Source organism: Momordica charantia (assembly GCF_013281855.1).
Source record: "Momordica charantia cultivar OHB3-1 chromosome 11 unlocalized genomic scaffold, Mcharantia_2.0 BLBB01000011.1, whole genome shotgun sequence".
NCBI lineage: Eukaryota > Viridiplantae > Streptophyta > Magnoliopsida > Cucurbitales > Cucurbitaceae > Momordica > Momordica charantia.
Genome location: NW_028275159.1, coordinates 11,816,639 through 11,960,817, shown reverse-complemented (window position 1 = coordinate 11,960,817; position 144,179 = coordinate 11,816,639). Strand labels below are relative to the sequence as shown.

The 144,179-nt window shown below is 36.1% G+C and overlaps 2 protein-coding genes across 8 annotated transcripts; both read left to right on the top strand.

The window, feature by feature from the left end:
- Positions 1 to 30,142: 30,142 nt before the first annotated feature.
- On the top strand, positions 30,143 to 75,155 carry LOC111013518 (protein GIGANTEA). Of its 7 annotated transcripts, none has more exons than XM_022287977.2 (15): positions 30,143 to 30,237; positions 30,603 to 31,005; positions 38,487 to 38,558; positions 38,759 to 38,813; positions 38,903 to 39,045; positions 39,231 to 39,502; positions 54,882 to 54,937; positions 61,878 to 62,118; positions 62,210 to 62,360; positions 64,491 to 64,700; positions 64,848 to 66,392; positions 67,640 to 67,708; positions 73,340 to 73,558; positions 73,721 to 73,813; positions 74,493 to 75,155. In XM_022287977.2, exons 2-15 carry the CDS (start codon positions 30,919 to 30,921, stop codon positions 74,787 to 74,789), a joined length of 3,510 nt encoding a protein of 1,169 aa, XP_022143669.1. In that variant the 5' UTR covers positions 30,143 to 30,237; positions 30,603 to 30,918; the 3' UTR covers positions 74,790 to 75,155. The 7 variants fall into 7 exon arrangements, with proteins under 7 accessions (XP_022143669.1, XP_022143668.1, XP_087975649.1 ...); XM_022287976.2 differs by having other exon boundaries at positions 30,229 to 30,279; XM_088119523.1 differs by lacking the exons at positions 73,340 to 73,558; positions 73,721 to 73,813; positions 74,493 to 75,155 and adding exons at positions 69,909 to 69,975; positions 72,005 to 72,139; positions 72,191 to 73,163 and having other exon boundaries at positions 30,229 to 30,279.
- A 7,567-nt stretch (positions 75,156 to 82,722) lies between these two features.
- On the top strand, positions 82,723 to 85,849 carry RPS18C (S18 ribosomal protein). Its single transcript, XM_022287989.2, has 4 exons — positions 82,723 to 82,880; positions 83,017 to 83,177; positions 84,618 to 84,806; positions 85,473 to 85,849. Exons 1-4 carry the CDS (start codon positions 82,878 to 82,880, stop codon positions 85,576 to 85,578), a joined length of 459 nt encoding a protein of 152 aa, XP_022143681.1. The 5' UTR covers positions 82,723 to 82,877; the 3' UTR covers positions 85,579 to 85,849.
- The last annotated feature ends 58,330 nt before the right edge of the window (positions 85,850 to 144,179 follow it).

Below are 144,179 nucleotides of genomic sequence, written 5' to 3'. Positions count from 1 at the left end.
AAATCCAGTGCAATTGAAGTGGATGACTATGTTGACGGATTTAATTAACCAAAGAGTGAAAATCGGTGCATGTAGTGATATGATGGACTTGATAAATTGATGCTCGGATCCATTGTTGGAGGAAAATTTTTTTTTTTGTGTTAAAATTTATTTTGCTTTTAATACCCATTTTTTATATGAAACAGTAAGTAAATCTAATTTCAGATTTGGGAAAATACTATGTTAAATTTGCATTCTAAAATCGATTTGGAGTTTGAAGTTTCAACTTAATTCCAATATTATTGTGGCTCTATCGAAATGGCTCTGAACCACCTTCCAGTAAGGATTTTGGGGGTTCTACTGTTGTTGGCAGGAACGAGTTTAACGGTCTTGGCAAAGTGGTAAGGGAAATCGGTTGGTTTTTAATATATTCAATGTACACTTAATAATTTCTCATTTAATATTTGGGTTGTGACTCGTGGCTATAGTTCTCCATAGACATTTGATTTGGCTTTTAACAAATTTGTTTTAATTTTGGTCAAATTATATTAAAGATGGTTGGAAGTTTGTTCCACAAATACATGTGATATACAGGTGAAGTTACTGGAATTTTGTTCCACGAATATCCCACAAATATAGGTGAGGTGAGGTTGCTATTCTCTCAAGAGCAATTTGGATTGATAGAGTGAATCAACATGCACCATCTCCTTGTTGGTCAAGCCTTTCACCCGGTGAAATATTGCCAGCAAAATAATTAAGCAGGGATTAAATTTATTTACTATATTTATTATATGAATAATCATGTCGTGAACTTGAGGTATTATAATATGTTGACAAGTCTTTCATGTCATTCACAAATTTAAATTCATTACTATTTTAGCGTTGTAAACATTCTACTTCCCAAATAGCGGATGGCTGATGGCTGAGGTTTTCATAAGTTATTTAATTATAGCAATTTTTAGTTGGATAGATTTAGAAAATTTGTTCTAAAATGTATAGAGATCTTCCTAAAAATTTTGTATAGGCTACGTCATGAGCATAAAGATTGTTTGGTCCTTAATTTGGCGGACACGTCGCTATATAACTTAATCAAAAGGAAAGGGCACGTGGAGAAGCGCATTTAAAGATGGTATCAGTTCAGATCAAGACTGAACTGGGCGTCTATCCAGCAGGGTTCACTTCGAATTTCCATCCACGTGGCGTGCCAACCGTTTCCCCCACCAAGTGCGTTGTTTCCCATTTTCACGGAAAATAAACCACACAATTCAAACAAGAGCTTTCCTCTCTCTCCAACGGTTACTTTTTCATCCGCTATAAATACCAATTTGAACTAAGGTGGCCGGTAGGCGAAAACTTGCTGATTATTTACTTATTATTTATCATTCGGCATAAAATTAACAAGATCGTTGGAGTGCTAATTTATTTTGCAGGTTTTTCTATCTTGGAGTGTTCTCGAAGATTTATTGTGACTATCGATATTTTTCAATACGAACAAAGACTTTTAAAATTTTATTTGACTTTCAGGACTTAGCAATTTTAGTTTAGATCGATGCCATATTTTGAGCATGATAATTATTGTGTTTTATGCATAAACTAATAGGCAAGTTGTTTTTCACTTGTTATAATGTGAGGTGGCTTGTTATAGTTTTCTCTATACAATTGGTTTAACATGTTAGTGATTTAGTCTATGTGGCCACTTCATTTAGCATGATATTTTATATGGAAATATTTTTTCTTATTATGGTTGACAAAGCTCATGTGTAATAATTATATGTATTTGAAGGGGTTATGAAATATTGCTAAAGTTGTTTTGTGATGCAGCTTAATTTACAAAGCTAGAGGAAAATGAGGTATATATCAAATTATCAATTTAAGTTACGGCCTCCTATCTTAAATTATGGTAGTTATTGAGAACTTTATTTGGCCAGAGATTTTTATTAAGTTGAAAATTATTTTTATTGATATTGATTTGACCTATAATTTTCCTTGCTTATTTATTAGAGGTATAAAGTCTAGATAGTTAATGTGTTAATTATGTTACATGATTAATAAAGTTAGTAATGGTGGTGGTTTAAAATGATTTAAAAATCTTCTTAACAAACATATGTGAAATGCATTTTGCAAGCTAAGTTTTAAGAACTTACTGGATATATTTGTATATATATTTTCATGGTGATGGTTTCATTTTCATTGAAGAGATAAAATTTTTATTATGAATATTTTATTGAACATGTCTATCTTAAAAGGGAAAATGGTAAATTAGATAGTGTACAATTTCTGTGTTGACATGTCTTAAAATTAACTCTTTTTAAGATTAGATGATTCACAGGAGAATAAAATTTTTCATTGTTTTAGTGACACTTATAAACTGTAATTAAATGAGTTTCTGTGACATTTGTTAATTGTGATGGAATATCTATTTGTGACAAAGTATAATTGTAGTTGTAAATGCATTAATGACAAATTTTCAAATTTGTCACCTACTCCTCTTTCTTGATGACTTAATAGATGATAAAAAAAACTGTCATGAATTATGTTAATGACAGTTTTTAACTGTCACTGAAACCCGAATTTCTACTAGTGCACAACCATGAGAAATTATTAAGGTGAAAATTATTATAATTGATTAATTTTACTCATGTGATGTGTTGGTGCTATTTAAGTTATATAATAAACTATGAGAAATATTTATCCTTGGTGAAATTTATAATACAATTATGTGAAACTAAACTAATTATTGGTGGAATAGTTAATTTGAATTTTGTGATGTTTTAATTTCCCTCCTGTCTAACAATTTTTAGTATGACACATATCAAATTGTTGAAGTGTTCATGATTTAAACTTGTGAAAATGTTTTGAGAGATTAAAGTATATTTTTTATACACGATATTTCAAAATGTGGGAGAGAATATTTTAAAAGTCAATACTGCAAGGTAAAGAAACATTTGTTTCTACTCATGGGTGTTATTTGAGTTTGCGGGTAGTGCATGTGCAATATCAATAGATTGACCAATCAGAAGAATGTGTCGAAATCATTTGAGAGATGAAATCATCGAGGGGAATGGAATGCCCATACGATAGTCACCGCAATTGACACTCAACCTCAAAGATTGGAGATCCCATGAAAGAGTTCAGTGGGTAACAACGAAGTTGAAGTGTGACTATGAAAGCACTAATTATAAAATTGGAGGATTACTCTGAGTACCATCTTAAAGTGGTAGTGCTCATAATTGTGATGATAAGGAAAAGTTTAACTCTGAATGAAACCAATACATGTATTATGCAGGGTGTTAATTACAAACAATCCTTGGAGGTTTCACCTATGTGGGTGTTGTAGTGAGGTCGCTACGATGGGACATGGCTAATCCCTTAAGACACTCATGAATAAGCTACGTGCACATGATCGTTTAACGTGCAACCCAAATAAAATAAAATCCTATATATTGCGTACTATGTGTGTGGTAAGTGAAAATTTGGCTCAAAAGACCTAGTTCAAAACTTAATTCATTGTGGTTCTTTCAAATGTACACTTGCCAACACTAGGTGAAAGTTCAAACCCAAAAGGTATCGACACCTATTGCATAGTAAAGATGCTCATCTTCACTAATATTTTGTTTTCAAAATCTTAAAATTGTGGGAGATTGTTGGAAATTTTAAAGATTTTATATTTACTATTTTAATTTGTGATGTTATTTTACCCCTTTTAACTTGGTCGGTCAAACCTCCTAATAAAGGCTCCAACTTAGTTAAACTTGAACTCCCTAAAAATAGGGGTGCTTCCTTATAAAAGATGTAGCATCCGACCATTTAAGACAAAGTTTTCAAAGTGTGTTCCAGCAGAGTTTCCAACAAATTATTTTTCGGTAAAATACAATAGTTTGGTTTTGAAATTTATAGTTTTGAGCACACAAGCAATTGGGTATTCGTAAGAAAACTTAACTGCTACATAAGATCTCTTGAAGGATTGTTGGATCTTCGGAGTGGAGTGTTAAATAACTCAGTGCAGTGAGGCATATCTTCTCTATGGACAGCGTTTACGAACGTGCCTCAATCCATATTTACAGGTTTTTCTTATCTCTATGTCTTATTGTTATTTAATTGAATTAAATGTTTATATTTATAATTTCATAAATTCTATTGCCCCAATACACAACAATTCTACCCTTCAGCGACGAAAACAAGCGACGAAATATTTTTCGTCGCATAAAATGCGACGAAACCGCCTTTCGTAGCATCTGTAGCGACGAAAACAAGAATCGTCGCTTTTAACAGCGACGAAATGCGTTTTCGTCGCTGAAAAAAGCGACGAAATGCATTTTCGTTGCTCTACACCGTTTGCCAGTGCTTAACTTAAAACGCGCTGGCAAAACGACGTCGTGGGGCTAAGTGACGAAAAATTTCGTCGCTTAGCCCTCCGACCTAAATCCACCCTCCTCCTTTCTTCCCCAATTTTCTTTTCTCCCTCCACCGCCGCACCCCCCTGTCCGCCCCTCCTCCTTTCTTCCCCAATTTTCTTTTCTCGTTTTCTCTTTTCTCCCTCCATCTCTGTCGTGCCCCCTCTGTCCTATATTTCTTCCCCAAGTTTTCTTTTCGCGGCTGGAATCAAGGAAGGAGATCGAAACTCAGCGTTTGGGCAGCGGCAGTTCCAAATCAACGGCCTCTGGATCTGACGGAGGAGAACGTGATAGAGGCACTGGTGGACGCTCGGTTGGAGCTGGCGCAAATCTTCGACGCCTCCGTGGGCATTACAGGTTTGCGAGTTTCTCCTTTACCTCTACGAAATTCCATATTTGTAGTCGGATTGAGAAATTGAGAGGAGAAAGCGATTCAGGAGTGGTAGAACTAGCAAAACTGGACGGACCTTTTGTGAAGATTAGTCTGAGAGGCCGATTTTGGCACAAACGCTCCACTGTTGTGGCTCGTGTGGGCAACTATTTGAAGAACAGAATACCTATAAGTCTCTCCCCCTCAGTATCCTATGCTTTAAAAATATTTATTTTGGTTCTTGATTTTTTAAAAGTTGAGTGAAACATCCTAAAATTATGATGAAAAAAAATAGAAATACATGGATCAAAACGGATATGTTGAAATTACAATGACTAAAAGAAATAACCGAATGTTTTGAAAGTCAAATAACTAAAATGAGCGAAACTCGAAAGTAATAGACCAAAAAGAAATGATGTATCATCAAGTCAAACCAATGCAAAATAGTAAGGTGCATTTAAAGTATCTTTTTACCTTTTCCTAGTACTTTGGTGGCTTTATCATGTGTTAAAAGTGCCTTGCCATTTGCCAAGGGTGTCCTAATAGGATGAATCTCCCTCATCATTCATTTGATGTATGTGAATTTTTCCTTTTTCTATTTATAGATATTTTCATTCCTAGAATTTCCTAATTCATTATCTCAAATATGGCAATAATTTTTAAAAAAGTAATTAGAAGAATATGTGAGTTGATATAAACTTGAGATATATCTTGTGTTCAAAATTTGATTGGTTTTGGTTTGATAGGACGATAGAATTAAAAAAGTAAATTAGAAAAGAAAACTTGGGGAAGATGGATCTTATTTTTTTAGAAAACGATAGAATTAAAATATTTATTTCTTCCCCAAGTGACCTATTGAACATAGAATTAAAAATCAATCTATTTATTACGTACAGAAATTTCATAAACTCAATATGATTTTTTTAAAACTTGTATTGACTAAATAAACGAAAACTTAATTTGGGTATGTGATTTGAATAATCAAAGCTTCTAATTCTACCATGAACTAAATTCTTCTTAATTTAAAAGTTTACAATTATGACACAATTTCAATCCTCTATTATGAACTAAAGTGTAGAAATTTAATTCCATAGATTTATTTTTCAATATATCTATATTTATATTTATATTTATAACCATAGTAGGGAGTGATCTCTTCTTATAGGTACAATTTCAGCCACTAAACACACGCATGACATGTGTTGTGAATACCGAATTGTTAGATGGGTCTTTCTTTGAATGATTTTGTTTCTTCTTTTCAGAACTAAGTTTATTTTCATATCTTTTTAAACTTGTTATTGCTTTATTGATCCATTATATTCTACTATTGATTAGGAAAATTATGGATAGAACTTGGATAAAAGATCTGAATAGGTTAAGCAAAGAATATAAAGAAGGGATTAGGTCATTTGTTGAATTGTCAAAGAATCACGTTGACGAGAGAGGGTTTACACGTTGTCCATGCAAGAGATGTCAAAAATACTAAATGGAAACGACCCTATGATGTTGAAGAAGATTTATATAAATATGGAATGTCTCCATTTTATAGTAGATGGATTTTTCATGGAGAAACTCCAGATTTATCTGCTTATGTGACTCGAAGTGAAAACACCACACATAATTTAGAGGGATCAGATGGAATTACTGAAATGTTAGACGATTTGACTAATGAGGAATATCATGGTCAAGATTACTCAACTGGGATTGGATCAAGTGATAATAGTCAAAGTGGAAGTAATAAGTTCCAATCGATGTTTGAGGAAATTAATCAAGAGCTATATCCTGGATTTACATCAATTTCCTCGCTAACCTTCTTGGTTAAATTAATGCATATCAAAGTACTCAATCATTGGAGTAATAAGTCATTCGATATGCTATTGCAGTTATTGAAAGAAGTTTTTCCTAATGGTTCTAAAATTCCGGAATCTTCTTATGGTGCAAAGAAGATGTTTCGTGACCTAGGTTTAGGATATGAAAGTATACATGCTTGCAAAAATAATTGTATGCTATTTTGGAAAGAAAATGCGCAAGTAGATAGATGTCCATAGTGTAATGAATCTCGTTACAAAATTAAGAAGAGTAAAGGAAAGAAAATACCACACAAAATATTGAGACATTTTCCATTGAAGCCGAGACTAGAAAGATTATTTCTGTCAAAACATACTGCTAGAGACATGAGATGGCATATGGAAAAAAGAAAAAACATAAAAGGAGTTTTAAGACATCCAGCAGATGCTGAGGTTTGGAAACATTTTGATAGACAATATCCCTGGTTTGCAAAAAATCCAAGAAATGTTAGATTAGCATTGGCCACTGATGGATTCAATCCATTTGGCAATATGGGAACGACCTACAGCACGTGGCCAGTAATGTTGATTCCATACAACTTGCCACCATGGAAATGTATGAAAGAAACATATATTTTCATGTCGTTACTCATACCAGGGCCAAAGGCTCCAGGAAAGGAGATAGATATTTACTTACAACCATTGATAGATGAGTTGATGGAGTTGTGGAGTAGCGGCTTTGAGACGTATGATGCTTGCAGTGGTCAGAACTTTCGACTTCATACAGCTTTGATGTGGACAATCAATGACTTTCCTGCATATGGCAATTTGTCGGGATTTAGTACGAAAGGATATAAGGCATGTCCAATTTGTAACAAAGACGTTACATATGCCCCATTGCATAGTAAAATATGTTATATGGGACATCGTCGATTCTTGCATAAAGATCATCCCTGGTGTAAAAGTAAACAGTATAATGGAGAAACCGAACATAGACTTGCACCACGTCATTTTTCTGGATTGGATGTCCTTCACCAATTAGAATCCATTGAGTTTCCGCCACTTGGAAAAACTGTAAACATCTTACAATGGAAAAGGAAGCGATTGCATGATAAAGTAAATTGGGTGAAGAAAAGCATCTTTTTTGAGTTACCATATTGGTCAAATCTTAAGATTTGACACAAACTGGATGTTATGCATATCGAGAAAAATATATGTAATAATGTCATGGGCACATTATTAAACGTCGAAAGGAAAACAAAAGACACTGATAAAGCACGTAGAGATTCAATGAGGTTGAACATTCGTAAAGAATTGCATCTTCAACAAGTCGGTAATAAATGGGTGAAACTGCATGCGAGCTACACTTTAACAGTAGAAGAAAGAAGGAAATTTTGCAACTTCTTGAAAACAATTAAATTTCCTGATAGTTTTGCATCAAACATATCGAGATGTGTTAGTGGTAAAGATGGACAGATATCTGGACTCAAAAGTCACCACTCACACGTCTTGTTGCAAAGACTTTTACTAGTGGGGGTTCGTCCTTTCTTGCCTAAAGATGTGAGTTCGGCAATTGCAGAATTGTCAGATTTTTTAAGGATTTGACTGCAAAGACTTTAAAAGTCGAGACTTTGAATAAGCTACAAGAAGCAATCGTATTGATTTTATGTAAATTCGAGAGAATATTCCCTCCAGCATTCTTCGATGTCATGGTTCATCTAGCTGTTCACTTACCAGAAGAAGCCAAACTTGTTGGACCTGTCGGTTATAGTTGGATGTATCCAATATAGAGGTATGATATGTTAGTGCCTTCATGTCTAGTTTTCAATATATTTATTTATTTGGTCATAATAACACTTGCTCATAGGAGATTGGTGACATTGAAACAATATGTAAGAAATAAAGCGCGCCCCTAAGGATCTATAGCAGAAGCATTCATTGCAAATGAATCGTTAACGTTCTGCTCGATGTACCTAAGTGGAATTGAAACAAAGTTCTATAGGCCAGTTCGGAATGATGATCAGTGAGACTTGAATGAAACAAATAAAGGATGTCTGTCTATGTTTTCACAAAATGCACGTCCAATCGATGGTTCGAAAATGAAACAACTTTTGCATATTGAGTTACAAAAAGCCCACTGGTATGTCTTAACCAATTGCGAAGCAGTCTATGAATACAAAAGGTATGTTTTTTTTTATATATATTTAGAAAATTATTCTTACTTCAAACATCTATTCATTGTTCAATCATTGGGTAGAGAACACGAAATCGAGCTTCAACATGGAAGTAGTGGTAATCTCACGAGGCTTCAAGAGATCTTATTTACATAATGGTTTAAAAAAAAGTGAGTTCTCAAGTTTGTTCGACATTAAATGAAGTTATGAATGAGTTGTATGCACTTGCCTGTGGCCCGGACTGTCGAGTAAATTCATATCAAGGGTGTGTTACTAATGAGGTTTGGTTCAACACAAACGAGAGGGATGGTGTTTGCACCACTCAAAATAGTGGAGTGTGTGTATTTGGTGGAGATGATAATGAGAGATCCGACTTCTACGGTATTATTAAGGAAGTGATTGAATTGAAGTACATTAAAGACAAACGAGTTCCTCTATTTAGGTGCTATTGGTATGATATAAATCCTAAGAATAATCATGTTCGTCAAAATAATAACTTTACAAGCATAAACACGCGTCAGTTATGATATAAGGATGATTCGTTTATACTTGTTTCTCAAGCACAACAAGTATTTTATGTTGATGATATCCAATTAGGTAATGGATGGAAAGTAGCTCAAAGAATTCAACACGTCTAACAGGAAACTTGATATGGGATGTGCCTGAAGGCGTATCATGCTTCTCAAGGAGACGAAAAAACAGAAGAAGAAATCATGGAGACGGTCCTTGGGAGAAGATCAAACTATATAATAGGAATTGGATATGGACCGAAACCCACCAGAAACAAAGGATCATCATCAAAATACTCTGATGAATATGTGGAGTCATTAGAGGCTCGTCTTCAGAAGCATGAGGAAGAATTGGCAACTCAACGAAAAGCGAACGAAGACCAACAAATTGCCACCCAAGAACAAATACAAAAAGCATTGGAGGCTCAAAGCCAGGAGTTTAACAGGAAACTTCTCGAAATGCAACAAATGTTTCTTTCGAGGCGAGGAAGTTATCGAATTGTAAAGTATGTCGTGAAATTAGTTTCTTGATGTTATGGTTATGTGCTCAAGTGTTAAAACTTTACGTACGTTTTGAGGGTATATCTTCTAGATTATGTTTGTCTGAAGTATGATATGATTTACGTATGATATTGAGTATGTCTGATTTTCTTTGGAATATATCATACCTTTGGAGTATGTCTGAGTTTATTTGGAGCTCTGTTTTGGAATGTTTGGTTGGAGAGTAAAAGAGTTTGTGACGTTCGTGACATTCGGGGGGGGGGGGGGGGGGGGGGGGAGGGGGGTTGGATAATATTTAATAAGTGTTATAATTTAAATGGTTGATCTCGTGTGATTTTCAGGAGAGGAAGATATGGGTGGGTGTTATGCGTTTATGTGTGTGTATTGAGTATGTATGCTTTCCTTTGGAATATATTTTACCTTTGGAGTATGTCTGAGTTTATCTGAAGCTTTGTTTTGAAACGTTTGGTTGGAGTGGAAATAAGTTTGTGACGTTCGTGACATGGGGGGGGGGGGGGGGAATAAGTTTTAAAAAGTGTTCTAAATTCAATTGTTGATCTCGTGTGATAATTTTTTTGGGAGGAAGATATGGGTTAGTGGTTATTATGCGTTTATGTGTTTGGTATTGTGACATTGGGTTATGATTTTTTCTTTTAGGTATTGTGACATTGGATAGGTATATGTGACATTGGGTTATAAGTTTATGTGTTTGGTATTGGAATAAAAAGGGGCGGGTTTGTGACATTTGATGTATTTGGTATTTATTATGCATTTCGTTGTTGTTTTACTATCATGTTAGTTAGTTTAGTTTATTGGTTTGATTTTATTTATTCATGTAGAATCTACTTTTATACTTATACTACAAAAATAATTGATACAATTCTTTGTGCAGGATTGATGCTACAAGGATGGTGGAGGCTTGGACGTTCGAGAGGATTATTTAGTTAGATGCTTGACGGTATTTTTATTTTGTACTCTAATTTTATAATGAATTTTATTTTTACACACTTTGCAATGTTATGAATGATACAATTGTTCAAAGATATTTGCTATATTTTTAAAATTTAGCAAAAAATTTTAAGGTCAAATTTTGTTATTATGGAAAAAGTATATTCAGCAAATTTCGGATGAGAAATGAAGAACATTAAAATGTTTGTATGAAAATCGTGGAAATTTAGGATTGAAATTAAGAAAGAAAGAAACAATGAAATAATATTATTAATACAAAAAAAAAGCGACGTTTTTCTGATTTTCGTCGCCTGCAAAAAAAAAAAAGCGACGAAACGTTTTGGTCGCCTGCCAATAAAAAAGGCGACGGAACGTTTTGGTCGCTTTATAGACAACGAAACACGGTTTCATCGCCTGCCAAGAGAGGGAGCGACGAAACCTTGCTTTCGTCGCTTCCCTGGCGACGAAAAACGTTTCGTCGCTACTAACGCGACGAAAACGTAGTTTCGTCGTTGAAACCGTTCAGCGACATGGAATCAGCGACGAAACTAGCGATGTAGTCTGTTTCATCGCTGAAAAACATCAGCGACGAAATTTAGGCTTCAACGACTAAAAATTTTCGTCGCTGAATGTCTAGAATTTTGTTGTGTACATTTCTAACATAATGAACAGAATTCCTAGGGAGGAATTCAAACCCAGAAGGGTCTTTGATGAGGCAATCCACTTTCTCCGTGTCTATTCTCATTTGTGCCAAGGGACTCTAAGCACTTTGAACAAAGAAGTAAACTTATGAAACTTTTCTAAGTTTTTATATTAATAAACATTGTCCTATTGTAATACATGGAAGGAAACACGAAGATACATTAGCGTAATTGGAAGAGACTTTGTTACAGTAGGGGTCCATGATTTAAGACCTGGTGATTTTTAATGAGGCAATGCCTACTAAACAAAGTTGGATGATCCTCAAAAGCTCAAGCAAACTTGTTATCAAGGATCTTCATAGTAAGATATATTTCCAAACTAGTAACTTTCTCAAAGTAAAAATAGGAAACAATCCTTTCGTTACTTGGCAAAGCATCCTATGGGAAAGGAGTTGTTTGAGAAAGGATATCAATGAAGGATTAATTAGAAGCGGTCATTGTGTTAACATTGAATTAGATTCATAGATCCTTAGTAGTCAAAGAAGCATCCAAAGACAGATCGATTGCACTCCTCCAAAACAAAAATAACTAGGGGAACGAGGCACTAATTGAGGTAAAATTTTCATGGAATGAAAAGCCAACTTATTTAAACACATTCAAAATAATATATATATATATCCAATTTTTTTCAACATTTTTTAACACGTCAACTGATTCAACACAGATTTGAATTTTTGACTAAAAGGGGTGGATTTGATTCACCCACCCCATGTGTTGTGGTAAGAAACAAAATAACACCCCCACCCCACTAAAAATAATAATATTCCCACACCTTTTACAAAGGGAAAGGGGTAAGTAAAATCATGATTTTATGGTAGGAATGTGGACTACTCAACCAAATAGAATAGCAATAGGTTAAAAGCAAATGGCTTTTGTATGAGCAAATGGTAAACAGACACGCATGCCAGATCAGATCCATCATTCATGCTCATACATGCATACATGAAATGCTTAGTGGGGACCACCAAACCAACCACCGTATCGTTAAAAGAGTGAAAAATAGAGTTTTCTAAATAAATAAAATTCCTTGCACCGTGTTGCGCCACGTTCTATACCATTTCTCTCTTGCTTTCCTTTAAGTCTATTATTATTATTATTATTTTACTGCTACGTAATTTAACTGTTTAAATATTTTTTTTAAGGTTTTCTCAATTTTTTTAATTTAGATACTTTATTTATATACATATTGTTGAAAGAGATTATTTCACTGTGATGTCACAAATTTAAAATTATATTCCGGACCAATCACAAATTTACACGTGTTCTAAATTAATTTTGAAATCGACGGATCAAATTATGTCACAGATTTCTCTTATGGATGGACAAAAACTCTATAAATAGAGGGAGTCACCTCTCATTTGGGACATGGAGAAAGATTCAGAAGGATTTGGAAGAATTGAAGATTGAGAGTCCAGTCGAAGAACTTCACAAGCTGCAAAGCTGAAGACCTTACATATTCTTCAATAAGCTCAAAGTTGAAGAACTCACAAAGTATTCATCAAGCTACAAGCCAAAGAACTTCATCAACAAGTCGAAGTTTTCAACAACCTCAAAGTCGAAAACTTCAAAGATCCTTCGATATATAAGAAAGAAGTTGAAGGCATCAACGTCATTGATTCAAAACAAGCTCACAAGCCATTGAATTAAAGTTTACATCTGAGAGAATTATACATTAGAGATTATACACTACTTACATAAATACAATACAAGTTTATTAATTCGAGCTTCTCTTCTTTGAATTTCTCGTCGAACATATATTTTACAGGTTTAGTCCATAAACTTTTAGATTTGTGTCTAATAAAATTTTTTAAAAAAATGTCTAAGAAGCCTCTAAACTTTTAATTTTGTATATAATAGCCCTCAAAATTTTAAAAATATTTAATAAGTTCTTGAACTTTAAATTTCGTGTCTAGGAAGTCATTGATCTATTTGGTATTTTCTAAAGCCTACAGATTTATTAATTTAGGATTCAATTAAACACAAAATTCAATGTCATGTCCAATAAATATATTAATTTGAAAAAAAAAAGTTTCAAATAGGTTAATGACTTATTGGACATAAAATTGAAATTTCGGAGATCTATTAGACACTTTTAAAGTTTTATGATCTATCATTGACACAAAATTAAAAGTTTAAAGACTTATTAGACATTTTTAAAAATTCAAAAATCACACAAACCTGAGAATTATGGACTAAATTTGTAATTTAATATTTTTTTTATCATGTACATCGAAAAGAATACAAAGAGATTAGAAAAAGAGAGGAAAGAACGGATAAGTTGGATGGAGGGAGACTATATAAAAATTCAAAGTTTAATTAGAAATGTGAAAATTAAATTATGAGTGTTAAGAGGATAATAAGAAAAGAATTTCAAATAAAAAAATTAGTACAATAAATATGTACGGCAAGAGAGTTTGAACTTCCAACCTTTGTCATCTCAATTATGTTCTTGTAGCGTTTTTAATTAAAGATTTGAATTGATGGGTATAATAAAGATTGCATTTTAATTTTTAAATTATTTGGGTTGGCTTCCCCCCATCATTTTATTATTCAAGTATTCTTTTTACTGTATGCTTAAAAAAAATATTAAAAAAAAAAAGAATTTTGATGGTTGAGTCTGATAAATTTATGGATTTTAAAAAATGTAATAAATACTTAACTTTAATTTACAATTCAAACAAGAATTTAAAGTTTCAATTAGAAATATAAAATTTAGATTAGCAGAATATAATTTTAAAAAATCAAATGAAAGATTGAGTTGAATTTAGAATAAAGATTATGCATTTAATTTTATAATTAATAAGGTCAGCTTCGTAATTTATTAAATAAATATAATGATAGAATTTGATTTCCATTAAAGTGTACATATTGGAAGTTTGATTTTTTCATCTAAAATTCTCATTGGTTATCCTAGATAAATAATTGCGTTTGCACAAATTTAAACATAATTTTCATAAATAAGGCACATTATACCATTCCAACTTAAAATATGTTTGAGAGTACTTTCAACTATTATAAAAATAAAAATAAAAGTTTCTCATTGAAATTCACAAACAATTTGTAGTAACATAAAATACTTTTAGGAAACTAGCCGTGTTTGGGAGTAAAAATACCTTGGACACGTGGAGGACGCTTACTGGTGTCCAAGGATTAAAGAATCCCAGTTCCACCTCGAACCTGCCGAAGAGGTCGGGGTCACCCTTTGGAAAAAAGGCTAAGTACACATGCCGAAGTTCGACCTGACTCGGGTTCGATCTGCTCGGAACCCGACAAGTCCGACATGAGAAAGAACATGTAACCGCCAGTCGTGAGCACTGTCGGATCCACCACCTATAGATAGAGGGCCTCATTTCACGCTCAGGTATCGAATCTCATCTCGAACTTAATATTGAGTCCGACCTACACTGACTTGAGCGTCAGAGAATTTGCCCTCTGGTGCAGGTTCACTCTCGAGTTCAAGTTGAGCCGGAAGCCGGGTTCGAGATTGGTTCGTTAAATAGCGTTGTGCAATTCTGTGCATAAACATTTGGCGCCGTCTGTGGGAAACGACATCTTAAGTCATCCCGATCTAGGAAACATACGTAAAGATGGTGCAGCCAGCAAACTCTACTAATACGACAGAACGGAGGGGTTTGAACGCTGATAACGGCACTCAGCGAGACCTCGACGCTAGAATAGTCGAGGACTAGGTCCGAGCAGGACAAGAGGGAGATCTGCCACGAAGATCTACCCACCATGCGAATCAGGAGTTACCCCCTGCTCACCCGAAACCCTCAAAGGCCAACTGAGGCCGAGGTGGGACCTCAAGAAAGGCCTCCTGAAGGGCTACCCCGACGGCAGACCCTGAAGCTCTGACTACCCTCTAACACGAGTTGGATGACATGCGCCATCGAGTGCGCACAATGGAAGAAATGTACGCCGAGGCAACGCGGGCTAACCAAACAGCGTCTCCCTCCAGAGCCCCAGGCATACCCGGAGAGAAGGAAGACCAAGTTTCGTCTCTCCACCCTGGTGACAGCGAGCCCATTCCCAACAATGAGGGGGTGGATTATAGCTTGCGGGACAACGATCTTAGAAAACACCTTGCTGATAAAAAGAAGAGAGCATCGCGAGAACCGGAAGACTCTCCGTCTTACTCCCGAGAGTTCTCCAACTCCGACCTCAAGGCTCAATCAAAGTATAAGCCTTTAACACCAGAAGCTGTGATCACCAGGGAAGAGTTCGACCTGATGAAACACAGGTTCGACGAACAGGTCGAGGCGCTTAAGGCTAGGTGCTAGAAGAAGGAGAACTCGTTTGACGATGGCGACCTGGGAGAATTGCCATTCACCTCGGACATTTTGGAGGTTCCAATCCCTCCAAAGTTCAAGACTCCCACCATGAAGCCTTATGATGGGTCTAAGGACCCAAAAGACTATGTTGAGGTCTTCGAAGGCCTCATGGATTTTCAGGCGCCTTCCAGATCGCGTTCACCGGCAGCGCACGCCTGTGGTATCGAAGACTGCCGGCCAGGTCGATCTCGACCTACTCCCAGCTGAGGAAAGAGTTTATAAGTCAATTCTTTTCTCGGCATTATGACAGAAAGACAGCGACTCATCTCGCCACCATTAGATAGAAGGAGGGTAAGACGCTTAGAGAATACGTCACAAGGTTCCAGGAAGAACAGCTGAAGGTCGCGCACTGCTCTGATGACTCAGCCATGTGCTATTTCCTCACCGGCCTGGCCGATGAGACCCTCACTGTGAAGCTTGGAGAGGAGGCTCCAGCCACCTTTGCTGAAGTATTGCAAAAAGCGAAGAAAGTCATTGATGGACAAGAGTTCCTCCGGACCAAAACTGGCTGACCTGAAAAACAAATCGATCAGAAAAAGCTTAGCCAAGAGAAGAGGAAGGCTGATTCCAAGTCTAAGGACAAGGGGTCGGCCTCCTCCAGCAGCCGAGCTGAGTATCGCAGGTCGGACAGTGGCCCCAACCGAAGCCGACCTTACGAACGTTATACCTCGACCACCATCCCAATCTCTGAAATATTTACAAATATTGAGGAAATCGGGATGGAAAAGCTCCTCAAGCGACCCGAGAAGCTCCGAGGAGACCCAGAAAAACGCAACAAAGATAAATATTGTCGTTTTCATCGCGATCATGCCCATAATACGTCAAATTGCTGGGAACTGAAGTGCCAGATTGAAGATCTCATTCAAGATGGCTACTTCAAAAAATTTGTGGGCAAACCGAGGTCCAACTCGGTGGAAAAGAAAAAAGAAAGAAAGCGTTCAAGGACGCCGCCTCGACGAGAGGACCGACCTGTGGTCATCAACACTATTTTCGGAGGATCAAGTGAGGGCCAATTTGGACATAAAAGAAAAGAGCTAGCTCGCGAAGCCAGGCGCGAGGTGTGCATCATCAGGGAGTAGAGACCGACCTGCTCCATTACTTTCGACGATACCGACCTGGAGGGGGTCCACTTGCCCCATAATGACGCGCTTGTGATTGCTCCTCTCATTGATCACGTCCTGGTCAGAAGAGTACTGGTAGATGGAGGCGCATCCGCCAACATCTTGTCCCTTCCTACATATCTTGCCTTGGGATGGACCAGATCGCAGTTGAAGAAGAGTCCAACACCCTTGGTTGGATTCTTTAGAGAATCGGTCTCCCCAGAAGGGTGTATTGACTTGCCGGTCACGATTGGGCAAGATGATACACAGGTAATCCAGATGGCCGAGTTCATCGTGATTGACGGCAGGTCAGCCTACAACGCCATCTTCGGGAGACCCATCATCCATTCGTTCCTGGCCGTTCCCTCCACACTTCATCAAGTCCTGAAGTACTTAACCCCTAATGGAGTGGGCACGGTCCGAGGAGAGCAGAAAACTTCAAGGGAGTGTTATGCCTCCGCGCTTAAAAGGTCATCAGTATGCGCCTTGGAAGAACAAGCCAACGGGGACGAGTTGCCGAAGCCCGAGGCCGACCTACCGAAACCAGGTAAAAGGGAGTTCTCAGCACCAACCGAGGAACTCGAGCTTGTTCCTTTGCTTAGCCCTGAAAGACAAGTAAGCATAGGAACCAAGCTGGGGGCCACTGCTAGGGAAGAGTTGATCAACTTCCTCAGGTCCAACTCGGATGTCTTCGCATGGCCTCACGAGGACATGTCAGGCATCGACCCAAAGATCATGGTGCATCGCCTCAACATAGACCCATCATTCCGACCTGTAAAACAAAAAAGAAGACCTGTAAATAAGGAAAGAAGTGATGAATTGTTGAGGAGGTCAACAAACTATTAAAAGCTGAATATATAAGAGAAGTTTTGTATCCCGAGTGGCTCTCTAATGTTGTATTAGTTAAAAAATCCAACGGGAAGTGGAGAATGTGCGTAGACTTAACAAATTTAAACAAGGCATGCCCAAAAGACTGCTTCCCCCTACCAAGGATCGACCAGCTCGTGGACGCAACAGCCGGGCACGAGCTACTCACCTTCATGGATGCCTACTCCGGATACAACCAAATCAAAATGCATGTGTCTGATCAAGATCATACCGCGTTCATAACAGACCAAGGTCTGTACTGCTACAAGGTGATGCCCTTTGGCCTAAAGAATGCGGATGCGACCTACCAAAGGATGGTGAACAAAATGTTCGCCAAGCAGATCGGTCGGAATATGGAAGTATATGTGAACGACATGCTTGTCAAGAGCAAGCAGTCAAAGTCACATCTTTCCGATCTAACCGAAGCCTTTGGAGTTCTGCGGAAGTATCAAATGAAGCTCAATCCAGCCAAATGTGCCTTTGGAGTCTCCTCGGGGAAGTTCCTTGGTTTTATGGTAAACAACCGTGGGATCGAAGCCAACCCAGAGAAGATAAAGGCCGTGCTCGAGATGGAAACGCCCAAAACTCTGAAACAGCTTCAATGCCTCAATGGAAGGATTGCAGCTCTGAACAGGTTTGTCTCAAGGTCAACCGATAAGTGTCTTCCCTTCTTCAAAGTCCTAAAAAAGAAAGGGCCTTTTGAATGGACGATAGAGTGCGAGCAAGCGTTAGAACAGTTAAAGAATTACCTCTGCTCGGCACCTCTGCTCGCCAAGCCATTGTCGGGAGACAAGCTCCATTTATACCTAACGGTGTCTAACAGAGCCGTCAGCTCGGCCCTAATCAAGCAAGAGGAAATACGCCAAAGTCCCATTTATTACACAAGCAAAGTCATGACCGAGGCCGAGACTGGATACCCCAAAATGGAGAAGCTGGCCCTCGCCTTGGTCACCTCGGCCCGAAGACTTAGGCCATACTTCCAAGCGCACACCGTCGTAGTACTTACCAACTTGCCCCTGAAGAACATCTTCCATAAGCCATAAACATCAGGACGCCTGATAAAGTGGGCAATGGAGTTGAGCGAATACGACATCCAATTCGAACCCAGAACTGCGTTGAAGGGGCAAGCAATGGCAGATTTCATCGCAGAGCTCACCCCACCGTCTTAGTCGGTCGAGTCCGACCTCCCGTGGACGATCTACATTGACGGATCTTCCAATGAGAGAGGGTGCGGAGCAGGAATCCTCTTGCTCGCACCAAGTGGCGTGCGGTTCGAGTATGCCCTACGGTTCAACTTTCGAACTTCAAATAATGAGGCTGAGTGCGAAGAACTTCTGGCAGGCCTACGCGTTGCCAAAGGACTGGGGGCCATCGACATCAAAATCTTTAGTGACTCCCAGCTGGTCGTAAATCAGATTATGGAGAAGTATCAAATAAAAGACCCCCGAATGGAAAAATATCTAAGCAAAGTCAGATCGCACCTCGTCCAGTTCGAGATTTACGAGGTGAGTCAAGTTCCAAGGTCAGAAAATTCCAATGCTGATGCCTTAGCCAAATTGGCATCAGCATATGAAACCGACCTGGCCAGGTCGGTCCCAGTCGAGATCCTGGACAATCCTTCCATCTTGGACCCAGACGTGATGGAGATTGACACTCCATCATCCTCATGGATGGATCCAATCGTGGAGTTCATCAAGGGAACCCCGCAGCCAGATTCGAATGAGCAAAAGAAGATGGCGCGGAAAGCAGCTCGGTTCATACTCCGAGATGGAGCGTTGTACCGACGTGGCTTCTCCCTGCCTCTACTTTAGTGTGTAACTCCCGAAGAAGGCCTTTACATCCTTAGGGAAATCCATGAAGGAGTGTGTGGGAACCACTCTGGCGCCAGGTCGTTCTCGGCCAAGGTGGTTCGACAAGGGTACTATTGGCCCACCGTTGAGCAGGATGCAAAGCAGTTTGTCAAAACCTGCGACAACTGCCAGCGCTTTGCAAATATCATCCATCAGCCTCTTGAGCTGCTCACCCCCATGTCGGCCCCATGGCCATTCGGACAATGGGGAGTTGACATCATAGGTTCTTTTCCCCTAGGCAAAGGACAAACCAAGTTCGCCGTTGTCGCCGTGGACTACTTCACCAAGTGGGCCGAGGCCGAGGTGCTCACCCATATTACAGAGCCCAGAGTCACGTCTTTCATATGAACAAACATCGTATGCCGTTTTGGTATACCGAATGCCATTGTGACAGACAACGGAAAGCTGTTCGACAATGCAAAGTTCAAGGATTTTTGCAGAAACTTGGGCATAAGCCATCTCAGTTCGTCCCCTGTGCATCCAAAAGCAAATGGGCACGTTGAAGCGATAAACAAAATTATAAAACGAGGACTCAAGCTGAGACTGGACTTTAGAAAGGGAAGATGGGCCGAGGAGCTACCCGAAGTATTGTGGTCATATCGGACCACCCTAAGAGAGTCAACTGGCGAAACTCCGTTCTCACTGGCCTTTGGCTCTGAAGCTGTTGTTCCAGTAGAGATCGGCATGCCAACAGACAGGGTAGAGTAGTATGAGCCAACAAGGAACGAGGAAGAGCTACTCCTTAACCTTGATCTATTAGAAGGGAAAAGGGAAATGGCTCAGCTACGCTTAGCAGAATATCAGAACAGAATGGCCAGACATTATAACGCCCGAGTTCGACCTCGAAGCTTCCAAGTAGGACATTTGGTCTTAAGCAAGATTCAGAGTCATGTGGGCACCCTTGACCCAGGTTGGGAGGGATTGTTCGAGGTTAAAGGCATAGTCCGACCTGGAGCGTATATGCTGGCCGATCTGGAAGGAAACGTACTTGCACATCCATGGAACGCAGAGCAATTAAAGCGCTATTACCCTTGAAATGTCAAAATGGTCCTAAAATGGACTTGTAAAAATTTTCAAGGGGTGGAACTTTTAATAAACGGAGTCATTTAATTTCGTGACTCCGAGTTCAATCAGAAATTAAATGGGGGCCACGGACTCCTATAAGACTTAAAAACCGGTCAGGTAAAAAAAAATTGATTAAATTCAATCCTCAAAGCCCACGGGCTCGAGGTGCGACGTCAAAATCAATTGCGAACCAAAATTCAATCCTTTGAACGTTCAAGTTAAATGTGCGATGTGGAAAGTTCAAGAAATTCAATCCTCTAAACTCACGGGTTCGAGGTGCAATGTGAATGTTAATTATGGACTCAAAATTCAACCCTTTGAACGTTCAAGTTAAAGGTGCGATGTAGAAAGTTCAAATTGTTTAAAATTATCTTTTGGACTTCCGAGTTCGAGGAGGAATATTAAAAACCAGTGAAGGAAACTCTCAAATTCAAACCTTAAGTAAAAGGTGCGATGTGAAAAGAACTTATCCCACACAATCCTTCAAACTTACGAGTTAGAGGTGCGAGGTGAAATTATTCATATATGAGTTCTGACTTACAAAAGCAAGTTAAAAAACTTAAGGAAAAAGTAGTAAAAAGAAAGAGACAGAGCTAGATGCACAGAAGTAAGGAAATGAAAACTCCGTTGATTGAAAGACAAGAGCCAAGACTTGTATACCTTTTAGCTCTGCCCTGAGACTTACAAAAAGAAGTAAAAAATACAACAAAATCTACAAGGAATCTCAGCTGCTCCCGAGGTGAGAGGATAGCTCGCCTTGGGAACCCAGAAGGTTGACCTCCTGAGATCCCCCCTGCTGTGAAGGAGCGTCTTCTTGGGTAGCTCCGACCTCGTTGGGCTCCTGATTAGGGGCATCATCTTCTTCCAGGTCGGAGTAGTTAGAGTCTAGATCTCTGACGTACTTTTCTACCAGGGACGCAGGACCTGGAGTCCCGTTAGGCCCAGAAGCCCTTTTCTCAGCATACCTCTTCTTCAGATCTCCGAGGTCGACCTGGAGGTGGGGCATGTTAGCAGCAATGCCTTTCATCAGAAATTTGAAGCCTGCATCGCTGAAATCCTTGGCAAACCCATCAAAGTCTGGGTGTTGCCTGAAGGCTGCTTCTAGAAGAGCTCCGTTGGCAAGGCGTTCCTTCTCCACCGTGAGCATGTCATCCTTCTCCTTTAGGAGTTGGAACTTCTCCTTCTCCGGCCCTTTAGTGATGGCGTGGGCAGCACGGAGGTGAGCCTTATGCATCTCATCCTCCCTCTTTAGCAGCTCGGTCTTGACCTCCACCTCGGCCCTCAAAATATCCACCTCGCTCCGGGCCTTCAGCAGCTCGCCCTTCAGCATGGTGGCAACCTCTAAGGCAACAGAGGAATTCTCCTTCTCCTTCGCTGCCAAGGCCTCCCTTCCATCCAGCTCGGCCTTGATCATAATCGCTGAATGAATGGAGGCAATAAACGTCTGTGAAAACCAAGCCCACGATGGTTAGACCGAGTTATGGGTTAAAAAAGTAAATAAATAACAAAAGCCAACATAGAAGCAGATCTCACCTCGGCAGTGTGGTCAATTGTCCGTTGCAACACGGACCCTGGATCGCTCACAAACTTGGATGCTCTCCTGAGACAGCGATCCAAGCATGCAACCGAGATGCGAGACACATGGTCCTTCACCCCGGAGCTTGACGGTTCCATTCTGAACCGCATCTTCACGTCGGACGTCCCCCCATTAGAGCTTCAGGGTCGTCCACCAGGTCAGCATGGCTCGTGGGTAGGGGGCCACGATGTCCAACCTCCGAGGAGGAGGTGGTTTTCTTCTTTTTCTTTCTCCTCTTCAGAGGAGAGCCCTCCCTCACCTCGCAAAGAGGCGACACGTCTAGCACCCCGGATTCGCTCCTCGAGCGCTTCTCCCTGGAGAACTCCCCAGTAGAATCCAACTCGATCACCGGAGTTGGAACTTCAGAGGATGGCCCAGCCTGGTCCTGAACCGCAAGTTGATCCACAGTAGGAGTCGCTGGATTAGAGCTTTGAACAGTCTTAAGGGCGTGAGCACGGCCTTTAGACTTGCGCTTCACGCTGCTGGTGAATCCACACACCATGGCTGCAAGGCAAGTAAAACAAAAAGTCATAAATGAAAGTTAAAATAAAAAAATAGAAGTAAGGCCGAGCTCGACCTACCGAGTTCGGAGTTTGGCCTCGAACCTTCGATTGGACGAACTAAAGGGTTGTAGTCCAACAGCCCCGACTCTAGGAACAGCTTGTCAGTCACCAAGGTTCCGATCTTCCGACCCCTTGGGAAGTGATCCTTGTAGTACTTGAGGGTGTCGAAGGTGGCTTGAGTGAGCTCGGGAATCAGTTTGATTGATACTGCACAAAGGAAACGAAGGTTCGGTTTAGATGTGAGAAAAAAATTGGAAGGATTAGAGCTATATAATAAAAGGAAAAGAAGAAAGACTTCATACCTAAGTTCCCAAATCTAGTGGGAACATCAAAGAAGGCACGACCTGACTCGTCCTTTGCCAGCCACTCCCCAGAGGCAAAGAACCACTTCCCTACCCATCATTTGATGGAGGTCGGCCCCTTAACTATACCACATGCGCCTTTCCTTGCGCACATATAGTACCGACCAGGCTTCTTAGCTATCCTTTGGGCTTCGAAGCATCCAAGAAGCTGCTCAACGTTCAGCCGCTCGGCTTCGTCTACGTCCCGAGCTCGCAACCAGAAAAGGATGGCCACGCAAAAATGACACCCCATCCATTGGGGGCCACTTGAGCAGGAGCCAGTCCAGTTCGGTTGAGGAACTCCTGGGCAAAAGGGTGAAGAGGAAGTCTGAGGCCGTACTCAAACATTTTTAAGTAAAGAGTGACCCACCCCTCTGGAGGGTTGTCAGCTCTTTCCTCTTCCTCCGGAATCCTAAGGAGGATGTTGTTTGGAATTTTAAACCCCCTACGGAGGGGTCCGAGATAGTGCTCGTGCATTTTAGAAGGGTATTCCAAACCCTGGCTCGAGGTGGAAGTGTCACTATCCTCCCCATCGTCCGAAAATCTAAAGTTCTCTATCTCTTCCAGCTCGAACTCCAACCTAAGAGCTAAGTCCTCCCCAGAATCACTTGGTTTGGGGGGCGAACTGCTTATAGTCCGACCTGCGCTACCTAGGCTATCACTATTGGAAGGGGAAGACAAGAAAACTACCATATATGAAAAGAAGAGTAAAAACAAGGAAAAGTGACTGACCTACGAAGGGTTCGAGCTAGTTTCAGATCGAACTCCAGAAATTCAGGGAACGTAAGGTTTGACCTGAAGTCTCAAAACTATTTATAACTAATCGGAAAATCCTCTACGCCGTACACGTGTAATGAACGAGCGGCCAGGATCACCTCAAGATTCGTAACGACGAGATACTTGAGTGCTCCGACAGCCTGGCAGATCGAAACATCTTCCACAACGATCATATTCTCTCTACGAGTTAAAATTCGCCACGTGTCCAAAATGGAATCGGATGAACTTCTCTGCCAGGTCGAGATCGAACCTGACAGAGAGGGGGCCAATGTTTGGGGGTAAAAATACCTTGGACACGTGGAGGACGCTTACTGTTGTCCAAGGATTAAATAATCCTAGTTCCACCTCGAACCTGCCGAAGAGGTCGGGGTCACCCATTGGAAAAAAGGCTAAGTACACATGCCGAAGTTCGATCTGACTCGGGTTCGATCTGCTCGGAACCCGACAGGTCCGACATGAGAAAGAACATGTAACCGCCGGTCGTGAGCACTGTCGGATCCACCACCTATAAATAGAGGGCCTTATTTCACACTTAGGTATCGAATCTCATCTCGAACTTAATATTGAGTCCGACCTACACTGACTTGAGCGTCGGAGAATTTGCCCTCTGGTGCAGGTTCACTCTCGAGTTCAGGTCGAGCCGGAAGCTGGGTTCGAGCTTGGTTCGTTAAACAGCGTTGTGCAATTCTGTGCATAAACAAGTAAAATAACATATTTTTAGATCAAACGACTTAGCTTTTTTTTTTGTTAGATAAAACATGTACTTTTATGATAACTGCTTGACCAGATGCATTTTAATGGATATTTTAGACTATATTTGGGAGTGTTTTTAGCTACGTTGGAGACAAATTTTCCAGGGCAAGACACATTTTTCCCTCAAAATTTCAAAATCATCTTATCTAAGAATAACAATAGAAATATATGTTTGGCTAAAGTAAGCGTAGCTCAATGGTAATTGGCATATATCTCCAACTAAAAGGTTGATCCAAAATACGATCATAGTAAGAATTACTAGCATGCCTCTTTCGGACCAATGAGCCACCGATGATAGTTTTAAACAAAAAACACAAAAACATCAAATTCAAATTGTATCCATCCAAGAAATGGCTAGATCGAATTGTCTTGATGATCAATATCACAAGAGTAGAGAAAATTTATTCCTAAACTCAAGATTCGAACCACTCCACATGATAGCTTGGTCAATACTACTTGCATGATTCTAGCATGTAAATCTCAAAAATTACAAAGAAAAGTAAGCTTTAGGCTTTTGAAGTAAAAAATGTAACTTTCATTCAATCATAAAATTTTAGATTTTTCGAGGGAACAAAGTAGACTATGTATAGCCCCTAAAACAACCTTAAGGGCCGGAGGTGTTTGGTTCGTTGTTTTGCCATGGTTTATTAGGTCTGGATTTGTTAAGTCTGGGTTTGTTAAACGTGAGTTTGTTAAGTCTGTGTTTGGTTGGTGCAGGAAATAGGCTTATTAAGTCTGGTTTGTTAAGTCTGTGTTTGAGTGGTGTTAAGTTTGTGTTTTGTATTTTGTTAAGTTGAGTTTTAATTTTCTTTTTAAAAAATATAATTTATAAATTAATTATTTAATTAAAATAATTTAAGTTACCATTAAATTATTTGACTTTATTTTAAATAAGTCAATTTTATTACGAAATTAGGAAGTACTATTTTAAGGATATATAAAATATTTTTAATACATTTATCCATCCAATTTTTTTTTCCAATGATTAATTTTTAAAACAAATATTCAATTATTTATGAAAATACTTTTGAAGTATTTATCAAAGTTTAAACAAGAGTATACAAATTCATTAGACATTAATTTTACCGTAGAGAAAATGTTATCCATAATTTTTTTAATTTTTCACTATTTACTATCTTAAGTAAATTTGATTGCTTAATTATTCTAAAAAAAATTGATTACTTAGGCCGTTTGATAACTATTTCTGTTTTTTGTTTTTGTTTTTTTGTTTTTTGTTTTTTAAAAACAAAAATCATGTAGGTTTGATAACCATTTTTTGTTTTCTGTTTTTAAAAAGTTAGAAAATTGAAAATATATATTAGAGAGAAAATTATATCTAGAGTAGGGATGACAATAGTGTGGGGCGAGATTGAAGATGCGCTCCCTCATTCTCGTACTCGTGAAAGTTTTTAGTCCACCATCTCTACCTCGTTATTCGGTTCGGGAATCCATAACCATATTAAAGAATCGTTATTTTGGAAGGGGAATATTCGTAGGAAAAATTACCGGTTTTGTAATTAATTTTAATTATTTTTAGAATTTAAAAAAAGTTTAATAAATATATATGAATTATTTTTAGAATTATTATTTACTATTTTAAATAATTAGATTTAAAAAAATATTTAATATTTTATTCACAACCTAGTAAATATGTTAATAAAAAATATTAATTATTAAAAAAATAGCATCGGGACGGGTTTGGGATAATATGCATTTCTTATTTTTGGAGCAGGGACTCGACCCTAGGAAATTTTTATCAACCCTAATATAGAGACATGAAATACTAGTTTAGACGGATGAAAATAAACTTTTTAAAGAGAAATTTTGAAGAGAAAAAGGAAATTAGTGAAAGAAAATTTAAAGACAAAAAGAGAAATTTTTTTTAAAAAAAATTAAAGTTGAGAGGAAAATATACGTTAAAGAAAAAAAGAAATTAGAAAGAAAAAGAAAAATTTTAGTGAGAAAAAATTTAAAGGTAAAAATAAGATTCGAAATATACTTTTTAGAGAAAATAAATAAATAAAAAGATCAATAAAAGTTATAGTAAAAGATAATTGAATGGAAAAAATAAGATATAATTTTCAAAGGGAAAATAGATTAAGGAGAAAAAGCAAAGTTTTAAAAAATAAAATTACATAGAGAGAAAAAGTTCGAGGAAATATTAATTTTTTAGAGGGAGAAATGAGAGTGTTTTGTTAGAAAAAAATAAAGATACATAAACATGAAAATTTTGAAGAAAGAGAAATAGTAATAAATATTTAAAATAAAAAATTTTAGAATGAGAAAATTTTTTGTTAGAGATAAATATGAGAAAGAAAAAAAAAGTTGAGTATTAGATTTTGAAAAACATAAATAAGCTTTTCAAAACTACTTTTTTTTGTTTTTGTTAAAGATAATCTATTCAATTTTCTGTTTTTTGTTTTAAAAAACCATTTCGAAATCATCCGTAAATCAGTTTTTGAAAACTACTTTTTTTTTTTGTTTTTTTCACCCTTCAAAGTCTTTTTAGTCTCCCATTAATAAATGAAGCTTTACTTGAGAGTAGTTTGACGTATAGTTACTAATTGATGAATGACTTGCACTAAATGAAATTTGAGATTCATTTAAGTTCATTTAATGCAACTTGAGTTCCTTAAATGTAATTTGTTTCACTAAATGTATAACTTTAAACCATGTTTACTTCGAGAGAATGAGAATCAATTTTTTTATTACCTTTTGATGGTGTTTACCAAATTGTTGGAAGAGGAATCAAATGGTGGGACCCACCCATTTTTTTATTCGCTTTCTTTGAAAATGGGCAATTTCATTCATCTCCTACACCCTCATCAATCCTATTTTCATTCTTTATTTTGTGGTTCCACACATTTATTTCAATTACTTTTCTACCTTTACTATTTCTCTCAAATGATTAATGAAACCTATAATTTTTTATTTAATTATTTTATACTTTGTTTTATTTCTTTATCATTTATATTACTAATAATTTTTCTTTTATTAGAAATTTATATCTTTTATTTGTTGATGATATTATTATAAAATATTTAATTTATATTTAATTTTTAAGTTAATTTTGTTGTTATTAATTAATATTAGATTTTAAAAATATAATTCATTATTATTTAATTATTATAATAATAAAATTTAATAACATTATTATTAAACATTATTATAATAAAATTTAATAATATTTTATATTAAATGATAACGGTTCTAATCAAATAGTATCTCAGTGGATGTAATTTTATTTTAATGCTTTATTATTTATTAATATTAATATTAAATAAATTATTTTGGTAAAAAAATATTTACTATCAATAATATAGTAATAAAAAAAATTAGTATAGTTATTAAAAAAATTAGCAACACAATGCATTTATGATTATCTAGAAAAAAGACACGGGTATATTAGTAATTCTCATATATCTGATTCTGATTCCGATTCCAGACAGTTTTAGATTCCGACTCCATAAAATTTCTCTGGTAAACAGCATCAAAGGAATAACATTTCCATTCCGATTGATTTGATTCTGATTGATTTTCATTCTGATTCCTAGTATGTAAATAGGATTTGAGTTAAAAACTTCACTTCAACTTCACACGTTTTGACTCTGAGGATCATTTACTGCAACTCCTCCCTTGAGCTTTACTTGAAAAAATGTTGAGTAGAAAAGCTCCATATCTTTTTTGACCATTCCTAATCGAGTTTACTAAGTGTTGCACAATGAGAAAATAAAGCTTGTTGAAGGTTCTTGGCTTGTGATCTTATTACGAGAACTTGAGGCATGACAATGAACGTTCCTTAATTCACACCAGATAAGTACTTTTAGTCGTGTCAAAAGTATTTTCAAATATAATTTTAATCTAATTTTATTCAAGATACTAATTCTAAAAGCACTTCAAAACACTCTTTTACTAGTATATAACTATACATCAAAATAGTTTGTTATAAAATGTGAAGTACTTTCTAATAAAACTAATAATTTTATGTACACTTAATTAACTATATATTTAGCTGTATTGAATGAACTAACATGGGATGGGTTATTTATTAGAAAAATAAAACTTTTGCTATCGTAAAACATTAAAAAAATAAATATAAAATTAGTGGGTCAAACGATGCATCTACTAATAGTTAAATAAAATTTAAAAAAATGTGTAAAAGCACTAATAAATCAACGAAAATTTAAGGGAACGCTAATGTAGAACCCAACACGTCAATAAACAAAATTCTCGTCCCTTGGATCATACTGAATCTCTCAATTAAGTAAATCAACGGCCTAGAAACATGAAAACACTACACCCGCGTCACACCATATCCTGGCTCCGCTCCAAATATCTCGTCATGGTCGGTTTGTCTCTGCTTTAGATTAGAACTAGAATTTTTTTTTAGGCACTAAGCTTTCTTCGTAATTGTTAGGCTAAATTACAATAGGAAAAAAGAAAAAAAAATCCCGTCTGAAAAACACTTCTATTTCCAAAAGCTTCAATGCTATCTGTCTATTTTAGAAATGCAAATATTTTTTGAGCAAACATATTTCAAAATATGTCACTCGTTTTTTAAACTTTTAAATATAGCAAAAATTTTCACTGATATAAACCGTATATCATATCAGTAGTATATCAGATATTCATATCAGCAGTAGTGTATTAGATGTATATCACATACACATTATACAAACATTCGTGTCAGTAGTATATCACATACGTATTGCAAGTATTTCAGACACTCGTATTAGTAGTATATCAAATGTATATCACATACATATATTAGTAGTCAGATATATTACAAATATATTACAGATATATTACAACTATATTACAGATATATAATTTGGGTACAGTTATCATTTTAAAATTGGACCAACGTTTTTTTTAATTTTAAAAGTGCATTGAAAAAACTAAATGTGGTTGCTATTTTGCTAAATGTTTTTGACATGTTTGCAACTATCCCTTTTATCTACTTCTAAACTAGATTTCGTCCTGAAATATTTTTCCTCCATCAAATAGAGTTTACTTCATTAATATTTTGAAAGAAAAGTTGACGTGAAAGAATCTAAAATGATGCAACATTAACGTAAAAACTTATCTCACATTTTATCTCTTTTTAGACTTGATTTTGTCCTGAAATATTTTTCCTCCATCAAACAGAGTTTACTTTGTTAATATTTTGAATGAAAAGTTGACATGACAGAATATAAAATGATGTGACATTAACATAAAATCTTATTTCACATTTTATCTGCTTCTAAACTTGATTTTGTCTTGAAATATTCTTTCTCCCTTCAATAGAGTTTGCTTCTCACAACAATACTTTCTACCACATCCCCTTTATTTTCTGATTTAGTTAAAGTATTTTTGAAATGCTGATCAAAAGTTGGTAGTAATATTAAAACTTCTAAAAAGATAAAAGTATTTTGTAAACTTCAGGGTATTTTTGTAATTTAACCTCATTGTAATATTCGCATTGGCCGAGGCTATTTTCGTACTTTCATATTCATGTGATGATGTATGATGTATCCATGGATATGTATGTGCATGTGCATCAATCAGGCAAGAGGGAAGACAAAAATATCAGTGCCACGTATGCAGTAATCTCGAGCTCACAGCCCTTGTAAAGATCTCCTCTCCCTCTCTCTAAGCTCACAGCCAAGGTAAAGATTCTCTCTCTCTTCCTCTTTTTCTCTCTCTAGAAGGTATATTCTTCCTGTGTTCTGCAAAAGTAATTTTTGGTGGAGAGAGAGAGAGTTACTGTTTGTCAATTTTTCTTGGTGATGCAAAATTGCATTTTAGAGAAAGCCGTTGTTTCGTTTTCTTTCTTGTTTTGTTCTTCTTGATGCTTGCTTCTGATTCCATTATGGTGAATGTTTTGTCGTAGTTTGATTAGGAAACGAAAGGGTTAGTTGCTCATGTGGGAATTGTTTGTGATTTGGTCTAAGTTGTTTTGTTTCTTCATTTTAGATTCGTTGTTTTCTGGGTTTTTATTATTTTAATTTTACCATTGCATTTCATCTTGCAGAAGACTGGTTTTATTCTGTTTCTGGCAATTGGGACAGCATATGCAGGATCTTGAACTTGGGTATTTCTCTCAGAAACTTGGGCTTGGAAAATCTTGATTGAAGGGACCTGCCGTTTGACTTTGGATTTTGTAATACATCTCATTAAGTCATTTTTGCAATTTATCGCTGGTCGAAATTGCTTGTGATCTTGGGATGTTGAATTATGACATTTTGATTCTGGACTGGTAGCTGATGAGAATGGAGTTTGTGTACTTATCTCGTTGGTTTGTTGGCAATTGAAGAGAGGTAGCTTGAAGGGCAAGTTATAGAAATTAGATGGCAACTTCAAGTGAGAGATGGATCGATCGACTTCAATTATCGTCCTTGTTCTGGCCTCCCCCAGATGATGATCAGCAACGAAAGGTACAGGAACTTTCATGATTTATATCTGAATCATTTTTTAATTTAAGGATGGTACTTTCCCTCGTAATCTTACATTGTTTTTTCTTATACTGAAAGTTAAATAGTCTGTTCTTATAACTCGTTAGTGAGCCTGAAGTTGTTTTTATCATCCTTCAGAAAGCTGCCGACTTCTTGTTCATTAATGTCTTTATTGGTTCCTAAAATCTTTTCTGCCTATCGGTATTTTGGCACGATAATGTTTTATGATGTGATTTAATCCTTTATCACATTGAGATGTCTTGAATAGATCATAGAATTAGAACATGCCTTAAAGGTGACAAATGGGATTGGAACAGTAAACAAACATTCTACCTGCTTTGTCAAAATAAAATATTACATGCTCAGGGAATACATATTTGCAAACTTCTGTTTGAAATTAAATACGTTTAATTTATGTACATCATACATTATGCATGAATGCTTCTTAATTAGATATAAATGTTTTTAGTCTTTCTTCCTTTTCATATTATCAATGAAAAGTTTGTTTACTGTTAAAAAAGGAAAAAAGATATACATGTTTTTAGTGTTTTGAGGTTCCTTAGATGATGACATATATGTATGTATTGGGTCGGTTTGGGAGGAGTAACAAACTAAGTTTATGTTTTATGACGAATTCAAAGCAAGTTAAAGACCCCTAAAACTTCTCTTTTGTGTCATCACATCTTGGTGGATTTTTTTGCTTGAAGTTAGCTTGATGCTATTGTTGGCTTTTGATATCACTCTTATTTTGATTGTATTGCTCATTGTCGAGCCTATATTTTGCTTTCATATTTTCTTTTTTCTCTCACTCTTATGGGAGTTTGTATTCTTGAACTTTTTCAAATGCAAGTATTTTGTTTATCCTCAAATATTTCTCGTTAATTTTCATTTGTGTGTGTCTGCCGCATGCTTCCAACAACTTCTGTACTTCTCTGCTTGATTTGGGCACAGAAGAACTAAGAGCAGAATAGCAATAAGATGCTATTTTCATGAAAAGTAGAGGAATATGACTGCAACGATAATAATGAAATACTTTATGAAATGGTCCTCTGGATTATGTAATTGATGCCTGATAGGCTTCCAATAATGAAAGTTTAAGGGAGGAGCAGTAAAATGTGGAAATATAACATCTGAAAGCACATATATATTAGGTAGGATGCAAGCGTGAGGAGTGTGGAATTTTGTGAGTTTTTGTAGGGGAGAGAGGCAGGCTCTCTCAAATTGGCTTAGCTGCAACTTATATTGTTCAATGGTCACCTTTTTGCTGTACGCTATTTTACCGGTATTAAAATTCTCTTCCACCTGAATCAGACCTTCCGAGTAGTCCAAGAGGTTTAGGGTTTTGTACTTGGGGTAACCTGATTGAAATGGAGAGATGGTGTCTGGGGAAACCTTTCTGAGCCTAGAAGCTAGAGCTTTTTCTCCGTAGTTTGGCTGATTTTTGAAGCTTTTTTAAGCTCTCAAGGAGTATCTTTATCGTCCTTTGGTTTTTTAACAGTGCTTCTCGGTGTTGATCTTGGTTTGAAGGAGTTTCTATGGAAGGGCCTCTTCTTATTCCTTGGCTTTTCATCCTTTATGGTGGTTCTCGGTCTTACTGGAATAATGTTGGATCTCGAAGAGTTGCTTATATAAGTTCCCCTCATTTTAGAGGAGCTTATATTTTTTTGAACAAAATACGAACTTTTCATTGATAAATGAAAAGGAACAAAATTGTTCAAGGATAGAAACTCCATTTGGTCTTTGAAGAGTCCATTTGGTCTTCTTTTTCAAGGTATTCTTATGCCTTCTCCTCCGATTGTTTCAAAGGATGACATAGTTCTAACTTTCGTGTTGAAAAGCGATGCAGTTTTCTGGAAGATTTTGAAGATTCTTGTTAGAGCATATATATTAGTATATTTTATATTCTTGTAATAATATGTTTTAATTTGTCCTTTACCTTCCTCTTCTAGATTAGATCAACCTTGTATATTTGTCTATATATATAGACTTCAGTAATGAGAATAATCTTTATTTGGTTCTCTTAAACCTTAGTTTCTACATGGTATCAGAGCCCTAGGTTTCCTCTAAATTTTTTTTTAATCTTAGAATTTTGTGCCCATTAGGGTTTTGTGCCCATTAGAGTTTGTGCCTATTAGGGTTTTGTTGAAACACCCTACCTACCATTGCCGCCGTTGCTCGCCACTGCCATCGCCCGCCGTTGCCGTTGTCGTCGCCCACCGCTGCTGCTGTCACCGCCGCCCGTCTCTGCCGCTGCCGCCGTCGAACTCATTCTCAAATTCGTGGTTCGTGGGTATTCGCCGTAGTGGGTATTCGTCACCGCCCATCGCTGTCCGTTGTCGTCTTTCACCGCGTTTCATCGTCAGCCGCCGCGCTTAGCCGTCCGCCACCGCGCCTCACCGTTAGCCGCCGCCGTCAGCCATTAGTTGCCGTGCGTTGTGGATTTGTTGTCGTGGTGTCTTCCTCGCAGCCTCTATTTTGCTAGGGTTGCAATTCTGCAACCATTGATTGGGTCGGTGCGGTTCGGTTCAAGTTCGGTTCGATCTGATTTATACCGGTTCTGGTCCAGTTCGTTTGTTTCGGTTCAATTGGTTTGGTTTGATTCCCTTTCCTCTTCCACATTTGGTTTAGTTTGTTGAAGTGCTTTGTTTGTGTCCATATTGTTGAAGTTATGACTGAGAAGAATCAATGGTAACCTAAGAAGCACGGACACGGATACGGGACACGGACACGGACACGATAGGACACGGCGATACGTCAATTCCTAAAAAATTAGGACACGGACACGTAGGGATACGTTTTTTTTTTAATTCTTTTTAGGATATATGTAAATTTAACACAAAAAATATTTAAAAAGTCCTTGTAAAAGTTTTTTAATATTTTTTTACAGAGACCAAGTCCTTGTAAAAAAAAAAAAAAGAAAGGGACAGAAACAAAACGCAGGTACTAAGAAAAATAAAGTTTAAATTTAGTGAAATAAAATGGTCAAAATTCAAAAAGCAGTTTAAAAAATGAGAATTGTTTTTAGTATATGAAAATGAAAGAAAAATAGAGGGTTGAAAAATAAAAAAGTTAGGTTATTAGAGTTTACCTAAGAAGCAAAAAAGAAAAACAGAGGGCAGGGTTGCGTCGTCGGCAGCGGCAAGGGCAAGCAGGCGTCGGCGTCAGTGGCAGCGGCAAGGGCGAGCGGCGTCGGCTTCGTGGAGTGGGTGGTGTGTTTCATTTTCGTGGGTGGATATTAGTTTATCTATCATTTATTTGTTTTTTTTAATTACTAATGGGCATTGGGCCTTCTTATTTGGGCTCAGAAAACCCACAAAACCGTGTCCGATTTAAAAAAAATAAAAATAAATCAGACACGCCAAAATGCGTGTCTGATACATGTCCGGCACGTGTTCGGGCGTATCCGTGTCGGACACGTGTCCGGCACAGATACTTCGCCCAAAAATGTGTGTCCGTGTTTCCTAGATAGTAACGATTTCTGCGGAAGAGTTTGCTAAATTCCAACAGTATCAAGAGTCATTGATGGCATCATCCTCTAATCCAATTACTGTCATCGCTGATTGAGGTAATACCAATAAATGTCTTATTTCCTCCGCGTCAAAATGGGTCACTGACTCTGGTTCTACAAATCATATGTCAGGTAACCCCAATTTATTTGCTACCTTTTCACCATCTACATTTTTGCCTGATGTTACCATAACAGATGACACAATTTCTCCTGTTCTTGGCTCTGACACAGTTCATCTCTCTAAAACTCTTTCATTGACCTCTGTTTTAAATTTTTCACAATTTTTATTTAATTTGATCTATGCACTTACTCGTGATCTCAATTGTTTTGTCTTATTCTTTCCTGGTTATTGCTTATTTTAGGATCTTACAACGAAGAAGACTATTGGTAAAGGGCGTGAATCCGATGGTCTCTACATGTTTGATACACAAATACCTACAGCCACTGTTTGCACTCGAGTGCCAACTCCTTTCGAAGAACATTGTCGTTTGGGTCATCCATCTTTCTCCGTGTTAAAGAGACTCCGTCCTCAATTTCATAGTTTGCATTCTTTAAACTGTGAGTCATGTCAATTTGCTAAGTTTCATCGTCTCAGTTCCTATTCTAAAGTCAACATGAGCTAATGCTTTTTTTGAATTAGTCCATTATGATGTTCGGGGTCCTTGTCCTATTGAGTCCAAAAATGGATTTCGGTATTGTGTTACTTTTGTCTATAATTTCTCTCGTGTAACTTGGTTATATTTGTTGAAACATCGTTCTGAGTTACTTTCTCATTTTTGTAACTTCCATGTTGAAATTCGAACTTAATTTGGTGGCTCTCTTAAAGTTCTACGGAGTGATAATGCTAAAAAATATTTTTCTGGTGCTCTTGGCTCCTACTTAAGTGAACATGGTATTCTTCATTAATCCTCGTGTTTTGATACTCCGTCTCAAAATAGAGTTGTAGAAAGAAAAAATAGACATTTCCTGGAAATAGCAAGGGCCTTAAATGTTTCAAATGCATGTTTCAAAATACTTTTGGGCTGATGCTGTTTCGACGGCTTGCTTCTTGATTAATCGCATGCCTTCATCAGTTCTTAAGGGTGAAATACCTTATTGTACTCTGTGTCCTACGCAACCTTTATTTCCTATTAAACCTAAAATATTTGGTTGCACTTGTTTCGTTCGGGATGTTCGCCCCCAGCTCACCAAATTAGACCCTAAGTCATTGAAATACATTTTCATTGGTTACTCTCGTGTTCAAAAAGGGTATCGATGTTATTGTCCTGATCTCAATAGATATCTTGTCTCTCCTAATGTTACGTTCTTTGAAGATACTCATTTTTCATTGTCCTTGAGTACCAGTCAGGAGGAGTAGTCACAGGAAGATGATGACTTTCTTGTCTATTCCATTGTCTCTACTTCTACTGACGTGCTCTCTAGCGATACATCTACCTCTGTGCCTGATCCTTCTCTCCCACCTATTACTCAAGTTTATTCTCGACGGCAACCTCCTACGTTCTCATGCCCTATACCAACAGCTTCTTTGTCTGTGGATCTAGGAACGAGTGATGATCTTCCTATTGCTCTTCGGAAAGGTAAGTGTAAGTGTACTTATCCTGTTTCTTCTTTTGTTTCATATAACTATTTGTCCTCACCTATTTGTTCGTTTATTGCATTCCTTGAGTTTGTATCTGTTCCTAAAACTGTTCATGAAGCTTTGTCTCATCCTGATTGGCGGGCTGCTATGTTGGAGGAGATGTCTGCCTTAGATGACAATGGTACTTGGAATTTAGTATCTCTTCCCGCAGGAATCTATCGGTTGTAAATGGGTGTTTGCTGTTCAAGTTCATCCTGATGGATCAATTGTCCGTTTGAAAGCTCGCCTTGTTGCTAAAGGATATGCACCGACTTTGGGAATTAATTATTCTGATACTTTTTCTCCGGTTGTTAAATTGGCTTCTGTCAGGTTATTCATTTCCTTAGCATCCATTCACCATTGACCCTTGCATCAACTTGATATTAGAAATGCATTCCTCCATGGTGATCTTCAAGAAGAAGTGTATATAGAGCAACCACCAGATTTTGTTGCTCAAGGGGAGAATGGAAAGGTATGTCGCCGTAAATCCTTAGATAGGTTGAAACAAAGTCCGCGAGCATGGTTTGAAAAATTCAGTCAGGTGATTGAGAATTTTGGAATGAAGAAGAGTAAGTCAGATCATTTTGTTTTTTATAAACGATTTGAGTTTGGTGTTATCTTATTAGTTGTATATGTTGATGATATTGTGATTACTGGCAATGATACATCAGACATCCTATCACTCAAGTTTTTTCTTCATAGTCAATTTCATACTAAAGATTTAGGAATTTGAAATACTTCATAGGAATTGAGGTAATAAGGAGCAAGAAGGGGATCCTTTTGTCACAAAGAAAGTATGTACTTGACTTGTTAACTGAAACAGGATAATTGCTGCTAAGCCACGTAGTACTCCAATGATGCCTAATTTACAACTTACAAAGGAAGGGGAGTGGTTGAAAGATCCTGAGAAGTATAGGAGGTTAGAAAGGAAGTTGAATTACCTTACAGTTACTAGGCCTAACATAGCTTATCCAGTCAGTATTATGAGTTCTCTTACGACTGATCATTGGGCTGCATTGGAACATATTCTATGTTATTTGAAAGGTGCTCCTGGACGTGATTTGTAATATAAAGATCATGGTCATCTTAATATTGAATGTTTTTCAGATGCTGATTGGGCAGATTCTAAGAAAGATAGGAGATCAACCTCAGGATATTGTGTATTTGTTGGAGGTAATTTAGTTTCTTGGAAAAGTAAGAAACAAAATATGGTGTCACGTTCAGGTGTTGAATCAAAATATCGAGCCATGACATAGTCGGTGTGTGAATTAGTATGGATATATCAGCTTCTGACTGAATTGGGATTTGACATCACCACTCCAATGAACTTTGGTGTGATAATCAAGTAGCTCTCTATATTGCATCTAATCCAGTATTTCATGAACGAACCAAACACATCGAAGTTGATTGTCATTATGTATGTGAAAAAATACAGCAAAAATTGGTGGCTATAGGATATGTGAAGACTGAAGAGCAGTTAGGAGAAATCTTCACTAAAGCATTGACTAGAGCATGGATAGGTTATCTCTCTAATAAGTTGGGCATGATTAACATATATGCACCAACTTGAGGGGGAGTATTAGAGTATATATATTAGTATATTTTATATTCTTGTAATAATATGTAATAATTTATCCTTTACCTTCCTCCTCTAGGATTGGGTCAACCTTGTAATTTGTATATGTATATAGATTTCAGTAATGAGAATAATCTTTATCTGGTTCTCTCACACCTTAGTTTCTACAATTCTAAAGTTGGTGTAGTTTCTCTTATGTCGAATCTCTCTATTTTTTGATGTCCTTTGGTGTTTCAAGAAATTTGTTTTTTTTTATGGTCTTCCGTTTCTCCCGTGGTGGTCCCTGACTGGTTTTTGCTCCTCATTGTTGTTTTTATCTTTCTTGTTCATTTGGGTTTGTATTTCCCTTTTCTTTTTTAGTGTTCCCTATTTCTTTTCTCTCCCTTTTGGGAGATTGTATTCTTTGAACATTTTGTTCCTTTTCATTAATCAATGAGAAGTTGTAAACTTTAGCAATCTGCCAATATCTTTGTAACATAACATTAAGGGCAAGTTGAAACCGAGTATTTTGTATAATTTAGCCTAAATCCTAATTATAGCTAATGCAAGTTAGGACTTGAAACAGACAACAAAGAATATGCAAATCTTGCACTAATTATACACTTCATTGGCTTTTGTTTTTGTTTCTATTTTCTTGTATTCTTTGAAATACTGAATTTTCTTGTCATTTTCATCAGATATAAATTTATAATGCATCTCTTTGTTTCTTTGTGCACTTTTTTTATTTATTTATTTTTATATAATTTTTTCTCCATTTACAGGCTCAGTGTTCTGCATATGTTGAGTACTTGGGTCAGTTTACATCAGAACGATTTTCAGAGGACATTGCTGAGGTATGCCATGTGTTTTTGAGTGGAATTTTTTTTCTTCTAAAATTAGAAAGAGATATTACTCAAATTAATTCCATCATTTGACTGATTGAGGAAACTGTTTCACTTTTATGGTAGCAAAGAAGATATTTGAGATCCTTGAGACATTTAATTTTTGGCTTTAGTAGCTGATACTTGGATACTCATAATTATCAAATTTGCAGCTTATTCGCAGCCGTTTCCAATCAAAGGAAAAGCGCCTCTTTGATGATGTTTTAGGTATTGACACTTTAATATATGACAATTTAATCTTCAACGATGTTCTTGTCTCTTAATGAGTAATCGATGTCTATTGTATCTATTTCCAGCTGTGTTTGTTCTTCATCATCCTGAGCATGGGCATGCTATTATGCTTCCAATTATTTCTTGTATAATTGATGGTACCCTGGAATATAACAGAAACGGCCCTCCATTTGCCTCTTTTATATCCTTATTTTGCCCAGGCACAGAGGTACAATTTCTGATCGGAAGTATTTTGGACTTCTTTCATATATAAAATTTTAGTTAGACACTAAAATTATTTTATTCACTTTGCATCTTGCGTTGTATCTTTAGACAGCTGTATTTTCAGATATCTATTCTATAGTTTATGAATGTTGTGAAGATGCAGAATAAATACTCTTTTTTCCCCTTCAGAACGATTATTCTGAACAATGGGCCCTTGCATGTGGGGAGATATTGCGGATCCTAACTCATTACAATCGTCCAATATACAAGACGGAACAACAAAATAGTGAAACAGAAAGAAGCAATAGTGGCAGCCTTGCTACGACAAGTGACTCCAATGATGAGGAATTTGTTCAAATGCCTCTGCAACAAGAGAGGAAACCTATAAGAGCTTTGTCCCCTTGGATTACGGATATATTGCTTGCTGCACCATTGGGTATCAGAAGTGACTATTTCCGCTGGTAAGAACTTTATTTTGTTGAGCTTTAGGTGCTGTTTGGGAATGATATTTTTTTTTGGAAACACAAACACTTCTCATTAATGTATGAAAAGATATACTGAACAAAAGTAATACAACCAACTTCCTTGGGGAAGAATAAAGGAAAAAAACCTCTATCCTGCTCAACAATACAATTTTTGCAATTTACATCCCAACCCTTGCAAGAAAACCTCCCAGTTTGAATGGATTATCTTAAAAGAATAATTAGAAAAAGCCTTCCACAAAAAAACACCAAAAGTGTCAAATTATTGTACTTTAGGATATTGTTTATTCCTTTTATGGTTATTTGTAATCAGTTACTGATTTCTAGGAGATTGATAGGGTAGTTTCTATTTCTCCTTTTATGTCATATCTTTCCAAGTTAGTTATTTAGTGTAATGGTTATTTAGACCTATCTTGCATACCTTTTAAACACAATAAGAAATTACGGTGATTGCTTCCCTGGAGTAACAACCACCAAAGGAAAAGCTTCTTAGGAACTTTGAAGTTCCAAGCATACTCCACCAGAGGAGCTTTCATTTTAAGAGAACACAGAGAGATTAAGGAAAGTGGACCTCGAAGTAAAGGAACACAAAGCATCTAAAACCCAGCGGATTGTATCTGTACCGCTGCTAAGGGTGGCATAATTGAGCTTGCCTACTAAAAGCACCCAGCTATCAATCTCCCTGTCAAAAAGACATCTTCTGACCCCCAAATCCCAAGTGATGTTGGCCAAATTCCAACATTCTGCAATTATTTTTCTACGAAGATATAGAGAAAATATTGAGGAAAACCTGAGCCAGAGGTCTGCTATCAATCCAAGGGTCTTCCCAAAAATGGATTTTCTTTCCATCTCCCATCGAGAAGTTCACAAAGCTCAAAAAAATATCTGTCCTTCATAATTTGGGGCCAAAGGCTATTGCCTACTTTCTTCCTCAAACGGGAAGTAACCTAAGTATTAGCATCCTGCCCATAAGTACTAACCATAATTCCTCCAAAGGGTGAACTCTTTTTGCATAAATCTCCATTGACATTTGAGGAGAAGGGCCACATTTCTTTGCTTCAAGGACCCCACCCCAAGGCCAGGGATGAGTAGAGACACCCGTTCCTATTTTACCAGACTAGGTGAGGTCCATTAGAGCTACTGCTACCTCCTCGAATGAAGTGTCTAATTAGCTTACCAATATCATTGATAGTTCTCATGGAGCTCTTTGGGGGAGAAAAATAAATTGGACGAGGCTCATCAGCACTGATTGGACTAAGGTCAATCTTCCGCCCTTGAAAACCGTTAAGCTTCTCCATGTGAGAGTCCTAATAGAGATAGTTTGGGGATAGTATTAGTATATTAGTTATGGGCGCTATAGTAATTAGGTAGGGGTGAGTTGGTTATAAATAGAGGTAGTAGGGAGAGAAGGAGGATATCTTTTGGGAATAGTCTAATGTGAGGAACTTGGCATAGTTCTTGGGAGAGATATAGCCCTCTCAGAAGGCTATTGATATTGTAACGTCTCTTTGATATTGCAATATAGTTATACTATCACCAAAAAGTTGCCTATTCCAATGAGAATGCCGATTGATCAAAATCATAGATTTTGTGTAGCTGAAGAGAGTCCTCTAGTAAATAAGGAAACTGACCGGAGGTAAGTTGGAAATTAATATTTTTCTCTTATACAAGACCAGATATTGCATATGCTGTAGGAGTGGGAAGTCAATTTATGCATAATCTAGAAGAAGTTCACCTTCAAGCAATGTACCAGACACTTCACTATTTGAAGAATTCCATTGGGAGAGGATTATTGTTTAAGAAAGGCGAGAAACTCAATCTAGAAGTTTATACAGATGCAGATTTTGCAGAATCGATAGACGATAGGAAATCAACTTTTGGCTATTGTACTTTCTTAGGTGGAAACTTAGTCACATGGAGAAGTAAAAAACAAAATGTAGTTGCAAGATTTAGAGTGATGACATTGGCATTTGTGAATTGTTCTAGATAAAAATTATTTTATAAGATTTGAAGATTCTATGGAAAGAACCTATAAAACTATACTGTGATAATAAGTTGGCCATCAGTATCGCACATAATCCACATGATAGAACCAAGCACGTTAAAGTTGATAGACACTTCATAAAAGAGAAGTTAGGAAACGGCCTCATATTTACTCCATTTGTGCCAACAAATAATCAAATAGCGGATATCCTTACAAAAAGATTAAATAACAACAACTTTGAGCATTTGGTTAACAAGCTGGGAATGAAGAATATTCATTCACTAACTCGAGGGGGTGTTAAATTATATTCTCTTTTATTTTTCTATTGCATTTGAGTTTTAATAGATTAGGGTTTCCTTGTCTAATAGCTGAGTGTTTCCTTATCCTAATAAGCAATGGTTTCTTTTTCATTTTTTAGTATTTTATATAGCTTTATACCCTTTTATCAACACTTTAAAAGATAAGCAAAGAAGAATTATTTTTTCTTTTGACACTTTTGATTATTTTTAGGACGCAATCCTATTGTATGTCAATTACATACTATTCAAGATTTCATTAATAACCTTGGATTTTTTTATTTTTTTTTACTGATTGCACTTACATTCTTAATAAGGGCTAGGTAAGTATGCTTGATCTCTCTCCTATCTCTCTCCCTCTCTTCCTAGTTCTTCGTTCGGTGAATCTCTACTGAGGTTTCTAGCATTTTCTTAACTGCTTTAAGGAAATTTCTTTGTTATCTGAAGTATGGAAGTTAGTAGTTGCCGTAGAGGATAACTTTTTCTGCATTTGGGCCGACAATGGTATGTTCATGTTAGAAGATGTGGCAAGAAAAGTCTTGGTTCCTTTGCATCAATCTCAGTTTTTTGGTTCAAGAACCATATGGCCAAGGTCAATCAAGTACCGATTCATGCTCAGTTTTATTATCAGATTTGTGATGATCTTGGTTAATGCCGTATACAAAAATTTAAAATAAATCAATCCCGGTGCTTAAAGTTGGTGGTCTGGCCTTCTACGGGTTGTGGAAAGAATGTCTAATTTTTGTCGACTGGGAGAAGATGGGGTGGAAGGCTTTTTGGTCTATGTTGAAGACCTCAGTAAGAACAGAAGCTCAGGCTACGAAGTTGGCGAAGAACATTCACCCTAGGACGGAATGTAGAGGTAAGGAGTCGGAGAGTTTGAAGGATCGGCTTCTGAGAAAGTTCGGCTCCAGGAAGATGATGGACCACTGAAAAGATTACGGTCTTTAAGGAGGTGGTGTTGGGAGCAAGAAGTTCTTCGGAACTCGGAGGGCTTCAGGTACCAAACTTATTCTCATACTTCTTATTAAGGATAAATAAACCACCACTCAACCCAAAAACTTAAGCTGATGTGTTGGGTAAATTTAATTAATATATTGGGTATCTCAACACTCCCCCTCACTTGTGGGCTTAGATAATTGCACAAGGTCCAACAAGTGGAAATCATTATAAACAGGGAAGAAACAACAATACAGGGGTTCGAATATAGGACTTCCTGCTCTGATACCGTGTTAAGCATGAATAAACCACCACTCAACCCAAAAGCTTAAGCTGATGGGTTGGGTAAATTTAATTCATATATTGGGTATCTCAACACTTCTAATAGTCACCAATGGGTCAGAAAGGCTGGGGAACTCCAGGAAATGTGTTGGGGTAAGTCGATGGTTGTCAATAGAAGTTGTGCTCACGACAATTGGAAAGACATTTCCCTTGCTGTACAGAAATACTTCTCGAAGAAATGTAGAATTAACCCTTTTATGGTTCATAAAGGATTACTTAATTTGAAGATGGTAAGTTGCTAAGACAGAAGGAACTAACATGCTGCTGGAAGAAAATTGGGGTCTTCTCCGTAAAATTGTATGTGGCATTTTGAAAAGCATAGTAGGAATGACATGGTGACTGGGTATGGAGGATGAATCAAAATCCTTGATTACCACTGATGTACTGGAAAAAATGCACATTTCAAGCTCTGGTAAACATGGCAGAGGGTTGGAAAATATCTCTGCTAAAACTCTAAACCTTTTAGCTCTACGGAAGCGTTTATCCAGGTTAAAAAGAATCGTTGTAGTTTTCTGCTGGCATCAATAGAAATCAGGGTTGCTAAATTAGGAGCCTATGATGTCCTGATCGTTGGCTCAAGGGTCTCTTATTTTAACAACTATAGCTTTAATAAGTAGCTCTCTCTTCTCTCTCCTCCCTTTCCGCCTTCCTCTCCCCTTCCTTCTTCCTCCCTTAGCCCCTTCCATTATCCTCTCCGGTGGACGTGTTTAATGGTGTTCTGAAGCAAAGCTCAATGGAAGTCGGCAGTTGCCGTATTGAAGGGAAGTACTTCTGTACTTGGGCGGAAAGTGAATATATTTGGATTGAGGATGTTTACTGCTTCATCCTTCACAATTTTTATGGTTTGAAAGTCATATGGTGGTGATAGTTCAGAAATCGGTTTCGGCCTATTATTCTTTTGAGGATCGTTATGCATACGGAACCTGTCTTTTTTTTATAGATAAGAAACAACTTTGTATTGATCAACAGAAAGGTACAGCCTAAAGGTTGGGTAGAGATTACCCCACCAAAAACTAAACAACCAAGAATAGAAGACTTATCTTCAAACACGCGAGAATTCATTTCAAGCCAAATATTCCAAAGTAGAGCTCTTGAAGCACATCTCCAAACAAAAGTGGTCTTCTTAGGGAGGGTCCACCCAAATAGGACCTCGTCCATCTTGTCATCAATCTTTTTTGGAAAGCAGATAGAAATATCAAAAGAATCTAAGAGGAAACGCCAACCTTGGTCACAAAAGGGCAGTGCAGAAACATATGGTCTAAGTTTTCACTGTGCATCAAACAAAAGGAACAGACCGATGGGGATAACACCCAGTTTTTGCATTTTCTCTGTAGCTTCTCATGAGTGTTAAGACTTCTATGAGCAAGAGACCAAAGAAAGACTTTGATCTTCTTTGGGACCTTAAACTTCCATATAGCCGAGATGAGAGGAGATCTTAAGGAGGGTCTACAATCCACCATCTTCAGAAAAGTCGAGCGAGTAGTAAACTGTCCCTTAACCCAAGGGACCACAAAACCCGATCCTCTCCCTCCCCCAATCTCACCACATCTATAACTTGAATAAGCCCCATCCAGCTTTCCACCTCCCAATCGAAAAGGCCTCTTCGCAGACCTAGGTCCCAGTCATTCTCGTTAACGTTCCAGCAATCCAAAATTGTTGCCTCCTTTTTTGTAGAAAGATTGAACATAATTGGGAACATTTATGTTTTAGTTTTTTCACTCTTTCGTGAGTTTGTATCTTTGAACAATTTCGTTCCTTTTCATTATTTCAATGAGAAGTTTGTATCTTGTTCAAAAAAATAGAAAGATGTTCTTACACAAAAACAGTTTGGGAAGAAATGGTGAAGTCGGATCAGTGGCTGTGTAAGACAAACTAAGTTTTCCATATTTTATTAATGGTAGATCTAAGGGTCGCATTTTGGCTTCTAGGAGATTGAGGCAAGGTGATCCTCTTTCACCTTTTCTCTTTCTTCTAGTTGGGGATGTCTTCAGCAACATCTTGGACAACATTCATATGGGAGGATTCTTTGAAGGCTTTTTGGTTGGAAAGGACAAGATCCACATTTCCCACTTGCAATTTGCAGACGATATCCTCATTTTTTGCAAAGATAATGATGGTATGTTGGATAATCTCAATCGAGCTATCAAAGCTTATGAAAGGATGTCTGAATTTTCTGTTAATTGGGAAAAATCAGCAATCAGTGGCAGTAATGGAAAAGTTCGTCAAATAGCAGATTCCTTGAATTTTCAGATTGCTTCCCTTTCATTCTCGTATTTAGGGCTTCCCTTGGGAGGAAATCCGAGATCAGCTGCATTTTGGAGCCCTATTAAGGAGAAAATCGAGAAGAAGTTGGATAGGTGGAAACGGTTTCAACTCTGGAGAGGAGGTCGTTTGACGCTTTGTAAGTCTGTCTTATCCTAAGAAGCACGGACACGGACACGGGACACGGACACGGACACGACAGGACACGGCGATACGTCAATTTCTAAAAAACTAGGACACGGACACGCTAGGGATACGTTATTTATTTATTATTTTTTTTAGGATATAGGAAAATTTAACATAAAAATGCTAAATATACTTCGCTAAAAAACATAAATGTCAAGTAAATTTATTGGGTTGAAGATGTACCCCACTAAAAAGCATAAAAATAGTAAATGTAATCCACTAAAAAATCCTAGAGAAGGATTTGAATTTGATTATTGGGTCGAAGTTGTCATCCTAATTTAGTAAATCATATTCTACTCCAGTTTAATTCATATGAAATTAGGGAAAAAAGGAAGTAAGAATAGAGCTTATTTAATTTAACTCACACAAACAGAAGGGTGGGTCACTAGGTAGCGTTTTAGGGTTTTTTTTTTGTAGTTTAAGTTGTTGAGATTTCAGCCAAACTTCTTGGACTTCCAAAATTGGGCTAAGGAAACAATATTTTTTTATCTGGCGTGTCCCTCCGTGTCCAAAACGTGTCCCCACGTGTCTGAAATTAAAATAAAAAATTTAATATTCGGACACTTTAAATTGCGTGTCGGACACGTGTCCGGAGCGTGTCCGGACGTATCCATGTCCGACACGTGTCCGACACAGACACTCCTCCTTTTTTGCCGTGTCCGTGTTTTATAGGTCTTATCCAACCTTCCTCTTTATTATATGTCCTTATTTCAAATGCCTTCAGGAGTGTGCAAACAAATTGAAAAGGAGATGAGATCTTTTCTTTGGAAGAATGGTTCTTCTTTTTTGAACAAGAAACTATTTCATTGATATATGAAATATGATAACAAAAGGGGCCCAAATTGGGCTACAAAAAAGCTCTCCAATTAGATAAGAGAGAGGCGAAACTATAGTGATGAAATATAGGGGAGCATTTACACCAAGATATCACGAAGAAAACTATGGATTCAAATAAGAGATGTGGGGAACGCTCCTTATCTTGGAAGATTCTTTGATTTCTTTCCAACCAAATCGTCCAAAGAAACGCCCGAACAAAATGAAGCCATAGGCAAAGTTTCTTCTTTTTGAAGGGGTGACCGGTTAGGGTATAGTCCAGAAGCATCGATAAATCGGTAGGTAAAGTCATCGACCATCCAAAAAGAGAAAGGAGCTTTTGCCAATAACTTGAGGCTAAATCACAAGAGACAAACACATGGCCACTAGATTCGCCATGTTTTTTGCATAAAGTGCACCAGTGAGGAGAAATATTCATGAAGGGCATACGTCTTTGGAGCTTTTCCTGTGTATTGATAGCATTGAGACTAGTTTCCCATAGGAAGAACTTTATCTTCTTTGGGTAGTGATCTTTCCAGATAGCACTGTACAGAGAGGAAGTTGTCTGTGATGTTGCTGTTTGGTGGATGTCTTTAATGAGGGAGGAGGTGGTGAATTGTCCATGTGATTCCAAACTCCAAATAATAGTATCCCGATTGGTAGAAGGGCTGATGGAGGAAAGATTGTGGAGGAGAGATGCTAGCTCATCAATCTCAGCATCCTTTAGGTGCCTTCGAAATTGGATGTCCCAATTGTTATCCGACGAGGACCAAAAATCTTGTACAGAGCGCAACTTTCTGGAGTGTAAGGAAAATGGAAGGGGGTAGGCTTGGCAGAGGGGTTCTCTGGTGAGCCAAACATCAATCCAGAACCTTGGGAGAAAGCCTGTACCCACTTTATAAGTGATTCTGTCAAAGATCAAGGATTTCTGCTTGTCAATGTCTCTCCATAAACCTTTTGTTGATGCAAAAATCCAGTTTGGGTGAGAATTCCGGTGGTCAGAGAAGACATATTTTGCCAAAATCACTCTCCTCCAAAGGGCAGTTTCTTCCAAAAGAAATCTCCAGCTCCACTTGGCTAAAAGAGCCCGATTTTTGTCCTTGATACAGCATAGACCCAGCCCACCTTCTTCAATTGGTTTCTGTATTTGATCCCATCTAACCAAGTTTTGTGCCCCGGTGTTGTTTGAACCCTTCCACAAATAATTCCGGATGAGTTTTTCCAAATCCTTTGCCACTTTAGTTGGGATAGAGAAAATGGATAAGTAATATGTGGGTAGATTGGATAAAGTGGCTTGGATGAGGGTGAGCCGACCTCCTTTCGAGATGATGGAGTGATCCCATGAACTAAGTCTTTTCCTCACTTTCTCCATGACCGGGTCCCAAAAAGATGCTGATCGAGGCTTGCCATGTAGAGGTAGGCCAAGGTAAGATGCCGGCCATGATCCTTTTCTGCAATCAAATCTGGTTGCCAAAGACTGAAGGACAGAATCATCTAAATTGATGCCAAAAGTTTCAGATTTTTGTAGATTGGTGTTAAGGCCAGATGCTTCTTCGAAGGACTTTATGATTCTAAAGAGATTTGTTACCTTGGAATCCTCCGTGACAGAGAAGAGAATAGTATCATCAGCAAATTGAAGATGGGTTATCTGCAGAGACGGACTACCAATAGAGAAACCTTCAATAGACTTGTAAGCAGATTCACTGATCAACATTCTACTAAAGCAATCCATAATAAGAATAAAGAGGAAGGGTGAAAGGGGATCACCTTGCCTTAATCCCCGAGAGGCCTTGCTCTTGCCTCGAGGTTTCCCATTGATGATGGTAGAAAAGTTTGCAAAAGAAACACAACCTCTAATCCATTTTCTCCAACGGAACCCAAAGCCCTTAGCTTCTAAAATGCTATCGAGGAAATCCCAGTCGACTTTATCAAACGCTTTTTCAATGTCAAGCTTTATCACCACCGCTCTTTCTTGTTTCCTTTCCCAAGCATCTATAAGTTCATTGGCAACAAGCGATGCATCCAGAATTTGTCGATTGGCAACAAAGGCAGATTGGTATTCAGTGATGGTAGAGGGAAGAACCTTTTTAAGCCGCTCCGAAAGGACTCTCGCTATGATCTTGTACAAACAAGAAGTCAAACTTATGGGGCGGTAGTCAGTGATTGTACGAGCATCAACTTTTTCTTTTTTTTTTTGTATTAAGCAAATATAGGTCTCATTCAGGCTTGCATTAATGATGGATTTTCTAAAAAAGTCTTGGAACACTCCCAAAATGTCTTGTTTGAGAGTGTTCCAATACTTTTTATAGAATTCAGTAGTGAAACCATCCGGGCCAGGGGTCTTATTGGTTCCAAGATCCTTGACAACATGCCAAATCTCAGCTTCCGAAAATGCCACTTCAAGGAGGTCTCGTTGTAGGTAGGAGATGGGGTCCCAGTTAATAGATAAGGGAAGTTGTTTGGAACCAGTCTTTTTGGTGTATAGATCTTCAAAGAAGGATAGGAATTCGGTCTATATATCTGTGTCGTTCACCAAGCTACTACCATTCCGCGAGAGCAGCTCGAGAATAAAACTCTTTCTACGTCTGGCAGCCACCACCCTGTGAAAAACCTTGGATTCAGGTCCCCATAGTGCAGCCATTTCAGTTTGCATCGCTGGTGCCAGTGAGCCTCTTCAGAAATGGCTAAAGACAGCAGCTGTGCTTTTAGTGAAGTTCTTTGGGTAATTTGAACTGCATGTAAAGCACCCTCCTCTTCCAGCGAGTCGAGAATGGCCAATTCGGACAGCAGCTGCATTTTTTTCCTCTTTTCCTGTCCAAAAGTCTCAACTTTCCATGCCCTTATGACTCTTTTTAAAGCCTTCAACTTTTGAATGAAGCCGTGACCAGGCCATCCACTAAGCGGGGTGTTTCTCCACCAACTCTCGATCAATGGAAGGAAGGAAGTATGCTGCATCCAGGCATTGTCAAAACGAAAGGGAGGGGGGCCCCACTGGTTTATGCCCAAGGATAGCTGAATTGGATAATGGTCGGATGTTTCCCTGTCCAATCGATAAACCAAAGCATTAGGGAATTTAGTTAGAAAGAGCTCAGTGCATAAAAACCTGTCCAGCAGGGAGAGATGAGGAGTTTCCCTCAAATTTGACCAAGTGAAGAGGCCATTATCAAGGGGGAGATCCATCAGCTTAGATTCAACAATGAACTTGTTGAAGAGATGCATACTGCGAGTGGGCCTTGTATGAGAAGATTTTTCAGAAGACCATCGAGTGACATTAAAATCACCGCCCAACAGCCATCCTTCCTTGCAAAGAGATGAGAGTTCTTGCAATTCATCCCAAAAGAGGCCACGGTCTCTGGCCCTTGGGGGTCCATAAATTCCTGTCAACCATAATTTGAAACCATCAGCAAGGGTGATGAGTAAAGAAAGGGAGAAAGATCCAATTTTGATATCTTCCACCATAAGAACAGGGTCATTCCACATAATGATGATGCCACCCGAAGCCCCAATAGATTCTTTGAATGCCCATGCAATATTCCTCGAGCTCCATAAGGATTTGATAAGCAGTCTATCCACCTTGGAAACCTTGGTCTCTTGGAGAATAGCAATGGTAGGATGATGCTGTTCGATGATGCTCTTCACATGGGCTCTTTTCTCCTTTGAGCCAATACCACGAACATTCCAAGAGAGGATATTCATAAAGAAATAGATGGCCCACCGATGGAGAAGGAAGAAGAGGGGCCATCATAGTTGACAGACGAATAAAGCCCAGCAAGTTCTCTGACATATTTGGCTTGTTTTTTCTGGTCTTGTGATTTTTTAGGGGTCTTCGTAGGTAGAGGTAGAATGCCAAGACCCACTGAAGTTAACCAAGGGACCACGACTTGGAGATATGCCGAGGGGTGAGTGGTGGGATCAATGAAGGAGGGGAAGGGGCGGATAGGTAGAATGGATTCGTCAATAAGTTGCAGAGGATCCGAATCAAGCGAAGGTTGAGGTTCGGGGGGGAAAAGAGTGGATGAGAGGGTTAAGGGTGGAGATGGAGGAGGGAGAGTGGCGGATGTAGAGGGGTAGGGACTGGAAATGTAATTTTCAGAATCTGTGCATTGGAACATGGTGTCTAAGCTTTTGGAAGATGGCGGTTTGGGGATTGGGGGCCTTTCTAAGAAGAATAATGCTCTTCTGGTCCAATGGGGGTGGCGTTTTGGCTTTGAACCTAATGCCTTGTGGCATAAGGTGATAGTAAGCTTGTATGGCAAATCTGATTTGGGTTGGTCCTCGGGTGAAATGCGGAATTGATGTCTTAGAAGACCTTGGATCAATATTTCTCGTCAATGGAAGCAATGTAATCAGTTTTCGGTTTTCAAGCTTGGATCAGGGGACAGTATTCTGTTTTGGGCTCATAAATGGATCGGTGATTGGCCTCTCAAGGATAGATTTTAAAAAATCTATCGGCTTTCCCTTTATCCTTCTGGATCAGTGGCTGAATTCTCGGATGCACAGACTCTATCTTGGAAAATCCACACTCGACGGTCATTAAAAGATGATGAGATGAGGAGTTCAGCGCTTTGTTATCTGTATCGCATTCTAAATCCCCTACCTGCGAGCTGGATAGTAGGCAGTGGTTGTTGGATATCTCGGGTTCTTATACAGTGGCATCAATCTACAAGATGACCAGCAGTGCTCCATTGCCAAATTCCTTATTTAAAGCTATTTGGAAAACTAAATGTCCAAAGAAGGTTAGCTTCTTTACTTGGATTCTCATCCATGGGAAAGTAAATGCAGATGACGTTCTACAAAGGAAGCTTCCTAGCTTCAAGTTGATGCCCTCGGTTTGTGCCCTCGGCCAATCTAATGAAGGAGTATGATGCACCTTTTCTTCTTCTGTTCCTTTGCAAGGCAGTGTTGGATTTCTTTGTTTGAGGAATTTAATTTGGCTTGGGTTTTTGGAAATAAGACGGCAGATAACTTGATCCAACCCCTCTTGGGGCCCGTTATGAATCCTAAAGCTTCTCTTTTATGGCTTAATGCAGTAAAAGTAGTGGTGTATGAGGTGTGGCATGAAAGAAATCTTAGAATCTCTGAAGAGAAGAGACAGTCTCCTCCAGCTCGTTTCGACATTGCTAGATTCAAAGCCTCTCAATGGAGCTCCTGATCCCCTCTTTTTAAATTTTATTCTCCTAGTCTGATTTATTCTAATTGGGGAGTCTTTGTGGCATCTTATTAGAATTTTAATTTGACGTTTTAATTATATCTTCATTCTTTCGAGAATTTGTATCTTTGAACAACTTTGTTCCTTTTCATTATTTCAATGAGAAGTTCGTATCTGTGAGGTATCTCCTCACAACGTTTTGGAATTCAAGAAAACAGAGCCCGAAGGCAATTACAGGCAACACCCCACCAATTCGAGAGGGTGGGTAGCTCTCCTTCACTCTACTCACACTACAAACTTCGATGATGCTCCCCTCCTTTGCAAAAGGCTATTTCTACTCCCGACTAGCGCCTCAATTATTCTCCTTCCCTAATACAATTCCCATCCTACCCCTCCTAGAATATGTTTTAGTTATCGGGGGTCTAACAACATCCCCCCCCCCCCCCCCCCATTCAGAACCACCTTGTCCCCAAGGTGGAAATCAGGAAAACGAAGTGCCATATCTGAAAAGGATTCCCACGTAGCATCTTCTGGTGGCAGGCCTTTCCAGGTGATGAGAGCTTCTTCTTCGCCTGTGGTATCGTTAATCCCTGTTGCAAAGACCTCATCCGGAACAGCAATCCACTCTAGGTCTTCAGTCAAGTAGGGGGGAATAGGCTGCACCTCCACCTGCAGGCCTTCAGCCGGTTTCAACTGTGAAACATGAACTACTGGATGTATAGTGGCGGTATCGGGGAGGTTTAAGTGGTAGGCCACCTTGCCTATGCGTTGAATGATCTCAAAGGGCCCAAAGAATTTAGCTACCAATTTCTCATTCCTCTTTTTAGCTAGAGATTTCTTACGATAGGGGTGGATTTTCAGAAATACTTGCTCCCCGACCGAAAATTCCCACTCTGTTCGTTTAGCATCGGCATACTTTTTCATTCTCCCCTGTGCTCGAGCCAAATTCTCCTTGAGAAGGGCCAATGCTTGGTCTCTGTCTATCAGCTGGCGGTCAAGGGTCATTTGGTGTTCTAGACATCCCATAGCTAAGCAATGGGGGCGGTGCTCGCCCATAGACCACTTGGAAAGGAGTGGTTCCGAGTGAAGCATGAAAGGTGGTATTGTACCAATACTCTGCCCACGATAACCAATGGCTCCAAGTATGTGGTGACTCACTATAGAAGCAGCAAGTAGGTTTCTAAGCATTTATTGACGATCTCTGACTGCCCATCCGTTTGAGGATGGTACGCTGTGCTGCGCTTAAGCTTAGTTCCTTGGATCCGGAACATTTCTGTCCAAAAATTACTAGGGAAAATCTTATCCCTATCAGAGATGATGGATTGGGGAAATCCATGGAGCCGGACGACTTCTTTAATAAAGGCTGCAGCAACTGTCTTGGTAGTGAAGGGATGACTTTAGTGTATGAAATGAGCATATTTGCTCGAGCGATCTGCAACCACAAATATGGAATCATTACCAAGGGACTTGGGGAGTCCTTCGACGAAGTCCATGGTAATGTCTTCCCAAATTCGCTCATGAATGGGTAGTGGCTGCAATAACCCTGCTGGGGAAATAGCCATCGTCTTGTTCCTTTGGCATACATAGCATTCCTTTACATATTTCTTAGTGTCTGATTTCATACATAGCATTCCTTTGTCAGGGTGTGCTCTTTCCGATCCCTTCTTTAATTATTCTCCTAGCATTATTGTACGAATTGGGAGGCTCTGATAACTCCCCTAGTTTTTAGTCTTTCTTCTTTTGCTTATTATGTTGTCCTTTTCATCTTTCTTTTCGCTCTTTTTGGAATTTGTATCTTTGAACATTAACCTTGATGTTTATAAACTTCGATACTACTGCACATAATAATAAAATAATTATTTTATTCACAAATGGGAAAACATTTACATACCTACAAGACATTAGGGCATAAATCCTAATACTTTTATAGTGTAAAGTTTCTACTTTTATAGTGTAAAGTTTCTTCACCTTCCTCAAATATAGTACTAATGCTCTTTTGGCCAATTGGAAGAACTTTTTGCAATCTCATTTGGCTCAGGGCTCGACTTTTTTCCTCTCTTTTTTATTTGAAGTCGTTGTGAAATTATTTCTTACTTAAAAGAAAAACGAAAAAAAATTACTAAATATTTTAAGTGGGATATTTTCAGGTTTACAGGAGGATAGGAGAATGACTCTTGTCCTTTGGTTTATTCTCGTATAAGTTTTTTTTCTTTCTTTCTTTCTTATCTGGAGGACTATTAAAAGCAATATGGAAAGGGAAACAACCTAAGAAGGGCAAGGTCTTTTTTATTTTTTATGTATAACTTTAAAAAGGATACAAACTTTTCATTGATGAAATGAAATATTACACCAGAGTAGCAGCATACAATGAACCAAAAAAAAAAAGACTAGTACACATGCTGGATTATAAGATTCTGATCCTAAACACGCTTGAACAACTAGCCTACAAACTAAAAAACTATGCCCTAGCCTCTGGGTCTTGTGCTGGAAAGAAGACACCTTGACCTCCTTTTTTTCCGCTGCCCTAGGGACATACAAGCTTACGCTTAAAGCGGACATTTTATAGAGTAAACAGTTTAATATCTAGGGGAGATGTTATTGGTTACTAAGAAAAAGAAAAAAGTTTGAGTGTAAGCATGGGCCCTAGCTTTTGTTAGATGGATATGATTCTCATGGAGTATCTGGCAGATTTACTTATGGGAGCTTAGCCGCGCAAGACTAAACACTTGTGAGAGGATTAAAAAATGACTCCATTGGTGTGTTTTATTCCTGGGCTGGTGTCATTTTTGCAAAAAAGGCACGTGATCCCAAAATTACATCTTCCTTGATTTTACTTATGCTAGAAATTTCTGGACTTTTATTATCTCCTTCCATGGCCAAGTGGCCGTCCCCCTTGATATCAAGATCTCAGGAATACATTTATGGTGTGTCACTCATTTGAGAAAGAAGGAAAGATTCTTTGGCTCCAATTTTCTAGAGCTTTCTTCTAGTCCACATGGCTAGAGAGGAATAATAGGATCTTCTTCAACAATAAAGAAAAGTCCCTCCATCGTTTATTAGACTCCCTTGTTTTTATGACCTTGGTATTAATTGTTTCTCTTTTCAGCAATTATAGTATTGGCTCTCTAATGCCGAAGCGAGCATGGCTCAACGGTAATTGACATATATCTCTAACCAAGAGGTTGTGAGTTCGATCCCCCCACCCCCATTTGAACTCAAAAAAGGTATTGGCTCTAATGAAGTTGGGGAAGAGTTTTTTGAAGTCTCCTTTGGCGTGGACTGCCGTGGAGCTTGACTTTCCTCCTCTCGTTTGTAATATGATATCATTAGAGTATTTCCTTTTAGAAAAAAAGAATTCTTGAGAAACATTTTTTACACATTAAACAGGTGCAGTGGTGTTATGGGAAAATATGCTGCGGGAGAACTCAGGCCACCCATAGCAGGTTCGTGAACATTTTCTTTAAATGTCAAACTGTGAAGTGGCACGTCACTTGATGTAACTGATTTGAAACTTATCTATGTTATAAAAATAACTAAATGTTTTTAAAATTGTACAGTGAACAAGCTGAACTTAATTATGCTAAAATTACATGAAGTAAAGTAAAGTACAGAATCATGTTATTGCATGAAAATATAATAAAATCCATAACAAATTTGGGTAGCTAAGGCTTGTGTGTCTTGCAGTGACTTTTTAAGCATACCAGTCCATAGTAAATTTTGCAGTGATGCACATAAAAGTCTCCATTTTACTTTACTATATAAAAAAATAAAGTTTAGTGATTTTAGTTAAATGTTAAAATTAAAATTAGTATACAATTTAATTTTATATTAATTTTTCAAAGTAAATTTTGTATTAATTTTTTAATGTAATTAAATAGATACTAATTAATGAAATCATCTTTTTTGATTTTTTATAATATTATTTTTTTCTAAAACAAGAACAAACTTTTCATTGATAAATAAAAGGAATAAAAATTGTCCAAGATATAAACTCTCATTGGGAGTGAGAAAATAAAAGGAAACAACAAGATAAAACATCATAGAGTGTAGAATTAAAAGCCCCTCAATTCGTACAAATGTCTTGCAAATAAAGGAGAAAGAAAACATCATCATGGGCACCGGAGTTGCGGTCAAAGGAAAGGGAACCTGTTGCGGAGTGGTCATAGAGCTGCTAGACATCATAGTGGCAGAGGACTTTCTGCCCATTGAATGACCTCGATGCCATTCTAGGGATGCAATGGTTGCAATCCCGGGGCAAAATGGAGGTTGATTGGCCTGCCTTGTCAGTGACCTTCATACGAGGGGAAAAATGGATAACATTGAAAGGGTATCCCACCCGGCCACCCTCACTTGATTAGAAGTCTCCCTCAACCGGCTGGCTCGCCAATGGCAGAATGCTGATTAGGGATATTTTGTGGAATTATGAGCTTTAACCGCCGAGGCAGAAGTGGAAGAACCTGAAGGGCTAGCCTTATCCACTGATATACCACAGGTAGTACAGGACTTGGTGGAGAATATGCAGATATCTTCCAAGAAACCAAGCACCTGCGTCCATCTCGAGCAGTGGACCATTGGATACAAATCGAGGAAGGGGAGCCACCCATCAATGTGAGGCCCTACTGCTATGCACACGCAAAGAAAGCTCAAATCGAGAGAATGATTGGTGAGATGATTGAGACGGGGATTATTAGACCAAGCATCAGCCCCTACTCTAGCCCTGTAATCCTAGTTTAAAAAAGGATGGCAGTTGGAGGTTTTGTGTTGACTATCGAGCCCTGAAACATGCTACAATTCCAGACAAGTTCCCAGTATCTGTGATCGAAGAGCTGTTGAACGAGTTACATGGGTCGCACATCTATTCCAAAATTAACCTCAAATCCAGTTATCATCAAATCCAGATCGCGTCAGAAGACGTGCATAAGAATGCGTTCAGGACACATGAAGGCCATTACGAGTTCCTCATGATGCCTTTTGGCTTAACTAACGCACCGTCGACCTTCCAATTATTGATGAATCAGGTTTTCAGACCATTCCTCCGTAAGTTCATCTTGGTTTTTTTCAACGACATTTTGATTTATTGTCCTGATATGCACACCCATGTGAATTATCTGACTATGGTGTTTAATTTATTGAGGGATAATCATCTTTGTGCTAACCTGAAAAAATGCCACTTTGCACAAGTATAGGTTGAATATTTGGGACACTGAATATCTGCACAAGGGGTGGGGGCTGATGAGGAAAAGATCTGAGCCATGCTACAATGGCTGCAACCTACCAACCTCAAGGAGTTGAGGGGATTCCTAGGGCTGACAGGGTATTATTGAAAATTTGTAGCCCACTACGTGACCCTACTAGTCCTAGCAGTACCAGATTTTAGCCTTCCATTCATCATTGAGACTGATGCATCAGGGATGGGATTGTGGGCAGTCCTCACCCAAGAACAACGGCCAATCGCTTACTGTAGCCATACCTTGTCACGACAGGGGCAGTCAAAGTCGGTTTATGAGAGGGAGCTCATGGCAGCGGTGTTGGCAATACAGCGATGGAGGCCATACTTATTGGGACAAAAGCTCATCGTGCGAATGGATCAGCAAGCTCTCAAATACCTCCTCGAATAGTGGATAGTACAACCAGAATACTAGAAATGGATCTCAAAGCTCCTAGGATATGACTTTGAAATCCGGTATCGACTGGGGCTAAAGAATAAGATTGTAGATGCCCTCTCGCAGATGCCTCCCACACCTCACTTAGCAGCATTAATAGCACCAACCATTCTGGATGTTGACTTGATAATGGAAGAGGTAAAAGCTGACCGACATTTCTCCAAGATCTTATCTAAGCTAGAGGCTAATATGGAGAAGTTTCACCTCCAGCAAGGAGTGCTTAAATATAAGAACCGCCTAGTAATTTCCAAAACAACTTCACTCGTGCCCGCTATACTACATCTATATCATAACTCAGTCATGGACAAGGTTTTAAATATCAATGTCGATGGAAATGTCAAAGTCTCAATTTTATGAAAATGTCGATGGAAATATTGATAAAATGTCAATGTCGATGGATATTTTTGAAAAAGTTATAAAAAAATAAAAAACTCGAAAAAAAATTTAAATTAACAAATAATCGTTTCAAGATTTCTAAATAATTTAAAAATGATTAATATTAATATTATGTCTATATTAGTGAAATTTTGTTTATATTTTTCATATTTTGTTAAATTTTTTTGTAATATTATGGAAATATTGATTTACTCCTCATGTCGATGTCGAACCTATAGATATATGGATATGTCGATGGACATGTTGACATGTCGACGGATATTTAATACCATGGTCATGGGAGGCATTATGGGTTCCTTAGAACTTACAAACGACTTACAGGGGAGTTGTGTTGGACCTTGGTTGGGGATGAAAGCCAACGCCCAGCACCACTATGTGGAATAATGTTGCATTTGTCAAAGGAACAAGGTCATGGCAGCTTCACCCGCAGGACTCCTAAAGGCCCTACGTATACCAGATAGGATTTGGGAGGATATCATTATGGACTTTGTGGAAGGCCTTCCAAAATCCATGGGACATGATACAATCTTTGTTGTGGTGGATCGGTTGAGTAAGCATGCTCACTTCCTACCTATTTGTCATCCCTTTACAGCCAAAATCTTAGCCACTGCCTTTGTCAGGGAGATAATTCGTCTCCATGGGTTTCCACAATCCATAATCTCATATAGGGACAAGGTCTTCCTAAGCAACTTTTGGACATAATTATTTAGGCTACAAGGGACCAAATTGAGGAGTACGACCTACCATGCTCAAATAAACAAACAGACGGAAATAGTCAACAAGTGCCTCGAGAATTACCTATGTTGCTTCTACAGTGAGAATCCAAAGCCGTGGGGACAAGGGCTGCCTGGGGCCAAGTATTGGTATAATGCAACGTTCCACAACTCCTTGGGTGCAACCCCTTTTCAAGCTATCTATGGCCGTACACCTCTCCACTGCTACTATATGGAAGTCAGATGACTTCTAATGCAACCTTAGACCAACAGTTGGCAGCCAGGGATCAAGCACTTGAGATACTGAAAGAACATTTGCATCAGGCCCAAAATAGAAAAAATATGCAGATGTCCACTGAAGGGAGAAAGAATTTGAGGTGGGAGACAAAGTGTTCTTGAAGATAAGGCCTTATCTTCAAAGGTCAGTGGCCAAAAGACGAAATGACGAAATGAGAAATTCACAGCGAAGTACTTCGGGCCTTATGAGATAGTGTAGCGAATTGGGAAGGTAGCTTATCGCTTGGACCTACCTAAAGGGACAGTTATTCACTAGGTCTACCATGTATCCCAACTCAAGGAAGCCAAAGTGACTAATCAAGTCTCTCAACTGACCTTCCCACAGCTAACCGAAGACCTCTGTTAAGGATGAATAAACCACCACTTAACCCAAAAGCTAAAGCTGATGGGTTGGGTAAATTTAATTTATTTATGGATATCTGACACCACGAGTGGGCTTGGAAAATTACACAAGGCCCAATAAGCGGAAATCAATAATAAATAGGGAGGAAATGACGATACAGGTGTTCGAGCACGGAGCTAGAACATCCTGCTCTGATACCATGTTAAATATGATTAAATCACCACTCAACCAAAAAGCTTAAGCTGATGGGTTGGATAAATTTAATTTATTTATGTATCTAACAATCTCGAATGGATGCCAGAACTTGAGGACATCTATGTGACAAAAACCAACAATGACACCGACGACCTTGAAGTATTACTCAGTTGATTGGGGTTACCCGCAGAAGAAGCAACATGAGAATCCGTACGTGACATGTGCGAGCAATTTCTAGACTTCCACCTTGAGGACAAGGCGAGGTGTTGTTGATAGAGGGGGAAGATGTTAGACCCCCCATACCACCTGTACTTAGGACATTCTAGAAGGGGTAGAATGGGTAATGTGTAGGGAGGAGAATAATCGGCCTAGAGAGAGTGTGTGGGCCAGGAGAGAGAAAAGAAGGTTGAGTGAGGTAGAAGAGGATCTTCCAGGGTAGTGGGAGAGTAGCTTTTGTTTTTATGCCTTGTGCTTGAGGTAGGAGGAGGGATTACCCACCCTCTCGAATTGGTGGGGTGTTGTACGGCCCTTGAGGTTTTTTCATTTTCGAAGAATACAAATCTGTGAAAGGATACCTCACAAAAGATTGATCCGATAGAAATACCCTTTCTATTATTCTTTATCAGAGGAAATTAGAGGGAGCCGAGAATTAGAGAGCTCCCGAACCTCTCCAAACGAGCCTAGACGAAATAGCCAAAAGATGTCCCTCGACCTCACTACCAGGGTGTAAAAATACCCTTACTACAAAATACTACCCTCTGTCCTTCTACTTCCCATACGGTGGTCCCCACCCCCTAGTGGTTTTGCCTCACTTCACTGCCTTACCAGTATGGACCCTTTTTTTAGAATAGACATTCTTAATCTTAGGCCTACCATGATCTTGCAAAACTAAGTGTTTTTCTTAAAAAATCATTTGATTTTGTTCAAACAAAATCTTCGAAATGGAAGACAGCATTGATTCATAATCAATTTAGATTAAGGATGCAAAAAGGACCATAAAGCAGCTGAATAATGTTGTCTTAGAGTGGAAGAACAAATGAATAATGATGCCAAAAAGAAGTGTGTTTATCGTTACCAATCTTGAATGAGGAGAAATGTTTCACCAGCTTCCATTGCTTGGTAATATTATTCCAAGGATGGCAAAGGCAACCACTCCGTCTTTCCAATGCATTCCTACCAAAAAGATTAGTGTAAAACTTCTCAAATGAAAGGATGAAATTCCCTTTCAATTGCTGCCAAAATTTCAACAAAAATTCTATTGTGAACCCATCTGGACCCAGTGCCTTGTTCTTGCCAAGACCTTTTAACGCTTGCTATATTTCAGTTTCCTCAAAATTTTCTTTCCAGCCATGATCTATCCAGGCTTTGGGATAGGTCTCCAGTTAATACCTCTGGGAGAAAACCACTGAATTCCTTCACTACAGTACAGGCGTTTAAAGAAACCAATAATTTCAACTTCGATCTCTTTTTGGTTAACAAGAGATCTGTCCTGTTCATCCTTTAACTCAGAAATTTGTGCCTTTCTTTTACGAGCTACAAGGTATTTGTGGAAAAGAAATTAGTATTTTCGTCACCTTTTTTTAGCCAATGAACTCTTGCACTTTTTGACTAAAATTCCTTTCTTCCAGAATGTACAAGCTTAGCGGATTATTTTGAAGAGAACACCTCTTCTCTATTTCTGCTAAAGAAATACCAGAAATTTCATCCTTTGGATATATGGATGGGATATATGCTATGATTTGTGCTTCTTTCTCATTTTCTTCAATTAATTTTGCATATGTCACTTCTTGAGAGAAGATTTTGGGTTTCAAGTTTAGAAGACAACAAAAAACTTGCCCGTCTGTAAGATGTATCCTCCACAAGCTTGGATTCAGTTAAACTGATGCACTCTTTTGTTTTTTAACCATGAACTGAAGTAAGGAAAAGAACTAGGTCCCTATTTAAAATCTCTCAACATTCTACGATGCTCTCTCAAAGATACCAGAATAATCACTACCTCAATAATGACTACCTGGCTCTCTAGGGAACCACAATAATGGTTGCCTGAACTCTATGCCGTATATCTCTCTCACGCGTCAAAAAAGAATTGTTATTGTGCTGTTCTCTCTCTCACTTCTGTTTGGTGGCTCACATCTAAAGAAAGGGAAAAGCCTTATTTAAATAGGAAATCCCTAGGGCTTTGTTGGATTTGCTAACTAACACCATTGCACTTCAAAATCAGAAGTGTTTCAAGTCGTAGCACCATGACGCTCTAGGATAGTGCCACGGCACTAATGGCAGTTCCTAGGCAACCAAGTATAGCACCTAAGCGTTGTCTTCTCAGCTTCTTGTGTGTTGCACTGCTTCTTTGCTCCCTTTCTCCATTTCCTTCAATCTGGGCTTCAAAATGTGCGTTCCAACAAGTCTTCTTTATGGTTTGGGCTCCACAACCCAACAGAAAGCCTAGATTTCATTAAAAGTTGAGCAGTATCTTGGTGAGTTTTTTCCAAAAATTTATGTAATTATTATTTTTTGAAGTGTATGCTCCTTGAGATTCATTTTATGTAATCACATTTAAGTTGTGTCAGGTTTTAGGAGTAATTAGGTGATGGATGGGTCTGTTGTTTGGGTAGTTATGTTACAGCAACACTTTGATATTGTAATTTCTTTGCAATTTTTCACCCATCAATGAAAAGTAAAAAAAAATAGTGGTGTGTTCATTTTGTCTTTTTGAAGATGTCTATTAATTTCATCCTTAGATAAAGGATATTACTGAGCAGGCTTTTCTTGTTTATAGCTTCGTCTCGTGGATCTGGAAAACACCCTCAACTTATGCCATCAACTCCAAGGTGGGCCGTTGCAAATGGAGCTGGAGTAATATTGAGTGTTTGTGATGAAGAAGTTGCTCGGTATGAGACTGCAACTCTAACAGCAGCTGCTGTTCCTGCACTCCTTCTTCCTCCCCCGACAACCGCTTTGGACGAACATTTAGTTGCTGGGCTACCAGCTCTTGAGCCATATGCACGCTTGTTTCATAGGTTAGTTCTATCTAAACTTTCAAAGAAAAAAAAAATTGTCAAATCCTTATTTATGCTGGTGCTGCAAAACAATTTATTCTTCCTAGCGCAGATATTATGCCATTGCAACTCCTAGTGCCACCCAAAGACTTCTTCTTGGACTCTTAGAAGCACCACCCTCTTGGGCTCCGGATGCACTTGATGCAGCTGTACAGCTTGTGGAACTCCTTCGGGCTGCTGAAGAGTATGCAACTGGCATAAGGGTAAGCGGGATACTATGCAGTGCAGTATAGAATATTATGGGTTAAGCCATTCATGAATCTTCTCTAAATTTCTGGTCCTGTGCAAACTTTTCTGCATATAAATTGTTTGACCATATATTCCTAATACTATTTCATGACAACAGTTTCTTAGTTATTTTGTTGCATTGTATCTGGACAAGTGTGATGAAAAGTACTTTTATATTTTTAAAAAATCACTTGAATATTGAGTCAATTTTAAGAGGAATAGTGTTGTGTCTTATTTCCAGAAGGCAAAATTAGGTCATCCTAGGTAAAGAAGAGACAACAAAATAAGGAAAATATACAAATAATTTAATAATTTTTTTAACAAGAAACAAACTTATCGCTGATATAGTAAAATGAAGAAAATATTCAAGGAAATAACTCAAAAGGGAGCGAAAAAAGAAAAGAGAAAAACAGCCAAAAGAATAACAAAAATCCAATTCCAAATGATACAAGAGAATATAACATTGATGAATAAAACATCTAAAATCTAGACAAAAAAAAAGACTGGGCCGAATAATTTTTCTTTTGATAAGAAAATTTCATTGATGTGTGAAATTACAAAAAGAGGGAAAAGAGAGCCCCAAATACCAAAGGAGTTACATGAAACTTCTCCATGGTCAAAATGTATTCATGCTATATTAGCAAAAAAGTGAAGATGTTTACACCAAGACATGCTGAATAAATTTTAATCACTCATTTCTAGCTAGGGCAAGATCCAAGCTAAGAATGCCAGAGCTCCAAAATTTCAGCAAAAATCTCTAACTCATCTTCAAGAATATTTAACGTCAGGCTCATCTTCAGGAATCATGGCTCTGTATTTCTTTAAAATTTTGTTGTATGCTTCAGCAAACTCCTCAAATTTAGCTTGCAACTCCAGTTTTCTTCTAGAATGAGCTTCTAAACAAATAGGCATTTCTTTGTTAATCTTTTCCAGCGCCATATCTAGATGGGCTATCCTTGTTCTAATACCATGTTGAAATTAATAGGAATAAAATATTCTAAATATATTCAATTATTTAGAGAAAATATCCATTAAAAATAAGGAAAAAAGAATAGAGACAATTAAGTAATATTGACAACTAATATTTACTAACAAATATTTAAAGTTATTAGAAAGTTGAACAGATACCATGTACAATTTCTTGAATATCTTAATATTTACAACTAATGATTACGTTGTGCTAAATAGAAAGAAAGTCTAGAAATGTAAACTAATCTAATCAATCCCTAGAATAAAAGTTTAAATTGAAATACATAATAAACCTAAATTTCTTAATTTACTATTTACAAAAATGCCCTCTGACACTCATTTTTACCAAGATTAATTAAATAACTTAAGGTACGTTTGGTTGGTAATTAGAAAATAGAAATTTGAAAACAAGGGATTTAATAAAAACCAGAGTTGTATTATTTGTTTTCAGTGTTTTTAGATACATGTTTGGTAGCAGATTTGGTAATTGAATCCCAATTTAAAAAATTGTTCAATGTGTGTTTAGTAATATATTTGTAAACTAGAAGTAGTTAGAAACTAAATATTTAGTTTAATTTAAAGTTATATTAATTAATTTATTAACATTTTTTATGAATTTTGTATAATTATTATTTTACAACGTTATATAATTTATAATACATTATATTTTACATGTTTTAATTTTAACAAACGTAAAATGAGTTTATAATATGAAGTAATATATTTATCAAAGTTTTTGTCATTTTTAATGTAATTCTACATCTTAAAAATTTCAAATTCTGAATCTGAAAACATAAAAAAGTCGTTTTCAAAATTTCTACTGTTTGGATCCCAGAATCCGAAAATAGTTTTAAAAAACGAATCTCCCAAATCCTGCCAAACATATTTGATTCAGTGAATCTGAAAACAAAAAAACAGAATCCGAGTTTCCAACCAAACAAACTTTACTTTTCCATACCTCACCTAGCTGTATCAGTGACCGGAGACAAGTATGTCTCTGTTGTAATGTTGTTTATTCGGGGTCATCATCTACCAACTATAAATCTGTTCTCTCTCTGAACTGGAAAAGTCGGTCAAACTGAACCATGGGACAGTTCCTAGGAAAGAATCAATTACTATTTTGTTCGTTCATGCAGCTTCCTAGGAACTGGATGCATTTACATTTTTTGCGTGCCATTGGTACTGCAATGTCCATGAGAGCTGGCATTGCTGCTGACGCTGCAGCAGCCTTGCTTTTTCGAATACTATCACAGCCTGCATTGCTTTTTCCACCACTACGACAAATTGAGGGAATGGATGTTCAATGTGAAACTTTGGATGGTTATGATTCATTTTACAGGGAACAGGTATGGACCTCTTAGGCATGCCACATAATTTATTTCTAGGTTATGCTCCTATCTTTTGAAAGGAGCTAATTTATAGGGTTCCTTGAATGTAGTCTTGTTTTCAACTCTAACAACTCCAAATACCATCTCTATATTTATTTGTAACAGATTGAAGTGCCTGCAGCGGAAGCTACAATTGAAGCTACTGCACAAGGAATTGCATCCATGCTTTGTGCACATGGTCCTGAAGTTGAATGGAGAATTTGTACAATCTGGGAAGCTGCTTATGGCTTGATTCCATTAAGTTCTGATGTCGTTGATCTTCCTGAAATCATAGTAGCAACACCATTGCAACCTCCCATACTATCATGGAATTTATACATTCCTCTCCTTAAGGTTCTTGAATATCTTCCACGCGGAAGCCCATCTGAAGCATGTCTGATGAAGATATTTGTTGCTACTGTGGAATCAATTCTTCAAAGAACATTCCCATCTGATTCTCCCAGGGAACAAACTAGAAAGACAAGATATTTTTCTAGCCTTGGGTCTGCTTCTAAAAATCTCGCAGTCACAGAACTTCGGACCATGGTCCATTCACTATTCTTAGAATCATGTGCTTCTGTGGAGCTTTCTTCACGCCTACTTTTTGTTGTATTAACTGTTTGCGTGAGTCATGAAGCTCAGTCAAACGGAAGCAAGAAATTGAGACGTGAACAAAGCTATCTTCCTGATGAAAGAATTGAGGACTTGCAAGCCATACCAGAGAACCATAAAGGAATAAGAAGTAGAAAGACCAAAAAGCAAGGTCCTGTTTCTGCATTTGATTCTTATGTCCTGGCTGCTGTTTGTGCTCTTGCCTTGGAGCTCCAATTATTTCCCTTTGTTACTCGGGGAAGTGATCATTTAAGCTCTACGGATTCACAGGATGTATTAAAACTGGTCAAACTAAATGGTACTTCCACCAAGCTTAAAAATAGTGTTGACTCAGCCATACGCCACACTCATAGAATTTTGGCCATCCTAGAAGCACTTTTTTCTCTGAAACCATCTTCTGTGGGAACTTCATGGAGTTACAGTTCAAATGAGATAGTTGCTGCAGCAATGGTTGCAGCTCATGTTTCGGAACTCTTTAGACGATCAAAGGCTTGCATGCATGCTCTCTCTATCCTGATGCGATGCAAGTGGGACAATGAAATTTACACCAGGGCATCATCATTGTACAACCTAATAGATATTCACAGCAAAGCTGTTGCTTCCATCGTTAACAAGGCTGAACCTTTAGAAGCACATTTAATACATGTACCAAAATGGAAGGAATCTCTCATGGGTTTTAATGGAAAAAAACAAATTCAATATGATGACATTACCTGCTCTCATTCTGGACAATCATCTGTCCAAAAGGGTGATAATTCAGCCCATTCAGAAACTAAAATTGTGTTTAATAGAACATCGGATTCAAATGAAGAGTTGGGAAATACCTCAGGGAAAGGTCTGGCAAGCTTCTCAATAGATGCTTCTGATCTAGCCAACTTACTCACAATGGACAGGCATATAGGATTCAACTGCTGCGCACAAGTTCTCTTGAGATCAGTGCTGGCTGAGAAACAAGAGTTATGTTTTTCTGTTATTTCTCTACTGTGGCACAAGTTGATTACAGCTCCTGAAACTCAACCTAGCGTGGAGAGCACTTCAGCCCAGCAAGGATGGAGACAGGTAAGCTTGTATAACGTTTTTCTATTTTGGTTTTATCTAATATTATATTCTCCCTTTTCTTTTCCTGTTAACACCGTACGAAACGTGTTTTTCTCTTGCCTATGATCTTCCTTTTGCTGCTGAATTTTAGTTCTAGGACAGTTTGCTTGATAATAAAATAAGCTTTGTATGGATTTTATCCTATTTTTAGAGGAACTAATTATCAGTTTAATAGTTAAACTTTCTGCTGTGCGAGCTTTACTTTGTTCATGTGCTAGACATTGTATTCAATTTCAAAAGAACTAAAGAAAATTTTGAAAAAGAAATAGAAAATGGAGTCAAATATCACTAATATTCTATTTCTTTATTCCATCGATATGGTATATCAGCGATAGGCTTGGCGAATGAGTATGCAAACAATCACTAATAGAAAACGAGTCAAATATTACTGATATGCCATTTTTTATTCTATTGATACGGTATATAAATGATAGATTTTATAGCAAATGATCATGCTAATAAACACGGATAGAAAATGAAAGTTAAATAATACCGTTGATGTAACATTTTTATTTTATTGATGAGGTATATCCATAGTAGACCTAATAGCAAATGACCACGCAAACAATCACTTATAAACATGTGAAAGTTAAATACCACTAGTATACTAATTTTATTCTATTGATAGTGTACATCAATGGTAGGCCTAATAGCAGACGGGCATGCAAACGATCACCAATAGAAAACGTAGTCAGGTATCGATAATAGACGTCAATTAGAGATATGCTGATGAGGCTTTTTAAACTTTTGTGTGTTTTTATTCGGGTTGGGTTTTAATTTGTGTCATATATTTTTAGCTTGGGCTAGATTTGCTATTATTTTGGACATTGTGTACAAGTTAAACTGAAAAAATTGAAGTTGGTGGAATCAACATTGTATTCATAATGATATCACAATTGCTCTGAACTCTTTACAGTGCTTAGTTCAACAACTTGCGTATTTAACTGAATTCTTCCTAGTGCATCGTTAAGTTTAATATGACACTTGACTTGGATACATTTAGCCGTTCAATGTTAATTCAAACATAGTACTTTTTTTTATACTGAACTTCGAGACACAAGTACTGTAGCATCTGATCCTCTCTTTCATCTCTGTTTGTGTTTCCACTGGATTTTTCCATGTGCCTCGTTCTTCGTGATTTACTGATTTATGCATAAGAGTGATACATTACTTTGATCTTAACGTATTGCACTGTTTATCTTAAGTAGGTAGTTGATGCATTGTGCAACGTCGTATCAGCTTCCCCAGCTAAAGCAGCTACAGCAATTGTTCTTCAGGTCCAAATTTCTTCACTTCTATGGTGATTCTTTATTGTTATGTTCTACTCTCTGGAATAGCTGGCTGACTTGGATGATTAAGGCTCCCTTTGACAACGATTTTGTTTTCAGTTTTCTATTTTCCATTTTTTAAAATTACGCTTGCTTTCTCATATTTTATTTGGTACATTTTTAACCTTTCTTTAAAACGTATTTGAATTCTTTACGAAATTTCATAAACAAAAACAAGTTTCACAGAACTACAATCTTGTTTGATAACCATTTTGTATTTAGTTCTCTGTTTTTAATAGTTTAGTTTAAAAACACTTCTTCAACCTATGTGTTTCTTTGTCTTGCTATTACTTTTGAAAATATTTTCAAATATCTAAGCCAAAACATAAAGAAAAGATTTTAGAAACTTATTTTTATTTTTAAAATTCGACTAAGAATTCAAATGTATTTTTAAGAAAGGTTAAAAACATAGAATTGCGAGGGTGTAAACATATTTAAAAACTGGAACTAAAGACGAGATCATTTTCAAATGGGGCCTTCTTTTATAAGTTTTCAAATTTTGGCATTTTAAAAATGTTCGTAAAAAATTAACAACAAATTAAAGAAACACATGGAAGTAGTGTTTATAAGCCTAATTTTCAACCACTGCAAACCAATAACAAACACAACACATAGGTAGAAGTAGTCTATATAAGCTTAATTTTTAACGATAGAAAACCAATAACAAAATGACTATCAAACCTGACTTAAATTATTATTTTATTCTTTTATTTTTCTCATTTCTTTTGAGAGCTTCTTTCTTTTGTGGTTGTTGGATTTATCAATATTTGTGTAAATATTAGTGGTTTGTGTAAATATTAGTGGTTAATATTTAGTCTTTATTGTGATATTTAGTCTTTACGATAGAATATTGCTTTCCTTATTGGTAGTAGATCATTCTCAAGCAGCCGTAAGTTACATATTTGAATATATCAGAATATTTATTCACTCGTATTGACATCAACATGACATAGTACCACAGCTTAGGAAATAAAACATAACTCTCATCATAAAAAATACCAAACCCTAATTTTAAAACCCTAGCCGTCAATCAAAGCCCTAGCCATCATCCATTGCTCCTTCCGGTAAGTCTACCTCCGGCGAACTCTCCACGGCAACACAGCTGTTGCCATCGATCCGCCATCTTCACCGTCAATCCGCCGGTGTCACACTTACAGACCTGCCGTCACGTCGCGACGTTGATCGATCTCCAGCTCGTCGCAATCGTCCTCTCCGCCAATCTACGCAATCGTTCTCTCCGTCGCAATCATAATCCATCGGCATCATTCACAGATTTTTCGATCTGTTCATCCACCGCCATCGTTCGCTAGGTCGTCTTTCATCATCCGTTCGCAGTCGCACACTTCTGTCTGCCACCCGTCCGTCGATCTGTACCCATCGCGTACGCCGCTTCTTCTCCACAGATCTATTCTTCGTGGACTCGGCAACCGCCGCCTCCTCAACATCCAGAAGTCAAAAAACCTAAAAGATTCATATTCAAGTGTGTTTCTGTTTTTTTTTAAACACTAGACCGGTTCGGTTCATGAGGTTTGGTTCAGTGCTGTGAGTTGGTCCTGCTGGTTCGGTCTGCTTCTGGTTTGGTTTGACTCTTTTATTGTGGTCTCGAGGAGGTTTGGAACCCTCCTCACGAATTTCATGTGGGATATCCACCAAAGGATACCAAATGTCATAACAGTTTGTTCATTTAAACTGGTCCAAATTTCTGGAAACAATAATAGAAGAATGTTCGGTGACAATAATGGTGACTCAAGTATAGAGCAAATTTACCGACTCTTGAAATTGCTATCCACCAATTTAGCTTCGAATAATTCATGTGTATCCTTGACACAAACAGGTATTTATTCTAAGGTTTTCTCGTGTAGTAACTCATCTCCATGGATCATAGATTCTGGAGCTTCTGATCATATGACTAGTTCTTCTAATCTCTTTGAATTATACATTTCCTTCATATTCCAATGAAAAAGTTAGAATTGCATATGGTAGTTTTTCTTCTGTTGCAGGAAAAGGAACCATTAAATTGACTGAGACCATTTCGTTACAGTCTGTCCTCCATGCTGCACAATTAGCCTGTAATCTTTCATCTGTCAACCAACTTTCTAAAGATTCTAACTGTCGTGTTACTTTCTTTGAATTCCATTGTATTTTTCAGAATCATAACTCAGAGAGGATAATTGGCCGCGGTAGGATGCTTGATGGTCTCTACTACTTTGATGAAGGTACCTTTAGTAATAAAATAACTCAGAGTCTTAGTAGTATTAGTTCTATTTCTGATAGGGAACAAATTATGCTTTGGCATCGTAGATTAGGACATCCCAGTTTTTTCTATTTAAAATATCTGTTTCCAAAGTTATTTGAGGGAATTGATTGTTTCCCAGTTTTTTTATGGTTATAAATGTTTTGATCCTCGGACAAAAAACTTTTTGTGAGTATGGATGTGTCTTTTTTAGAAAATCAACCATATTTTACCCAAAATTCTCTTCAGGGGGAGAAAATGAATTTGGAAGATCATTTTTGGGATATTTCTGTTCTTCTGCCTAGTCCTATCTATTCAAATTTTACTAGTCTTTCTATGCCAAGTATAGAAACTATCCAATCAGAGGGAGAAATACTACAAAACGATTCTGTGAATCCTAGTTCTGAGTTAAAGTTTTATACTAGAAGGAAATTCAATCAAAGGAACCAAGATCAAATAGTTACTCCTTCACAAAGTCAATCTGAGACTCCGAGAAATGAAATTGAATTGTCTGATAATCCTCCCTCTTCAACTTTGTCTGGTAATTCCTCTTCTTCAAATTTTCAAAATAATTCACTTGTTGTCTCTGACCTTGATGTTCCCATAGCCATTAGAAAAGACGTTCGAAGTTGTACCAAATATCCTATTTCGAACTACATTTCATATGAAAAACTATCAAATAGTCATAAGGCCTTCACATCTAGGATAACTAATTTGTTTGTTCCAAAGAATATACATGAAGCTTTAGAACAAAGAAGCACGGACACGGACACGGACACGACAGGACACGGCGATACGTCAACTTCTAAAAAACTAGGACACAGACACGCTGGGGATACGTTATTTATTTATTATTTCTTTTAGGATATAGGTAAATTTAACATAAAAATGCTAAATATGCTTCGCTAAAAAACATAAATGTCAAGTAAATTTATTGGGTTGAAGATGTACCCACTAAAAAGCATAAAAATAGTAAATGTAATCCACTAAAATAATCCTAGAGAAGGATTTGAATTTGATTATTGGGTCGAAGTTGTCATCCTAATTTAGTAAAACATATTCTACTCCAGTTTAATTCATATGAAATTAGGGATAAAAGGGAGTAAGAATAGAGCTTATTTAATTTAACTCACACAAACAGAAGGGTGGGTCACTAGGTAGCATTTTTGGGTTTTTTTTTTTGTAGTTTAAGTTTTTGAGATTTCAGCCAAACTTCTTGGACTTCCAAAAATTGGGCTAAGGAAACAATATTTTTTTATCTGGCGTGTCCCTCCCGTGTCCAAAACGTGTCCCCACGTGTCTGAAATTAAAATAAAAAATTTAATATTCGGACACTTTAAATTGCGTGTCGGACACGTGTCCGGAGCGTATCCGGACGTGTCCGTGTCGGACACGTGTCCGACACAGACACTCCTCCTTTTTTGCCGTGTCCGTGTTTTATAGCTTTAGAAGATCCAAATTAGAAACTAGCTGTCATGGAGGAAATGAATGATCTAAAGCAAAACAGTACTTGGGAGATAGTAGAGTTGCCAAAAGATAAGAAATAAGTGGGATATAAATTGGTGTTTACCGTAAAATGTAATGCAGATGGTAGCATCGAGAGATACAAGGCTAGATTGGTAGCTAAAGGTTTCACTCAAACCTACGGGATAGCTTATCAGGAAACGTTTGCTCCTGTTGCAAAAATTAACTCTATTAGAGTTCTTTTGTCTCTTGCAATTAATTCAGATTGGCCTCTCTACCAGCTTGATGTGAAAAATGCTTTTCTTAATGGCAACCTTGAGGAAGAAGTTTTTATGAATTTGGCTCCAGGTTTTGAAAGGAACTCGGATGGAATAAAATCTGCATATTAAAGAAATCTCTCTATGGCCTCAAACAATCTCCTAGAGCTTGGTTTGAATGATTCGGAAAAGTCATATCGAGTTATGGATTTCTTCAGAGTCAAGCTAACCATACTATATTTTATAAACACTTTGAGAATAATAAAATCTCAATTCTGATTGTCTATGTAGATGATATTATTCTCACCGGTGATGATGAAGCAGGACTAACTGATCTTAAGAAAAATCTGGCAAGTGAGTTTCAAATCAAGGACTTGGGAACATTAAAATGTTTTCTAGAGATGGAATTCGCAAGATCGAAGAAAGGTATATTCGTTAATCAAAGAAAATATGTTCTTGACTTACTTGAAGAAACAGGATTGTTTGGTTGCAGGATTGCAGAAACTCCTATTGGACCTAACTTGAAATTACAAGCAGCAAACGCAGAAGAAATAAAAGATATGGAACAATATCAAAGACTTGTGGGAAGATTAATTTATCTATCACATACGCGACCAGATATTGCATTTGTTGTAAGTAAGGTAAGTCAATTCATGCATGTACCTGGACCAACTCATTTGAAGCTGTCTACAGAATCTTGAGATATTTGAAGGGAACTCCTGGAAAAGGTATTTTATTTGAAAAGAATAACACTTCCAAGTAGAAGTTTATACTGATGCAGATTGGGTGGGAAGTACTATCGATAGAAGATCTACTTCTGGTTACCGTTCCTTTGTTGGAGGAAATCTAGTTACATGGAGGAGCAAAAAACAAAATGTAGTGGCCAGGAGTAGTGCTGAAGCAGAGTTTAAAGCATTGGCTCATGGAATTTGTGAAGGTATATGGATTAGAAGAATGCTTGAAGAATTGAAGATTCCTCAGACGACACCTATACGGATTTATTGTGACAATAAGTTTGCCATATCTATAGCTCATAACCATGTGCTACATGACCGAACCAAGCATATCGAGGTTGACAAACATTTTATTAAAGAGAAGATTGATGTAGGTGCAATATGTATGCCTTATCTTCTGACAACAAAGCAAATTGTCGATGTTTTAACTAAGGGACTTCCAAAGAAACAGTTCGACAATTTAATCAGCAAGATGGCTATGGACGACATCTTCAAACCAACTTGAGGGGGAGTGTTGGATTTATCAATATTTGTGTAAATATTAGTTGTCAATTTAGTCGTTAATATTTAGTCTTTATTGTGATATTTAGTCTTTATGGTAGAATATTGCTTTCCTTGTTTGTGGTAGGTCATTCTCCTATATAAGAAGAACTAAGTTACATGTTTGAATATATCATAATATTTTTATCCACTCAAATGAAAAATGTTTCCTTTTACATGCTGTTATCTTTACCAAATAAAAGGTCATTAAACGACACTATTCAAGGCTTATTTCTGATATGTTGCTACCAGTTTTCTGAAATGAGGCCTCATTTTCTGTTTTGTGGCCTTACTGTACGTGATAATATACTTCATGTAATTAGTCATTTCCATGGCCCTCTGTGCTTGTCAGGCCGAGAGGGAATTTCAACCGTGGATCGCTAAAGATGACGATCAAGGTCAGAAGATGTGGAGAATCAACCAGCGGATCATTAAATTGATAGTTGAGCTAATGAGAAATCACAATACTCCAGAATCACTGGTCGTATTGGCAAGTGCGTCAGATCTACTGTTGCGTGCCACTGATGGGATGCTTGTAGATGGAGAAGCCTGTACTTTGCCACAGCTGGAGGTAACAACGCAGTTCAAATTTGGATCAAAAGAATTGTATTCCCTTTCCTTAGTCACACAAGGAAAAAATAAATTTTATCATAGATAATCTTGATAAATATTATTTATCTTCAAGCTTATTAATCATAAGTCAATATTCTCATTACTTCCTATGAAACCGCAGCTATTGGAAGCAACTGCTAGAGCAGTTCAGCCTGTACTGGACTGGGGAGAATCTGGACTGTCCATTGCTGATGGCCTTTCGAATCTCTTAAAGGTAATACACCTTATTGCTGAACACAAAGTAATCTCTAGTAGTGCAATTTGTTAATGTACATAACTACTTTTCAACAAAAGCAAAAATTGTTGCCCACCTGAGCAACTTCTACTTGGTCAGGTATAATAAAGATTCAAACGTTCAAATATTCAAATATTCAACCTCTTTATTTATTATTTTTATTTTTATTTTTTTGAACAAAAACCTCTTTACTTGAATTGTAATATTCTTTTTTTAACAAGATATAAATTTTTTATTAATTAATAAAAAGGGAATAATACAGTTCCCAAAGGGTCATTGAAAATACATGATTGCTTACAAAGAGGAAGTAAATGCGTGTACACATATCACCACAACAAAACGCGCAAGCTAAATTTTACGCTTATCTTCGAAGATTATTTGACTTTTAGACTTGACTGCATTAAACGCATAATATAAGTAAGCAGGAGTGGTCAAAATATGTCCATAGAGAAGCTGAATCACTTCTTGGATCCTTCATAAGAACCCATTGCAAGTTGATTTGTTGAAATAAATAATACCAGCAAGATAATGCTTACTAGCACTTAGAAGAGATGGCTTTGATTTTCATTGTAATATTCTTGAAAGAAATAAAAAAAAGCAAAAATAGTCTCCTGTTCCTAATGTCTATGTTTTCTGATGTCTGTGTTTGTGTTTGCAGTGTCGTTTACCAGCTACCGTTCGATGCCTTTCTCATCCAAGCGCCCATGTCCGAGCTTTAAGCACGTCAGTTCTTCGTGATATTCTGCACACCAGCTCAATAAAGTCTAGTTCGAAACTGGTAAACACAAATGGAATCTATCCCTCTTATCAGTATTTCAGTTCAGGTGTCACTGATTGGAAAGCAGATATCGAGAAGTGCTTGGGATGGGAAGCTCATGGTCGACTCGCAACTGGCCTGTCCACTCAGTTTCTTCATGCTGCTGCCAAGGAATTAGGCTGCTCTATTTCCCTATGACGTCAGCATAAGTCTAGGTTTGTAAGTTAATTCTTCAGCCAAGTCGCTTCAGAAGTAACAACTTTTGAAGCATACGAATTTTCGGAGACGATTTGTGTTGTGTTCCTAATCTGATTCCATAGATTACTGCCCAATAATTCCTTGTTTGGCTCTGTATGCATACCCTCTTACCAAGATGGTTGTGTATAGTCAAGACAGTTAGATATGTCGTAGGTTCTAGAGGGCTTATGATGATGTGTTCAATTATTTGTAGGTGTTTGATAGTTTTATTTTTCTCATGTACTTTTATAGCATCAACTCAAGTATATGTTGTCTGGAACTAACATAGACAAGCTTCTGTCTAATGTAAATTTATTTTACCTCCAATTCTGTACTGTGTAATGTAATAATTTATATTTGTATGTTCCTTTTCATATCTCAATGAAAAGTTTTTTTCTTGTTAAAAAAAAAAGAAAAAAATTTCTTTGCAGGTTGTCTTTGTTGCTATTAGAAGACTAGGATCTCTCTAGTTCCAAAGGGGACAGTTTTGTTATCTTGAAACTGTTCAAATAACATTTGAATGAAGTGAGGAATCTCCTCTCGCTAAAAGAAACGGACTTGCCGAAAAGGAAGTCCCTTGGATTCAAGAAGGAAATCCAATTCATCTAATTATTCTTTGTTTTAGGGTACGGAAACTAAAAGATTGGAAAAAATCGACAAGGCAGCAACTAAGGAGTGGGCCTTGCTCGCTTTGGTTCTGCTTCTATGGTGATGAAGAAGCAAGTGCTTGAGTTCAACTAGCCAGGACCGGTTAGGCTTGGTTGATTTTGTCAGAAAAGAAAGTAGGTTTCGGCCTTTAATTTAATAAGGCTTCAATTGATAACTATTTTATGTTTCGTTTTCTGTTTTTTAAATTTTAGCTTTTAAACACTACTTTCACCTATGTGTTTCTTTGCTTTATTATCCACTTTTAAAAAGTAGTTTTTAGAAGTGTATTTTTTTTAGTTTAACTAAGAATTTAAATGTATTTGTAAAAATTGTGAAAAATATACCGAAGAAGTTGAAAGTATGCATGATTTTTTTTTTTTTTTTTGAGAAAAAGAAGTATTTATTCAAACCAAAGAGGGCCATTATGGCCAGTCCGATTACAACTATCACGATTGGTCTCGTTCAAGATCCAGTTAGGAAAATCACTGACCCAAAGATAATTAACCTCCGAAGAAAAAGTAGCAGAGGCGATTCTGTGAGCAGTTTGATTTCCTGTCCTCAAAACATGCAGAAATCAGACTTAGGAGAAGGCCTTCAACAAATTATCAATGTCTTCAACCCAGATTCCAGGCTCTAGAAGCGTCAGACTCTTCCTCAAGATCAGATCGAAAAAAAAAGATTCAAACGAGTCGTTAATCGCAGGCTTTCACGGATAGCCAGAAGCTCTGCAGATAAAGGTTCGTAATACACATCAAAGCACTTCTTCATAACAGCCAAGATCTCCCCTCCGATCGTTCTGGCCAATCACTCCAATCCCCGTTCGAGAAATTGAGGGTTTACAAGCAACATCGACGTAAAACTGAAAATAAAATGATATAAAATGGGTTTAAGTTGTCTATGGTCAAATACATCCACGAAGATATTATTTGTGGAAAGTTGATCCTAATTGGAGAGAAGAGAAGACAACAATGGGTCGGGAGGTCCCAACCACATTTTTCATTATTGGAAAACACGTCGCTAGCCTATGATAGGTTTCACTATTCTCTTTAACCCAATAAAGTAGCTAGAGGTTGTTAATGCTCACTTTTCTAGTATGGTGGTTTTAGTTCAAACTTTTAATGTTAGGTTGTGTTTAAGAAGTTCCTAAATTCTTTTACTTTATATCTAATAGGTTTCTAAATTTACACTTTATATTATTTTTAAAGTTGAGGAACCTATTGGACGTCATTAGAATTTTAGTCACTTATTAAACACTTTTTAAAGTTGAGGGACCTAGATAAAAAATTGAAAGTTTATGGATCTATTAGATTCTTTTTTTTATTAGACAACTTTCAAAATTTAGGACCAAACTTGTAATTTAATCTAAATTCAACCTAGTCTAGAAATTGTTCAATCCAAACTAATATCAAGCAAAGTGTTTTTTTCCTCCAAGGAGGCGATGATCAATGAAAATTGGTAGGAATTTTTAATATTTATAAATACTTATGTGTAAATATTAGTGGTTAATATTTGGTCTTTATCTTTATTTTTTCTTTAGTTACTTCTCCTATACAAGGTAGACCTAGTTGCACATATTTTGAATATAGAATAATGTTTTTATTCTCTCAAATATGAGATAGTATAATTAGAGTTAGAAAATCTTAGCTCCTAAAAATTTAGAGTTTCTTTAAAACCCTACCTGTCATGAACTCAACTACCTCCGCCACTAGAACCTTAGACATCGTCCTCAAACGACGCATTCTACTTCTGGAAGGTGCTTTCGTGTGCATGTCGTTACTGTTGGGTGTGTTGCCCTAAACTCGTAGTTTGTATTTTTGTAAAAACAAATGTCTATTTAATAAAGTTTTATTCAATAAATTTGTTGTTGAATCATAGCTTTGCATTATCCAAAATCCAATAAACTAAACATCCAAGGTTATTTGTGATGTAATCGGGACAGTATATATACTGGGTATATAGTTGATATACGGGGTATATATTTGATGTACCTCTGATATATGAATGGATAATGTCCCGTGCATAACCTAAAGGGTCTATAGTATATGGATAAGGCTGGGTACCTCATCCTGGCAACACTATGGATACGGCCCGCTCTGTAAAGGTTACAGACGACTCGATCCAGGTCGTTCATGTGGAGACATGCGAGTGGGGGTATCCTATACAATGAGTTTGTATAAGACCGGACCGCGAAATAGGCAATCTTTAGTTGTAACACCGTTAACTAATAGATTGTCATTTCTTAGGATGACCAGGCAACTCATTCTCAATCCTGAGTGAGTTATGGACTCCTGCCCGTGAGGGCTCGTTCTTTGATCTGTATGGGTGAGAGTGGCCCGAGTCGCCGACTCAACATTCCTACCATTTTGGGGACAAGACCAAGTGGGGAGCTGGGAACATAACTTCACAAGATGGAATTCACTCCTCCCCGACTTTAGGGGAGTAGATGAGTATTCCCTTAAATGCTGACTCCGGGACTTGAACAAGGGGCCACACCCTCTCATTGGCTGAGAGGGACTTCCGGTTATTGGTTGAACCATAACCGGGTTGTTCATTAGAGGAGCAGTGGTGTTTAAGGAGTAAGATGTAACTCAGGGGTAAAACGATAATTTGACCTAACTTGAGTTACGAACACTCGTGAAGGATTGACTCGTCATTTATGATCGTATATCCGTGAACACGAAAACGTTCTGCAGTGTGAAGAGTGCAACTGCGGGTCTTTAGTGGAATGACCCGTAGTTAACGAATCTTGATTAACTCGGTCAATGAGTTTGACCGATTAATCTCGCATCGTTGGAGCTTCTGATCTGTAGGTCCATTAGGTCCCCTTGCTAGCTCATAACGGGTACAACGAAGATCAAGGTTTTGGAAGAATTTGAAATGTTCAAATTACTTAAGGGATTATATGTATATTGATACATTATAATATATATAGTTAATTATAAATTAAAACTATATATTATGAGAGAAATTATTTGAATGAGATTCAAATAAAATTAATATGAATAAGATTCATGTTAAAACTATAGGTCAAAAATAATGTGCATAAGATGTACATTAGAATTATAAGTTATACGAGAGAAATGTTATAGAATATGATTCTATTTTTATGATAAATAATTAAGTGTTAATTATTTATTTGATTTATATATATATATATATATATATTACTTATTAATTGGATTAATAATTAATAATTATTTATTAATTAATATGATTAATTAATAAATTAATTTTATATTTTAATTAGGGAGTGGGAGGTTAGTGTGACGTGGGGAGTTCAAAATAGACGAAAAATAAAGATCAAGCCCAAATAAAGAAAAGATTTTTTCTGGTTACATTCATTTCATTTTTTTTGTGATCAGACAACAAAAAATCAGACAATGACAGAACGGCCAATTAAAGGGAGAGCACTAAGTTACTTACGTTACGGCACTTTCAGGCACCATTAGCTCACGAGCTCTTTTGAATTTGCATTTCTTTCTTCACCGGGCTTGGACCATGTCTCCCGAACAATCTCAGTACATATGGCGCAAGACGATTCCACATATCGAGGTCGGAATGGGATCGGGTGTTTTCACGTCTCACCGTAGTGCCCGGTTTGTCTTGATTTCCGATTGATGAACAAGAAGGAAAAGAGAACTATTGGATTTTTTGACTCGCCCCCGGCTACGTGTCCTTTGGACCCTTCGCCCCGCCACCAGTGGAAGCAAGCTAGCCCCCTATGTTGGTTGCCCCTTTCCCCCGCGTCACTTTTTGTTTTCTTTGCAGTTTTGCAAAAAAGACAGTATACAAAACATAGCAAGAACTCTCCCAGTTTTCTCTCAATCAAAGAACTCTCTCAATCTCTCCCTGTCGTTCCAAAGGATTGCTCCCACCAGCACGATCCTGAGACCCAAGAAGATAGCGAGGAAGACATAGTGGTGGTGTTCGAGGGAAACTCGTTGAAGAAACGTTCTTCAAAGGTAAAATTTCCTCTATATTTTTCCTCTTTGAAATTCGATTTTGTATCTCGAAAAACAGCAACGAAAATCCGCTTCCGCTCCGGGAATCACATCCCTTCAATTACATAGTTGTTCGAGTCTATTCGCCACTCACTATCGAGTCTTTGGTTGGATTGGTGCATTTTTTTTCGTATGCCCACCTCTATTCGTTTGTAGGTGTTTGTTTACATTGTCAGTTGATCGTCTGTGTTTACTTACTTCACGCCTCTGTTTGCAGTTTTCTCTATCATTTTCTTTGCCAGTCATTTATGAACTTCCCTTCGTTGTTTTTCAAGTGTCTTTACAAGTGGTCTCATGGTTCCTTGTTCGCCCTTTGTTCGTGATTCTTCGAGTGGTCGATCACCATTCGCATGGTTTGGCATATGGTTGATTTGTTAGAATCCATATATATTAATTAAATTTACCCAACTCATCCGTTTAAACTTTTGGGTTGAGTGGTTGGTTTATTCATCCTTAACATGATATCTTTTAGTAATAAAATAACTCAAGATCTAAGTAGTATTAGTTTTATTTGTGAATATATATATTATGCTTTTGCATCTTAGGCTAGGACAGCCCAATTTTTTTTTCTAAAATATTTATTTCTAAATTTATTTAAGTCAATGATTGTTCTGAGGGTTGCATTATTTTGGTAAAAAAAAAATATATATATATATTGTTCCACATATTCTTGTAAACCTTACAAAGCTTCCAAATTGTTTTATCTAAGACAGAGTGATGTCTGGGATGCCTATAAAATTGATACTCATAATGAAAAAGATGGTTTGTTATGGCAATCATGCTCGTCTATCTCTCGGGTTTATTTAATGACAAAAATATATAATGTATAATTGAAAATCAGTTTCAAATCAAAACTTGCATTTTACACTCTAATAATGGAACCGAGTATTTCAATCAATTTTTTGGTGTTTTTTTTTAACGAAAATGTATTGTTCATTAGTTTACTTGTCGGAATACTCCTCAATAGAATGAGATTGCTTAAAGAAAAAATAGACATTTACTTGAAGTAGCACATGCTATAATTTTTCCATGCATGTTCCAAAATATGTATGGCAATGTGGAGAAATATATTCTTATGGTTGTCTACCAATAAACAAGAGTAATGCCTAGTAAAGTTTTGAATTTCAAAACTCCAATTGAGTGCTTTAAATATGTTTTTCCAGCATCATGTATATATTCTGATTTATCTCTCAAAGTTTTTGGTTACCATTTACGTCTACATATACCTAGTCGATTTCAGTAAAAACTTGATTATAGAGCTGTTAAATGTAGCTGGGTTATTCTCCAAGTAAAAAAGGATATAAATTTTTTAATCTTCAAGCCAATAAAAAATAGACTTTTAGTGAATATGGATGTGACTTTCTTGAAAATTAGTCATATTTTACCTAAAATTCTCTAGAGAAAGAAACCAAATTTGAAATAATTTTTGGGACAATTTTGCTCCTCTTATTTATCTTAGTTTTACTAGTCCTTCAATACGCAATGGAGAAATTCTCATTCGTGTAGAGAAATACTACAAAAATTATTCTACTAGTTTCTAAGTAAAAGTTTTATACTATAAAGAAAATTTAATAGAATGAACATACCAAGACCATATAGTTGACCCGGGTCAATCTAAGCCTTTGATAAACGAAATTAAAAATTGCTGCAATGTTTCTTTAATCTCTCTATTATTCCTACTTCTCCAACTATTCTAAATATTTTACTTATTGTCTTTGACCTTGATGTTCCTACAGACATTAGAAATGATATTCGAAGTTGTACAAAATATCCTATTGCAAACTAATATTTCCTATCAAAAGTTGTCAAATAGTCATAAAGTTTTCATATCTAGGATAACTGATTTGTTTGTTCTAAGAAATAAACATGAAGCTTTAGAAGGTCTAGATTGAAAGCTAGATAATATGGAAAAGATGAATGATCTAAGGCAAAATAGTATTGAGTCGTAAAGAGTGCAAATAAAGTCCCACATTAGCTAAGAAAGAGAGTATCCATGTAGATGAGGACAATTATCGGTATGAGATTTTTTTGGTGAAACCAAAAGCAACGTGAGGATTATGCCCAAAGCGGACAATATCATACTATTATAGAGATACTTGTGGGTACGAGGGTACCATTATCCTTAACGAGTGATATTAGAGTCATTAGAAAACCTAGCTGTGTGGGAGGAATCCTCAAGGGTCAAACAAGAGTGATTGGTAAGTCTAATAGTCATTATAGAACTTATAGATGAATCTCCAAATCAAACAAAAAGTGCTTGAGATGACGAGCAAAGACATACTCTGTGCTCAGGTGACAATCAAGACATGCCCTACCAAGTTAGGGTAGATTGATAGGAAGCCTATCACAGTCGGGTAGACTGATAGGAAGAATGTGGTATCTTTGTTCGAGGGGAGGGGATTGAGAATGAGATAGAATGACAAGATGCTCTCACAATATAGTCCGTGTAGTAAGTGCTCTATCTGGACGTTCTGGATAGAAGCATGCTCTCGTTGTCGGTCGGGAGTAGATGAGTGCATGACTATTCGAGGCAAGATACAAGTGACACCATGTTCGAGTGGAGGATTATTGGGTTTGTAAGAAGTGCAAACAAAGTCTTACATTGATTAGGGAAGAGAGTGATCCATGATATAAAGATGAGAACAATTACGATTTTTTTGGATGAAACCAAATGTACAGCCGTGAGAGTTATGCCCAAAGCGGACAATATTAACAAATTTTAACAAATTCGACCTATTTGGGAATTTTTAGTACATTAATGATAAAGTTGAAATTTTCAAAAGATTGAAACCAAATTGAGTATTGGCTAACAAAAGATGGTATTTAGCATTTTTTTAATAATATTTTATAACATTTTTAATACATAAAATAAAAAAAACATATGTATATAAATTACCTGCAACATACTTTTTGTAACCAAAACGTAGCTTAATTGATAAGACACATATTATCGTCTCAAATGTCATGGTTGAACCAAAAAGAAAAAAGAAAAAAAAATTTCTCTTTGGTTCCTAAATTTTAAAAAGGACAGTTTGGTTCTTGAGATGTGGAGTCAAACTCCCGTATGTGTCACTAATAAAATGCGGATATAAGACAGGATCAAATGGTTAGTTTTTAAAATTTAGTGATCAAAATAAAAACTTATCTTCGAATTTAGGGACATAATATTTTGTTTTTACTGACAAAAAGAAAAATGGTAATTTTGTTTTGAATATAATCGAAATTACGAGAATTTAGCAAGGGTATATTGGTCAATCTGGTCGAGGCGGAACCCTAGAGGGCTTTAAAGGCAAAATATAAAATCCTCTCCCAGTCTCCACTCGAAGATCTCCCCTGATTTTTTTTCCCTGCCATTTGCTGCCTGCGCGAATTCTACGAAGTCCTTCCATCTTCATCCGCCATGGTAACTGCAGTTTCTTCTTTGTTGTTTCCGCTTGTTCTTCTTCTGCGTTGTTCTTGAATATACCAAATTATTCGTCAGGGTTTTGTATTTTCCCCAAAATGGTTGATTGTGTTTGTTTCTCTGGTTCTTTATCTAGTCGCTGGTAGCGAACGAGGAATTTCAGCACATTCTGCGTGTGCTGAACACGAACGTGGATGGGAAGCAGAAGATTATGTTTGCTCTTACTTCAATCAAAGGTATTGGAAGGCGTTTCGCTAATATCGTTTGCAAGAAGGCCGATGTCGACATGAACAAGAGGTATTTTATGCCCTTCTTTTCCATTTGTCCTGTATGTACTTCCATAGAAAGATTCGAGAATTATTGATGTTAAAAAGGACGCGTTCTAGTTCTACTTTGGTTGATTCTTATGTCGGTAATGATGTGGGCTGCTAGTCACGTTGGTCTGTTCCTTTTTCCGCATTAAAATGGATGATATTTTGGCTCTGTGTTGTTGGTTGTTACTAATTATATGTGCAGATAAGTAAGCTTCAAGTTTTACATAAAAAACTCAAGTTCTGAGATATTTGGGAAACAATAAGTTTAGTTTATTAGGGGTATGGCTATTGATTAAATCTTTGAAAGATATGGGATCTTTGAAGGAGTTGATTGTTGTTGGAACAATCATACTGCCGACATACGCATGATGATATTCTTCTGAATGATGAGGTCAGGCACTACATGACAAGATATGAGATGATGTATGACAAAACATAGCATCATGTAAATAGGGATATGTGATAGGTTAATTGTTATATGATTTAGGATTTTTAAAGAAGTTGGTTTCTTGGTTCATGTTTGCAGCTGGAATCTGAAAATGTGATGTAGGATTATGTTGGAAAACAAGAAAAAGCCAAACAAAATGTGGAGTAGAGGACTTCTAATCCACGAGCCTTCAATTAGAGTAATATTTACCAGGCAAGGATTTCAAAATATTAGAAAACTTTTCTGACAACCAGGTCTAGCTAAGGAAAAAAGAAAGACTACAATTCTCATTTGAGTTATTTGAGAATAAGTACGAACTGCAAGGAGATTCTTGGTTACTGGAATTATCTGCTGCATCTTCTTTTTTCCCATTGGATATGGCTTGACGCCATATGTTCCTCGTGCTTATTTGGTTTGATGTATACAGATGGCTGCAATTTTATTTTTTCCCTTTGATTATTTAAACTGACAATTCCTTCTGTGCTAAAATTAACTTATTTTTCTTCGGTATAAGTGATGAACAGCTGCTCAAGTGTAGTTGGTATTTGGAATATCTCGTCAGAAGTAAGGCAGGAGCAATTAACTTATATTTGTAGCTTGCTTCAGTAGTTACAATAGTTCATTGTTGGTGTTTTTATTAGTGTTTTACTTGATTTAGATGGAATAAAATACTTGTATTCCAATAATATATCTCAAGTGAGAAATACACAACCTTCTTATATAGGAGAAAGGCACAATACATAAAAGGAATGTAAATAAGAATTTAATATTTACAACTAATTACAACTAATATCCACAAATAAACCAACAGTTTTAAACTCAGTAAATGTTTATATTTATTCTTTTGTTGTATGTTTAATGACCATAAATGAATTTTCTTTTGAATTATTGTTCCCTTTATAACCCTAGAGGATGTTACAATTTAGAAGAAAGGAAAAACTGAAGGTGGATTATCAAATTTACACCTTCGTTCTCATTTGTTGTTGTTACTGCCAGGGCTGGTGAATTGACTGCTGCTGAGTTGGACAATCTCATGGTGGTTGTTGCCAATCCACGTCAATTTAAAATTCCTGACTGGTTTTTGAATCGGCAAAAGGACTACAAGGACGGGAAATATTCTCAAGTGGTTTCAAATGCATTGGACATGAAGTTGAGAGATGATTTGGAACGGTTGAAGAAGATCAGGTAACTTCTGTTTTTGATATCATATCAACATGCACAGTTTTTTGGTTAAAGTGTTTCTACAGTCGTCCGTCCATTTGGAACTTATGTTAGTTTTCTGTTTCTGAGTATAAAACTTATGTTAGTTTTATGTTTCTGAGTATGAAACTTGTTTGACACGGTAAATTTTAGAATCAGTTTTCAAAGCCGAAAAATAAAGAATATTTTGCTGTTTTATGTGTTCTATTATTGATATGTAATAATTAATTATTTTAAGACACCCATCTCCGATAAAAAGCCATAAGTTCGAATCCCTACCTCCACGTGTTGTACTACAAAAAATTAATTATTTTTAAGTATAGTTTGATCTAATTGTGTTGTATTGTTCTAAATATATGTAGGACTGAAATAAATGAAATCGCAAGAAAATAACATATCTTTCCAAACTGTTTTTTAGATATAGTTTTTAAATGCACCAAAGCAGTCCTTTAATCTGCTGGTGTCATATTCAACATGCATGGTCCTGTAGTTGAAATACTTTTATAATGTCTGAACTGTAATGCTTCCACTGATAAGGTATTGCCTTATAATTTTCTGCAACTAATCTATTATCAACTTGAATCCGTATTCAAGTGGTCCACCCCACTAATCTTCGGGGGTGAATAACGAACATTGATACATTGAATGCAGGAATCACCGAGGTCTGAGGCATTACTGGGGTCTCCGAGTCCGTGGTCAGCACACCAAGACCACTGGTCGCCGAGGGAAAACCGTTGGTGTCTCCAAGAAGCGTTAAGCTTTTCCAGGTTTTTATAATCGAGTTGAGCATGTGGTTGGGCAAATCGGGTTCTTTGGCCTTTTAGTTGAACGTTTTGAGTTGGAACTTTGTTTTTGGAATTTTTGCTTGGGATGATATTTTTGGTTAACTTATTACCCCCCTTCTTTTATACTGTCTTTTTGGGCCAGAAAATATTGATAGTGGCAGATGGCAAAAGCTTATGGATCTTGTTTATTGGTCATTTTAGTGTGAAGATTTTTATTTATAGAATTATTCTCATTTGGTGCAATCATGTTGTTATCATCAATTTGCTGACGAGAAAACATTGAAAACATTTTTGGACATTAGTTAATTAAATTTGTAAACTTGAGGGGTAATATTCATATAATAATTTGTATACTGTTTATATGTTCGATTTTGAGAGTAATGAGGATATTAGGTTGATGTCCTATTGATATTGTTTCATAGAGCAACACGAGAGAGGTTGCTAATTCTTGAAACGGGTTTTTTTGATAATGCAACTGTCTTATTTTCAGTTTTTGAGAAGCATCACTGCTCTTTGGGGTTGTTTTTTAAAACCTTTTGCTCACCCCTATCTAGACAACATCCACAGAGTGTCTCTAGGATTTCTTTCAAACAACTCTCTATTTATAGCCCTCCATGTACACCACCAAGGATTTTTGCTGTAAGCAGTTCTTATTTGTCTCCGAATTCATATATGATATGGTGAATCGTAGTGCTACAACATTCCAGTTATCAAGCACATTTAGCTTCCACAGCACAATGATGAATGTTCCATCATTTGTCAATGCATTTGCACATGATAGAATCCATTAAGACACCAACAAAATATATCAGTTTATCTAGCGGAGAATCCAGGAATTTTATTCAGATGGTACAATACACAAATATTTAATAAAATAATCGAACGATTGTTAATAGGTTGATAAATGAACTAATTGAATAACGTTACAATTGTCCTCTATGACTTTTCATATTTTGAAATCGATTTATTATCTAACATATCAAATAAATATTTCTCAATATATGCGATGAGACTATCATTTGGATATACCTTATCTCTTATCTCTATTTGTCATGACTATTTTTACTGTAAGATCACTTCACCAAACTCAGTATTCGAGTGCACATCAATAATATAATTTTTAAGTTGATCATCAAGCACTCAGTACTTGTTGCAGTAAAATGGTTACGCAATTCTTAAAACTGCAAGTCAATGCATGTATAAAAAACTTCAACGCAATAATGATGCATATTTGTAATTCGTTGAGATTTTTTGTCTTCGTCGCCCTCGAAAAAAAAACATATCATCCATCTTAAGAATTTGAATATCATGTGATGCGATCATAATTGACCTAATGCTCCAAGATGCCACATACACCAACCATGAAGAGAGACTTGAAGAAAGACCCACCAAACGAAGGAAACTTCATCGGACCCATCAACAAATAAGAGGAAGCATGAAAGGGAAGAGAAGCCAAGCGAGTGGCCTCCCATCAAGGACAAGCCCATCGAGAGGCCACCCACACGCACGTACAGACGAACGCCACCGTGTGCGGATGCCCCTACTGCGCACGCCATCATGCCGTGCAAACCTCCCAGCGTACCCCCTACAGCGCACGTCCCTGCCCTACTAACCTCACAAGATCGAAGATGTGTTAGTGCAAGTGGACAAGTTAATTTTCCCAGCTGACTTCATCATCCTCGATTATGAAGCAGACAACGAGATCCCAATAATTTTAGGGACGCCTTTTCTATCCACTGGTAGAGTGCTAATAGATGTGCATAATGGGGAGCTTACCATGAGAGTGAACAATCAACATGTTACATTTTCTGTTTTTAATTCTGTTAAATTCTTTGTTGATATAGAAGAATGTTCTCTCTTAAGACTTGCAGATGACTTGCTGAGTAAGAAAATTCAAAAGGAGACCTTGTTGGATCACTTGGAGAAAGAACTTACCATAGCCTACGAACATGTAGGGGACACTGTCGATGATGGAGCATCTCAGCCCACGGGCGACTCCAATGATGAAGAAGAAGAAGATTGACTGAGGGGAGTTGGTTTTCCCTGCCTGACATTTTATATTTCATGCTGATTTATTTTCTGCCTTTTTTATATTTGCTTGCATGTTTTAGATTAGTGTTTAATTTCTAGTAACTATTAGTTTTTCAATTCCTAGGGTAGTTTGCTTTTGTTTCTTAGCTGCACTCAGCGTCATTCCATGAAAAGAAAGGAAAATGAAAAGCAAGGTTGAAAATGAGAGGTCCAGTGTAGAATGGTCTGATAATGCATGCTGATTGATTATAAGCTTTTGCCTTTGATGTCTGGTCTGTGGAAATTTACAGGATTTCTACTCTTGCTATAGTTAGAAAGGAAAGATACAATCTTGCCCTTTTTCTAAGGGTGCTTGTAGCATAGGATAGCTTAATTTTCCTAGTATCCCATTGCTGCCCTAGAAATTTAACCTTAGCAGAATTTCAAGGGCTGAGTATCCCTTTCCAACTTGCCAGCAAGCTAATGACTTTAAAAAAAGTAGCAAGGATTCACCCCTTTAGAACCAACTAAAATAGGTTGCTACCCATATACCATTTTCTCCTATCCTATCTTCACTCTAAGTTTCGGGATGCATTGTCCTTACTTTTTCAAAGTCATTAATTAAGCATTGAGGACAATGCTTCATTTTAAGTTTGGGGGTGAGGGGCTTTCATTTTAATGTTGCATTCATTCTTATAATTCCCTTCGCAGTACAATCATTTGTAAAACTATGCTAAATTTTTGGCCTTGTAATTCAGCTCTATCTATAAAAAAAAAAAACAAAAAAACAAAAAAAACAAAAGAAAAAAAAAGGAAAGAATTTTTTTTTTTCAAAAGAGCTATAGGGTCAGGAATGGCTAGTAGCCCATGGCTGTTAGCTAAAGTCAGTAGCAAGTTAGCAAAAGTATGAGAGTGGAAATCAGTTTGAGAAAAGAAGTTGGGGGGACTTTTCAAAGGTTGCCAAGAGTGAGGGTGGAATGAAATGGTAAAATATGAATAAAGCACCTTAATCTTAGTGCAAGAGTTGTTTGATTCCTTTCTGGTTTGATGCTGAAGTAGATTGAGAAACTCTTAGCCACAGTAATGGATCATAGGCATTTGGTGAAGTTGTTAACATGCATGGTTTTTCCATTCCAGGGAGTGTAGAGTCGGGAGTAGCATTGCTTGGGGCCAAGCAATAGTTCAAGTTTGGGGGTGTGATAACTCTCCAAAAGAGAGTTATTTGTGCAAGTATTTCATATATAATTAGTTAAGGATAATCTTACTAACACCCAATCTACACTGATTTTGTGCAAATAATGTTTCAAATTCACTAACATCCCTACATTTGCAATGTGTTTGGCCAACATATTAGAATATCTTCTTATTAACTCTTAGAAAGAAAGTGTTTGGCTTCAACTCGTGCTAGATCTACTTGAGTTTAGAGTGTGGGTACTTAGGAGTAACGCTCACCTAGCAAGGTTATAAATTGAGTATATATGCTGTCAAGTTTGTTAAAAGACATGAATAGCAGAAAATCTGAAAATCTGGGAAGATTACTTGTATGTTTGGCCAGTATATCAACTTCGTTAATGCTGCAACATCGTTAGAGTAGCCCAGAAAAAGTCATGAATCATCTTCCCCCTTGCCCTTTTAAATATCAGTAGTTAACCTCTTGTTTGCATATTTTTCTTTAATCTATTTGGTTTTACTTGTTTCTACTTTGTTTTTAATCAGTAAATCATGTATGCACTATTTTGTTTGAGTTCCTTTAGTTTTTCTTATCTAAAACATTTTTGTTAATTCGTTTGATTTTCTTAAGTAATTATTAGAATGTTTAGTTATCAATCTCTGTGGATCCGATCTTTTTATCACTTGCTACAACGGTTGTGTACATTTGCACAAAGGGTTCTAAACCGTACCAACACCCAGCCGCCCACGCCGTACGCCCCCTACCTTGTCCGTGCATGCCTCACCCCGCTAGCGCCTGCGCTCCTGCATGCCCGCCAGAGCCCTCGCGCGCCTTGCCTTGCCGCACGCCCATCAACGCCCAACGCCCACGCACACGCCCCTATCGCCCATGCCTGCACGTCAACATCCTGCCCATGCGTGCGCGCCTCCCCCAAGCGCCAGCTTCCTTGCGCGCATGCCACAGCCCCCATGGGCACCCCCACCACTTGATGCCGCCACCCCTTTGACGCCTCCTTTTGGTGCCAACAAGAGTTGCATTCTTGGAACAATTTAAGAATCTATTTCCCTAATTTGTTCCAAGAGCATTTGAGGAAAGAGTTTGATTTTATTTTGATATATTTTTTTTAGTTTATCAATTTAAATTTACTTTTAAGCAAGTTCTTTACATTTTATGAATTTATCATTTTTATTTTCTTTTTTAATTTTGTTATTTCCTTGGCCATGGGCCTACCCCTTCATGTTTTGATCATCTTTTGAATGTTGATTGAATAAAACTAGAGAGTTTTCTCACCCCTTGCCGTGTGCAAACCCCTCCCCCCTGCGGAAAAAATACCGTCTGCTCAAGATAATCGACTGCAAAGGTAATCCATCTAAGTCTTAGCCTTTCAGATTGAACCATCTATATGATTGGATTCAAGTGGCTTGTGGCTCGAGTAGTCCAATACGTTTGAGTTGTCGCGTATCATCATGTTTATCATAAAAAGTAGAAACTTAATCTAGCAATGAATCCCAACCAGACTTCTTCAATGTTTGCAATATTTCTCTACAAATTCGGACTAAATTCATGGCATTTACAATATCCTGATCTTTTCTTTGTAATGCTTAAGACAAATTATTTATGATTCCCAAGATGATTTTCATAAAATTCATATGAAAAACATAGTCGAATGATTGGATTGAACTTATTAGAATCCTTACTTCAATTACTGTTCCGAATTTGGTCCACATTGTATAATTGTGTTAAGTACATCAACTACTAATGAAAACATTGTAATAATACTCAATAAAGCACCATAATGTGATCCCCATCATGTATCTCGTGGTCGTTTAATCATTGTTTCTTGATTTAATCATCGGCTAGTTGATAGTTCACCATTATCCAAAGTTTCAAAAATTATCATACTATGTTTTTCTCGTAGAATATCATGACGTTTTGCTGATTCCCCAACAACATTCACTACATTTGAAACAATAAAAAAAAAGACCAGCAATTTCAACATAATTTTTTCCAGAATCTATAAGAGCTAATTGAAGCCGATGAGAAAAACAATGAATGTAAAAAGACATTTTCTTTCAAAATAAATACTTTCAATCCGTTAAACTCATCTTGCATATTGCTTGCTTCATCATATCCTTGTCCTCGCAAACTAGGAATACTTAACCCATGTTGAGAAAAAAAAATTCATTAATAGCTTCCTTAAGTAATAGAGAATTTGTATTAACGACATGTATAATTCCAACAAATCGTTTAATCTCACATGACCTTTGTCCACATATCGCAATACAACTGACATGTACTTCTTTGAAGATATATATTTGGATTTATCAACCATAATAGAACAAAAAAACTTATCACTGATATCTCTTATAACTGCATTCACAATTTCTACTGCGATAGAAATCACAATATCTTTTTGAATATTGGGTGCAATCAATTTCAAACTGTTTTGAGCATTTTTCAAAGTCACAACTTCAATATCATCTTTGTTGTGGTCAAATAGCCATCACAAAATTCAAGAAAATTAGCTTGATTTTGTGAATCATCTATCTCATCATGTCCACGAAATGGAAGCCATTGTCGTAATAAAAATCGAATACAATCAATTGATGCACCTAATCGAGTTCGATATTCAACTCGTGCTTGGTTTGACATCCTATTAAAACACACTCAATATGTTGCTTTTGTTTCAAAAGAGCCTCACATTTAACCCAAACTTGATTATGTGGACCATTAGGATCATCAACATGAGTTTGCAATTTCTCTTTTTTCTTCAAATTAGAACATCCTTCACCAATAAAATGATCACCTCCTTATTGTTCATCAACTTCTGGTTTGAATAAGTAGCAACATAAACAGAATGCAACATCCTTTGAAATACTATATTCTAACCAATTAGGATATTCATTAAACCAAGCTGGATTAAATCAAATTGACTTCGGTCTAAATTTCTTGAATAGAAAAGTATGATTTCGTGGCTGACAATGACCCTTTTGTAAATAAGCTCTACGAATTTGGTCTTGAATATTACAACTGTAAACAGAAATTTTAGGTTTTAGACCAGGTTCTTTATTGGAGATGATGACTCAATTGTTGTTTTTCTTTTATAATATCTATCCATATTGATTTCAAATTAAATCTACAAAAATATTAATAGAAAATATTCAAGAACTAAAGCATAAACTTAACAATCATAAGAAATAAAACTAAAAGTCCAAAAGAAATTGTAAGCTTACCTGTCAATTGTATATTCTTACTCGAAAAACTCGTCCTTTGAATGTAAATCTAAAATTGATAAAGAAAAAAAAAATCAACTAGAAAAGTAAAAAATTAGTTTTATTTATAAAATAATTTTTTATGCAAATAAAAAGTAAATTATACCTTGAGTACCGGAGATTCAATATTGTTCAGACTTGAGAGTGAGAAATTATGTATTCTAACGGCTAAATATTGTTGAGAGTGAAAAAGTATTGTATTCTAGATGGTCAAATTTAGTTTTACTTCTTTAATTTTATTTTTAGACTATGTTTTAGCGTTTGTTGATGGGCTAAGTCCAAAAAATGATGGGAGTTACGTATAAGAAAATAAATTATAAATAGTGCACGCATTAGGAATCGAACTATGGTATAACTAAAAATTGATGGCAAAAACTATAGAATGAACATATATATACACGCATACCAAGAATCAAATGCCCAAGAGATAAATTTGTAAAGTCCTACTTTGTTTTAACCACCGGACCACATACAATTTTCAACACTTGTTACGTAAGTATATTATATTTATTTTTGTTTTTTAAATATTATATATAAAAAATAAATTATTTAATATAATTTTAGGGGGATACGTGCCCCGACCCTTACATGGATTTGCCCTTGTATTTATCCATATATGCATGGATTCTCGTAATACATCTCAAGTTCTATAAATATTTTAGTTCAACTAATTTATAACATCACAATTCTTCATTTCTTTGGTTCATAGGCTAAATACGATTTTTTGTATAGGAAGCTAAATAAAAAAATTTATTAACTCCCGACTTGGCTTATTACTTGTCCTCAAGCAAAACATGAATATTTTGCACCATAAATTTTAAATAAAATCTAATATTGCTATTAACTTCACTTAACAACTACTCAGATTATGCACATCAAAATTTTCTCTTTTAGCACCTTGCGTAACTCAAAATTTTCTTAATTAGTTGATAGAATTAGTTGATAGAAGACAGTGCTTCACATATGCACTTTCTCTCTTTTTGGCTCCCATCTAGTCGTTGGTTCTCCCAACCAACTCTGAATCAGGCTTATTCCCTTTAGTATCAATGAATATGACATGCACAAAATTAAACTAGACTTTTTTTTCTTTCTGGGAATCCCTAAGTTAACTGTTTTGCGCTAGTACGTGCTATAACACTGTCACTTACATGATCTACTACACTCATTGCTTGGTACATCTTTGATTTATAGTACACTACTCAACTTCTTAGCAAGAGGAGTGATCCTTGTGTTTTGTTTTGTTTTTTTTTTGTTTTTTTTTTGTAAGGGTGAGAATACAACATGCAAATCTCATCCCAAACTTAAAATAGACAATGGATTGAACCAAAGTAAACTAAGAGATCAATCTAAAGGCGTTGAGCGTAATTTTAAGAGATATTTATCCTGTCATCATCAAAGTTGAAAAGGTGAAGATGGATGTGAGGGTCTAAAGTGATACAAATAAAGGATCTCGCGGTGGGAAATGCTTAAGCCTATTTGCAGATAGAGTAATCTGAGCTGATGTAGGCATAGTGTTGTAGCATTTAAGAGCGTGTTTTTCTTTTTATTTATTATTATTTTTTTGGGATAAAAAATGCATTAAAATTGAATTGATGCAATATGGTTTACATTTGAGAGTGAATCTTCCTCAATAAAAAGCTCAAGCCACGTAGGAAAAATATTGTTGGACCATATGCACTTGGCTGCCTGAGAGAGATCATTCTTGTGTATCATATTGTTGCTCAATTTAGAGACATGGTTGAAGGTAATGGAGGAGAAATTTAGGACTAATTTTTTTATATCCATCAACCAGATAAGCTCATCCCTAAAGTTAGAAATCTCCCTTTGAATGAGTCTAATAAAGCTGAGAGAATGTGATACAACCTAGAGGTGGCTAAAACCTATGGATTGAGCTTGTCGTAATCTTTTGAGAATCGCCTGTAGTTCAGCAAGTAGGGTAGGGTGTGAAGGGAGTGGGAAGGAATCTCGAAGAAGCCATTTAAAAGCGTGTTATAGCCTTAAGAAAAGCTGAAAAATCTTAATTAAGCTTCATAAAGAAAAAAAAAACACCATCATTTATCTTTCCAGATCATGTGCAACAACACACAATGACTTGCTACAGGTTAATTAACCATTTAAATTAAAATTAATTAAAAATATATTTAAATTAAAATAATATAGAAAGCCTAATTAAAAATCGTACCATAGAACCAAATGTTGTTCCTTCTCGAGTGACATAATGCCTAGTAATCGACTGATATTAATCCTTGTACCCTAGATCGAAATATCTATTAGAATCCACCCTAAGTTAATAGAATCTCTATGTGTGTGAAATCTCGTCACACAAGGTGCAATTTGTGCCTACAAAGTACGGTGCCGAAGATCTATGTCATGTAAGCTAGATTATTTACCTCTGGAACAACTTTTTCATGTCAAACTATCTCATAACTCAATCTAACTGATGTCATTGAACTACATGAAAAGTAAATGAATGGACTTACTGTGCATCATATATCATGATCATTGTTATAATCTTTAATAAGACACAATCTCTAACAAATATTTTAGGACCATTATACCCCTTTAATTTTTGTTTAATTACAAACCAATAACTAAAACTAATTTTAATTTATAAAATAAAATAAATTTTAATTTTAATTTTTTTTAAAAGGAGCATTTATTTAAGAATGGGAGAAGTTTGCTAAACACCGGACTTAATAATAAATAAGATAAAATCTTTATTTATACTAGAGGTTAAGCTAACTATTATAAATATATAGTAAATTAATTTGTTAACAATTAATTATCAATAACTAAATATATGAAATATAAAAAGTTGGAATGCAAAAGGTTTTTCCTAAAAAATTCGTTTAATTACGATTCAGGATGAAATTTCTAAAGTTTTGTAACTTTTAATAATCTATTACCTATATAAATTAAGCTTTATTCCACCATTTTGTGCACACACTTAGACTTGCATTCATTCTTCTCAGTACTCTCAAAAAAATTTTCAATCTTGAAAGACATCTGACGGGTGACATATTCAAATTGCAAGGGAAGCACGTGTTGGATCTATATCTTGAATCCTAAGCTGTGTGTCGTTACAATTCCACATTGTGATGAAGTATTTTTTGTTGGAGCCATGATTTTTTGTCTCTGCAATGGTGATTCTAGAGTGCAATGATGAAGTTCAAAGTATGAGAAACTCCTATAGACTTATTGTCAAGAAAATTGGTCATCTAATGATGGGCGAGCTAGCGACCGAAGCCCATGGTCATTCACGTTAGAAATCTCAATTTTTGATATATAGTTACAATAATTTCCTTTGTTTTGTTGATCACAGTGCCAATATTTTTCTTTTGTTTTAGCGGTATTTGATTGATTTTGTTCGACGCAAATGATATAAATTTCTACCTCATTGAATATTAATATTAGTCAATCAATTATCAAGTGAGCAATTTTATTTTAAGGAAGGAGTCCATAGCTAGGGTATTATATGTTTTTTTTTGTTACTTTGGTTTTTTCTTTTTCTTTTATAATTAATGTATTTTTTATCTAAGATGTTCGGTGAAAAAATTATAATTTATTGATTATAATCACAAGTTTATCTTCTTTTTTTTTTAAAAAAAAATCATGTCCTTACAAAGCTTTTAATTAATTATAAATAGTAAAATTAACTAATGGATCGATTATCAATAATAATAATCTTTAAAAGTCTTACGATTATAGTGATTATAAAAATTAAAATATATTTAACTAACTTATGATATTTTTATAAATTTGATTATACTAATTATAAAAATTAAAATATATTTAACAATGATATTTTTATAAATTTGAATCACATACTAATTTAGTTAAATAAATTATTTTATTTTTCCTTTGCAAAAATAAATAAATTATTTTATAATAAATAAAATTAAAATTTTTATTACGTGCATTGTACGTGATATTAAACTAGTAATTAGGTAAAAAGGTAATGACTTTATTATAGGGTTCGTAGATCATCTGAAATATTAATGTAAAAATAAGTAAATAAAGCTCAATGTCAACCTGAACATAGCTAAGCGGTTTAAGACACCTATGTTCGACCAAAATGTCGTGAGTTCGAATCCCCTCACCCCCACATGTTGTAATAATAATAATAAATAAATAAAAGTACATAAAGCTCAATCAACTTATATTTAAAATTTTTAACATTTGGATATGAATCGAGCCTCATGCAAAAAGATCCATCATGTATATGTACTAGACCAATACATGGGTAAAAAATTCAATTACTCAAAATTGGTCTCTCTAAGTTAACCATATTAAAAGCAACATTGTAGCACCATTAAATAATTAGATTGACATATCTTGCAGCTAATGGTTGTCTCACTAACTCACTGTTCGCAATATTGTCACGAGCATCAGAATAAGAAGCCTTGAATAATTGTCGATACAACCATTTCAAGTACACTCCACCCCAACTGAATTGCCCCACAACCTTTAAATCTACCAACAACGACAATAACATTAGGTGAACCAAGTTTTTTTACTTATCTTTGAACGAACTAACACTAATAAGTTGCAATATGTACGTGGAAGAATATCTAGCAATGATTTCTTCATCAAGATTATCATCTAAACTTGGAAACCAAGAAACTAGCTAAGGTAAGCTCGATCTAGAGCCTCTAATGTGCATGTCTTTTAGAGTCGCATCAGGTAATTATTGACAACTGGTATTTAGTCATAATCTACTAGTCTAGTAATATACTCACCATCAACGAGTAACCCAAGTGCAGTACTATATCCTAGAGAGTGGTAGCCATTCCCCGATAGGCATGTGAGATGTGTGAGTCTTCGACCTCCCCTTCTCCACTATTGCAGTGATGATGTACCAATCTAATTGAATGAATCATAATGTGGCAAATCCAAAAAATCTTGAAGTCCAAAATACTGGCATAATAAGAGGATGCAACGGGGTGTTGCGATCAAATATCATCTCTATATGTCAATAATGTAGCTCCTCTTGACATTGACCTTGCCAAACGAGTTTTGATCGCACTTGATCCTGGACTTAAATTCATGATCTAATAAAACAAACATAGTAATTCCATTATTCATTACATATTACACACCCGTATTAGTACATTGCAAAGTATTGTTTAAAAACTCTTCATCAAATGTTGTTAAAAAGTATCACATTACAAAGTGTAAAAAAAGTATTTATCACATGTTGTCAAAAAGTATTACACACACAATAACATAAAGAAACCCTATTAAATATCAAATTATAAGTACAATGAATTAAAAAATGTCTCATTATCTCAAAATACAACTCCTCAAATTGTAACAAAGTTGATTATGTAACCAAAAAATTTGTTGAATACTTAGTTCTCTCCAATCCATCTAATTATGAATACGAGTACTTCTTGATCTTTCGATCTGTCTGTCTCAATAAATTTGGATCGATGTGCAAAGCGCGACCCAATATTTTTACGTGAAATGGGTTCGAGCTAGGAGCGTAACATGCACATACGTCAGAAGCCTATAATAATCATGGATAAATCTTCATAACTCAAGTGTATGTCTGAGCAAATTGTGACAAAATGGGAGCATATAATGCCAAATGATTGTCACTTGTTGTATGTACATAAAGGTTTATTTACAATTAATCTCATAACTTGCACGTTTTCTCATTTTGCATTATATAAGTGAATGTCTATTTTCACATGAAATACACCAACGACTCAATCATAATCGACAACCTCATGTTTGGTGGATCTTGATGTCCATTTAACAAATTTATCATAAGCATACATGTTTAATTTAATTAAGTTTAAAATAGTCATAAAAATTAAAATAACTAATAAATAACTGAATTATGATTACCTTGTGTGTATTTTTCATTTCATCCTAAAGCATCTCTTGTTTCTCTCATTCGCTTATCGAAATGCTTCATGCATCTATAGAAGGTAATTTGTCTTAATGTAGTGATTAGTAATATAAGAGCTCCTTTAAACACTCCATTTACAATTTAGTAGAATGGTTGTCATCCACCTATATCTAGACTCATCATGTGATTAGGTTCAATTCTCAATCCCGATATTGAAGAAGTTCATATAAGTGCTATTCAATAATTAATATCTTCAACACACTTGTTTACATCTGAACCTTGAATTGGGAACCACACGACAAACAAGATTTTTCAGTTGCTTACTCTTGTAGTTTTGGTTGAAGTTGCAAGCAACAATATGTTCGAGGCAAAATGATAAGCAACAATCCAAGCGTATTGGACTACTCGAGCCACAAGCCACTTGAATCCAATCGTATAACTGGTTCAACCCGAAAGGCTAAGGGTTAGATAGATTACCTTTGTAGTCGTTACCTTGAGCAAGTAGAATACTCACTATGCTCGAGGTTGGAAACACTCAATGAGTTTGATGACCGATCAAACAAGCATGCTTCAAGGGGTAAAATATGAAAACCTAAGTTCAACCATAGAAAGACATTCAGGGGGTGGGTGGGGGTTTGCACAAGATAATGAGAGAAACTTCTGAATTTTATTCAAGTGATTCAAGATTCAAAAGTTGTGTTACAAGTGATTCAAGATCCATGGCCTTTACAAGGAAATAACATAATTAAAATAATAAAAAAAATAAAATGGTAATTTCCTAAAACTGTAAAAACTTACATAAAATTGAAAAATAAATAAAATAAAAACCAAAGAATTCCTCAATTGTTTCTTGGAACAAATTAGGAAAATATTTCCTAAATTATTCTAAGAGTGAGCGATAAGGAACAAGGGTTAGCGCCAAGGGTGGGCGCCAAAGGGGTGGGCGACAACATCAACCAGGCGGGCGCCCATGGGGGTTGTGGCACGTGCATGGGGCAGGTGGCGTGCGAGGAGCGTGCACGATGGGGGAGGCACTAGCATTGTGAGGCGTACATGGGTGTGCAGCAAGGGTGTGCGGTAGGGCTGGTGGGGTGCGCTGACGTGGGCGAGGCGTGTGGCGGCACGATGTGGGCGTGAGACACGCGGCAAGAGGGTGCACGCATGGGCGCTAGTGGCAACAGAGCACGCTTGTGAGGCTAGCAAGGTGTGGGCGTGGGCGCGTGCAGGGGCTCTGGCAGTGTGAGCATGCAGGCGCGGGCGCTAAGCAGTACATGAAGAGGCGGTGGCGACAGGTAAGGGTGAGGCACTGTGAGGTTAGCACGGCAGGGGCGCACGTTGGGCAAAGTGGTAACGACGTTAGCACTGCAGGTGGGCAGCCTCGTGAGTGGCATGCACGCACACTGGGGCGTGTGCGAGCTGGGCGTGCATGCGGGTGCTTTCGTGCGTGGGCGCGCAATGGTGCTTGTGGTGCGCTTGGCTTGTCCATCGGGTGTGGCCAATTGTTTGGTTTATCGTCAACTCCTTGCTTCATCTTGACCCTCGTAGGTTCTTCATTGGCCTTAAAAATGGTCAAAATTTATTGTTTGTCCAATGAAGTCTTCTTCGTTTTGAGCGTCTCTCTTCTAACATTTCCTCGTTGTTGGTGTAGGTTGAGTCTTGGAGCTTAGAGCCTATTATGACCCCATCACAAAATATGTTGTGTGACTTAGGCTCCGTCAAACAATTATCTTGATTGTTAACCAAAATAATGTCTCCGTGTTGATCAGAAATTAAACATTTTTTTATGAGTAACAACACACCTTAAGTGTTGTTTAAAATTCACCTACATGTGTCACAACTCTTCTCATCTACCATGATTAAAGCAACTAGAAAAAGATACCCATTAGAATCGACCAATGTTGTAATCAATAACTTACCTCCATACTTTCCATAAAGGTGAATATTAGGGCTGATCATCAGTTGGAAAACTCACTCCAGCGTCGAAAACTGACGGTTTTTCTTTAACATTGTGCATTGACCTACCGATCGGGTCGATTGATCGTTAATTTGACAGTGCTTTATTTATTTATTTATTTTCAAATGTATTTCTTAATTAATTCGATTTCCTTTCATTTTTTTATTTTTCTATTCAAATTCTCTTAGTATACGATATACTATATAGTTTTTTTTTTCAATTTTCATTATTATTTTAGTATTTTCATTCAAATTTTCTTCTATACAGTATTTTCATACATTACGAGATACTTTAGGCTAATCAATAATCAACACTAAGTAAAAAATAATACACGTTCGAAAAAAATTTAAGTTACAAATTAAACCACTACTATACTAATGCACATTAGTTCTTATCTAAATATAAAATACATAGTAGTTTAATCCAAATGAAACACATAGGTCGAAACATACAAAATATTTAATCCAAATACAGAACACAAAAGTCCGAATATACAAGATAAAAACATTAATAATAGTCTCGTAGCATAATAAAAGTTCAACAAACTAAAACCATTAATAAATTGACATCTTTGCAAAATCTGGAAACTTGGGAAGTCCTTTTCTCCATCCATAACCTCTTTGAATCCTGTAAATTTAAAATATGAAAAAAAGTAGCATGGTTAATATGTAAAATAAAAAAATTTGAGAAATTTTTTAAAAAAGGTATAATCAATACCTTCTTCAAACATTATGTCCTTGAAGTGTTGCTGAACTTCAAGATTTATGGAGTAAGAATTTAGCCAATTTTGAGTGTATATAATAGCCTCCACTGTTTAGGAGCCAATGAAGAACGATTACAGACAACTGCATGTCCTTCAGTATTAAAAGACGACTCAGATGCTACAGTAGATACTGGAATTTCCAAAAGAATCCTACTCATTTGGTTGAGTATCAAAAATCTAGGACCATTATCCTTCCACAAGCGAAGTATGTTGAGATTAGCATTATTCTCTATCTTAACAAGAGCTTCCAACAAGTACAAATCAATCTCTGACTCACCATTAAAAGATGTAGTCTCTTCACTTGAGAACTTTAGTATTAAATAATTTCCTTTATGAACATCAAAATCGAAATTCATATCCATATCTTGGTCCGTAGTGGTACCAATAATAGTAATAGTGGGGTAGATCAAATGGTACTTAGAGAAATAGTTGATTTACAATAACTAGTAGTACCATTAGAATAAGCTGAGCTAAAACTACTATATTGATGAAACAAACGTCTCAAAGCATGCTCCACTTTATCTATGATGGTTTAAGACATAGTTGACCCCAACTTATAAATACTTGAACTTATATCGTAGATCCAACAGAACAACAACATACAATAATAAATTCATCTTCTCACTACTTCCCTAATACTTATCAAATTGACCCTGCATGTTCTTAGCCATTTTAGAAAGCATTTCATTACAACTCTTCGTACAATTTATTTGCAAGCAATTCTAAACTCTGATAATATAATGATAAATCGAATTAAAGGTAGTATACAAAGATCCTGAAATATTCAAAGTAATTTCATAAAAGGCTGTCAAGAAAGAAACCAACATTTTCGCATTCAACCAAACTTCTTTACCAGGCTGTAATCTTTCATGTAAGTAGGTTATTCATCCTCTAATCTCTCAAAAGCCTTTTAAAGTTTACAAGCCACCTCAAACATCACATAAGTAGAGTTCCATCTAGTTTCAATATCAAGACATATAGAAGACTTACCATGAATCTTTTCAATTTCAACACACTTTATAAATGTTCTTAAACGTTCAAGGAAAATCTCACAAATCTTATAGCACTTCGAATATGATCTATGCAAATATAATGTTCATTCAAAGCTTCAGATATAATAATATTCAATTTGTGCGTACAACATCTAACATGCAAATTGTCACCATTCAATAACAAACCATGATTGAGTATCTTGATAAGATAAGCGACTACATTATCATTTGAACTAGCATTGTCAACAGTCAAATACATCACTTTTTCAGTACCCCAATCTTTCAAACTTTTATAAAATACCCCAATCTTTCAAACTTTTTTCAACTGCCTTACCAATTGTATCCCCTCTATGATTCTCAATTTGATTAAAATTAAGGATCCTCTTATGCAATTTCCGATCAAATTAATGAAGTGTATAGTTAGAACCATATAATTTATGTTTTGCCCAAAAGTCCAAAAATCAGTGGTGACAAAAACTTTATATTTCATTTTCATGAAAGTATTCTTCAAGTTTTCTGTCTCCTTAAGATATATTTTGAGGACATCCATAGCTATAGTAAATCGAGATGGAACAACAAACCTTGGCTCAAGCAAACATATTGATCTGTTCATAAATCTCCTAAAATCATACTCTCCACAAACCTAATAGGCAATTCATCATGAATAATTATTTCTGGTAAAGCTCTTCGACAATTCTCCAAATCAAACGACTAACATACGAACTTTGAATCAGATTCCTATTCAGCACAACTAGAATCTTAAGGTTTGAAAACCAATTAGGTTTGGGTTCAGTCCCTCTTCTTTTGATAAGGATATTTGTTACAAATTTCCAAATGGTTTTTCATAGTTCCAGTACCATTACGCTTAGGATGACATGCATACACAACCCTACAGTAATTACATTTAGCATGAGGATCCTTGGGATCACCTTTCAATTTTTCAAAATGATCCCAAACTATAGAAGTTTTTAGAATTCTAACATATTCTTGGTGGATTCTCAGGATTCATCGCTTCATCCAAATCAAAATCAACGACGACTTTATTTTGTTATGGTGGCATTATTTGTTTAAATTTCAATTGTCTTGGTCATATTAACTCTGAAAAATAACATATAGAAATAAAATTAGGATTCACTCCAAAAATAAATAACATTAATATATTTTTAAAAATTTAAATATACTTACTTAGATTCGGAATCCAATTTTTAAAGTTCAAAAGAGGACCGAAAGGAACTGCCCGCAGTGTCGAAATAGAACAACATTCGAAGGGGCCAGGGTGGGGCTGGGCGGAGATGGTCAGCGATGGTCAGTATGTGGGCTGGGCTGCTGAGCGAGGGGGGTGATGATCGATATGCAAGCAATGAGCGGTGACGTGACATGAGGGGTGGCAGGTAGTGTGGGTTAGAGACAAAGAAGTTGAGAATGAAAGGTAGGCGTGACAGAGGTTGAAAGGTAAACAAAACCTAACTTTTTAATGAAATGATAAAAATAATAAAATGTAATTTTTTTAATTATAACATATTCGGTTGATTGATATTGTTGGGTTCACGGTCACTAATCGACCAACTTATCCGAATCGACACCGAGCGGCTTACCACGAAAACCAACTGACCGACCTGTGTTTGGTCGATCGACTCGACTTTTCGAGTCCATATGATAACCCTTGTGAATACTGTCAATTTGAAGATGAATTTACTTTTTTGAAAAGCTGCAATATAATGATTGAATGACAAAAAAACTTAATGAAAATGTCGTGGCCTTGTTTCCCATAAATTTTAACTTTCCATTCAAAAATTATGTTCGTAGATTGTTATGTTTTATCATCATATACATCCACTTTGGCAGAAATTTACATGACTCGTTATCATCAAATACTCAACCTAATACTTTTGTTTTTCTTTTTTATACCTTTATGTAAAGAACATGATACATAAACTTTTCTTTTATCATATCTTCTGTGTCAATATACTAATGGAAAACATAAATTTTACTACTCATAAAAATTCTCAAGTTTTTATATTAGAATTTAATTGAGAATGACTATGATTCATTTTTTTAGTAGACACAAGAGTGTTGCTCAACATACTATATAATCACTCATAGGTTATAACATTTTATAAGGATCGCACAGAGTTACCATTTGCATTAATCTTCTAACTTCTTACATCTAATTACCCATTACCCATTTTGATGGTGTTGATTCTATAACTTCAAAAGGATGGTGACTTTTAACGGCAAAACATTTCACAATATGTTATCTAATTTCTTTATATTTACACCTAAACCTCTTGTAGAACATATCATGTTCAACAACCACCAATTCTACAATAGAATCATGTTCTGTAGTATTATTGATTACATCAATTTCCAAGTCATGAAATGTGTCTGAAGAGGTATCATATTTATGACCCTCAAAGTTTAATTCATCAAATTCATCCTCTGCAGTCCTAAGTTCTAAAAACTTATTTTCAACAGTTAAATCTATATCATTACCCATATCATTACATGGGGAATAATTGATTCAGGCTCGAGGTCAAGACATTAGCTACAAGTTTCATCTACTAGTGGGACATTGGCTATGTTTATAACATCCGCATATAATTTCAATATATGTGCCTTATCATTCCAATTTAGAACATTCTTGTTTGTAGTTTCATTGCCTACCATATATATGGTATAATTATATGCAGATGTGAAAAACGTAGTTAATGTCCAATTAGTTGCGAGATGCCTGACTAACGTCTTCACATAAGCTAATGTCTTTACCTCGAATCTGAATGAGTTGTGCCCCCATGTGAAGATGTGCGTGAAGATTTAAGTGATGATCTGAATTTAACTATTAAAAATAAGTTCTCACAACTGAGGATTGCAACAGACGATAAATTGATGAATTATATTTTGAGGGTCATTAAACGATATCTCTTCAAACACATTCCATGACTTGGAAATTGATGTTAACAATAATATTTCGGAACATGATTCTATTGTGGAACTAGTGGCTATTGAACATGATCTGTTGTACAAGGGGTTTTGTGTTGGATTTATCAATATTTGTGTGTAAATATTAGTTGTCAATATTTAGTCTTCATAGTATTTATTGCTTTCCTTCATTATAGTAGGTCATGATTCTATATAAGAAGACCGAAGTTACATGTATGTAAATTCAAGAATACTTTTATTCTCTAGAATCTATATGGTATCAGAGCTTAGGAAATAAACCCTAATTCTCCAAAACCCTAGCCGTCATCAACTGTCACTCTCTCTACCACCATTGCCACCTACTTCATCGGCCATCTTCCTGTTGATGCATCATCCGCTCTCCCATTGACGAAAACCTCCATCGACTCTCCCTCCACCGTATCATCTCAGATCTATACCGTTAGATCTTATTGTCCAGTTGTTCCATTTGCAACCTTTCCATCAATTCGTTCACATATCTGCTCTTCACAAACCTTTATCGCTTTTGCACCCCTCTGTTCGCCGTCGTCACGTCGATCCACCCGCAGATCTAGTATTCACAGAAGCTCAATCGTCTGTAGGCTAAGCATAGATTGCCAAAAAATCGATCCAACGAATGTTGGTTGGTCGGTCAGTTGCATAAAAGCTTCGGTTGGAGTTGATTTTATATAAAAAAAAGAGTTATGATTGGTCCAAAAAGTGATTACCGATCAATCGACTGATGATAACTCTTCTAAAGAGAGTTAATTGTGTCTAAAATTCACTTAAGATAGCTAAAGATAGTCTCATCTAGACCCCCATATTAGCTGAGATGTGCTTAAATGATCATAGAATTCAAATTTCTCATTTATAATGATAGCATTTACATAAATGATCTAATTTTGAGCATCTTGCTGCAGTTCTGATGATGCTGCAGCATCAGGTCCAAAATAGACAGAAAGCAGCAACTTGACAGTGAAAAAACTTCTCAACAAAAATTACCGCAATAACTAGAGGTTTCACTTGTTAGTGAGAGCTGGGTCCCATAGGACTTGTTTTGTTGCCCTAAAAATGGAATGAGGTATAAATGCCATAAGAAAGAGAAGCCTCAACACACACAAAACAACCCCACTCATTCTTGCAATATTTCAACCCTTAATTCAAGAAAACCTCTCCAACCGTTCGAGGAAATCAAGAGGAGAAGAAAACTCAGAAAATCGTTGCTGAACAGAGACCAAGACTCTTGCTGGGAGCTGACCTTCAGCTCCCTCTCTTCATCTTTTAAACTCTTTGTATTCTTTTCATTCCTATATTTCTTGATTTCCCTTATGGCTTTGTGTAGCTAATCAGCTTATGTAAGGGGGAGATGTAGTGAACTCATTTCAAAGGCTATAACCTTGTTGTTCTGTATTAATGATAGTGTGGTTTGAGTTGAAGTTGTTTGTTTATTCCATTTTCAATATGTTTGATCACCATGTTGAAATATCTCTTTGTTAACTTTTGGAAAAATGTAATAGGGAGCGAAAAACTTTATTTCGAGCTAGATTCTACTTGAGTTTAGAGTGTGGGAACTTGGGAATAAGAACCACCTAGCTTGCTTATAAACTGTTCGTATATGCTATTGTTGTTTGTCTAAGAACCCTAATGGCAGAAAACTCTAGCATGTTTGGAAAGGCTTCTTGTATGTTTGACCACTATTTCACTTCATTAATGCTGCAACATCGTTAGAGTAGCCTAGAAAGAGTCACGATTCTCTCCCCTTTATGCCCTCATTCTAGAAGACGTTATTCGTTTGTTGTTCATGATCAGTAGTTTTGGCAATTATTTATAAATATATTTAAAACCTCTGCATTGATGTTTAGTTTAGCATGTGTAGGAAAAGAAAATTAGTCAGTTTAATGCACTGATTTCTTAGGTAATTATTGAGTGTTTCGTACTTAGTCTCGTGGATTCGAACTTTTTATTACTTGCTGCGACAATTGTGTATACTGCACGTGTAAGAATTGGTAACATAAATTGGACCAACAACCAACCACCTACTTTTAGTATAAAAAAAAAAAAAGAAAAAGAAAAAAGTAGACTACAGTACTGTTGTAGTCTAAGACTACATCTCTACTGAAAACGAGCGGCCATTAAATGGTCACTAGTTTTGAGGCTTTTTTTTAATGATCTTTTTGTTTATTTTTATATTTTTTTTTATCTTTCTTCTCTCACATTCACTCATTTTATTTCTCTCCTCTCCCCTCCATTTTTTCTTCTTTTCATATCTCTCCTATAGGGGTGTTCATGGGTGGGCTTGGGTTGGGTCGGGTTAGGGGTATTTTTGGGACAAACTCAAATTTTCGGGTTGGCCATATGTGGGAACCAATGGGCCTAAGATTGATGGCCAACCCAACTCAAATTTAGAGTTGGGTCGAGTCAGGTTGTCAGGTTGTTGCTTTTTTTTTTTAAATTTAAATTTAAATTTTATTTTGTTTATAACCTGAACTGAAAAAAAATTATAGAAAAATTGAAATCTTAATTTATGCATAATTTCAAATCTTAATTCAAATCAACATGGAAGTCCTAATTCTAACACAAATATTAAAAATTTACAATAGTTGTCATCCAAAGTCCAAACAAACAGTAAAAATTAAATTCTTAAATCTTTGTTAGAAGCAACAATTAATATCACGAGCAATAAGCTAAAAATCTTGATCTTTGACTCTATATGTTTGTCGTGAAAATTAAAATATAATAACAACAATTTGATGGGGCGTTAATCCTGCAGCGAAAGTGAAGATCGTGTTCTTAAATTTTAAGGAAAAAAAACAACACAGTAAAACAAAAATAGGGAACGATGGGTACTTACCTTTGAAGTTTTTCCTATCTATCAATCCAATCGACACCACCACGAGAGCCTTCCCTGCTATATCTCCGATGAGGAACGGTTTGTGGGAACGCCTTTTCTAGTTTTGAAAGCAATGGAGAAATTTGGGAGTTTGGGAGAAAATCCAATTTTTTTGCAGGAGAATCTAGAGAGATGCAGAACCATTGTGCATCTCTTTTAACGATGTGGTGGCGAAGTTACCCCCACCTTATCACTTGCCACTCCCTACCAAATATTGACGGGAGTGGTAATATTAATTTAATTAATATTAAAATAATTAATTAGATAATTAATAAATCCCTTAAATGATTATTAATTAAGTAATTAATTAATTAACCAAATATCATATATTTGATTACATTAATATATGAATCATATTCAAATTTACTTTTCTCCTATAACCTATAGTTTTAATGTACAGCTTATGCACATTAATTTTAACCTATAGTTTTAATATGAATCCAATTCATATTAATTATTATATGAATCGTATTAAAATATTTCTCTCATAATATATAGTATTAATTTTGGATATGTGTATCCAAAATTAATATATATTTATATAATGTATCAATATACATTATATACATTCCCTATTTTGAACATTTCAAATTCTTTCAAAATCTGACCCTCGTTTTACCCGTTGTGATTTAGCAAGGGGACCTAATGGACCTATAGATTAGAAGTTCCAACGATACAAGATGAATCAGTCAAATTCATTAACCGAGTTAATCAACATTCATTAACTACAGGTCACTCCACTAAAGACCCGCAGTTACACTCTTCTCATTGCATAATATTTTCGTGTCCACGGATATGCGACCATTAGCGGCAAGTCAATCCTTCACGAGTGCTCGTAACTCTAGTTGGATCAAATTACCTTTTTACCCTGAGTTACATCTTGCTCCTTAAATACCACTGCTCCTCTAATTAACAACTGGGTATGGTCCAACCAATAATCGGCAGTCCCTCTCGGATCAGTGAGAAGGTGGAGCCCATTGTTCAAATCTTGGAGTCAGCACTTAAGAGAACACTTATCTACTCCCCTAAAGTCGGGGAGGAGTGAATTCCATCTTGTGAAGTTATGTTCCAAACTCTCCACTCGGTCTTGTCCCCAAAATGGTAGAAATGTTGAGTCGGTGACTCGGGCCACTCTCACCCATACAGATCAAAGAATGAGCTCTCATTGGCAGGAGTCCATAACTCATTCAAGATTGAGAATGAGTTGCCTAGTCATCCTACGAAATAGCAATCTATTAGTCAACGATGTTACATCTAAAGATTGCCTATTTCGTGTTTCGATCTTATACAAACTCATTGTATAGCATACCTCCAGTACTCGCATGTCTCCACACAAATGACCTGGATCGAATAGTTTGTAACCTTTACAAAGTAGGTCGTATCCATAGTGTTGCCAAGATAAGGTACCCAACCTTATCCATATGCTATAGACCCTTTAGGTTATTCTCGGAACATTATCCATTTGTATATCGAGGGTATATCAAATATATACCTAGTATATATACTGTCCCTGTTACATGAAAATAACCTTGGATGTTTAGTTTATTGGAATTGGACAATAAATTTAACAACAATTTGATTGAATATGAAAACATAACTTTATTGAATATAGATTTGTTTTTACATAATTACAAACTATGAATTTAGGGCAACACGCCCAACACAATTAGTTTTAGAAAAGATCAAGAATAACAAAAAACATATATTATTAAAATCATATTTAATCATTTTACTTACCATTGAAACCATGCTGATCTAATAAGACTTATTTATGCACGGTGTTGGTAGAGGAGTGCAAACTTTCTGAAAAAAGAGATCAAAAGAGAGAACATATAAAATTTTATAAGAATATATAGTAAATAATCAAGAGCGATTAAACAATAAATAAGTTACTTGTCTCAATTTTGTTACAAGTCTCCAATTTTTTGAGTTGTGGAGGAAGATCTAATAACACCAATTTGCCACAAACCCAATTTTGGTGTGCATATCAAAGCCTCTACTGTTTTACAAGTTAAATAACTTCTAAAAGAATCAAGAATCCTCCCCTGTACTAAATGCTGATTCAGAAGCAACTATAGACCCTGGAACCGCCAAAACATCTTGGACAATTTTTAATAAAACTCAATATTTATAGCCATGAAATTTCCACCAAGCCAAAACATCAAAATTATTATTAAGTTCCTCACTAGGGTCACTTAAATACAAATCCGCAATTTCCACCAATTTCCATATTTATGGTAACACTTGATTGGAAAGAATCAATACTGTAACTTTCGGTATCAAGAATAAGAGTATTATCATGTGATATGAAGAAATCATGCATACGAACCAAATATGTCTTGATACTATCAAGCATCTCTTTAGCTATAGCATCCTCATGGTATCCGAAAAACAAAATCCTACGTAATCCAATTTGTAACGAGGATCAAACACCCTAACAATAAATATCAACTTATTCATTTTCTTAATTGAACCCCAATACTTGTTAAACTTTTTCTTCATACTTGAAGTCATTGAACATAAAATAAAACCTTCATCTAATACCATGAAGTTCATCAAAATAAGAATTATAAACCACATATAGAGAACTACTTATCTATGTAGTGACATTATAAAACACCTTCAAAAATTTGTGGAAAGTTAGACGCTCCAAAAAAATTTCCCTTTCCACAATTTTATCAAGTTATCCATGTCAATCACACAATACAAAGGGAAAGATAGGAAAAACAATAAATGACACAAGAATTTTTACTGATTTACCCCAACAATTTATGGACTAGGTCTAGTCTTCTGCTCAGATGCGGTTCCACTATAATCAGATTGGATACAAACACTCTCAAATATATCACTCCACAGATATTCGCTGTCTAGAGGTCCCAATAAAAAACCCCTAACTTATAAGTATTCTAAACTCAATATTCAGGTATAGGAATGAAAACAAACTTATAATAGAACAAGATTTAATTAACCCAAATAAATTGATCTTGCTCTGCCCTTTCTGCTGCCAACCATCCCTAGTCGTTGCCTCTGAAATGCCACAAAAATCCCCAAAAACGGCTGCCAAAACCTAATAAGAACGCACCTTTAATAAGAAAAGCTGTCAAAGTGTTGAGACGCTGCCCACAGCGTATCAACGCTGCGAACATAGCAGCTTCAACACACGCCCCGCTTCGACCTGACGCAATCCCGGCTATATCCCAACTCATCCCTGGCTTGCTTTGACGTAGATTTGGCCCCACCAATCCCAACACTTTAAAAACACATTCACATTTTTTCAATCATCAGAAGTTGGTGGCCCCAATTTTTTGCTTATATGTTCATTTTCCGATAAGTAGTTAAAAAATCTAACTCCTCTCCCTCTAATATTTGAAAAACTTTATCAAATCTCAAAGCATGTTCAAGCATCCAATAAGTAGAATTCAATTTGGTTGCCACATCTAAACAAGTAAGAACTTTTGATATAATCATATTTTGCAAAATCAAATCGAGAAAGAGCACCCTTGCACGTTCAACGTCCACAGCGCGCAGATAAATTCCATCACCACTGTTCTAACCTCACAACCGTTCGTCTTGTGCACGCCTTCTAACAACATCAACAGCTCGTGCAGGCACACCTTTGCCTTGTTAGACGTCTCGAACACACCTCTTGCCGAACATCTACGAACACCTCTTGCTAGCACCCTGCCATGGCCCTCAATAAATGAAATTTGACTTTTATGTGCTTTATTCTACCATGTTGTACAGGATTTGAGGCAATAGCAATAGCAGACTTGTTATCACAAAATAATGTCGTAGGTTCCTCTGGTTTGAATCCCAAATCATCAAGCAATTTGCGAAGCCATATTGCTTGATTTGTAGCTGATGCGGCTGAAATATATTCAGCTTCAACAGTAGATTGAGGCACCACGTCTTGTTTTCTTGAATTCCAAGAGAAAACTCTGGTCCTAAGAGAAAAAACATAGCCATAAGTACTTTTAGAGTCATCAACACAACAAGCCCAATCACTATCAGCATATCCAATCAATGTTAAATCACCTATACAATCAAACCAGATTCCAAAATCAAGAGTACCCTTTAAGTACCTAAGGACTCTTTTAGCAAGACCAAAATGAACTTTACTAGGTGAATTCATATATCTTGAGAGTAAACTTACAACAAACATGAAGTCTGGTCTAGATGCTGTTAAATACAAGAGACTTCCTACTAAACTTCTGTAGTTTGTAGGATTAGAAAACTTTTCACCATCATTCTTCGAAACTTTCAAATTTATTGCTAAAGGAGTAGAAACATCTTTACATGTTTCCATCTTGAATTTTTTCAAAATTCCTTGAGCGTACTTTCTTGTGCAATAAAAATACCCTTGTCTTCTTGATGGATTTCCATACCAAGAAAATAATGCATGTAATCGAGATCTGACATTTCAAACATATTTTCCATCTCAACTTTAAAATCTTGAAGCATTTGATAATCATTTCCAGTTACTAGCATATCATCAACATAAAGAGAAAGAATGAGTTGATTGGAATTTTCACCAACCTTAACATAGAGAGTGGTTTCACTCACACTCTTCCTAAAACCTTGAAGGATCAAATATGAATCAGTTTTGTTGTACCAAGCTCGAGGTGCTTGCTTCAGGCTGTAGAGAGCTTTTCTCAAACGGTATACTTTCTCTTCCATGCCTTCTTCTACAAACCCTTCGGGTTGACTTACATAAATCTCCTCCTCAAGGTCACCATTCAAGAAAGATGATTTTACATCGAGATGGAATATTTTCCACCCCAATTGTGCAGCTAAAGCAATAATCATCCATATAGTGTCATGATGTGAAATTAGAGCAAATGTATATCTGTAGTCAACTCCAAATTGTTGTGCATACCCTTTTACCACTAACCTTGCTTTGTATTTGTTGATTGAACCATCAGAATTATACTTCACCCTGAACACCCACTTCACACCTAAAGTATTCTTACTTCGTGGTTGGTCTACAAGCTCTCATGTATTATTTTTATTGATCATCTCCAATTCACTTTCATAGCAACAATCTGTTTGATAGATTGTGAAGCTTCATGATAGCTATTTGGTTCAACAATAACAAAGTTACAACTTTCATATACATCAGCTAGTGATCTTACCTTGTAATTTGAACCATCACCAGTTGCATCAACAAGATCATCATCATTCAAAGGAGGATCTTGGTTATCTTGATCAATTTTTTATAAATTTTCAAAATTGGTGGGTGAGTCTCTGACAATTTTATGCTCCTCAAAATCCCAATAAGAATCTTCATCAACAATGACATCACGACTCAAGATAACCTATTATGTGTTTAAATCAAAAATTCTATACCCTTTTGAATCAGAGACATAGTCAATAAATACTTCTTTAATTGCCTTCTCATCAAGTTTAGATCTCTTAATAGAAGGAACAAGTAACATATAGATCCAAAAATCTTCAAGTTTTTAACGGAAGGTTTTCTACCTGACCAAGCTTCATAAGGAGTTTTGCCCTTAACTGCCCTTGTAGGAAGTCTATTGAGCAAGTAAATAGAAGTACATATAGCTTCTGCCGAAAATTTCTTTGGAAATTTCTTCCCAAAGAGTAAACATCTTGCCATCTCCATCACGGTTCTATTCTTCCTTTCTGAACACCATTTTGCTGTGACGTATAGGTAATGGACAGTTGGTTTTGGATTCCCAAGTCTTCACAAAACTTGTCAAATTGCTTGGAAGTATATTCCTTCCCATTGTTTGTTCTCAAAGTTTTGAGCTTGCAACCACTTTGAGTTTCGACAAGATTCACAAACTTCTTGGAAATTTAAAAAACTTGAGTTTTCTCGATCAGAAAATATTCCCAAGTCATCCTGGAAAAATCATCAATAAAGAGAATAAAATATTTATTATTCCCAATAGACGCTTTGCGCATGGGACCGCAAACATTGCTATGCACCAATTCAAGCTTTTGTGTGGCTCTAAAACTTCCACCTTTTGGAAAGGTAGTCTGTGCATCTTCCCTTTTTGGCAACTTTCATAAATCTGATCAAATGAGACAAAGTTGGTAAGATCATCAACCATATTAGAAGAATGCAAAATTTGCAAAGCTTTGTTGTTGTAGTACCCAAAGCGATGATGTCATTTTTTGCTTTCTTCCACTTTGGCATTTAGAGCATGATGACATAATGAGTCACCATTCAAAAAGAAAGCATTGTCAATCATTTTGACCCTTGCAATCTCTACTCCATGAGTGTCATAAATAACACAATCATGCTCTTTAAAAACCACACGTTATGCAACAATTGAGCAATGCTAAGCAAGTTTTGAGATAATCTTGGAACATATAAAACATTTGATATTATCTTTTCACCTTGCTTAGTATGCATGACGACAGTACCTTTACCTTCAGCTAGTATTGTCTCGCCATGTCCAAGAATCACCTTAGACTGTATAGATCTGTCAATCTAGCTAAAAAGATTGATATCTTTGGCCATACGGGTGGTGCATCCGCTGTCAATTAGCCTTGAGATTTAGTTGTTGTCACTTGTATGAGAAGCCATAAACAACAAATTTGTTTCCTGATTTTTATCTGCACAATTTGCTTGTTGCTGGGGATTTTGGATTTGGTTTTGTTTGGCATAACAAAACTTCTCCGTATGACCATCCCTTGTTGCAATAGTCACAATGGAAGACTTATTTGTTTTTGTACCAACAATCTTTCTTAGCATGGTTAGTCCTTTTACAAAAACGACAAGGAGGAAATTTACCATTCTTTGACGATCCTCCTTTTCCCTTACTCCCCCGATCTTTGGTTGACTTTTTATCGTCTTGTGCAGCAGGTTTCTTGCCTTGGAACTTGACATAAAAGGCACCTTCAACATGCTCCTCGTTACGCATTGTATCCCTCTGTTCCTGGGCTTGTAACTTGCTAATTAACTCAACTATAGAGAGAGTAGTCAGATCAAAAGACTCCTCTATTGATGAGATCTTTGATTCAAATTTGCTAGGAACACTAACCATTATTTTCTCCACAACTCTTTGATCTGGAAAATCTTCACCAGCTAGTCTAATCTGGTTCACAATGGTCATCACTTTAGTTGTGTAGTCCCTTACAGAATCTGAATCTTTCATCTTGAGCATCTCAAACTCTCTTTTGAGAGTTAATAATTTGACAGCTTTTACCCTTGCACTTCCTTCAAATTCCACCTGTAATTTATCCCAAGCTTCTTTTGCTGTTTTACAATCAATAATTCTAGCAAATATAGGATCAGATAAAGAAGCATGAATTACAGATAAAGCTTTAGGCTTCTTTAACTTCTCCTCTTCATGTAATTTGATACGATTCAATTTCGGATTTTCTCCCAATGGCTCAGGATCGACATCTATTGAAACTGATTCCCAAAGGCCGAGTGCTTTGAGATAGGATTGCATCTTAACAATCCAAAATTGGTAGTTTTCACCATTAAAGTGTGGAGGGGATGTAACACCAAAATTAGAAGACATTATCAAATAAGAAATTTGAATTTCTCTCTCTCAAATAAAATCACAACCCTTTAAATCTAAGGCTCTGATACTACGGTTGAGAAAATGAAAGTGATAAAAATAATACGGAAGCAATAGTAAAATTCTCAATGTTTGATGAACAATGAGGAAATATGAAATGAAATGTGAGAGAGTAGAAATCAATAGAAGAGAAATCAACTTCAAATTGAAGTGATAAAATTGTGAATAAACAAATGAAAAGTATAAATGTTGGTGATACAAACTTCTCATGGAAGTTCACCCTTATATAGGTGTACAAACTACATAACTTAAACCAAAATTAAAATGGATAAACTTACAATTTATAAAAGTGAAACTTAAAAGATAAAAAACTGAAAATTAAATCTAACAATTAAAAAAAACTTAAAAGATAAAAACTGAATTTAAATTTGAGTTACAAGAAAAACCTTATAACTCAACAAGAATGAAGTATGCATACGTCATTAATAAATGCAATGGAATTGTACTTGCAATAAGACTCTATTTTTGCAACTGCCCTCAACAAATGAGGAAAAGCTAGTTGAATTTTCCAACTCCCCTATAGAGTTCTAGCCAGCAAATTATAGAGTTCAAAAAAAAAAAAATTATTTTCCATGTAGATTGTGTACATAACGCTATCCTATTTTATACTTAAAAATCTAGTGGCAATGAGTTATGCTACTTTATTACTCAGTGTTAAAACATCTAAAATAAATTAAGAATTTAAGGTTCTAATTATCCATATGCTATTTTGGACTATATAACAATTAAAGCTCTTTCACAATCAATAATTAGAGAAAAAAAAACATAGATTTAACTAGTTATAGGAAATATATGAGAAATTTTAAAATGAATTGGTTGTTTGTAACAACAAATATATATGTATCATGTTCTTGGAATGGAACAACAATGAGAAATCATAAGCCTCAAAGTAAAATAGTAGTAAATATGAATTGAATCCATATAAAACCCTTAACGGAGCACAATTCTAGTTATTGGGCCATAACTCTAGTTAGTTACTTAGAACTTGTAAATTTTCCTAATAAAGTCAATCTTTTTTAGTAAAGGTAGAGATGAATCTGTCAAAAATGAACGATAGGGAAGCTAGAGACTCTTTAAAAATGTGCCGTGAGTACTATGTAGTTAACATTTTGCATTAAGTCCATGTGTCAGTTGTAAGACAAAGGGATTTTAACTGTTTTTTCTCTTCAAGATATAGTTGATACACATCTCTAGCAACAATTATTCTCGATGGAGGGTCAAACATAGGACATGAAATACTGCAAAATAATCTAAGTCTCTCATTCTCTACAAATTTGAATGGTAATACATCTATAATTATCATCTTAGCACATTTCGTTCTAGATGCTTGTTGACTAGATAATGTAGTCACAAAATTACTTTCAGTTTTTACATCTTTGACAGGTTGAAAAGTTAAAATGATTTATCCTTTTTTTCTTCCCTAAAATGATTTTTAAGTGCTTCCACAAAGTGCTGGTTCCACATGATGTAGTATCACAATGATAATCTTTATCACAATAATTGTACTTGCATCTAGATCTTGCATTACTATCTACCACCTTCATTTTTCTGAAATGATCCCACGCCAAAGATTTACTTGGTCTACTTGGTCTCTTCTTAGATTTTGTAGGTAATGGTGACTTAGATCCAGTCTCAGAAATAATATCAATAGTAGAGGAAAGACTCATTATTATCTCCACTTGCACTACTACTTTCCATCTACAAAAAATTAATTAAATAAAAATTATTACTCACTCACATTTCATTGTAGTTAGGGCTTCATTATCAACTCAATTAAAAGAATACAACTTTATATTCAATAGTATATTCACAATCAGTCAAAATAGAGAGATATTGATGAGGCAAAAAAAAAAAAGAAAAAAGAAAAAAACTCAACTCAATCATACTTCATAGTCTATCTATCATACTTTGTAGTCTATCTGTAGGCATAAAAGACCTAAGTTAGGAACTAAGTTACATTTATTTAAGTTACATTTATTTTTATACTTTGTAGTCTTAATAGCTACTGATTCAGTTTGAAAGAATTAACAATAGTGGGTAATAGTTGTTGGGTATTTTCACTTGTTGTAAAGCCTAATTAGATGACGGCCTATTTGGCCTTTTAGGGTTTTTAAAAAAATATTTTGTTTGTTTGTTTTATAAAACTGAAACAACAATAGTGGGTAATAGCTGTTGGGTATTTTCACTTGTTCTGAAGCCTAATTAGAAGACGGCCCATTTGGCCTTTTAGGGTTTTTCAAAATATATTTTGTTTGTTTGTTTTCTTTATAAAACAAACATGTGCAGCCGCCTACCATAATAAGGGAGAAAGAAGGGAAAACGTGAGTGTATGTAGATCGAGGAGAGAAAATAATAAAGAAAACCTTTCGTACAGTAGCGTTTTTGCACGATCAGAGATCGATCTATGGTCTGATCGTGGTGAGATTTAGATAGCATGTTCACAATACGAGGGTCTTCAATCTGGATGGTGGAGATTTCTTTTGAAGGTGCCTACAATCAGATACATCGAGTAGTTGGTTTCACTTTTTAAGTGAGAATTTTTTAATTTTCTTCTCCGATTTATTCCTTTGTTTGTCAAGAATTATTGTCTTGAGATATTATTATTTTATGCCTTTAGTTGTTACTAGGGAAAACTTGGTGTAGCCCATTATTGAATATGGTGCAGATTTTGACTTTGGTCCGTAGTTTTTTACTCCTCACATTGAGGAGGGTTTTCCACGTTAAAATTGCTTATGTCCCATGCTTGTTTGTATTATTATTTTTACTTGCTCTTTCTTATTAGATTCACACAAGAGGGGATATTTGGTCTATAAAATTAAGTATTTATCCCAACAAAGTGGTATCAAAGCGAGGTTAAAAATTAATTAGGCCTTGTATTGAACAATGGAAAGTAGTACAAGTAGAATGGTAACATTGAATGGCTCAAATTATCAAGTTTGTAAAAGCAAGATGAAAGATGTTTTATATGTGAAGGACTTTTATTTTCCTGTTTTTTCACTTGAGAAGTCTGAAGACAAAATTGATTTAGAATAGAAATATGTCATAGAAAAGTATATGGCTTTATTAGACATTGGGTAGAAGAAAATATTCTAAATCATATTGGAGAAGAAACACATGCACAGACTATGTGTAATAAGCTTGAGTCGTTATATGCCCTAAAAACTGGTAATAATAAAATGTTTCTGATCAAGCAAATGATAACTTTGAAGTATCAAGATGGAACACCTATGCTAGATCACTTGAATACATTCCAAGGTATCATTAATCAGCTTACTGGAATGAAAATCAAGTTTGAGGATGAGATACAAGGGTTATAGCTTCTTGGTACATTGCTGGACTCGTGGGAGATCTTTAGAACATTGTTATCAAACTCAGCCCTAAATGGAGTAATAAATATGAACATGGTGAAAATCAGTGTCCTAAATGAATAGATGAGAAGAAAGTCACATGGCTCTTCATCAAAGTCATAGGTTCTTGTTACTGTAAGAAGGGGGATGAGTAAGAGTAGAGGTCTGAAGAGTACAGACAGAAGCAAAAGTAAGAGCAGCTGGTTTGCCAATGTTGAGTGTTTTCATTGTGGTATGAAAGGGCATATAAAGAAGTATTGTCGACAACTGAATATAGAAAATAAAAATGATAAAGGTAAGGAAAAGAAGAATGATGATGGTAATGACGCAGATAGAGTTGTTGCAACTACTGAGGATTTCCTTATCTTATTTGATGGTGATGTTATCAATCTAGCTACACAGTAGAGGAATTGGGTGATTGATAGTGGCACGTCAATTCATGCTATGTAAGGGCAGTATTGTAATTTTTCAGTAAAAAAAAGGGAAAAAAATAAGATATCTTAGTTGGAAGGGTATTTTGGTCTTTTGAAAATAAAACAAAACATGGGACACGTGTGTGTGTGTGACGTGTTAGAAAAAAAAAAGAAAAGAATAGGAAAGGGAAATTGGAGAAAATGAAGGAGGAAAAAAAAAGAGAACAGAAAAGAAAGGGAGCAAGGAGAAGAGAAGAAAGCAAAGGGGAAAGGAGAAGAAATTGAAGGAGTAGCTTTTTGATTTGGAGCAGAAATTCGAAATTTAGTAAGTTTGTTGGGATCAAATAAAAAGAATCTATGGAAATATGAAGTCTTTTAAGGTTTGTATTTATGGGTTTTGTGAAAAAAAAAATGTCATTGAGAAGTTTGAGTTCTATGGGTATTCAATGAACGGGAAACTTCTGTTGTTCTTAGCTGAGAAGGAATGATAAACAAGTGGGGTTCGATTTTGCAAAGGATGTATGTTTTGGTTGGATTTTATGGTGGAAATGTTATGAGGGAACGTTGGTATTGTAATGGGTTTCGGTAAAGAAGGGTTCCATGGGAGAAAGAAAGGCAAAAGAAAGGCAAAAGAAAGGCGGAAGAAGTGAAGACTAATGGTGGGTATGGAATCTGTAGAAGAAGGGAAGAGAGAGAGGAGTGGTGGGGGTTGGTGTTGAAGAGAGAGAAAGAAATCAGGGAGTGAAGTAATTGATAAATTAAGATAAAAATAAAAGGAAAGAGTATATTTGCGTGAGATGGAGTGTGAGAAAGAGAAATTGAATGGGTTTGGTGGGACCTACTTGTAAGAAGGGAAAGTAGTGAGTTTTTAATGAAGAGGGAGAGTGAAGAAATTGGGTAATAGGATTATCTGAAAGTTATTATGATTAAAGTTTGAATTAAGTTATGTTGAAATTGGAATTAAGTGAGTTAAATTGGCTTTGAATCGATATTTCAGGTCATACAGGAATTGAAGCAGCGTACCAACCAAATTCACCTCGTACATAGGATTTGTGAGTGGTTATTTTACTAAATATTTTAAGATATCTATTATAGAACTTCAAGAAAATATATATTACGTGTGTTTGATTATTTCTGCTGAGAAATTGAGTTTGCTGAGAATTTATGAATGTTTTTGAAAACATAGAAATGTTTTATGATTTTCTGAGAATCGTTTTCAAACCATCATATTGTTGTATCCAGGTGATTACCCGTATGCTATGTGAATGTGTTTCAATAGTATACCCAGAAATAGAAGGTCTTTGGGACCATTTTACTCCACGTGTTGAGAGAATTATTCTACTGTGTATATTGAGATTACTCTATGCCAGTGGACCAGAAATAGAATTATTCTACTGTGCGCATTGAGATTACTCTGCGCTAGTAGACCAGAATAGAATGTGGATATATATATGGTGTTGAGTTTCCTTAATCTGTTTTAGGTTTGAAAGAAGATATTTAATATGTATTTCAGAAAGTATTTTTAGGAAGTATATGTTGTTAGAAGTTATACTCAGAAAATTACTGAATTTTAGTTGCTCAAGTTATATGAAGTTTTAACGAGAATGTTTATTATTTCAGCTTTATGAAGCTCGTCTTAAGAATTGAAATTTCAGTTGTTTTTATGGAATAAGTTTTACGAAATTATTTTCTTGATAAAATGCCACTCACTGAGCTTCTTAGCTCACTATTTATCATTGTTTTTCTCCTCCAGGCTGCACCTGAGTTTCATAGAGACAGCCGACAAGTTTCTGCCACTCACCATCTCAGAATTTGCATATCATTTTGTATGTACATCTAGAATGACTTATACTGGAATAGTTGTACCTTTTGTGGTCATACAACATGTTTAGAAGTCGTGGCCGAATAGTTATTTTTGAAACGAAGTATGTTACACTTTATGTTTTATATGTTGAAGAATAATCTAAATTAGTTTTAGAAATTTAGAAAGAAATTGACTATAGACTTGGTAGATGGTTGTGGATCTGTGGTCGGCACGACTTGTCCTATAGTTAATAGGTTTTTAGGGCGGGTCGTGTCATGCTACATCTAGAAGGTATTTCTTTGCATACTACACATCTGGTGATTTCGACAGTGTTAGGATGGGTAATGATGAATTAACAAAAGTCGTTGGTATCAGTGATGTGCACTTGGAGACTAAGAATGGTAATACGCTAGTTTTGAAGAATGTGAAACATATTTGTGATATTCCATGTATTTAATTTCTACAAGTAAAGTTGACGATGAAGGTTTCTGCAATACCTTCTACAATGGCAAATGGAAGCTTACTAGAGGCTCAATGATTGTAGCTAAGAGGGATAAGTGTTCCTCATTGTACTTGATGCAAGCAAGAGTTATTGATTCTGTAATAAATACAATGGATGATGAAAAGAGTGTTGAACTTTGGCATAACAGACTCGGTTATATTAGTGAGAAGCGAATGATGATTTTAGACAAGTGGAATCATCTTTTTGGTATAAAAAATGCACCTCTAAAAAGATGTGATCACTTAGCTGGGAAACAAAATAGAGTTTCCTTTAAGGCATCTCAACACTCAAGGAAGACAAATATACTTGATTTAGTATATTCTGATGTGTGTGGTCCTATGAAGACAAAAACACTTGGAGGTTCCTCATATTTTGTAACATTTATAGACAATCATTCGAGGAAAACTTGGGCATATATGTTGAAGACTAAAGATCAAGTGTTGCAAATGTTGCAAGTGTTTAAACAGTTTCATGCCCTTGTTGAAGAGAAACTAGTAAGAAAAAGTGCATCAGGACCGACAATGGAGGTAAGTATGTGGACCTTTTGATGAGTATTTTAGAAACCAGATATTTGACATCAAAAGACACCTGTGAAGACTCTTCAGTCGTATGGGCTAGCTGAGAGAATGAACATAACACTAAGGGTGGGTGAGATGTTTACTTACACAGTCACAGTTGCAAGTATTGTTTTGGGGTGAAACATTACGCACAGTTTTGCATGTTTTGAATCTCATGCCATGTGTTCCTTTGAATTTTGAAGTCTTGGATAGAATTTGATCAGATAAAAAGATATCCTATAATCACCTGCGTGTCTTTGGGTGTAAGCTTTTGCACATCTTTCTAAGGATGAAAGATCAAAACTTGATGTAAAGACAAGACCATGTGTATTCCTTGGCTATGGCCAAGATGAGTTCGATTATAAATTGTATGATCCAGTATAGAAGAAGCTCATAAGAAGTCGTGATGTTGTATTTGTTGAAGACCAAACCATAGAAAATATTAAGAAGACAGATAAAATAGAGTTTCAGCAAAGTGATGATTTGATTAACTTGGATTGGGTTCCTTTGACACAACCTTCTACGCAGACTGAGAGTGAGGTTCAAAATGGTCAGTTTGATGGTACAGATGAAGTAGAGAGTCCAAAAAAGGTTGAGGTAGAAAATAATGTTCATGAACAATCATCGGAAACAGAAGTTCCTACAGAGGTTCCTATAGAGGTTTCACTTAGGAGATTTACCAAAAATCGACATTCTTCCACACAGTATCCAATTGATGAGTATGTGTTACTGACTGATGGGGGAGAACTTGAGAGTTGTAAGGATGTCATGGTAGATGAGGACAAAAGAGAGTGGATTGATGCAATGAGAGATAAAATGAAATCATTGCATGAAAACCACACTTTTGACCTTGTCAAGTTGCCTAAAGGGAAAACCGCACTGAAAAATAAGTAGGTTTATCGAGTGAAACAAGAAGAACACACCTCATGACTGCGTTACAAAGCGAGACTAGTTGTCAAAGGGTTCAGTCAGAAAAAAAGTGTTGACTTTGATGAAAATTTTGCTCCTATTGTGAAGATGTCTTCTATACGTGTAGTTATGGGTTTGGCAGCGAGCCTTGACTTGGAGGTTAAGCAGATGAATGTCAAGACTGCATTTTGCATGGTGATTTAGATAAAGAAATTTATATGGAACAACTAGAGGGATTTGAGGAGAAAGACAAGAAGAACCTTGTGTGCAGATTGAATAAAAGTCTTTATGGGTTGAAACAGGCACCGAAGCAGTGGTACAAGAAGCTTGAGTCAGTTATGGTGGAGCAAGGCTTCAAAAAGACTACTTCCAATCATTGCGTATTTTTGCAGAAGTTTTCTGATAATGACTTTATTATACTATTGTTTTATATTGATGACATTTTGATTGTTGGCAGGAATATTTCAAGAATTGACATGTTGAAGAAACAGTTGAGCAAATCCTTTGCCAAGAAGGATTTGGAGCCAACGAAGAAGATTCTTGGAATTCGTATAGCACGAGATAGAACATCCAAGAAACTGTATATGTCTCAGGAATATTACATAGAAAAGCTGCTTGAAAGATTCAACATTAGCAAAGCTAAAGTAGTGAGTTCTCCTCTATCCAATCACTTTAAACTAAGTAGCAAGCAGAGTCCTTCTATAGATAAAGAGAAGGAAAAGATGAATAGATTTCCATATGCTTCAGCAGTTGGAAGTTTAATGTACGTCATGGTATGTACTAGATCGGACATTGGTCGTACTTCCAATTCGAAGCTCAGTTTTGGAAGTGGAAAGTCATTGCTTGCCGGTTACACTGATTCAGATATGACAATAGATTTTGATAACCGAAAGTCTACTTCCAGCTATTTGATGACATTTACAGGTGGTGCAGTGTTATGGTAGTCAAGATTACAGAAGTGTGTTGCACTTTCTACGACTGAGGCAGAACATATTGCAGTAGTATAGGCATGCAATGAGATGTTGTGGATGAAGCGATTTATACAAGAGCTCGGCTTCAAGCAACAACAATATATGACATTCTGCGATAACAATATTGTTATTCATCTTGGTAAGAATTCAATATTTCATTCGAAAACGAAACAAATTGATGTGAGGTATCATTGGATGAGATATGCTCTCAATGATGGACTGTTTGAACTTGACAAGATACATACTGATCGTAATGGATCCAATATGGGTAAAGAATCTACCAAGTGAAAAGCTTGAGTTTTGTTGTTTCGTTTCTGGAATGGCAATTTCCTTCTCATTGTGAAAAGGGGGACATTTATTGGGTATTTTCACTTGTTGTGAAGCCGAACTAAAAGAAGACCCATTTGGCCTTTTAGAATTTTTTTATAATATTTTTTATTCGTTTGTTTCCTTTATAAAACAAACATGTGCAGCCACCTACCCTAATAAGGAGAGATAAGGGAAAAAATGAGTGCATGTAGATCGAGGAGAGAAAATCAGAAAAGAAAACTTTTCGTACAGTAGCGTTTTTTGCATGATCGGAGATCGATCATGGTCTGATCGAGGTGAAATTTTGACAGTGTGTTTACAACACGAGGGTCTTCAATCTGGACGGTGGAGATTTCTTTTGGAGGTGCCTATAGTCAGATACAGCGGGTAGTTGGTGCCACTTTTCTAGTGAGATCTTTCTAATTTTATTCTCCAGTTTATTCCTTTGTTTGTCAAGATTTATTGTCTCGAGATATTATTATTTTATGCCTCTAGTTATTGCTAGGGAGAACTTAATGTAGCCAATTATTGAATATAGTGGAGAATTTGACTTCGATTTGTGGTTTTTTACACACATTGAAGGAGTTTTTCCACGTTAAAAATTGTTTGTGTCCCATGCTTGTTTGTATTATTATTTTTACTTGCTATTTCCTATTAGGTTCATACAATAGGGGATAATTGGTCCATAAAATTAAGTGTTTATCCCAAAAATAGCTACTGAGTCACTCACTAGCGAAAACCTCCTTCATCAACGACAGATGGATCTACTTCACGATGGCAACGAGGCTACAGGATCTGCTTCCAATACATATAGTCCAACCCAAATCAAAATAAAATAGTTAAAAACTCATATGATAATGGGGGAATAGGAGAAAAATATTTTGCAACAGAGATATAAAGCAAAAGAAAAATATAGAAACCTAAAATCAAATGGGTAACTAGAGAAACAGAAAAGAAGACCCAAAAATGGAAAAGTATAAGGAACTGAAGTGCAATACGTAAAGAATTCAATGAACACAAATAGCCACCGGAGCTGCTGTGATGGAAGTTGCTGCAAAGGTGAATGGCAACGGGGAGCTCTGCAACAGCGGCGACGGGGATCTTGAGTGAGAAAAGAAAATGGAGTAGAGAAAGGCCTGAGTGAAAGTGAGATATTCAAATGAGGAAGATGAGAAAACCCGAACCTAGATATTAAATGAAGGATTAGAATGAAAACTCAATGGACGACTGAGATTGAAGATAAATTTTTTTATATATTAATAGTTAAAAAATATACATATTAAGGTATTATTCGGGTCGGGTTGGAATTTCGCAACCCAACCTGAATCGAGGATTAATTGAACCCGTCAGGTTCGTCGGGTTTTTTTAACACCCTACTCCCCTCCATTATTTTCTTTTCTTCTTCCCACTTCCATCTCTCCACTCCATTCTTTTATTTTCTTCTTCCCACTTCCCAACAGTGCAGCCCACACCATAGCCACCCTCTTCTTATTCATCTTCTCACTTTCAGCTCCCACAGCATCCCACCCTCACTATTTTCTTCTTTGTTTCGCAACTTCACAACCCCTGTCCTTTTCGATTTTTTTAATTTTTAAGTGTTGGTTTTCTGAAGAAATCGATTGACCAAATGGCGCAAAAATGGTTAGAAAAACCATTGACTTTTGGTATTGGGATTCGCCAAATACTGATCTCGATCGATCGATGCTCACCCTTAGTCGTCTGTATGAATTCAAACACCGCCACTTCCTCTCTATTCAGAAGTCAGAGCCTTAAAAAATTTTCATATTCAAATTTTTTTCTATTTCTTAACTCTAAAACCGGTTCGGTTCACTAATATGATTATGTTCGGTGCTTCTGTCTTTAGCTTGGTTTGGCTCTCCTTTATCTCCTTATTTGATCTAGTTTATTATAATCTGATTTGGTTTAGTTATCAATTTGGTTCAAAACCGTTAGTTTATTTTAAATTGTCCAAATTTATGTAAACAGTAATAGAGAAATTTTCTGTGACAATAGTGGTGAGCAAATTTATCAACTCTTGAAATTGCTATCTACCAATTTACCTTCTAATAATACATGTGTATCCTTTACACAAACATGTATATTTTCTAAGGTTTTCTCCTGTAACAATTCGTCTTCAGGATTATAGATTTTGGAGCTTTTAATCATATGACAAGTTCTTCTCAACTTTTTTATTCCTAGACTCCTTCCTATTCCAATTAAAAAGTTGAAATAACAAATGGTGGTTTTTCTTCTGTTGTAGGACAAGGAACTATAAAATTTAATGAGACTATTTCTCTACAATCTATCCTCCATATCCCAAAATTGACCTATAATCTTTTATTTGTCGAAAAAATTTTCAGAATCAAAACTCGAAAAAGATAATTGGTCGTGAGTTTAGGGATATGGAGGGAACAATGATGCCACAAGTTGACAGAATCAAGCGAGGGAACAACGGTGGGGCAATGTGGTGGGTGATAGAGCGAGTTGTAAGGAGAAAGATGCCTATATGTTGAGTTTCTACAAATTGCTTTTGGTATGAGGTAGAGTACTTTATATTTTTTGTATTAATTGTTCATAAAAATACAACTTATTTCTTCACATTTTTTTCCTCTGTTCATTATATTTTTTCCTGTGTTCACGTTCATCGTATTCGTTTCTCTCTTCACCTTCATCGTATTTGTTCCTCTATTCACGTTCGTCGTATTTGTTCCTCTGTTCATCTTCATCGTATTTGTTCCTCTGTTCACGTTTGCTGTATTTGTTCCTTTGTTCACCTTCATCGTATTTGTTCCTCTGTTCACCTTCATTATATTTGTTCCTTTGTTCACTTTCATCTCCTTTGTTCACCTTCATCTCCTTTGTTCACCTCCACCATATTTGTTCCTAGGTTCACCTTCATCGTAGTTGTTTCATTTTATCTTTTGACTATAATTTTCAATAAAGATTTTCTTGTTTAAATTTTGTTTTAGATTTTAATTTAATGAGTATTTTTCCTAGTATAATTCTCCTAAAAATTGACTGGGAAAATATTTGAATTAGAAAATAGAGGTAAGATTCTAAAAAAATTGGAATTATCTTATAATGGAAAAATATAGTTAGGATTTTCCTGTAGAAAAGGAAAAATACTATGTTCATTTTAAAATCATTTAGGGGTAATTTCGTACTAAAAAAGTAGTAGATATCTTCCTTTTTTAGTTGGCCATTATTGAAAATTGAGTGACCATCTTTTAAAATTGTCTATTTTAGATGGCTATATCTGTTGTTACCAAAAAAAAAAAGTTATTATTCATCGGTCTACATGTTGGGATACTCCTCAACAGAATGAGACTACTGAAAGAAAAAATCGGCCTTTACTTGAAGTGACACGAGCTATAATGTTTTCTACGCATGTTATAAAATATTTATGAGGGGAAGCGGTTCTCACTACTGCCTATTTAATAAATAGAATTCCTATCAAAGTCTCAAATTTTGAAAACTCCAATTGAGTGCTCGAAAAATATTTTTCCCACATCCCGCATATATTCTAATCTACCTATCAAAATTTTTGGGTGTACCACTTACGTTCACATACCTAGTCAGTTTTGGTCAAAATTGATCCTCACACTATTAAATGTGTTTTTTTTATGCAATTCTTCAAGTCAAAAGAGTTATAAATGTTTTGATCCTTGGACAAAAAAAAAAACTTTTTGTGAGTATGTATGTGTCGTTTTTATAAAATCAACCATATTTTACCCAAAATTCTCTTCAGGGTGAGAAAATGAAATTGGAAGATAATTTTTGCAATATTTTTGTTAGTCCCAATTGTTCAGATTTTACTAGCCCTTCAATGCCAAGTATAGAAACTTTCCAATTAGGGGGAGAAATACTACAAAACGGTTATGCTAGTCCTCCTGAATTAAATCTGAGACTGCAAGAAATGAAATTGAACTGTCTGGTGATCCCTCTTCTTCAACCTTATCTGGTGATCCCTCTTCTTTAACTTTTCAAAATAATTCACATGTTGTCTCTGACCTTGATGTTCCCAAAGCCATTAGAAAAGGTGTTCGAAGTTGTACCAAATATCTCATATCGAAATACATTTTATATGAAAAATTTTCAAATAGTCATAAAGCCTTCACATGTAGGATAACTTATTTGTTTGTTTCAAGGAATATACATGAAGTTTTAGAAGATCCAAATTGAAAACTAGCTGTTATGGTGGAGATGAATGTTCTAAAGCAAAACAGTACTTGGGAGATAGTAAAGTTGCCTAAAGATAAGAAACCAATGGGATGTAAATGGGTGGTTACCGTAAAATGTAATGCATGTGATAGTACTGAGAGATATAAGACTAGATTGGTAGCTAACCCTATGAGCTCGATTATCAAGAAACGTTTGCTCCTGTTGCAAAAATTAACTCTATTAGAGTTATCTTTTCTCTTGTTGTTAATTTAGATTAGCCTCTCCACCACCTTGACGTGAAAAATGTTTTTCTTAATGGCAACCTTGAGGAAGAAGTTTTATGAACTTACCACCATATTTTGAAAAAGAACTTCGATGTAATAAATTTTTCAAATTAAAGAAATCTCTCTATAGCCTCAAATAGTCTCCTAGAGTTTGGTTGAATGATTTGGAAAAGTTGTATCAAGCTATAGATTTCTTCAGAGAAAGCTGATCATACTATATTTTATAAACGCTTTGAGAAGAATAAAATCTAAGTAGATGATATTATTCTCACTAGTGATGATGAAGCAGGATTAGTCGATTTTGAGAAAAATCTTGCAAGTGAATTTCAATCAAGGAGTTGGAAACATTAAAATATTTCTTAGGGATGGAGTTCACAAGATTGAAAAAAGGTATATTTGTTAATCAAATAAAATATTTTCTTGACTTACTTGGAGAAACATGATTACTTGATTGTAGGGTCGCAGAAACTCCTATTGAACCTAACTTGATATTACAAGCAGCAAACACAAAAGAAATAAATGATAGGAACAATACCAAAGATTTGTGGAAAGATTAATTTATCTGTCACATACGCGATCGGATATTGTATTTGATGTAAGCATAGTTAGTCAATTTATGCATGCACCTAGACCGACTCATTTTGAAGCTACCTACAGAATCTTGAGATATTTTAAAGGAATTCCTGGAAAAATATTTTATTCCAAAAGAATAACCACTTCCATATAGAAGTTTATACTGATGCAGATTGGGATGGAAGTGCTATTGATAGAAGATCTACTTCTAGTTACTGTTTCTTTGTTGGAGGAAATATAGTTACATGGTGAAGCAAAAAACAAAATAGGGTGGCCAATTGCAAAATCAGTACGTTGTGAGTTAAGAAATCATAATTCTTCAAGAGAGTCGATGAGTTAAGAAATCATAATTCTTTAGGAGATCATTCGATCCTTGTATGGAAAGTAGGTTGTGAGTTACTTATTGCAAAATAAGTAGATTCTGATGGACATCTGTTTCCACTTGCTTTTACCATTGTAGACAAGCATCGTCATGACACGTGGGGTGGTTTTAAAACACATACAACATATTGTTACTCTTTTAAGAGATATGTTTCATTTATGATCAACATGGGGGCATTATTTTGGCTATTAATAATCTAGATAATGGTTGGACATGACTTAAATTGTACAATTGATTTTGCATAAGACATGTTGTTAACAACTTCAATAAAAAATACAAAAGAAAGCAACTGAAAATATGGTTTGTGGTGTTGGTTTTCGATTCAAAAGTAAACAAGTGTGATTAAGATATTAAAGTACTGAATAGCACTTGTATGGACCTTTTCAATAATTTCGGGATTTATCAGAGTGTATTAATGAAGTGATTAAAGAAGCTCGTATGTTACAAATCATTACATTAGTTCAACTTACCTTATATATGTGCATGACGTATTTTGAGAAGCGAAGGAGAGAAACGAGAGATGCTTTAGGACGAAAAGAAACATACTTAAGATAATCATAATTCGGTTATTTATTAGACATTTTATTTTTTAAAAAATATTTTAAACTTAAATAATTAAATTAAATAGGTATGCTTATGACAAAATTTTTAAATCGGCATCAAACTTGCCAAAACATGAGGTCGATAGTGTGTTTCATGTGAAAACTAACGTACACTTATACAATGTAGAAGGAAGAAACATACAAATTCTGAGATTAACTATAGATGAACCTTCATGTACGGGCAACAAGTGACAATAATTTGGCATTTCAAGCTCTCATTTTATGACAGCTTGCTCCCACATAAATTTGAATGCACAAAGATTTTATTTAGGATTATTACAGGCTTTCGACGTATATTGCATATTACGCTTCTTAATTTGAACTCATTTACATGAAAATGATTGGATCGTCCTTTCGACATATATTGCCTATACTACACGTAGATCCAAATTTATTAAGACAGATCAGAAGACCAAGAAGTACTCGTATTCATAATGAGATAGACTAGAAAGAATCATGTAGTTCAATAAATATGTGGGTTATGATCAACTTCGTCACAATAAAATGAGTTGTATTTCGAGATAGAGAGATGTCATTGTACTTGTAATTTGATATTTAATCTTTATGTTAATGTATGTAAGATACTTAGACAACATGTTATATGAAAACTTTTTATACTTTATAATGCGATACTTTTCAACAATATGTGATGAAGAGTTTTTAAAGAATACTTTGTAATGTTATAATATGAGTGCCTAATATGTGATAAATTTGATTAAGGCATTTTGGGTTTTCTAACTTGCTTGCAAGCAAGAGCAAGTGCCGCAAAATCGCATTATAGATTTTGTTGAAGTTCAATTGTGACAGCTAGTATTAGAGTCAGGTTGGATTTATGAATTGAGATCAAACCATGTTGACAGTGAAATAATTTAACGAGTTGCATGTCATTAGACACGTAGAAATTGAGGAACAAATGTTGTATTTGAGGGAAATTCTTGATAATATTCGATTCCTATAAAATCGACTAAAATAAATGAAACACCAAGTTGGAGTTAATAAAATCAAGAGAGAATCCAAGAATTTTGTAAGACCTAACTTAACCCTCTCTCTAATTTTGAGCTGAGGGAAGTGACAAACTCGCTAGGGTCCAAATTGACACAAGACTTACTCTCTCAAATAAGCCAACAAAACCTTCTTCTCACTTCATCTCTTTTTATCAACTAAAGAAGACAAAATAAAGAAACCAACTCTAGCTGAACAATTTGGAAATGAATGACATAATAAAAGATGAAAGTATGACTCTATAGAATTAAAACTAAAGGAAAGAATGCTGAAAAACTAATGGAAAGATTGCTGCTTTCAAATTCCATATTTGTCGGTACTTATAGGGCTTGATCTGTTTGTTGAGTTGTTAGCTATCTAAGGGACCTAAATTGCTAACAATGGAGGCTTGACTTGATTGGGGATTGTCCAACAACCCTTGATTGACTCAGTCAAAAGGATCTACAGAAAGATTCCTTCAAAACGCCCTAGTAACCTGCATTTTGCCAATTTCTGAGAAAATCACTAGTGCGCTCGATGCACGTGTTTCGGCAACATTCTGTTTTTTCTTAAAAAATAAAACATGCAACAAATGCCTCTATGTTGCTAAGGTATGCAAGAATCAAGTATGCACAACGAATATTCACAACTTTACCTAAAAATATGCCTAATATAAACACTATTGGCATAACTAAGGCTCAAAATAACATTAATTAGACTTCAAGTAGGGCCAATAAAGAACACGACGAGCGCTTTAATAGACACGTTGCCCGAGCATGAGTTTAAGCTGAGGGTTGAGACTCAAGACTAAAGCTATAAGAACTAATAGCTTCGAGCATGGGAATAACTCGAAAAGCTCGATTGCTCATATGCAGGAGCGTGTTGAAGAATTGGACAGCTCCCATAAGATGATCCTTCGGGTGACTAATAACTCTTGGAAAAGAGTTATGAGATCCATTATTTTACTTATTAATTGTTAAAATTTTGGGTGCATAGATCTATGAACCGTAAATAATTGCAATTTTACAAAACGAAGCTCCCCTTGTATGATGTTGGAAATAACAAAAATATGTGGAGATATTTATGCAAGATTTAGAATAAAGATAAAGCATTACGCAATGTTGGAGCTGAAGGGATCGAATCCCGCAGCAGAAGCACGTGAACGTTTGTGCTTCGATTTTTTTTCAGGAAAAGCTACCAAAAAAAAAAAGAATAAGCAACACAAAGAAGGAGAACCTACCTTTGATGATAAGTGCCAATGTTGCTCGGGTTTACAAAGCTAGAGGTTCTTCTAGGATCCTTGCAAACTCTCACAAAAACAACTAACTTACCGAATGATTCCAACTAAAAGTAAGGTTAGAAGATGAATCACTCTAAGATCGGACTTAGAATCTACGATGGTCACTCCTAGATCCTAAGACGACTCACTCCAGAATTAGCTTGATCGAGACTAATCCAATGAATCGGTTTAACATCAAACCTAAAGTAAGATTTGAAAGAAGCAACACCAAATGTGTTAAGGAACAAAAATTCTTGAATTTCAATAGATTGAATCTGCTAAAACAAGGTGATTACAAGCCTTTAAATAGGCCAAAGGGTCGTTCGACAAAGGAATACCAAAAGTCTTTCGAAATCTTATTTAGTGCAAATTGAAGAAAATAAGACATGCAAATTAAAACTTGATTGCACATCAAACTAGACAACTAAATGTGAATCCAAAAACGTAGAATGACTTTAAATTGTCTTGGAAATCACATGTAGGAGGCGCTTTACATTTGGATGATTTTTGACAAGCTTTGACTTCACAAACTCCCAAGAGGTGCAATCTGCAAAGGCACATGTTCACAAATCTGCACACTTTTTTTGTCCTCCATGCCATCTATCAAAATAGACAACTTTTCCCATGATATCTTTGCTCCATTCTCTTCTTGACTCATTAAAGTAACATTGTAAAGAATTTTGGCCTAAGAAATCTTCATCTCTTCGTGTGCATTAGCTAGCCTTTGAAGATGTAATATGAAAGCCTCTTGAATCTTCTTTGCTTTGCTTCTTGTAATTGCTCCCTCGGGTACATTCAATGGATCCGTGGTTGGATTTCCATCATTTGAAGACCGTTCTTCAACAATAGCACCAGCACCACAAAAAAACACTTCCCTACTATTCTCTTGGCAATGATCGATTTGTGGGAACCATCTTTTAAAAGTGAGGGAATTTTTTATTTGAGTGAGAGAGCTAATTTGAGAGGGAATGTCGCATTTTGCACCAAAATGCATCAACACATCCATAATGCAAACTCTTTACATTTAAAGAAGAGTAAAGAGTTGGGAGCAAGTTAACTTCCCACGTCACCATAATCTTACTCCCTTGCATCATGCAAGGATGTGAGTTATTTAGTTAATTATAACTAATTTAATTAAACTAAATAATAAACATAATGAATAATTTAACTAACTAATTATGTTTTTGTTTAAATTAAATATCATATATTTAATTAAAACTTTATTCAAATGCGCATCCCTCTCATAACCTTCAGTTTTAAATGTAAATCTCGTTTACATTAATTTTAAACTATAGTTTTAATCTGAATCCAATTCATATTATATCTCTCATATTGTATAGTTTAATTTTGTCTTATTCAAAATTAATTTTGTATGATAATGTATCTATATACATTATATTGTATTAATCGTCTCTTATACAATTAACCTACATTCCCTCATTTAATTTGAACACTTCAAATTCTTTCAAAAAAAATTTATCCTTGTTTTACCCGTCGTGAGCTAGCGGGGAGACCTAATAGATATACAGATTATAAGCTGCAACGATCCGAGATTAATTAATTAAACTCATTAATTACATTAATCAACATTCATGAACTATGAGATACTCCACTAAAGACGCATAGCTACACTCTTATGCACTGTAGAACATGTTGCGTACATGGATATCGCCATTACAAGTAAGTGGATCCTTCACGAGTCATTCGCAATTATAGCTGGGTCAAATTACCATTTTTACCCATGTAATTACCTATTGCTCCTTAAGTACCACTGACCCCCTAATGAACAATCTTTTTATGGTTCTACCATAAAACAAAGTCCCTCTCAGACCAGTGACATGGTGGATCCTTTGTTCAAGACCTGGAGTTAGCACTTAAAGGAACAACACATCTACTTACCCTAAAGTCGGGAAGGAGTAAATTACATCTTGCGTAGCTATGTTCTCAGCCCCCCACTCGATCTCATCCTCAAAATGGTAGGTTTCTTGAGTCGGCGACTCGGGTCACTCTCACCCATACAAATTAAACGACGATTCTCATAGGTAGGAATCCATAACTCACTCAGGATTGAGATCGAGTTACATATGGTCATCCTATGAAATATTAATCTCTTCATTCAACGTTGTTACAAAGAGAGATTAATTATTTCGTGGTCCGGTGTTACACAAACTCATTGTATAGGGTACCCCCACTCGCATGGCTCCACATGAACTATTGGGATCATATCGTTTGTATCTAGTACAAAGTGGGTCGTTCATAATGTCACAAGGATAAAGCACTCAATCTTATCCATATACTATAGACTCTTTGGGTCATTACCTGAACATGATCGACGCGTTGTCAACCACATACCGTTCAAGTTACATTAAATAACCTTGGATGTTCGTTTATTAGATTTTGAGTTATGAAAGTCTAAAAAAATAATGAAAGTCAAAATAATCATTATTTGATTCACTAAGTAAATTTTTTAAATTACAAACCACAAATTTAGGGCACAAAACCCAACATGAGCATGGTCCAGCAAATGTAGGTTGCCTTGAGGAAATGTTGGTCATTGGGCAAATGCTGGAGCATTTTCAAATAAGGAAATGCAGAAATCCTGGAAATACGGAATAACATGTTATTCCACCAAAGGAAAAATCTCTAAAAGGAAATCGTACGAATCAAAGCAGCACCAAGTCAAGGTGATAGCGACAAGCCAAGCATATGGACTACTCGAGCCTCTAGCCACTTGAATCCAATTGTATAGTTGGTTCAACTCGAAAGAGAAAGGTTAGATAAATTATATTTGCAATCGATTACCTCATACCTTGAGCAGACAAATAACTCACTATGCTCGAGGCCAGAAACAATCCACAAGTTTGATGACTAATCAAACAAGCATGCTCCAAGGGTAAAACAATGAATCCTAAGTTCAACCATAGGCCAATGGCCTTTACAAGATATTTTGTAAAATAAAATAATTCAAAAATCTAAAGAATATACACTGAAACAAAATAATTGGAAAATATTCTCCTAAATTTGAAAGTAGCCTAAAATGCTAAAGAAATAATTAAAATAATTAAATAAATCTAAAGCAAAATAAATAAAACCAAATGTTTTCCAAATCAAACAAAGGAACATATTTTCCCTTTTTTATTAAGAGTGGGTGACAAGGCACATTTTGGTGCTAAAGTAGAGAGGCTTTCAAGCAGGCTGGCGTCATGAGAATGGCGTGCACAAGGGTGGCTGCAGGCGTAGGCGTGGCGTGAGCGTGCGCAAGGTGTGGGCGGCGGGCGACAAACGTGGGCACTAAGCGAGGGGCGACTTACATCATGATGATCATAATTACATAATAGACTTCTAAGGCACCTACCTCTTCTTTTTAGGAGTCCTTCGATGCTTCCCTTGAACTCATGGGTCTTCTTCTTTGTGGGACCCTTTGTGGTCTCTCTAATCCTTGAACAATGTTCAACATTTGTAAAGATTCGATAATGTTTTTCAAGACTTTGAATGAATCTTGTAAATGTTTGGATTTGAGCTTCTCTAAGTCTTTCATTGCTAACTTGAGACTTGTCTTCTTCTTCGGGCGACTCTTGAGTACCCTTACCTTGAGATGCTAGCTTGATTTCTCGTGGCGAATCGACACTCGAATATAGCAAGCAATGGTCTTAGGTGTAATCAAGATGCAAACAATGCCCAATTCTATAACCAAATTCACACCAACTGATACTTTCCAATAATGAATGTCGGATCAAATGATATCAATGATACCAAATGATATATGATGGACCAAGTGATAAGTAAGCAAAAATTATACGAGGAATGATAAATCAATAAGTACAAGACACAAATACCTTGAGCCTAATGCTCTTGGTGACAGGACTTGACAACAATATGCGACTTGAAGTTAAAGCAAACAAAAAATTAAAAAAATGTAATAAAAATTAAAGAAAACAAAAATTAACTTTAAATGATAATGATGTACAAAATCCAATTCGTTGTTCAAAACACACACATAAAGAATTTACCAACAAAACAGTAGCTTGAGGCAAAAGGGGTAATTTTTGACATGGGTGTGTGATGCACAAGGCTTGGATGAGGTTCAAACCAAAGACAACTCAAAGCACAATGAGTGTAATATACTTACGTGGGCTGCCCTGAGGTTTTATGGGCACTCTCAAAGAAAATATGTGGGTGCACAAAAAGGGGCCTCTGGTGAGGGAAAGATTGTGGCAGCTGGTCCTCCTTCTTAAGGGTCTCTCACTTTGATAAAATAATTCACAAATAATTTTAGAATGTAAATCAATAAAAGATAATATTAAGTGCCAAAAATAATTTGATTTGCAGCGAATTTGATAGCTCAAATAATTTTTCCAAATCTATCAAGCTCCAAATAAGGAAAGTTTTCTGCTGGAATACTTCTCTTTTAAATTGTGATAACTTCTGCCCTAGACCTCGAATGGCTGCAATCTTAGTGTCCCTGGAAAACTATTTTCAAAGACCTTCAATTTGATATAAGATTTAACTAGAAACAAGTAAAATGTCATTGAGATATAATCAATCGAAGTTAACTTAGGGATTTTTCGGGGGCTGCGGGTCAGTGAGATACATGACAACCCAAACATATAGACTACTCGAGCCTTTAGTAACTTGAATCCAATCGTATAGGTGGTTCAACCCAAAAGGAAAATGTTAGATGAATTACCTTTGTATTTCATTACCTTAACCAAACAGATGACTCACTATGCTCGAGACCGAAAACACTCCACGTTGATGACCAATCAAACAAGCATGCTCCCAGGGTAAAACAATGAAATGCTAAGTTCAACAAAGGAAGACACTATTTTATGGCTCTACTTTGTCAAATGTCGAGTCATGCTCACGACGCATGATTCTTCAATCACAAAGGAGAGGGTGTTGTTACTAGCCAGTGTGCTGGAAGAAAAATCTATAGATGTGAGGCAGATCATTCATAGAGAAATCACTCAATGCACCGCCAAGAGATCCTGCGACTGTTTTTCCCCAGTCTGATTACCAAGCTCTACTTAGAGAGATGTCCCAATCTTCAATGACGAGGAGCTGATAAAAGATAAGTTGGTGATGGATAAGACAACGTTGGAGCGCTCGATGTTCCCAGAGCTAACACGAAGAAAAGCTATGCCTTCTAGAGCCATCAATGAAATGATGTCTGAATTAGCGAAAATCTTCAAGTAGCTATCTAGATTGAAAGAAGCCCAATTAGCCTTTACCAACCAATCCAAGAAGAGGGATGACGACATCTTGGCTACGCTGAATCACTTGAGGAAGGAAGTTGTTTCCACGTCATCCACCCTGCCTGCCGCCATGAAGAATATGTTGGAGGATTCTAGCAGCTCTGAGAAGGAAGATCAGCCTATGAGCGACTCTGAGAAGAAGATAGCGATGATGATAGCTCTGTCTGACCACAAGAAGGAAGTGTTTGTCCTTTCTACTTTGTAAATCAACCCCCTGTTGTTATCTTTACTTTTCTTGTCTTTTAGTTTAGTTTAATTTAGTTCCGCTCTATTTCTTGTTTGCATTTTCGTTTCCTTGCATTTATTTTGTGTTATCGTAGTTGAAATCATCCCCCTCCCCTAGTTTAAACGACAGGAGAAATATTTATGTTAAGTCTTGTGTAACAAGGGTTTTGTCTCTGCCCTTATCTCAGCAAGTAGTCTCCATGCTAGAGCCTATGGGGCCTGGATATATTTATCTAGGCTGGAGCATATAATTGCAAGTAGCCCCAATTTTCTTCACCCTCTAGTTTAGTTTTGATTACCAAGGCTCCAACATCTTTCTATTAGTACTCATCACAAATTGCGAACGCCTTGTAGATAAGTTTCAATTGCTACCTGTCCAAGATAAAGCCTTACTTTAATATTACTATGTTGATGAAAGGATGTAAATACTGGAGCGGAAGTAGTAGAACGCGTTCTTGAATTTCTTTTGAAATTTAAAACACATAAAAATATAAAATGGGGAAGAATGTTGGATTTTACCTTTGAAGACTCTTCTTCGTGTAAACCCAATGAGACAACACCACTTGATCTTCCTCTCTAAGTCTCTCGATCGAGAATCTAGATTATGAGATCCAATTACAAGGGATTGAGAAAGTAAGAGAGTTGAGAGACTTTTTAACATACTTTTAGGGTTCAGTTTACTGTTATATTTATAAAGGGAAAATCCTAAGACCATCATAATATCTTATCTTTTTGGATATAGGATATCTTCTCTTCAATCTAGGAGAAATCCTAAGACCATCAAGATATATTCTTCTTTTGAATTCCTAAAGGGAGTTCAAAATGTAGAAAATAGGAAATTTTCATATCCATAACGTTAGCCCCCACTCTCAAAATACATAGTATTAATTTTGAATCTTTATCGAAAATTAACATATATTTATATAATGTATCAATATGCATTATATACATATCCGCCATAAAAGGGCCAAGCCATAACAGATGGATGACGAAACAACATCGTCATCTAATATAATTGCTCATGAACTCGTCCCTAAGCCTGAGGCCCCCCTTGTGATAGATGGAAAAAAAGAAAGAAGGTTTCCATTTCATTCAACCAACTTTCGAGGGCAGATCCGGTTTGGTTGGTCCGGAAAGTCATGGGAGAGGCAGGCGCATTCTATAACAATTTGACGACTTGAAGAAACCAAGAAAACGATAGCGATCGGTTTGGGAGCGTCATGGGGTTCCCTAATATAATTTGAACATTTCAAATTATTTCATAATTCTTTATCCTCGTTTTACCCATTGTGAGCTAGCAAAGGGACCTAATAGATGTTGCGCCTCTGCTTAATAGCTAGAGGATAAATGCAACTGCACACTGTCACAAGTAATAATATGGAAATATTCCAAGTTCGTCTCCACACAGACTAGTTTTCTTTTAAAATTGATTTTGTAAACTGCTTGAATGAGCAAACGAGTTTGGGAATAAAAATTGGTGGAATTTTTTGGAACACGAATTATAAACACAGAAATTAAAAGGCCAATCACCCTACTAAGATTTAGTTCTAAAAGATAAATTACACCTATCAAATGTGCCCATAATTAAACTCAATTTATGCAAACTGGTTCAGCTCCTATTTCATACCGCTTTTGGTTTGTTTAGAAGCTTAGGCTAGTGTTTAAATATGTCTACGCAACTCTAGAATCCTAAATAAATCAAGTTCCAACTTACGTTTAACAAGTAAGAGAGCCTATGTCTATGATTTTGTTTTAGTTCTTATTTCTAAGTAACTTCCCGTTTTACCTTGATGAGATCCGTCTGACTCTAACATTTTCAGAATTAAATTCAAACTAATGTGATTTAAACAAGTGGCCAACAAGAATATCAACTGGATAAATTAGATCAATCAAGATAAGCAAAAGAGAGCGTAATACGACGTGCTCACTGATAGATGTAATTTAAATAAATGAACTAAACTCGTAGGAGGGTTGAAGAAACAATTTACCTACTCATGGAATTGAAAGAAATTAAAACACAAGAGAAGATAACAAAAGAAAGCATTTTAATTAGAATTGGAAAGAAAGTACAAAACGGAACAAATTGAATTGTAATAAAATAAACAAGAATAATTGTAGAAAAATAATTGAAAACAAAACTTAAATAAAAACTACAAAACTAAAGTAGAAAGTAAAACAAAAGCATGGAAAATGAGATGCCTTGAAGTGATGCTTGGGAGCTCCTTTTATAGACCATGGAGGAAACAAGATGTTGAGAAATGCATGGGAGGTTAGAACCAAATGAGATTGTAGAGATTTTAGGAACTAATAACAAATCTTGGACCAATTACTTGGTCAAAAGTTGTTATTCCCGTTTTGACAATCTAGGCATCGAATGTGGCTGAAGCACTGTGAAGCTGTAACTTTCAAAGCAACTTGGCTGGCTCATTCCTCTAGTAAGCTAGAAATTTTGGTCTTGCAATGTGTCTGACGTATTTTGATCATCAATATTCACTCTTCCTTACAAAATAAGCATATTTACACAAATTAGCCTTCATTTACCTATATCTGAATTCCCAAAGTCCCTAATCACAAATTATGCACATTTTCCCTAAATTATATGCTTGAACATACATTTTTCATCCCAAATAACCGTCAACTAAGCATGCAAACCTACATTTTTTAGCCTTTAATCAAGGCTTATCAATGGACCTACAGATTAGAAGCTCTAACGATGCGAGATTAATCAATCAAACTTGTTAACCGAGTTAATCAACATTTGTTAACTGCGAGTCACTCCGCTAAAGACCTGCAGCTGCACTCTTCTCACTACATAATGAGTCACTCCGCTAAAGACCTGCAGCTGCACTCTTCTCACTACATAATATTTTCGTGTCCACGGATGTACGACCATTAAAGGCAAGTCAATCATTCACAAGTACTTGTAACTCTAGCTGGGTCAAATTACTGTTTTACCCCTGAGTTACATTTTGTTCCTTAAATACCACTACTCCTATAATGAACAACTCAGTTATGGTCCAACCAATAACCGAAAATCTCTCTCGGGCCAGCGAGCATGTAAGGGAACAATCATCTACTTCTCTAAGGTCAGGAAGGAGTGAATTCCATCTTCCGTAGTTATGTTTCCAGCTCCCCACTCGGTCTCGTCCCCAAAATTGTAGGATTTTTTAGTCGGCAACCTAGGTCATTCTCACCCATACAAATCAAAGGACGATCTCTTATAGTTAGGAGTTCATAACTCGCTCAAGATTAAAATCGAGTTACCTAGTTATCCTATGAGATAACAATTTATTGACTAACAATGTTAGAGCCAATGATTAATTATTTCGCGATCCGATCTTGTACAAACTCATTGCATAGGATATCCTCACTCGCATGTCTCTACATGAACAACCTGGATAAAGTCATTTGTAACTATTACTAACTGGGTCGTATCCATAGTGTTACTAGGTACTTGTACTATAGACCATTTCGGTTATTACTGGAACACTATCCACTTGTAGATCGAATATATACTATATATATACTGTATATCAATTATATACACTACATATTAAATATATAGTGTATATCAAATATATACATTATATATTAAATATATCTTGTATATCAAATATATATTTTTCAGTTACATTAAATCACTTGGATCATAGTTTATTGGAATACAAGTAATGCAAAGAAATAATAAAATCACTTTTGTTAATAATAAATAAAATGTTTACAAATTACAAATTCACGAGCTCAAGGCACTAAACACAACAGTTGGACCCCTACCCTCACCCTTTAGGGCTTAGCATTCACCATACCTGGTACATTTTATTTGTGAACGCATACTCGATTTAAGTTTGGAGGCATGCTAAAGCTTTTTATTTTAGTCAACATTCGAACATCCTTCTTATTATATTCGCTTTAAGTTTAGGGCCATGCTGAAGCTTTTTATTCTCTTGTCCTTAGTCGCATTAAGGACAATGCATCCTTTTAAGTTTGTGGGTGTACGCATTCGCTTTGCCTTTACCCTTTGGTAGCTAATCTGCTGTACAGTTATGAATCTTTCTAATCCTGTAATTCAGTCCCAAAAAACAACAAACAAATAAAATATGCTACATGATTAGAAAGGGCTAGTAGCCCATAGTTGATCAAGAAGCCCAAACAAGTAATGTAAAAGCTAAAGGTGTTAGGCAAGTAAAATAGGGCTTGAGAAAGGAGTCTCTAAGAGAAACGGGGTTGTGAGTTTATAAAAGTATAAAGAAATTGGAACTGAACGGAAAGAGCCTTCTCTAGAGTGAGAACAAAACCTAAGCTACTCTCTTTTTGTGCTCCAGTTAAAGCGATCTATTAGGGTTGTGTAGGTTCTAGTGTAGTTGACAAAAGTTAGATGCAGGGGCATGAGACAAGGTGCTTGTTCATGAGCAGTGGAGTATCTTCTCTTTGAAAAGGGGTTTTTTAGCATGGTCTTGCTTGGGGACAAGCAAGATTTTAAGTTTGAGGTGTGATAACTCTCCAAAAGATAGCTATTCTAGTGATTATTTGGGTAAATTTGTGCATAAATGTGAGGATCTTGGTCTAAATCGCATGTAGACGTGAGGGATTGAGTGGAAAAGTAAATTAGCATGTCTTAATTCCCTGAGTTGATAAAATTTAATAAGTTCTAGCTTATTTCCTCTGTTCCGGCTCAATTATGTAGGATATGAAGCAGCGCAATGAAGAGGCTGAAATGCAACTAAAATAGAGAAGTAATGTCGGAGTGTTTTTATATCAGAGCATGCAAGATTGGAGCAACCATATACGGCAGCATATAATCACAGCACAGTAACTGACCCACAGGAGAATTTTTACCATGTCCGTACAAGAACCAGCTGGGTACCCTAAAATTAGGACCCCATATAAAAGGGAAATGGTCCTCTAGCTGACAGACACACTGATCCCAAGAGAGAAAACATTCATTGCGTGGAGCTGAAGACAAGAGAAGAATCACCCATATTTGGGGAGAAGGCTGACGACAAGGGTTAGAACTGCTAGTTTCATGCTTAACTGACAACCTTTAGGAGCTTGTCTTGGTTTCTTCTTGACATGAACTACTTCTTTTATTTACCCATTGTATTTTTCCCCTCTCCTATGAACTAAATCCCATTTTCGGAGGAGATTACATGTTATAACTCATGAATAGCAACACTCTATTTGATTTTGTGTGCTAATAAATAGAGTTGTGATAATATTTTCATCTTATTGACTGTTATTGGCCACTTCTATCAGCTTATTAGCTCTGGTATGATTTGGAAGAATATACAGATAGCAAAAATAGCTTTATTCGTGGATTAGTTACTTCTCTTTAGTAGATTTTGTGGATGCTTAGAATAAGATCCCCTAACCATGATTAGAAACTACTTGTATTGCTTAGATATTTAGCAACGGAAGTTTTAGATATTCATGTTTGGGTGTCTCGGAAGAGAACCACGTTGTTTAAGCATTAGTCACAATCTTATGCTAGAGTGTAGGCTGTGAGTGAGTGAAAGTTAAGGATTTCCCCCGTCTTAACCCCATTTATGTTTCCCCTTTTTCGCCTTCTATGCTAAAGCGTTTCTTCCCCCCAACATCTGTTAAGCAGTATCTTCTTCTCTTGGAGTCATTTGTTTGCACTTTTATGCTTAATCGTTTATAGCTAGTAACGTACTACTTGATATTATTTTATTTTTGTATATTTGGTATTTCTTAAACACAAACTTGAAATTTAGCGCTTAGTCCTTAACCTTGTTATACTACAACTCGGCAGAAATAGTGTACACTTGTACTTACTTTCACATCGGCTGTGGACACGCAACAATTGTATGCAATATTTATTATCTATTTCATTAAAAATCCAAGGTTATAAATGTAACTTTGAATAGTATGTAGTTGACATACAAGAATATCGTATTCAAGTTATGACCTAAAGAGTCTATAGTATATGGATAAGGTTGGGTGCTCCATCCTAGTAACATAATTGATACGGCCCACTTTGTAAATGTTAAGGATGATTTAATCCAATCATTCATATATAGACATGTGAGTGGAGGTATCATATACAATAAGTTTGTATAAGATTGAATGGAGAAAATATTTAATTTTTCTTCATAGGTCCATTAAAAGATAAGACAAATATATTTCACAGGATGATCATATGCGACTTAATCTTAATCCTGAGTGATTTATGAACTTTTACGTGTGAGACCATGTTCTCTGATTTACATGGGTTAGAATGACTTCAAGATAGAATTCTCTCATTCTTATTATAGGGTAAGTAAATGAGCAATTTTCTTAAGTACTGTTGTTATGGTTAAATCATAAATTGATTGTTCATTAGATGATCAGTGGTATTTAAGGTATAAGATATAATTACAGGAGTAAAACAAGTTTTGACCCAACTGTAATTTTGAAAAATTCATACAAGGTCGACTTGCAGATAATGATTATATTAGTGGACATAACCTATCCTATAGTCCAATAAAAGTGCAACTTCAAGTTTATATCGGAGTAACCTTGGGTTAATTAATCAAAATTAATTAATTAACTTCGAATCATTGGAGCTTATAAGATTGTAGGTCAATTGGCTAGCTCCTAAGAATATTAATGGATCAATTATA

Excerpts from the sequence above, each read along its gene's own strand:
- LOC111013518 (XM_022287977.2), top strand. The coding sequence starts at position 30,919 with ATGGCAACTTCAAGTGAGAGATGGATCGATCGACTTCAATTATCGTCC. Across the intron at positions 64,701-64,847 it reads ATTCATTTTACAGGGAACAG|ATTGAAGTGCCTGCAGCGGA; the intron begins GTATGGACCTCT and ends TATTTGTAACAG. Across the intron at positions 67,709-73,339 it reads CTACAGCAATTGTTCTTCAG|GCCGAGAGGGAATTTCAACC; the intron begins GTCCAAATTTCT and ends TGTGCTTGTCAG.
- RPS18C (XM_022287989.2), top strand. Across the intron at positions 83,178-84,617 it reads GATGTCGACATGAACAAGAG|GGCTGGTGAATTGACTGCTG; the intron begins GTATTTTATGCC and ends TGTTACTGCCAG. Across the intron at positions 84,807-85,472 it reads GAACGGTTGAAGAAGATCAG|GAATCACCGAGGTCTGAGGC; the intron begins GTAACTTCTGTT and ends CATTGAATGCAG.